Source organism: Mirounga leonina, unplaced genomic scaffold, assembly GCF_011800145.1.
Source record: "Mirounga leonina isolate KUSES-001 unplaced genomic scaffold, KU_Mleo_1.0 Mir_101609, whole genome shotgun sequence".
In the NCBI taxonomy this organism is placed as follows: Eukaryota; Metazoa; Chordata; class Mammalia; order Carnivora; family Phocidae; genus Mirounga; species Mirounga leonina.
Window position 1 is genome coordinate 3,222,656 of NW_023270164.1, and position 130,522 is coordinate 3,353,177.

Sequence of the window (130,522 nt, forward strand, 5' to 3'; positions counted from 1 at the left end):
TTAAGAATGGGAAGTTTTGGAGAATATTACAACTCTGTGAATTTGCTTCATTAACACAATTACGGACCTTCTCTTCCACACATTTCCCCCAAATATCATATATTGTGCCCAATCACATTTCAGTCATCAGTTTCTACTTTTTTGCTCCATTCTAACCTAATAACTGAGGTTTGACGAACAGGTTTTTCAGCATATACACCCCTGTGATTCTTTAGGCAACTGACGACCCTATTAAGATAATAGTATTTACTTTCTGATAATTCGAGAAACACTCATTTTGTTGTTCTGTGTTAATTTGGAACTCTTCCATGGCACTATATAACTTTAACTTTCTTTGACACACTAAGATTTTAATCAAGGTAGTACTCAAATTGTTTCAATTCCTGTAGAGAACAAATCTCAATAATTTCAATGCAACTAATGTAAGCTTGTGATTTATAACCATGCTAAGGAAACACATGAATAAAAGGACAAACATTAGTAATGCAAAGAGCCCTCTGCACCTCACAGGATTGTCATGAGGTTGCCAATGATAAAAATGAATATAAGAGAGTTTTGTAATATGCAGGTCCTTTATATATTTTAGAAGGAACCTATATTTTAAGTACCTACTATGTGCGTAGAAAATTGTGCTCAATTTTTTACCTCAAGTAAGCATTTCAGCCAAATGGAATCTCCATATGTGGATGCAGTGCTTGGGGTCCGGATCACTTGATGGGTAAAAATGAAGTGTATGTTTTTTATATTCTAGAACCAATCCTGACCATAGTATTTGTGCCTCAGAAGGTTCTGATTCACTGGGGCTTAGTAAAAAGGAATAGGCTGGTTTAGCTCGGAGCTCCTTTTAATGCAAATATTTATTTTGCTTGCTGGAAACAAAGGATTACACTGTCAGTAATGTGAGAAAAGGAGTTGGTAGGCGAGCTCTGCAGAGCAAAAATGACCTGGGAAGTAAAGTATTTTTGGTCTGTAGTAGAATTCAGGCCTCAGGACTGTGTGACAATAGTGATAGAAACATACTCTCAATTACATATGAGGCCTTCTTTTGGGGATCTGGGTTATTTATTCAACACTGTCCCAAATTAATAGCTAAATGACCAACCAGCCTCACATTCGCCAAGGCCACGTTATCTTGGCATAAACTTGGCCAGGAAAGCAAATGAAAAGGCAACCAAAGGGGTGGGTGGGGAAAGCTTGCTGGAGCTCAGCATGTCAGCGTGAGTTGCTGAGGTACTTTTTAATGCTAAGAACCAGTCATCTTACTTGTGGGTTTTATTGCTTCCTGGGACCTCTAATCCCTGCCCCTCCCCAACCTCCCCACGATTCAGCTACTTCTTGTCCTCCCTTTGGTCTTTAAATAGTACATTCTGATGTTTATTTTTTCCGGTGTGTGCTTAATCATGTGACCTCCCCTTGCCTGGGAGGGCAGGATTTCTCCTTATCTCTTCCATCCATGTCAGTTTGTAGCTAAAAGCTCCAGGCTCAATAAGGCTGGACTCCGCTCTGGCCAGAAGGGCTGACCTCAAGGTCAGCCGCAGCAGGAGTTGGGCCCATTGTGTAGTCAGGTCACAGGTCCAGGACAGCTCACCCCGAGCGCAGCTGTGCCGGAGAACAGAATGACAGCTGCATCTGTCCTGCTTCTCCTCCATAAAGAAACCTCGTCATTTTATTTGCACTGCTGTGAAAAATCCCAAAGTTGATGCTACATTAAGTATCTGGGCCTCCTGCATTACCATAACTCTCATACCGGGGGTGCCCTCTCTCCCTGTTTCTTTAATTGATAGTGCTAATGAATTGAGGCCTGATGGATGATGCCTTTAGGGTTAAGAAACATTTTTAAAAATTCCCTTCAAATATTGAACCTTGTCATTTCCACCTAGACTCTTCCACAAATGGCGAAGTCCCTTATCTGCAGAAATTCCTGCATCTTCTTTCGCCTTCATGTACCTGTTACTTTCACCTCTGAACTGAATTTGAAAAATCATTTAAAACGAAAACCAAATCATATTTTTGTTCTTTGGAGACGTTTGTTGGTGAGTCAGATGGTGAAAAGAGCAGGCTGGCCTTCCTTTTCTTGCCTTTCTCGTCAAGGAAGAAGAAGCGAGACAGGGAGAAAAGATGCAAGAGGCGAGGCTTGACTGTGGAGGACTGTGAAAACACAGTTTGCAAGCCCTTCCTATTTGTTTCCTCTTTGGTTTTTCCTAGTCTCCCCCCCGCCCCCCCCATAGGAAATTCTGTGTGTGTGTGTGTGTGTGTGAGAGAGAGAGAGAGAGAGAGCGCGCAAGACTAACTTAGGGAGAGTCAGTATCACATATGATATAAAACCCAACAGCTCTTAGATATATCTGAGTGGTGAATAGGTATATGCAAGCATACACTGATGAATGAATGGGTCTTCACTGTGTGTTAACTGCCCTCTAATAAATGAGTACATAATTAATGAGGGCCCTAGTTACACTTCTAGTTGTCTATCTTAAGCATTCATTTTCATTAAAACTTCTGCCACGTTAGAGCCATTAGTAGCCAGCTATAGAAGATAACAGATGTGAGTTTCACAAATAAAGCCGCAAATGCGAGTCACATGCAATTTTAAAAAATTTTTCTAGTAGCCACGTTAAACAAAGAGGAAATTAATTTGAATAATGTATCTCATTTAACTCAATGTATCCCAAATATTCTCATCTCAACATGTAATCAGTATACAATTATTAATGAGATATTTTACCTTTTTTTTTTGTCTCGGGTCTTCAAAATCTGGTGTGTATTTTACACTTACTGCACGTCGCACATGGGACTAGCCACATTTCAAGTGCTCACGAGCCACATGTGGGCTGGCTACTGTATTGAACAGCGGAGGGCTGGCATATACTGCTGTTTCACGGTACTGATGAGGTCTTCCCACAGCTGATGTATGTGTTTGTTGTTATGAGAGGAAATGGAGACAAAACACTGCATGTTATTTGAGTCCTGTGGTGTTTCCCCAGATTCCGAACACTAATACCAAGAGCTGCCCTGGGGAAAAATAGATTCTGTGATTAAATAAGTTAGGCAAGTGCTGTTCTTTTACCCCCTTTTAGAGATTTTTATGGTGTATTAACATATCACAGACTCGGAGAAAACCCTCTTGGATAAAGAAAGTTGTTGTTTGTGTCTGTAACGTTCAATCTCCTGATTGTCGCTGTCGCCCAGCTGCCAACTATAAAAACATGGTTAGTCTGGCATGCTATGTTTATGGTTACTAATAAAATTTGTTTTTTCTATAGAGGAGTTTTAATACTCTTCCCCACACCCCGGCCCATTAAAGATATCAGAACAATGGTTCTGTCCCAGAGTATTAATCCCTATTAATTATCTTGTCCTCACAGAGACCTGAGGTCATTCTTTACTACACTTCTGGGGACAAGAATTCTGAAAATTCCCACAAGTGTCTCTACATAAGAAAAATTTTGTGTCTTCCCTTCCTTCTCCACTCTTCTTGGAGCCTATCTCTACTTATTCTTTGTATTCAGAATCACCGGAGAGCCAAGATATATTGTCTTGTTCTAGAGCCACCTACTAAATTGAAACCAGCAGATGGCTTTAATGTCTTGCGCATGGACGTAGATCTTCAGAAAGTACCCAAATACACACCTTCCTCTCATGCTTTCAGAAATTATGAGCACTCTAGAAAGACGAGGGGAGAAACATCTGAATGTGCATATGTGTAAACACAGAATACAGTCCCTTGAGTAATGCCACCCTGCTGTTGCTTTCTTTTTATATTCTGTGTGTGGTGGTGATTTACATGCTTTAATGTGTACTGTTTTTGTAAAGTGAGTAAAGTAGCCATGTTAGCAGTCAGTTTCAAGAAGATATAAACTATACTTAGCAGCTGTCAATCTTCAGCAAATGACCTTTTTGCCTTTGTTTTAGTGGGACCTCTGAAGCCGCCCCCATAAGTTTTGTTTTGTTGTCTGTGCGCTTAAGTGGCAATTACCGATTATCAACTTCTGTCGCTGAATTTGGTCCAAGTTGACTGCAGTAACTCTTATAATGTGTATGTATTCAAATAAGAAGATTGATCTTAATGGTCAGTTTTGTCTCTGTTTTTTAGCACTTTAGTATTTCAATATTAGAAATGTCTTCTGAAGACGAGCCGCAGAATCCCTTTGCTCTTGAAAATGCAAAGTATACCATTGGTTTTATATAGACTCTCCAGGAGTAGGAGTGGAACATTTGAAATGCAAGAGTTTGGTTTTAGAATCTGTCTGATAATGACGGGCAGCCCCTTCTCTAAAAAGGTAACAGCTCCCCCAACTATGAACATCTGGGGGAGCTCTACTTGGAAAGGCAGTCTGAATTTTAATCTCATGGATTTAATGGCGCTAAATTAACAAACATTTTTAAAATGGATTTTGTAGAATCCAATTATTAAGGAAACACTTTGCAAAGCCATATAATGGGGAATAGTCAAGCACCACATGTTAGTTTTGGAGTGAGCATTTACCAAGTGAATAGAATTTACTTCACCAAAAAGATTTTTTGCACAATTGACAATACTTACAGTAATATGATTGTATCATTGGAGGAAAAAAAAGCTCACCCCCCTAATGATACATTTCACATTCTCTAGTAAACTAGTGCAATTACTTCTTTTAGGGGATACAAAAGAATAATGTCAATAGAATATAACTGCTTATTCCTAATTGTATCTAGGAATGAATACATACCATTATTTAAAGTAGTATTAAATTTTGAAGAACTGATCAATAAATTAATATTATTAATAAAATTGTACTCTTTGCAATACACTTGCCTCAGCACAAATGCAGTTAACATAAAATTATTTTAAAATACACCAAATAATAGAGATTAGTTATTACTTTAAACTCCTAATTTCCATTAACATTAAATCCAACACCAGTTATGTTGCATATAACTAAAATTTTGAAAGTCTTGCACACAAAATGAGAGGCTTCTTCAAAAATGCCTTTTTGCCAAAAACAGGTTCTAGGACCTCTTGCTAATTATATTTCTTTAGGGGTACTTTGAGGCGCGTTTAAAGACGAATCGTTAGCAGTTAGGTCTAAATTTAGAGCAGAACATTCTGCCAGATATTTTACTATATCACAAAATGTTGTAGTACTGTATTTTATAATGAAACCAAATTCTCAAGTACTCTGGTATGTTACATATTATTATACCAAAAAACCACTTTCTATAAGTCTATTATTATGTACATAATATTTTAAAAAATGGGTATTTCAGTCCTAGGGAGAAAGTATAATGCAATACATGACATTAAATTGGTCTTCAGTCAAAATCCATTTAGGTATTACAGGGAAAGAGCAATCATAGGCTTGAATGTATACATTATTTTCAAGGACAAAATGGTAAATGATAATACATAAAGACACGGTCACTGGGGCAAGTTAGCTGGTGTGCACACTGAGAAGGATCAACTTGCAAATGCTCATCATATTTTAGCTTTTGCTCTTGGTTGTTCCTGGAGGGGAAGTGTACAGTCAGTTGATCTTGCCTCCCCTTCATGTGGGGGGGGGGGGAGCTTTTCTCACAGCCACTGCATGGTATAATGAAATCTCTTTAGAAGCAAGATTGAGTCAGAAGCTTAGAGATGCACCTTACTGTTTTAAAAACTGCTGTTACGATGTTCTAAACACTGTGATCTTTCCAAATGTGTTTTCTGTATTAGTTTTGTACTGTAGAAAATAATTCACCATAAACTGGACTCTATAGTGTTTAAAGCAATGTTATTTATGGCTTATCTTTCCCCATATTTATGTACAGTCTACCTAATAATATGAAACCTGTGATAATTCTTTGCCTTAAAATAAAATCCAATGCTAAATATTGAGTGCGCTCTAATTAATAATTCTAAGCTACAAATTAATTTTTCCTTTAAAGCTTAATACAGTGTCAAATAAAATATTACCCAAATATTCTGTGGAGTGTTGCTGCCTATTCTGTGTTTGTGACAGTGTGTGTATCTTGATCCAGGACATGGTGGCCTGCTGGGTTCTATAAATAAATATTAGTAATCCTTTCAGAGAATGGGCCTGCTACCTCTCAGCTGTTGGCTGAATCCTCCCCTTAACCCTTGTAAATAGATTTTCCCATGCCACACAAGAATGAAGAAAAACAGCCCTTCATGTTCTCTCCCTCTACAATTTTTGTCTTGCTTTCTTCTGAATCTTCATATTCTATTTGTGTTGACATCATTTTCCTAACTAGAAAAATGAAAGATATTCCTACGATTGATGGAATCACCTAATTACAGCAGGGAAAGGGACCTTGTAATTATTAAGGTCTAATCCCTTATGGAACAGGTTAGGACCAGAGTTTTAGGGAGATTTAGTGACTTGCTCAAACTCTGAGGGACAAGGGGGTGGGCTGAGCCTATCCTGAGGTTCACAAGGTTGTCACAAGCTCAATGAGTGAAGAGGAGTTCTGGGGCTGGCACACACTAGCAAGCAGAGGTATGCCTTGGGCTGGAAAACCGTTTCCTTATTAGGTCCTGGTCTTCACTCTGTGCGAGTTAGTCACAGTTACAGAGGAATACATTATGTAGGCAGCTTTTCGAGGAGAGAAGGCTTTGGCTCTTAAGGATTGTCTCTGATGCTCTTTAACCACGGCAAGCAACGTTTTAGACCACTGTATCTGGAAGGCTGAAGGGCATGCTTATTTGGCCCACTGAAACGGTAAATCCTGGATACAGGACTTTACGCCTGTACTTTGAAAAACATCTGTGTGGTCTGGTTATTTTTAAATGACTGGAAACGCTGCTCCTTGGAGGAATTAGGCATTCCCTAGGCCCACAAAATAGAGACCTGGGATGGAAAGGCGTCCAGCCCCGGATTCTGTGCCCCATTGGTTGCAGTTTTTCGAAGGGATGTGAACGGGAGCGCGGGCCAAGGGCTCTAGGACCCAGAGGCTGAGCGCGGGGCCACCAGGGCCCGCCGCAGCCGTTGGGGCTGCGGCGCGAGCAGTCGCAGGACGCAGGTTCGCGGCCCGCCTGAGGTCCGTCGCCGCGGAGACGCCGCGGGCAGAGGGTGGCGCGCGGGCGGCGCACGGTGCGCGTGGGCGTGTCTCGCCGGGGCCGCGCTCCCGCCCCAGCCCAGCCCGGCCCGGCCGGTCGCCCCCAGGCCCCGCTCCAGCGCCCCGGCCTCTGGGCCAGCCCCGTGCCCTCGGCGGGCAGCGCAGGGCGCGGGAGCAGTCGGGGCCGGGCATGCCGGGAGCCCCCCTCACCCCCCGGGCAGCCGCCGCCGCCGCCGCCACCCTGTCTGCCGCCGGTGCGCGCCGCTGACGCGCGGAGATGAAATTCCCGGGCTCCGTGCTGGCGTCCGTGTTCCTGTTCGTGGCCGAGACGACGGCGGCGCTGTACCTGAGCAGCACCTACCGCTCGGGCGGGGACGGCATGTGGCAGGCGCTGACGCTGCTTTTCTCGCTGCTGCCCTGCGCGCTCGTGCAGCTCACGCTCCTCTTCGTGCACCGCGACTTCAGCCGCGACCGCCCGCTCGTGCTGCTGCTGCACCTGCTGCAACTCGGGCCGCTCTTCAGGTGCGTGCGGGCCCCCGGGTCCCCTCCCCCTCTGCCCTGGCCGAGAGGGGCGGCCTTCCGGGAGGGGCGGGCGGCTGGACTGGGTGCCGGGCCCAGGGCGGCCCGGCCTGCGCGTCGGCCCCACCGTTCCAGTCGCGTACGCGAATGCGACAGAATCCGGGGAGAGTGGGGATGAAGCCGGGGCGGACCGCCTTCCTCTTAGGTTCTCGCATATGAAATTGCCAGTACTCAGCTGAACCTGACCAGCAGAAATGGCAGGTGCGTATAGTTCGACCTCATAAAATACAAGCCGCCTCTGGGGCCAGGTGGGCTCTGGCAGGATTGGCTTGTGTCGTGACAAACCCTTGAGAAGTGTGTGGGGGCTAAATCGCCTTTAGAGCAAAAGCGTGTGCAGGTTCTTTAATTTACCAAACGTGGAGTTTCCTGTGTGCCCGGCACTGTTCTGAGCGCTTTACAAATAACTAATTTATTTCTCATGCAGAGCTCTAGAAATTACGCATCATTCTCTTGGTGTGGAAACAGACAGGGTTGTAGAAATGCCTTCTGGCCCTGCCTAACTTACAAACATAGTGATTGAAGCTGGAACACAGTGTGCCATGAAGACAGAAACTTTCGTGCGTTAAGAAAAAAAAACCATCAGTGACATTTCTGGAAATTAATTTCTATTAACACAAAGCAAGTCGAATGCACGGTAATGAAGTAGACTGGCTTATCTAAGGACCATGAAGAGAGTTTAAAATGTGTTGTTTTGACAGCTTTCAACCCTGTAGGAAAAGCAAAACAAAGGATTCTTATCTGTATTAGAAAGCAATTTATAATACTGTATTTAGACACAGGTGATAGATGAATTGGAAGAGATAGAAAGGCTAGAGCTCAGCTGCCAGAAGATTCGGCTAGCCAGGAATCTTTCCCTACCACGCAGTATCTCCCCTGCCCCAACACACACAGAGACAAAAAAAAGTCCAGTAGCAAGATAGATTTTAGAGAGCCCTGTTCTAAAACTTTGCACTTCACATTAAATACAGCTATCCCAGCTGACACTCAGAATACGGACCTGCAGTTCACACACAGGACAAACTGGATGAACAAGTCTCCCAGCATCCAGAAGCCACAGAATCCTAGAAAGGAACACAAACAGGTACACTAGCGGTACTAAGGCCTTGCTACTGACATCTGAGAGCAAGGGAAGAGTTAAGGGGGAAAAAAGAAGGAGAGAGAGAGAAAGAAAGAGGAATTTCAAAGTCGTGCAAACTGGCGCTATTTAGTGAGGAGGTAGTCCTCTCTGACCAAGTAGGCCCCAGCATCCTGATTGTAATCCTGCTCAGTAAAATCAATGTGATCTGACGTTGGGCAAGGCACTCATCATTTATTAACCTTATCTGTGAAAAGAAAACTCATTGTTCACGGTGTTTAAATGAAGTGACAGATCAAGGGGAACTGGTATTTCTCAGTGCTGCTTGTGCTAGATGGTTTGGTTGATGCTAAGATCCCTCAGTATGCTGAATCCTCACCATGGAGTAGATGTCACTTTTCCCATTTTATAGATGAGGAAAAGGACACCCCAGACCATGTTCACAAAGCTTCTTAGAAATTGAGTTTGGTTAAAAAAAAAAAAAAAAGAAATTGAGTTTGGTTAATTATGTTCCCTACACTCTGAAAGAAAGCTGAAGAGTGTGGAGTACATTTTACCAGTAAGCCCCATCTTAAATTAAGGAAGTTTGGTCATCTTGGCAAAATCTAAACAAACGACCTAAATAGCTATCAAGGTGAGTGATCTCTATCATTACTGCCATTTAAAATCTTTTTAAATATTAAGAGTGACCCAAGACAAAGCTAGTGACATGATATGTATAAAAATAGGGTGGCACATATAAACCTGAGCTCAAGGAAATATACCAAGTTGTAGAGAGTGGTAATTTCTGGATGACGGAGTTATGGGCGGTTTTAATTATCTCCTGGAAAATACAAAAAAGTGCATCATTTTTTCCCCTCATTATATGCTACTCTACATTTTTCAGTTTTTATAGTAAAAATATTTTAACTTTATTTTTAAAAAGTTTGATACTTTGGGCGCCTGGGTGGCTCAGTCGTTGAGCCTCTGCCTTCGGCTCAGGTCATGATCCCGGGGTCCTGGGATCGAGTCCTACATCGGGCTCCTTGCTCAGCACAGAGCCTGCCTCTCCCTCTGCCTGCCTGCCACCCCCCCCTGCTTATGCTCTCTCTCTCTCTCTCTCTCACTCTCTCTGTGTCAAATAAATAAATAAAATCTTTAAAAAAAAAAAGTTTGATACTTTGAAGAGATAACCTCTCAGCTATATAAAAAGTTTCAATTCCATAAAAAGACCTCGTCCAGAAAATTCTGAATGGGTCATTGCCTTCTTGGGGGAAAAACAGAATAAGACATAAAAAATAAAGCAACAAACCACCCCCTTCTGTCAACAAGGACTCTCCCATTCTAATGCAACTGATTTATTTCAAGGAGATACTGGACCCATGATCTTAGAGCTGAGGTACACAAAACGTGGGTCCAAACCTCTTAGCTTCCAGATTAAGAGAAAAGCAATTTGCTGATGTGTATTCGCAGGACTTAATATCTTATTGGAAGTTTTTACTGCTGGCAGTTTGATTCTATTTTAACTCCAAGACATCAGTTTTACTTAGGATCGAAATTATTTCCCCCAAACAAAAGAGAGTCATGGTCTGTTTCTTTCCCCTCCTTACTAATTTGACTTACTAATATTTTGAAATTGTTTTTGGAAAATTTAGCTCACTTTATTTTTGGTTGGCTACTAACTAGCCAAACTCATGTTCTTTTTGGGTGAGATGCTGTTTTTGAGTTCACTCAGTTAAATTGCACTGCATTTCACTGTAATAATTATGGGCTAAATACTAAAAAGTAGGCCCCATTCCTTCTTTCTTTTAGGGAAGCACTGGGAGAGCACCATATTTCATTTATCAGTCTTATATTTAAAACTGTAGTTGCAGTTTGTGTGGTTGTTTCCTTATTAAGCCTAGGTCTGAATGATATGATCATTGAATAGTATCTTGAATTTATTTTTTTATTTTAAGGATGATCTTATTGTGAATGATAATAGATGTTCTAGAAAACCAGAGGGGGAAAAACACCTAACAACAACAAAATCTGTTTATCATCCTTTTACAATAATGTTAGTTTTTTAAATAAATTGGGAGAAGGAATAAATATAAATGGATTTCAAGTTCAAGGAGTTTTCCTCCATTTTTATTTACTGGTATAATGAGGAAAATCTGGGTTTATAAAAATGAAAGGTAAGAAGTTCTAGTAATTTTTTACAGAACATTGCAACATGATTTATGAGAGTATTTCTTTGTATAATAAGCTTTCAAAAGACTTTAAAATAATAGCCTATATTTAAGAGCTTTTTTTTGTTTGTTTGCAAAGTGCCTATACGTACAGTATTTAATTCCATCCAATGTAGAACCCTGAGACCTGTCATTTTCTTTTTTGTTACAGTTGAGAAATTGAGGCAAGTGGCTTTTCAAAGGTCACATCGTGCTTTCTATGTAACCAGTTTGGTTCTTGTGTAGCCTCATTGAGCATGTGTGTCACCTGAAGATAACATGGCGTATAGGAAATCATAGTATTTCTTTTGAAAACATGTTTTTGTTAACTGCTTTAAAGGGTCTCTGGTACCACAGGTTATTTGTGCAGACACCAACAAGCATCGTTTCAGCTATGGGATAAACTCCTTCAACTGTGATGCTTGAAAATGGGGTGAAGTGAGGGGCGCCTGGGTGGCTCAGTTGTTAAGCGTCTGCCTTCGGCTTAGGTCATGATCCCAGGATCCTGGGATCGAGCCCCGCACCGGGCTCCCTGCTCAGCAGGAAGTCTGCTTCTCCCTCTCCCACTCCCCCTGCTTGTGTTCCCTCCCTCGCTGTGTCTCTCTCTGTCAAATAAATAAAATCTTAAAAAAAAAAAAAAAAGTGGGGTGAAGTGAAAAAAAAAATGGATCGGACTGCTGATTATCTACATTATGGGTTAGCAGACTATGCCTCACTGGCCAAATCCCCCCACTACCTGTTTTTGTAAATAAAGTTTTATTTGGAACACAGCCATGCTCATTCATTTAATGTATTATGTATGGCTGCTTTTGCACCGCAGTGATGGACTGAATAGTTGGGATACAGGCTGTGACCTGCAAAGCCTAAAATATTTACTCTTTATAAATCCTTTACAGAAAATGGTTGCCAACCCTTGGTCTACATGATACTGAAAAACAGCCTTGAACGATTTTGATGAAAATATTTAACTTACAGCTATATTTAGACAATCTCTCCAGCAAAAAAAAAAAAGAAGAAAAAAGAAAGAAAAAAAACCGACATTTGGAATAATTGGATGAGTCTTGCAGAATTTCAGGAAGAATGGTAGTTTATTTCTTACCAGTTTTCTTAACCAGTAGTGGCAAGTAGGGGAAGTCTTAGGACCATACACACATTTATTAAACACCTACTATGTGTAAAACTCTGTGCTGAGATAAATGTATTAATTGGGAAAAACAGTGGATTACGAGGATGTCCACTTGGGCTTCAGGGCCACCTCTGTCATTAGCCATTCTGGAACCTTCTATAATCCCGATTGGTAGACCTTGAAGTTTCAGTTTGTCAACAATTCAGTACATGGTTCCTGTTTAATACAGCACCCTCCTCAGCATCAAGAGACTGGCTTTCTCCTCTGAACCTTTATTTTCATTCATTCACCTCTTAGCATGTGCTGGTGTTTGGTTGGTTGGTTAGTCTTTAAAAGTCTAAGCTTGATTTTATAATTCAGGTAAAACATATTTGTTGTTGAAAGGACAGAAGAGCAGAAAACAGATACACACAATTAAAAAATTTAAAAAACACTAATTTGACTGCCTAAAAAGAACAATATTTACCATTTTATTGTATATCCTTACTCATATTTTTATAGCAGTAAGCTGGTAAACTATCTCTTGGGGGGAAAAGCCCTTGAATTGCAGAGTTTGCTGGTTTCTGTGATGTAAATATTCCCATCATGGCCTATTTCAAGCTACCAGTTTTTTAACAACTGGCTCACATGATTCCTAACAATTTAACAGTCTCTTGAATCAGTATGAGCCAAATCCAGCACTCCAGTGTTTATGTGTATGTGTGATTTATATGTTTTTATATATGTGACTTTTTTTTTTTTACAAAAAATGGAATTTTCTATGTATATTATAATTTACTCCTTTCACTTAACAAATATAGTAGACATTTTTATATATTAGTAGATGTATGTCTATACCATCAGTTTTAAGGACTGGGTAATATTTCATGGAATATATATATATTATGATTTATTTAATTATTGTTTTATTTTAGGACCCTTAGAATATTCCCAGAATTTTCCTATTGCAAATAATGCTGTGATTCAAATTCTTGCAGTAGGCTTATATGAGAAATATTTTGAGAAATATTTTGTAAACCGAAAGTGCCATGTAAATATTAGTTGTGTTCATTATTATCCTCATTATGTATACGTACCCTTTTCCATTTAGATTGTGAGCACCTCTGAATGAGGCAGGTGTACCCCAGCTGTCTTTGCATTTCCCATAGCACTGGCAAAGTCCATCTACATTCATCACATATTTGAGAATTAAGATGATGGTCAATTTATTTTGTCTTGTAGTCCTTGTGTGAAGTTGCTAGGCCTCAAATAGTTCTTATAGATTTGAGTTTTTCTCAGAGAAAATTCAGTTGGATTAGCTGGATTTGAACTCACAGCCTGTACTTCATTATTTTCAGTTGAACAAATTGGCCCAGGCTTTTTTACCTGTTTTTATGTACTATATCAAAGTGTCTTTGACCCCATTGGACAAAATGTACCAGACAAACCTGTCTCCCCCACCATATCTCTCTTTCTCTTAAATACACACATACACTGCTATGTACCTTCTTCCTCCCAGGAAGGAATGAACAAAGACAGTAGTCACAAAATATGTCCACTTTATACTCATCAGAGAGGCTCTTGCATTTCCTTTCTTACATCGTTTTATTATTTAATTATAAATGTATTCTTGTTGCCATAGTTGCCTCGGGTGAGAGTACAAAGTTAACAACTTTCAATAAAATAGATGAAGCCATAAAACCTTCTGGCAGCATCATAAGGTTGTTATGAAAATGCATGTTGGGAGAAAAAAAAGTCCTTTAACAATTTTTAAACCTAAGGCCATGAACATTTTTCTTATTTCTAAGAAAAAACCATTTTCCCCCAGCATTATATTATGAAGATTTTCAAACATACAGAAGACAACTTAAAAGAATTATACAGTGAACACCCAAGTACTCACCACCTAGGTTCTACAGTTAACATTTTGTTTCATGCGTCTTTCCATCCCTCGATTGACCCATCAATCCATGTGTGTGTATGTGTGTGCACTTCAGAGTAAATCACGCAGATCAGTACTCTTCCTCCCTTTGGTATCCATATCATTACCTAGAGAGGAAAATCTAATTTTAAAAGCTAGGTACTCTGTCAGTCTAGAAAGGCGACTGGTTGAGGCTCCCTCCCTAGGGTAGGCTTATTCTATAAGTAAGACATAGCTGACAGACCTCCAGACAGGATTGACTTTAGTCATGTCTCATAAGGGTTTATGAGAGCCGAGAGCTAGGTAGTATATTGTGGTCTTTTAGGCGAGTGCTAGATGGCAAGCTGCTCTGTGCTAGGGGCTCTCCCAACCCGTAGCTGCTGCTTTAACTGAGGTGATATGGGGCATCTACTGGATGTGGAAAAAGAATATATATATATATATATATATATGTATGTGTGTGTATATATATATATGAATACATATCTCAGTATACACACAAACATACACACCCATATACTGTATTATTGCCACAACAGTGTGGCAAAGTAGGTGTTATCTCTGCTTTATAATTGAGGGAAAGGGTTCAAGGGTTAAATGACTTGCCCAGGGCTGCACAGCTAGTAAGTGTCATGAAGGGAAATTGAATATTCTTCTCTGGCTCTGGAGCCTGAACCACTTCCCCTTCCCTACTGGGTTTCCTTGCCTCGGTGGCCTTTGGCGTCCTCTCTCAATTAAGTTCACACTCCTTTCCAGTCAGCCTGCTGGGAGGGCCGCAAGAGGACTAACTTCATGCTCAGAACTCCTTGGAGTGGGTGATTTGAGAGAAGGGGCTGTAGTCCAGAGTAGCCACGTCAAAGTTTGAGAATCAGGCTAAGTGTAAGCAGTGTAACTGAGAGAAGACAGAATCCTGTCTGTCTCTGATTATCATGACTTGCTGATTTGTTTCCAGGTGTTTTGAAGTCTTCTGCATCTATTGTCAATCAGGCCACATCGAAGAGCCTTATGTCAGCATCACTAAGAAGCGACAGATGCCAAAAAATGGCTTCTCTGAAGAAGTTGAGAAGGAGGTGGGCCAGGCCGAGGGCAAGCTCTTCACTCACAGGTCTGCGTTCAGTCGCGCATCAGTGATCCAGGCCTTCCTGGGCTCAGCCCCCCAGCTGACTCTGCAGCTGTATATAAGCACCCTGCAGCAGGACGTCACTATCGGAAGATGTATGTATATTTTTCATTTCTGCCTGCATTCAGGGGTCAAAGTGGGGAGTAAAACAAAGTTTATTTTGTTTCATGTGAAATTCATTCATATATGCCTTCAGTTCTGAGTCTGTGTTCCAGTTACTAAGCTGAAAACTTAGTTAAAATAATAACAGTGTTTATTTTGCGTATGAATCTGCAATTTGTGCAGGGCAGCCCAGAAGGGCTCACCTGCACTTCACTGTACATCAGCTGGGGTGACTCAATGATAAGGGGCTAGAATCCATCGAAGGCTCCTTCCCTCACATTGCTTATGGCCGACGCTAGCTGTTGCTGAGGGCCTCCAATCTTCTCCATTTCATCTCTCTATGTGGGCTGCTTGGGGCTTCCTCCCAGCGTGGTGGCCATTTTCAAGGGCAGTGTCCTGGGAGCGAAAAAGAATCACCTTTTGTGATCCAGCCTCGGAAGTCACACGACATTATTTCTGCTGTGTTTTCTTTGTTGAAGCAGTCAAATATCCCATCGAGGTTCAAAGGAAGGGGAGGGGAGGAAACTCTGACTCTTGATGGGGAATGGTAGAGTTCTAGAAATTCATTGCCGTGACCATTTTGGAAAAAACAGCTTGCTGTTGGCTGAAAATGCACCTGTCAGAAGCTGGGCCTTTTTGGATTTTGCCTCCGTCATTCAGTGATAGTTCTAAACCAGCTGAGCCCCTTGGTCGTAATGGGTTCTTTGTGATGAATGATCGAATCAAGAGCACTCTCATATCTTCTTGAAGTTCTAATAGGTAGCTCAGCTTTTAAATGAACACAGTTGTCTAATCTTTGGACTGTTGTTGAATCATCAAATTGAGGGCAGGTTTTGGTTAAGCCAGATTTAAACAAAACAAAACAAAAACCTCTACATGCCTAAGACACAAGTGAAAAAACTTCATATGAGGAGAGGAAACAACTCCTCCCAAATATTATAGGTAAATGAAAACCGGATATTCTGGTAGGTTTTACTATGTAGATAAGCAAAAATGAGTTAAAAGCCTTAAGTTGAAAAAAATACATATTTAAGGTAACACAGAAATTGGAATTTTAAAAAAATAAATCACTCTTAATTTTACTTCCCTCAGTATTCTCTTCTTTCTGCTGAGGCTAGAGTTTACCATCTAGGCTCGCTGGTAAAATGGCTTAATTTACAGCAGGGTCACAGGGTATTTGCACGGCACAGCTCATTCAGGTTACCTCAGAGTGACTACGATTCTTAAGATATGTCAGGACCTAAAGTTGAGGTCTTGAACCTCGGTCCATTAACATTTATGTGAAATGCCTCCCACAGCCCCAGGCAGACAGTAGGTACTCAATAAATGTAGCGGCATCCTTGTTCTCTAAGGACTTACAACTGGAATGGCCATTGACCAAGGTGAGTCCTCTGCATGGCACTCTACCATTTTCCCAGTTCTTGGTTCTTTCCATGTGACAGGAACACAGCAAGAGACCAGAGGTGGTGATAGCCTACTTGATTTTGGCCAGTTGATCCAGTTTTTTTCCTCAAGTTTTTGAAAATGAAGATTGTTTTTGTTGACCTAAATGAAGAGGCCAGGTCAAAATTCTAAAAAGAGATGAGTTTATTTGGGAATAGCAGAGGAATTGTAATTTGGGACCCACACGCTACAGCAAACTGCAGGCGAGTCCGCTGAAGGTTGGGGGTAGGCCGTATTTCTGGGCAGGGAATGCAAAGTGGGGAGAGTTCAGTTGGAGACTGTTACAATCCAAACAAGTAGAGACCAGCCTTAAAAATTCCCCAAGCAGACAAAACCAGTCCGGTCTTAGGAACAAAGCTCAACTCAGCTCATTTTGCGAGACCAGCCGACGTGGGTCATTTCTTGTTCATGCCTCTGGGAAATCATAAGCAGAGCTTTCCAGGGTTGATATGAAGCAACCCCTGACTACTTCCCTATCATTAAGAAAATTCCAATATTACCAGTTTTGTTGTAAATCAGACACTTATGGGAAAGCAGTCTCTTAGTCCTTAAATTTTGTTTTCCTTAGGGCACAGGCGTGAGAGTTTCCATTTTATATCCTCTGGGTTTATGTTAGATTGAAGTTCTTTCACATTTCCCCCTGTTGATCAAGATCTTTCACAGAAAACATTGCTGATCAGTTATGTCCTTCAGGTGTATTTATTAATTTTTGTCAAAAGTAAAGTTCTTTATAGGTGGATTGTATTGTATGTCCCATGGAGCTTAGGAGGGTTGTCCTCAGGTATCTTTTCCCATGGAGCAGAGGACCGACCTCAGTCGCCTTTCCTCACAGAGATGAGGAGGACCCCACCCTCAGGTGTCTTGTCCCACAGAGGAGGGAAATGATATGGAATTTCAATGGCCTCATTTGAACAATAAGAGGATTGAAAAATGAATAATCTCAGGTATGTCCCTTTAAGGTGGATGGCTTAGTTTCCATGATTATTTGAGTTTCAGAGAAAGCTTTTCAAAGGAAAAGGATTTTATTTTATACATACATTTGGGAAGAAGACATTTGCTTATTAATACAAAACAGTAGAAATTTAATTAAAAAGATTAAACTGAGGATGAAAAGCCCAATGATAGCTAGTAATTGAAATGCACTTACCAGTTTCCCTGATTGCCCATGTTTAATAGATAAAAAATGTCCTGAGTTCTGGGAGGTTGGCCAGCTTCAGCTAGCAGCTTGATACTGTCCTTCATTATTTTTAGTTCTTGTGTTATTTTCCCTGACTTAATGACATAAAGACAACTTTCTTCTCTGAGTAGGACACAGGTTCCCCCTGCTGAGCAGAGAGGAGGTTTAGGGCCCTGCAGTTTTCTAGAACTACTTCTGCAAGGCTATCGATCTGGGTCTGCTGATATGCAAAGGCTTAGACGGAAGCTTTGAAAGTGGTGGACATAACTATATAGAAAGATTGCGAATGGTGTTTTTTGTTTTTAATTTTCGCTACTTCAACCCAAGGAAGAAAGGCTCTGGTGAAAGGCCCCAAATTTTTCTGTCTACTGTAGGGTTATATATAGGTATCCAGCCATAATTACAACCTTCCCAGTTCCGATGTATCCTTTTAAATTGGTAGGAGAAAGACTCTATGTTAGGTATATAAGCAGAAGAGGGAAGGGTTTTTCTAATTTCAGTATCAGGGGTAAGGCAACAACCCCTCCACATCCCTTTTAGTTGAGGGATAGTGTAGAATATGTTTCTTCCACATAAAAAGAAGTCCCTGCTGTCTTCTAAGGATAAGGCATAATTGGGTCCTTTTGCCTAGATTCTTTCCCCTGGAATGAAAGAAAAGATCCCATAATCAGAAATGTAATCATTATTATACAGAGCACATGATAATCTGTTTTACTAGCATTATGGGAATGATTATGTGAGCTCTTTAAATTTCTATAGATCTGAAGTAACAAATGAGCTGATCTAGTATTAGTAAGATTTTGGTTGAGGTCTGGGAGATCTCTAGGAAAAAAGTGAGTTGAATTAAGTTTCCATCTTTTGCCAGATATTTGGTCAGTCCCTAGTGAAGTACCATTGAGTGGGAGCACATTAGCTTCCAATTTTCCCATCTTACTGCATTTCTATTGCCCCACCATAGGGAAGATGATAGAGTCTTCTGGATTACAAAAGGGAGTGAATTCATGTTCATCTAGGTTCTATAAAATAGTATAGTTACAGACATTTACTGGGAGATACCCTAGAGTTTTGCCATTTCCATTATTTTTTTTAAAAGAAAGATTTTTGGGTAAGAGTCCAGACCTGAGTGAGAGTATTGCTTTATGAGTGGGGAGTACCCAGTGGAAAACCATAATATTTTGTGCCAGTTTTCAAGGAGGGAAGATGTGTGGTTTCAGAGGTACCAAAGGAAGATCCTATACCTTTGTCAGGTAGGTTTTGCCATCCTTCTAAAGATAGTGGCCAGGCCACCAATCTAGGTTCATCATCATGAGTATTATTTACTCTGGCACAAATCCAGAAATCAGTAAGTTTAGCAGAATCAGAGTTTTTGTAAGGTGGAGCTAAGAGGATGCGTTAAAGCTAAAGTAAAGGATAGTACGAAAACTAGGGAAGAAACAATTGAAGACCTGAATGACAAGATTAAACACAGAGTGAGAAGGGAAAACAAACTCAGTGCAGGCCTGGTCTATACATCTTGGGTACGCTGTCTACTTCTGATGTCACCTGCTTCAGTTACTAGAAATTTTCATTGTTCAGTCACCAGATGGTATGCCAGTCCATTCAGATTTGGGGGCTTTTTTTTTTCCAGATGAGACACATGAATCCAGGAATCTATTCCTTGAAGTTTGGCTGCTCAGAGGTTAGTTAATAACACCTGGTGTTATTTCCAGTAGGGCCTTTCCAGTGAGGTTGAAGGGAGTCTGTTTGGAGATGTCTTTTCCAATAGATGAAACATCCAGACTGGAAGATGTGATGTTTGATGTCTTGGTTTTCCAGGAGCTCACTGTGGAAAGGTTGTTCTACCAGAGTGTGATTATTTTCTATGGACTTGATCAGGCCTTTGCAAAAGTGAAGTATATCTCCCTACCCCCTCTTATTAGTTGTGGGTCAAAAGAAGTGGGGGCTGAGCATATTGGCCATTCTGTAATTATTTCAAAAGGCAAAAGTTTATGTATCCTGAAGAGAGTAGATCTAAGGCTTAGAAGAACCAGCAGTAACGCTTTTGACCAGGGTATTTGGAAGATTTCAGCTGATTTAGCTAATTGAGTCTAGTAATTCCATTTGTACGTTTGACCAGTCCTGAAGACTGAGGATGGTAACGCAGTTACCACAGTGCCACAGCTGCCGATCGGGCCAGGCAGCATAGACTTACTGAAGTCTTTGACCCCTATCACTATGAAGTTCAAAGGCGATTCCCCAAGTGGAAATAATCTTTTATAATAGGAATTTAGGTGCAGAAGAAGCAGTTGCCTAGCTACATGGGAAAGCTTCAGTCCAATCTGAAAACATGCAAACCATTACCAGAATGTACTTCTGTCCAGTAGATGGGAGCAATTGTACGAAATCTGTTTGCCAAATATGAGTGGTCCCCAGGGCAAATTAAAATGTCCGGGACAGTATGGGTAGGTTTCCCTGGGTTAAACTTAGGGCATACGGAGCAAGGAAGGTAAGTGCGTTTTGCGGTCTTGTCAGCGTTTCCCCACCAATATTGATTGATTCATGAACGTTATTTTATTAATCAATGAGTTAATTCACATATGGTAGTTAATGTGGAAGTTTTAAATTTTCTGGCAGGACTGGTTTGTTATTGGGTCCAAACCAAGTTTCTATTCTTCATGACACCAATAGCCTTTAGATTTCCAATTTTGTTTTTCCTTTTCAGGGGCCAGTTGTTGTATTCCCCTAGCTAATTCTCTTGGGTTGTCACTAGGGGAAGCAGTTTTCTGGACCACAACAGAGGTTTGGTCTTTGGATCCCATAAGAGCCGTGTTTTTGCAGATATCAGCAAGGTGGTTTTCTTTGGCTTCCAGAGAGTCTGACTTAAAATGATCAGGGTCTTTCATAATAGCCAGAGGTACTGGTAGGAATATAGCATCAAATAAATTTTGGACGTAAGGACCATTTTTAATTTTGTCTCTGCTGGAAGGAAACCCTGTTGTTTCCCTAACATTCAAAGTCATAGGCTACCCCAAAGGGAGTAGCTGGTTGTAGGGGAGAGAATGTCTGACAGACACCTCCCACTCAGAAGGACAGAAATAGAGAACAGTCAGAAGAATGGCCCTGGATTTAAATCCTTTAATGGCTTTTGCTGACAGAAGAGCAGGCCTCCCTCATCTATGCGCAGCACTGGGGACTAGATGAGGCTGTGGGCTTTGGTACCCGGGCCTCACCACTCCTTGGGTTGGGGCACGGCTTCCACCCGAGCGTAGGTGTTATCCTCAAAGAGGTGGCTCAGGTGCTGGTTGTTGCCCAGGGCCCTGTGCACGTGCTCTGGGGTGATGCACATCTTGTGGTTGTTGTGGGCCTCCTGGCCTGCCAGCTCCAGGATGTTGGCCGTCAGGTACTTGAGAATGCCGGCGAGGAAAACAGGAATGCATGAGCTCAGGCGCTGAATTTAGTGACCTTTTTTTTCAGTAGGAAGTCCATGTGGCTAATGGGGAGCTGCAGCTTGTTGCCTAATAGCATCAGGGAAAGCAACAGCAGCATTCCATCATTAGAAACATAGAATAGGGGTGCCTGGGTGGCTCAGTTGGTTAAGCATCTCCCTTCGGCTCAGGTCATGATCCTGGAGTCCCGGGATTGAGTCCCGCATTGCGCTGAGCCTGCTTCTCCCTCTCCCCCTGCTTGTGCTGTCTAGCTCTCTGTCAAATAAATAAATAAAATCTTTTTAAAAAAGAAACATACAATAGACAGTAAGGGTGCTGACAAAATCTAGGAACTCTGCATATAGCATAGAACTGAAATAGTGATATTCTTAATATTTTCCCTATTCAACTTTAATCTGTGAAAGGCTGAATACCTCTTTTGATTTGACTTTTTCTTATGCAACTAATCAATACTAACATAACAAATTGAGCTATTTTTTTTCTAAATTTTTATAAGGTAAAAAAACAATCTTCGTGACTTTTTAGGGACCTCAGGAAATCTCAAAGACAGTTTTGAGTACAAAAGGTGTTGTTAAGTTTTATTTCATTTTTCATTTTGGATTCATTGTTGGAAGGTAAAATTGAAAAGTTTCCCAGGAGATTTGAGACTTAAGATGGGATCATGGGTGCCTGACTGAGTGCATGAATGATTGTAGCTTGGCTATTTATTAAATAAAGTAACAATACAATATTTAAATAAACATACCAAAATCACTAACACATTTGTAAATGCAGGTTTCTTTTATTTTAAAGGGAATAATAAAGGGCATGATAAAGTCATAAGAAAGTGTTACTATGGTGAGATATGGAATCTCTGCTATTTGGACGGATTACATAGAAGGTGAGGTGGGAGCTTGAATAAGGACCCTGAAGATATTCAGGTTCTAAACCCTAAAACCTGTGAATGACATTGATGGGTCCTTAATGTAATCACAAGTGTCCTTATAAGGGAGAGGCAGGAGGACTTTTGATGACAGAGGAAGAAGATAATGTGAGGACTGCTGGCTTTGAAGCTGGAGGAAAGGGCCACCAGCCAAGGAATGCAAGGAATCCAGCTCTAGAAGCTAGAAAAGGCCATGAAAGGGATTCTCTACTCTAGGGCCTCTGGAGGGAGCAGGGCCCTACTGACACCTTGATTACAGCCCAGTGAACCTGACTTCAGACTTCTGACCTCCAGAACTGTAAGAGAACAAATGTGTATTGTTTTAAGCCCCCAGATTTGTGGTAATTTGTTACAGCAGCCATAGGAAATTCTGGAACAAGTGATTTTACTTCAGACAGAAACATTCTCTTTTTGGCACTTAAAAAAAACAAACAAAAAAACATGTCTCATTATCTTGAGACTCCTAGTAGAGTCTCAGTCACATATAGTCTCATTCATATTTACTACTTATAACATTTAAGCACTCACATTTCACAGAGGAAACTAGGGGGTGGATAATTGTGAATTTCTGTCATTTTAGCAGAGCTCATGAATACACTCAACCTAGCTTTTATTCAGCTACACGATTCCCTTATACATTTCACAACGTGGCAGAAATGAACACATTCATCTACAAACCCAAAGGTATAGCCTCTTTGTAGCATATACAAATAAGCAAAAGTATATAAACTAAAATTATGCTTAGTAATGAGTGTTTTAGTATTCTTACTTAGAAATGATCTAAGTGTCCATTCTGTGTCTGCTGTTTCATAATATCGGTCAAAGGTCTTCAGTTATCTAAAGATTTTGGAAACACTTCCAAGGTGACATACTACAAAGCCTCATTACTGTGGAAATACAAGTTCGTCAGAACAATGATTCAATTTGCTTAAACATAAATTGATATTTTTGTAATCTTAAACATTCAGTAGGTAATTCTAGCCCATTTGATTATAAACCTGTGTAAGTTTAGCAAAAATATACCGAAGAGGCATAAAAATGTATGCTTGTATTATATTTCACAGAAATATATATCAGAGAAAACATAGTTGTTTTCATTAAACCCCAAATATTGTACTAGTTGAAATTGTCAAAGATTTACATAAATTCCATATAAATTTGAATTTTTAAAATATATTTTTTAAATTTAGCACATTTAAAATATTTAATTTCTGTATTTTAGGAAATTTTTGTTATATTCTGTTTATATAAGCAATTACTTATCTACATATGCCACTCAGAACAGAGCTCCTTTAAATGAAGAAAGAGACTTTATAATCTAATATATTAATACCATCGCAAGGTAAGAAAATTTTACACACTCACACAATCAGAGGTGAAGGCATTTCTGAATTACAGATATGGAGACATATAGCTCCAGAGAAACAGTTTCAATTTTACAATTTTAGCCATGGATCAAGGGTAAACACAGAAACAAAATCTTCCTAGTCCAGATTTCAAAAAGCTATTTCCTTCCCAAAGGGCATGAAATTCTGAATTGATTTAAGCTTAAAAATAGACTAATAAACAAAAAGACTGACAAGCCAGATTCTCTGTTGCCTCTCACCCAGCAGGGGCTAGATCTCTATAAACCATGAGTCTATGTAAAGAGATCTCCAGATGGTCAGATCCACAAACCAAATTCCCATCCATTTCTGCCAACCATGGGGAATAACTTAATGGCTGTAAATGAACAAAAACAAAACAGAAATACATTAGTATGAGGCAATTTTTTAAAAGACAGAAAAAGGCAGAGTGAACACAGTTCTGTTGGCACTTTGGCTTCAGCTAGGAGAGCCAAGAAAGGACACTCCTGAGCTTTAACTGTACATGAGGTACATTCTCCAAGAACCATTTACCTGGTTCTGACAGGTGAACCTATTGGGCATCTCATTGTGAGTTTCAAAGCAGTGAAAAGATATTTTTCAAAAGGTGAAATCATGTCACTCATATAGATACGGATACATGTGGGAAGATTTTATTACTTATGAAGGAGTGGACAGGTGTTAAAAACCACTTCAAGGGCGCCTGGGTGGCTCAGTTGGTTAAGCGACTGCCTTCGGCTCAGGTCATGATCCCGGAGTCCCGGGATCGAGTCCCGCATCGGGCTCCCTGCTCAGCAGTGAGTCTGCTCCTCCCTCTGACCCTACCCCCTCTTGTGCTCTCTCTCTCAAATTAAAAAAAAAATAAAATCTTTAAAAAAAACACTTCAAAAGAGAATAAAGGAATGTTGATTAGGAACACTGAAATAAAGATGTCCTTGGGAATAAAACTGGTTTTATTACACTGTGGGAGGAGAGACCATTGAACCTCCACTGGACCATGCACTTTGCATGTGTATCAGTGAGCTGACAGCCTGTATCCTGGAGCTGGCAAGCAACAAGGCCCATGACCATCGCCTCACAGTATGTGGAGAAGGCAGTGCCAGACCTTGAGCTCTACCACTTCCTTAGGGATGGGACAATCTGTCTAATTGATGACATGTCCCAATTCAAGAAGAATTGCTGATGCCGGTGTTCTAGAGCCTGGCGAGGGCCCTCATAGCCTCATTCACTGGCAAACCCACTCACAGTTGAGGGGGCCCCATGCTACTGTCATCAGCAAATGCTATTAAAGAGTTTGACTCCATGGGTATGCTTCTGACTCCTCTCAGTTTCTCTCATTTTGAGTTGGAAGTGTCTGTGGGGCATCATCATAGAGTTTGAAGATTTAGTTTGTAAGCAAGAATGGATGTATAGCCTGGAAAGCTAAATTTGGGGCCCATTAGCAGGCTCTTGGATACTCTGAGCCACTTTTCCTTGGCCCTCTCGATTTTAGTGCAGCTGTGGGGAAGAGTTCCACATGCATTGCCAGCATCCCACATCAACTACGAGTCCCAGCACACACTGTGGTATTTCTCTTTTTTCCTGCTTCTGGGTTTTCTTCTATGTCAGAGAATGCAGTTTAAGTGTAGATGAGAAGTATGAGGGAACACTCACGAGGCCACCTGCAAACTAAAGGAGATGGTAGTCAGTGGATATAGCCTCAGCCTCTGTCCTTAAGATGGATAATTTGGGGTCCAAATGTTACAGTCCTCTGTGGATCCCCAGAGACAATGAGCCCTGCTTGCCACAGTGGTAACCAGCTTCATGTAGTCTTTATTAGCCCTGCTGCCTTCACTCCTTCACTTTGCTTCCTAGGCTTATATCCCAGATGATCCGCTTGCATCCAAATGCTTGCTTCAGGCTCTGCTGCTTGAGAGTAGTCATCTGAATGGAGGTGGTAATTTGAACCACAGCAGGCCAGGCACAGGCAGCTGTGGAAAAGGCAGCTAGATTCCTCCAGGGTACAAGTTCTGTCACAGGCTGCAGAAGAACGGAGGGGCAGGTGTGTTTGAGGTTTGTGCAAGAGAATCAATGAAGTTGTGCACCAAAGATTCTTAACTGGATGGGGGGAAATAGAGGGTTCATTTGATGTGAGTGCTTGATAAGAATATAAAAAAACAATTGTAGTAGTTCTTAGACAAGTGAGATGAATGGGTAGAAGGTGGTGGTTAGCATAGGATGTTTCAGTTAGTGATTTCAGAGGTGTTTATAACTCATCCCTACTGTTTCATTTCAGCCATATTTGGAGAAAGGCTGAAGAGGCTCTAGGGTTCATCGGTCTAATTTGATAATACGGTTCTTTGAACTTTGGTAACCTGACATAATTGCCTTCATTTTAATCAGGTCACTTCCCAGAGATGTACCTTGGCCAGACACACTGTCTAGCTTCAGAAAAAAACTTCCTTAATGTATCACCTATTTCTAGGACCAGCTGTGTTTTATGAACTAATCTAAAGATAATAGTTATAATTTGTACATTCTTAGAGGCACATGGAAAGGATGTTGAAGGATAGCTCGGTGTGTGTGTGTAGTGCTTTGTGTGTGTGTGTGTGTAGTGCTTTATATAAGTTTATAAGTTTCTGCCACAACATCTCAGTTTTTTGCATGTGTTGCACACACACACTCACGTGCACATATGCACATGCATACACAAAATAGAAAACATCAAAAGGAGTCTCAAAGGAAATACACTGAAATGTTAATTAGTTGTCTTGAGATAGGTTATGGGTTATTTTTTCTTCTTTCCACTTATCTGTGTTTTTCATGCTTCCTCAATGAATGTTTATTAGTTTTTGTTGGGGGTGGGGAGAGTGGTCAGGCCTGATACTGGTCTAGCCATGGGTCTTTGTCTTACTCATTTGTGCATACCCAGTTTGGCACATATGGGTTCTCAATATATAGTCAGTGAATGATGAAAACTAAAGAGCATGGCAGTCATATTAATTTCATTTTTATAGATGAAAAGGCAAAGGGTATCATTTAAGACATTGCAATTGCAAGTGATAGAAGTCCCAACTAAAAGTGGCTTAAAAATAAAAATATAAAAATTAAAAAATATATATATTATATATATCACCTCATATAATAAATTCAGAGGCAGAATGATCCCATGGCTGGCTGATTTATCGGCACAACAGTGTCATCAAGGACCTAGGCATTTTCCATCTTTGTGTCTGTTTCCCCTCGTGATTGCAAGAGGACTGTATATTCATAAGATATTGCTGCATAGTAAACCACCACAAAACAATGACTTAAAATAACAATAGTCGTTTCTTTTGCCCATGAACTTGTAATTTGGGAAGATCTCCACAGGGTCAGCTTATCTCTGCCTCATGTGGCGTCAGCTGGAGCAGCTTGATTGAAGGCTAGACAATCCACTTCCAAGGGCTTACTCACATGGCTGGCAGTTTGGTACTCTGTTTCCTATTGGTTGCTTAGCTGGGACTGAGGACAGAGGCCTTAGTTCTTTTCCATGTGGGCCTCTCCTTGGCTCCCTCACAGCATGGCAGCTAGGTCTTTATTATGTTATGTTAATCACCATACATTACATCATTAGTTTTTGATGTAGTGTTCAATGATTCATTGTTTGCGTATAACACCCAGTGCTCCATTCAATACGTGCCCTCTTTAATACCCATCACCAGGCTAACCCATCCCCTCCCCAGAACCCTCAGTTTGTTTCTCAGAGTCCATAGTCTCTCATGGTTCGTCTCCCCCTCCGATTTCCCCCCCTTCATTTTTCCCTTCCTGCTATCTTCTTTTTTTTTTTTTTTTTAACATATAATGTATTATTTGTTTTGGAGGTACAAGGTCTGTGATTCAACAGTCTTACACAGTTCACGGCACTCACCATAGCACATACCCTCCCCAATGTCTGGCAGCTAGGTCTTAAGAATGACTGTTTTAAGAGACATGCAGTGGAAGTTTTCTGTTTCTTAATATGTTCGCCCAGAAACTGGCAGAATCATTTTTGCCATATCAGTCACTAGATCTCAGATTCAAGAAGGAGACACAGACTCTACTTCTCAGTGGGAAGAATATCAACGAATTTGGGCGCCATGTTTTAAAACATCTACAGGTTGTTATAGGTCTAGACATCACATGTAGGCATGACCAAGTCAGGGAGAAGAGAGAGGTTTCTTCCTGCGTGTTTTTTTTTTTTATTGGGGAGGAACACCTTTTCATTCAGCAGAATTCTCCTCGGGTTTCATTGGCCAGACAGAGGTCAGGCTACACCTGTCTCTAGCCACAGTAATAGAGAGTTACAGATGCCTCTAAGATAGAGATGCCCTTGTCCCTAAAGAGCAGTTGGGTGGGGTCTGGAATAGATAGATAACTTCATCTACTTAACCCAGTGAATATACCATGCAAATATCATTTTTTTCCATTTGCAACAAAAAATTGTAGGAGACTGGTCTACAGAAATCTGGATTTATCCCAGGGGCCAAACCTGTGAGCATCTTCCTTTAACATGTGGGAGGGTGAGCATGTAATCAGAGTTAGAGTTCTGCCTTCAAGGAAGAATGGAGGAAGGATACCAGTTAAGTGGGAGGCCCACTGTATCTGTTAACACCAAGGTTCAGGAAGTTTAAGGGCCCAAATCTAAGACTGAAACCCAGGATTTTGGATGCTTGGCCCTTTGCTAGTCTTTTAGCCAACACTGCTTCTCATGGAGATGGAGAATGTTAAGAGGTAGAAAGGATTTAAGAGGTCATCATGTCTGACTTTGTACTCTATGTAGAAGTCCCTTCTTTGGTGTCCCTTAAAGGTGGTCCCACCAGCCTTTGCTTGGTTATATTTAGCAGTAGAGCTCTCAGTACTCAAAAGGCACCGTTCCATTGATAAAACTTTCTTGTTAGTATGTTCTTCCTTGTATAATAAGTTAAGTGGGACCTTTCCTTTTCCCCCAGAAGACATCAGGCCCAGGAGCTAGCTGTATGTGCCACATTCAGAAAAAAAAAAGAAAAGCCACTAAGAATTGGTTAGATTCCTTTCTTCAAGATTTTCCAAGTGTGACAAACCAGCCCTGCCACAATCAACCCCCACATCCCCAACCTCAGATTCTATAAGGACATACCTGAGGGAAAGGGTGAGAGAATAGGGGCTTCAATAATATATGTGGTAAGAGGCTACTCCCTCACTTAAGCCACCTAAAGTGGGATTTCAAGATGAGGAGTGCTCACAACATGGGTATCCAAGCACTTTATTTCCTATCTCCTAAGCTGGGAACCCACAGGCCCACCCCAGTGCTGTTCTCCTGAAATAGTTCACTGTGTGTACCCTGGAGTTTGGGAGTATTCACAAGCGTAAAGACAGACCTGATTATCATTTATAGATTTCTGAAGGTGAGAGACTTGAGGGAATAGCCTGGGGTGAGTAGAGACCAAGGTACCATATGCCAGGAAAGGGGACAAGAGGTCTCCTTGATATCAGTTAGCTATTGTAAGTTACAGATCACCTAAGACATTATTGCTCATCAGTCTACAGGTCAACCAGGCAGTTCTGGTCTGGGCCAGCCAGGCTGATCTTGGGTCATTTGGGAATGACTGATCTAGGATGACTGTACTTGGAATGGCTCACTTACAGGTGCTCTACTCCCGCAGCAGGCTAGCCTGCTGGTTGCAGGGCTCTGGGAAGAGTCAAAGCATGCAGGCTGCAGAGCCTCTTGTGATGTAGGCTCAGAACTGGGACACTGTCACTTCTTCCACATTCTGTTTCCGCAGAGCACAGTTGAGAGGAGACGGGCGGGGGGGGGGGCGGGGCGTGGGGAATAAATCCCTTTCACTCTAATACCGCACCAAGCTGACATTAAGTAGAGATTTTTCACTTGTATTATATGGAAATCAGCCTCCTTTAATCTTCAGCCTCATGGTTAGACCTGATTTTTTTCCCACTAAAGCAGCACTAACACATCCACTCTCCCTTCATGGCAGACCTCCAGATATTCACAACTATCTTGTCTCCTTTTTCTTTTCTGTTCTCCAGATCTTCCAGTCATTTCTCTAATGGAATGCTTTGTAGCTATCAAGGTTACTGTACTTGACATAAAATCTGGCTTGTCACTTTTTTTCTTAAAACATGGCATTCGTCATTGCATGTGATGTTGCAGACCTATTCCACAAAAGCTGATAGCAGTGGGACTATGTTTTATTTTATTTTTTGGCTTTAATCTGAACTCTGTGATTTTATTTATGTGCCCAAATGTAGCTTCGGGAGGAGCTGAATGATACAATTGGTTTCTATGGATGGATATAAATTCTGTTTTTTGTGGTTTTTTTTTTGGTCATACTGAGACCGGCTAAGCCAACATTTACCCATCTGTACCTGTACAGTGTATTTTTAAATATATAAAGGTAGGGCCTGATGTTTTTTCTTGTTCTATTTCCTTTTCTTGGATTCATGCCCAGGGTATCAGCCTGTCGAGATCATTTTGAATCATGATTCTCTTGTCTTCCCAGTTTTGTCCCAGGTATACTTGTATGTCTTCAGTAGTTTACAAGAATGTGAGACTAGGACAGCTCCAAAGCCACAGCCTCAAGCTCCTTGATAAATGCCCTTTAGCCTGAATGGAAGTAGTGAAGAGTATGAGTACAGATTGCTTATCCAGTTGCAAATCCATCTAACTGCACTCATATTGGCATATGAGCTGTCTGTGACTTGCCCACAAGGATGTCACGAGAGCTTTTTTGATGTTTCTCTGCGGTCTGCTAAAAACCACACACAATATCTGCACTATCCGCCCACTTATTAACTGCAGATATTTTTTTCTTTGTACATTAACTCAAAATATTGGTATTGTAAAATATTAAAGCATATAGACAGGAGTAGAGAATAATATAACAAACACCCACATACCTCTTTGTGTACTTTATCAGATATTCACATGACATGTTTGCTTCAGAATTATATTTTTTTTCCTCTTTAAGAAATAACATATTAGTATAATTGGGGCACCCTGTGACCCTTGTCATGATTTCAGAATTTATTGTTCTCATGCAGGATTTATAACTTAATTGCATTTGTACTGTATCCATAAAAATCATACATTGATTTTGTAGATCTTTAATCTTTATCATATTGCAGACATCATCTTGAAATTTGCATTTTTGCTCCACATAATTAATATTTCGAGAACCATGCATGCTGATGAATGTAGTGCTAGTTTATTTTGTGTGTGTGACTTAGAAGTGTTCTATTGTAGGCAACAATTTTCTGTAAAGGGGCAGATGGTAAATATCTTAGATTTTGCAGGCCATCATGGTCTGTGTCACTTATTCTTTGTTTTTGCTTGTTTTCCCGACCCTTTAAAAATGTACAAAACATTCTTAGCTCTTGGGCTGTACAAAAATAGGACCCAATTTGCCAACCCTTGTTCTACCATATGAGTCTAACACTATTTTTCCATTCTCCTTTTGATTTTATATGGCTTCCTAGATCTCAGTTTCTTTTATGAAGCAGAAGTGACAATGACTGTTTTGCCTACCTTCTTAGGAGGGTAGGAGGACAAGGCAGATACTGGTTTTGAAAGTGCTTTGAAATGTTACAGAGGCTGTTTTATTCCTTTCCTCTCTTCTCACTTCCCTTTTCTTTCTTTTCCTTCCGTCCTCCTTCCTTTTTGTTGGCCTCAGTAGGCTCTGAATTAAATTTCCATGAAGAGATCCGGGAGCTCATTGAGAAACCTAGATGGTCAAGACACACATGAAGATCCTATGGGGCAGCTCGGGATTGGGGAGCTCTGAGCCCAAACAGTATTATATTCTTGCTGGAGGTTTCTCCACAGCTCTGGGGCATCAGTGCTGGGAAATTCAGGGGGCATTCTCATTCTGGGCAACCTCAAAGCTGAAACACAGCTGGTACTTTGCTTAAATCCTCTGGGACTAAGGTCAGGAGCTTGGGCTCATTGCCTGTTCTATTATTGAATAGTGTAACTGAGCTGACCTCAGAGACCTTTTGTCTCTTAATTTATAAACTGCATCTATCAACACAGGCTTCACGGGATTGTTGTGAAAATTAAATAAGACAAGCAGAAAACATTGGCATGTGGTATAGACCCTTGGTTAAGATGCTCACTATAGGTTAATTTACTATATTATTAATTGTTTATTTATGGAGGGTCCCCTTTTAGGGAAGCTACACTAGATGACAAGTCTGCAAGGGGTATGTGCCTACTTTTTTTTGGGGGGGGGGTACAGCATTGGTAACTTTAATGGATTTTAATTTAATGAAATTTTTAACCTTATAAAAGGTGATTCAAGTGAGTTTGGATTCTGTGTTTTGGCTCCTTCTCTGGTCTTGATGCAAAACAGTGATGAATTAATTTTTCTTCATAGGAAGGTATTGCTAATGAGTTTAATTTCCTTAATAGATAGACAGCTATTCAGATTTTTAATCTCATCTTGTGTCACTTTTGGTAAGTTGTATTTTTCCAGCAATTTGTCCATTTCACCTAAGTTACTGAATTTATTGGCAAACGTTAATAATACTTCCTTATATGTTTAATGTCTGTAGTGAGAGCCCCTCATTTCTGATATTGGTAATTCATATTGTTTTTTTTTTCTTGATCAGTCCAGCTAGGAGTTTATCAATTTTGTGATTTTTTTTCAAAGAACCAGCTTTTGTATGTCTACTTTTAAAACTATTCTAAAATAAGAACTTTAATTTGAGAAAAATATGCATAAATAATAGCATTCCTCATACATTACTACAAACACCTCCTTAAGCACATGTTGAATAGCACTTGGCCTGGTGACAGGCATGTGAACATACTAAAGACTTTTTTTAAAAGGTGAATTGAATTCACATTTTTATTTCTCAAGTGTGACATACTCAATCCTTCCTCATCCTCTGCTGTCAAAGATCACCCTGAGTAGGAGAAACAGGTTGGCTAAGGGCTGGAGATTTGCAGATGGGCAAGGGGAACATGTAGAAAGGGTCAAACTGGCTCTCACAGCTGTATTATAATGTGGGTAATAGTCATTGGTATCGCTGGCCTTTTTTTTTTTTTTTAATTAAGGCTGATTCTGCAGTTTTTCAGCATGTAGGAGACTGAGAAAGATTTAGAGAGCCAAGCTTTATATTTCCAGAGATAAATAGTTTTTAATGCTTGCTTCAGATTGGAAGCTGTATCTGGTATTTCTAATTGTGCCTCAAGGGACCTAAAAGTAATTTGGAATCAGTGGATAGAATGAAATTGAATTTTCTCTAGGGAAAATAATATTAAGCATAAATTTAAAGTATCTTATAACTATAGTGGCATATGTTCATTGTGTTTAGGAAAAAGACAATAAATTCATGACTTCAAAACTTCCGAGAATTGGCTACTTCGAGTTGAACTTAAGGACATGCAGTTGTTACTATCTGCTTCTGTGAACACATTTTCTGAGTTGTTCTGGTGGATGTGGACTAGGATCCAAATGTCAGGGTTAATTAAAGGAAGTGCATATGTGTGTGTGAGTAGGGCACTGGATTATCGAGAAAGAATCTAGAAAACTTGCTAATTCTTTGATTTCAAAGTTTTCTTCATTTTTAAATCTTTTAGAAGTGCATTTGAATTATTTTAGTTAATGCTTAGTAAAAAGGATAGTAATATATTGAGCAAAGAGTTGGTTAACTGATCTCTTTTAAAATAACAGTGACTGGCAGAACAAATGTGCCACGAAACTCAGTTAAACAGTCCAAAGGAAATGGAGATTTCTGGGCGTTTGGTTTTCTGGTAAACAGGGGCCTTCCAGAAACCTATTTTGCTCATGTAGTTTTCAGCCTTATATTTGTTATCCTTCTGCCTTTCTTTGGAGAAGATCCCATATGTATTAGAAACATTCTGAAAGGATTGAGGATGGTACACTGTTGGGAACATGTTCGTAGCATATGGTTTGGTAAACGAAGAAGATATGTTATACTGGCTTGAATACACTATTTTTTATTTAATAGTAAATCTTTGTTATCACCTGACTTCTTCAACAAATATCTGTTGAACACCCACTGTGTGCCAGGCACTGTACTTGTTGCCAGGCATCAGTGAACAAAACGGGATCTGTGTTTTGGTTGAGCTTGTATTCTATTAAGGGTATGAATTAGACATATTTCTCTCTTACCTAAAAGTGAGCATTGGGTAGTTAGAAAATTGGTTAAACATAGGCTCATTGAAGTTAGTGGTTATTTTAAATTTTAGCTACTAAAAATTTTACTTGCGTATGTCCAAACTCATCAAATTGTATGCATTAAATATGTACAGTTTTTTGTATATCAATTATACCACAATAAAGCTGTAAAAGATTACTATAGCTTGTTTTCTTCTTACCCTAAGGTTGATTTAGGTGTATTGTATTGACTTTGCTCCAATATGGAAGTTGCTTAAACGTCTGCTCTGTTAGTTGTCTGTGTTTGAACTGCACAATGCTCTCATCAGCCTATAACCAGATGAATTTATTTTTTATTTTTTATTTTTTTAAAGATTTTATTTATTTATTTATTAGAGAGCGAGCGAGAGAGAAACAGCATGGGAGAGGAGAGGGTCAGAGGGAGAAGCAGGCTCCCCGCTGAGCAGGGAGCCCGATGTGGGACTCGATCCCAGGACTCTGGGATCATGACCTGAGCCGAAGGCAGTCGCTTAACCAACTGAGCCACCCAGGCACCCCCAGATGAATTTATTTAGCCATTGCAAATCCAACAAAGAAGTGATAATATATATAATACTTTTCTGCATCAAAGAGCATTCTCGGCTGTATTCAGTACAGTATACATAGCTGTTATAGCAGTCTAAACAGTGGTCTCTGTGATTATGTAATGGTGTATGTCAATGTATATGACAATACGAAGTCTGAAAGACTTGAGGGTGGGTTCATACCCATTCCTCCTAAATTGAACTCACCTCTGAATGCTCTGGGGGAGAAAATGCTCTTGTGTAGCACCAAGACTTTTCATCCAGGCTTGGTTTCTCTCTGGGTGTAGGCTTCGATTTTCTTTTCTGGATTCTGTGGCCACAAGCCAGTGGAAGTTACTTAATGTTACTCAGTGTGAAGGACCTCCCCCCACCCCCTGTAAGAGTATGTTGTCAAGGCCGTGCTTGGCTTCACTGGAGGATGGCAGTGCTGCTTATATAGCTTCGCAGGTTTCCTTCTAGAGCCTGTGTTTGAAGAATCCAGCACAGGACCTTCTGACTCCACATCCACATCGATGCAAAGTAGGTCTTGGTAGTACAACTTGGAATTGGGGGCCCTGAGCAGGTCACACACAGAAGAACTGAGGTCTTCTTTGCAAAGTCCAAGCCATTTACTTATCCACTTTTGTTATTTATATTCTACATATTTCTAAAGGTTTTCATGTTATTTACAACCATAAGCACATACAAAATAAGGCCATTAAATAAGAAGAACAGAAAAGCATTTGAAAAGAGGGAAGGGAAGATAGATTTGGGGGGAAATTATACTGAGAATCATTGCGGGAGTTGAAAAGACTAGTGGAGGTAAGGATGTCTGTGCAAATAGTTGTGTGAGTGTCTATGGCTCAAGTGTTGGCAAAGGCAGAAAATGGAAGAGAGTATTTCAGTTGTGGAGGGTCAAGTGGCTGTGCCTGATTATTTACGAAGTTTACTGTACATACATAACTGTTTTAAGAAGGTTTGAGGTGTCTTGCCGTAGTTAAGGTGCAGCAAAATGTAGAACTTCTGTCTTGGGGTTCTGAGTGGTCCTCCTACCATTTTGCTGTTAGATAACCTGATATAGGGGCCTGTACATGGGTCAGGTACTAAATTCCTTTGTCTGGCTATGGAGGACAAGGGTTTTCTTTTCTGTAGCTCAACTCACTGATGCCTCTCCTCTCTGCCTGAGGCAGGATGATAAGGAAGTTGGAAGGGCAGATAGAGGAGCCTGCCTCACTTTTTTCCCTCTCATTTGTTGTGCCTTGGGAGGCGATTCCCAGAAACCAGCTTAGTGCAGTGAGGCCTACCCACTCCCAGGTGCCTAGACAGCATGATTTCAGGAAGTCTTTATATAAAGAATACTCATGTTAATAGAAAATAGGTATGGAATTTGGGCTCAGTGGAAGCAAGGAAGGATTGGACAACTCCCCAAATACTCGGAGGGGGGGCTTTTGCCACACTCCTTGAGGCCCTGGGCAATTTCAGGGGTACCAGATTGCTATTTCTTGCCTCCCATTGATAAAAGAGATGAAAACTGAAGCTAAGACGACTGCTAGGGCAGTGGACCTCATTATATTTATTTAGGCAGAATTGCCTACTGGTTAAGACCAAGACTCTAGAGCAAGACTGCTTAGGTTTGGATTTTAGCTCTGCTAGTTGAGTGATTTCTGGGAAGTTATTTAGCATCTTTGTGTATCTGTTTTCTCATCTGTATAATGAAGATAATAAGAGTATTTACTTTATAGAATTGTTAGGATGAAGTGATTAGTACCTATAAAGTCTTTATACAAGTCCCGGGCATGAAGTAAAAGTACAATAATTTTTTTGAACATAAAAGAGATGAGCTGAAGGAGATTTTATCATCCAGTTTCCTTAGGCAAGAAATCAAAATATTTTGGGGAGAAAAATAGCAAAATCATTCAGGATCTCTGGGGATTGTAGACAGTAATAATCACATCATGCATGCTATGAATGATGGGCCATAATATTTGTTCTGACAATTCTGAGTACTAAACAAGATATAAATACGTTTTGAAAGTCCTCAATTTCGGATCAAACATCTGGTAAACTGGCAGATGTTCAAGTAAGATTTTGGTAACAGTAAGGTCTTAATCACTAGAACTTTAAAATGTATTTTACAGCATTAGAGTGTCATTCTGGTTACATCTGTAGAACCGGTTTTGCTAAAGTGAGCTAAGTAGGAGTTTGAACTATGTTTTCTATTTGGCATTTTGCCAGCGTACGGAAGGAAACTATTTCTGAAACAACTTCATTGCAGTAATGAATGAGTAGTTTTTTTGCCATTTAAAAATGTAATCTAGGGGGCGCCTGGGTGGCTCAGTTGGTTGAGCGACTGCCTTCGGCTCAGGTCATGATCCTGGAGTCCCGGGATCGAGTCCCGCATTGGGCTCCCTGCTCGGCGGGGAGTCTGCTTCTCCCTCTCCCACTCCCCGTTTGTGTTCCCTCTCTCGCTGTGTCTTACTCTGTCAAATAAATAAATAAAATCTTAAAAAAAATAAATAAATAAAAATGTAATCTAGGGCCGCCAGGGTGGCTCAGTCGGTTGACCGTCGGTCTTCGGCTTGGGTCACAATCCCAGGGTTCTGGGCTCAAGCCCTGCGTCGGGCTCCCTGCTCAGCGGGGAGTCTGCTTCTCCCTCTCCCTCTGCCTGATGCTCCCCCTGCTTGTGCTTGCTCACTCTCTGTCAAATAAAGAAATACAATCTTTAAAATAAAAAAAATTTAAAATACTGTCTAATAGACATTTATTAAGTGCCTAGTAAGTATAGTAGTAGTGCATCTAGATGTATTTAAGTAAACATTTTTATTGAAGTATAAAAGGTATACAGAAAACTATACTATGTGTGTGAAGTAAATGCACCCATGTAGCCCTCTATCCAGGTCAAGAAACAGAAGAGTACCCGCACTCCCAGAAGCCTCCCTATACCCCTTCTCAATCACTTTCCCAAGCCTCCTTCCCAAAGGGTAACCACTAAGCAGAAAGCAGACTTCTAACATCACAGATTAATTTTTCCTGTTTTTAAAAAATCCATATAAATAGAATCAGGCCTAGCTTCTTTCATTCGACACTGTCTTTGTGAGAGTTATTTATGTTGTGGCTTGTGGTACAAGTTTGTTCTTTAGTGTAGTTGTGTAGCATTCCATTGTATGAATATACCACAATGAATTGATACACATTCTTCTCTTGATTAATATTTAGATTATTTCCAGATTGGGATTATTAAGAATAATGCTGCTGAAAAGATCCTAGTACTTGCCTTTTAGTATACATATATATGTAGCTCTGTTAACATCTATCCTCAGGAGTAGAATTGCTGGGCCATAGGGAATAACCTATGTTTAACTTTAGTAGAAACTGCAAAAGTGGTTGTATCATTTTACATTCCCACAAGCAGTATATAAGAGTTCCAATGGCCAACACTTGGTTTTAATTTTAGTAATACAGTGGGTATGTAATAGTGTCTCATTTTAGATTGAATTTGTGTTTCCTGATGACTAATGAGCTTGAGTTCCTTTTCACATCTTTATTGGACATTGTGTGTGTGTGCTTGTGCGTGTGTGTGTGTGTGTGTGTGTGTGATTTGATTGTTCAAGTCTCTTTGCCCATTATAAAAATTGAGTTGTATTTATCCTTTTGGTCCCTGTTCAGACCTTCCTGTATTCCATGCTTCCATGTGGGATAAATTTCATTGGGCCCCAAATATCACCTTTATTATTTTCTTTAGAGCAGGTCTGCTGGTGACAAATTCCCTCATTTTTGTTTTGTCATGTCTTTCTTTTACCTTCATCTTTAGACGTTGTTTTCTTCCCACTTTGAGATGCTCATTCCTTTGTCTTCTGGCTTCCATTATTTCTGTTGAGATGCCGATGTCCTTGTTGCTTCTTTGAAGTTAATCTGTTTGTTCGCTTGATTGCTTTTTTAAGGTTTTCACTTTGACTTTAGTGTTCAGCAATTTTAATATGATACGCTTAGTGTAGTTTTCATATTTATCCTACTTGGGTCTTAGTTTTATATTTCAGCAGCTCAGGAAAATTCTTAGCCTTCATTTCTTTAAATATTGCTTCTGACCCGGGCGCCTGGGTGGCTCAGTTGGTTAAGCGACTGCCTTCGGCTCAGGTCATGATCCTGGAGTCCCAGGATTGAGTCCCGCATCGGGCTACCTGCTCAGCAGGGAGTCTGCTTCTCCCTCTCCCACTCCCCCCTCTTGTGCTCTCTCTCTCACTCTCTCTGTCAAATAAATAAATAAAATCTTTAAAAAAAAAATATTGCTTCTGACCCATTCTTTTTCTTTTTTCTCTCTCTCCCCACCCCCTGACATTATCCCTTTCCTGTAAGTCTCCCATCCTTTTTGTTTCTCCATTTTCTTCTGACTTGCCTTCTGCCTGGTACTAATTATTAGCTATTTTTAATCTGTTAAACCTACTTGTTGATTTTTAATTTGTACTTACTGAATTTTTCAGTTCTATATTTTTGAGTTCAGTTTTTAAAATAGTTTCCAGTCTCTGATAAGTTCATCTTCTCATATAATTTTGTGAACATATTAATTACAGATATTTTTAAGTCTAAGATAATTCCAATATCTAGATCTCCTATTGGTCTGTTTTTATCATCTGTTTTCATTCTTGGATTTTGATCATTTCTTGGTTTTGTTGTTGGCATGCCGACTTATTTTTAATTAAATGTCAGTTATTTGTATTTTAAAATAGAGATAATTTGAGGCTCTGGATGAATTATCTTTCTTGAGGAAGATTTAACTTTTTTTTTTTTTTTTTTTGAGAGAGAGAGAGAGAGCACCCGAGTGGGGTTGGGGGTTGGGTGGGGAGGGGCAGAGGGAGAGGGAGAGAGAATCTTAAGCAGGCTCGATGCCCAATGCAGAACCCATCTCGGGGCGTGATCCCACCACCCGAGACCATGACCTGAGCCGAAATCAAGAGTCAGACTGAGCCACCCAGGCACCCCCAGGAAGATTTAACTTTTGTTTATAGCAGGTAATTGGATTAGATACAGATGAATGTGATTCAGTTACAACTTGAGTTGGTTAAATTCTGTACTTCAGTCTTCGTGAGGGCTGATCTATTTCTGGTCACCTGTACTCCTAGCTTTTAGTCTTTTCGGTTCCCACCAGAAAGCTTTGGGTGTATACTAGGATCATTATAGGGCCAGAATGTCAATATTTGCTCCCACACCCACCAGCTTTGAGATACTGCTGAAAGCTGTATTCAGAGTCTTAGTCCCTTAGTACCTGCTATCATATGGACAAATATCTTAAGAGGAAAAGCAGCTTCAGAATTTTTTCTTGGGACTTTTCTTTGAGATCTTGGCCCAAGAAGTACCAACTGCTTTGGTAGATCTCTAATGCCTTTGAATGGATATTTTTCCACTTGTTCTTGGCAGAAATACTAGACTAAAACAAACTAATCTACCATTGCCAGCATGAAAATCCTCTTTTTGCTTTTTTTTTTTTTTTAAAGATTTTATTTATTTATTTGACAGAGAGAGACACAGCGAGAGAGGGAACACAAGCAGGGGGAGTGGGAGAGGGAGAAGTAGACTCCCCGCTGAGCAGGGAGCCCGATGCGGGGCTTGATCCCAGGACCCTGAGATCATGACCTGAGCCGAAGGCAGACGCTTAATGACTGAGCCACCCAGGCGCCCCTCAAGCCAGTGTTTTACTTGGTAAACATGTCTGAGACCATGCATCCCTGGCTGCTAAGCACCATGGCGGACAGGGCTAGAAAGGTAACAGCTTTATTTTGAGCAGGGGCAAAGACAAGGCAGCACTTTATAGCTACATTGTAACTAGATCCTGCATCTCTTTTTGCTTTTTGATGCCTTATTTTTTTTATTAGGGAATTAAAACATGAGAAGATAGAATTGTACTTTTAAAAAAAATGCTCATTGATGGCTCTGGGTAAGGCTAATATATTGATTCTTAAATTAGTCTGTGCAGATCTGGCCTTTGAATTTTGTCAAACTTTTTGGGATACATATGGGACTGTGTGAAATCTCTTATGAGTTCGTTCTACAGTTAGTAATGAAAAGCAACTAAGGAAGTAGACAAATGACCAATAAGCACATGAAAAGATGCTTGGCGTCATTAGTCATCAGGAAAATGTAAATCAAAATCACAATGAGATACTACTTCACACCCACTAGGATGGCTAGAATCAAAAAGTTAATAATAATAAAAATTCAAGTCAATAATAATAAACACTGGCAAGGATGTAGAGAAATTAGAACCCTCATACACCTGCATACATATAAAATGATGCAGTTGCTTTGGAAAACAGTGTGGCAGTTCCTCAAATGATTAGATATAAAGTTATCATATGACCCAGCATATATGATAGACTGAAAACATATTTGTACATGAATGTTCATAACAGCACTACTCATAGTAACCAGAAATGATGCAAATTTACATCAATTGATGAATGAATTTAAAAAATTTAAAAAATGTAGTATGTCCATACAATATAGATGAACTTTGAAAACATTATGCTAAGTGAAAGAAACCGGTCACAAAAGACACATATGATTTCATTCACATGTAAGTCCAAAATTGGGAAATCTAAAGAGACAGAAAGTAGATTAGTGGTTGCGTAGGGCTGATTAGTGGTTGCGTAGGGCTGAGTAGTGGAGGAGGTTGGAGAAATGATAGCTAACGGGCACCGGGTTTCTTTTTGAAGTGATAAAAATGTACTAAAACTGACTCTGGTGGCCTTTCTCTCTCCCGGCCATTTTGGCGGCTGCTTTTGGTTGGGGCCGTCCCTCATCTAAGGCAGGAAGATGGTGGCTGCAAAGAAGACGAAAAAGCCGCTGGAGTCGATCAACTCCAGGCTCCAGCTTGTTAGGAAAAGTGGAAAGTACGTGCTGGGGGTACAAGCAGACTCTGAAAATGATCAGACATGGCAAAGCGAAACTGGTCATCCTCGCCAACAACTGCCCAGCCTTGAGGAGATCTGAAATAGAATACTACGCCATGTTGGCCAAAACTGGTGTCCATCACTACAGTGGCAATAATATTGAATTGGGCACAGCATGTGGGAAATACTACAGAATACGCACACTGGCTGTCATTGATCCAGGTGATTCTGATATCATTCGAAGCATGCCAGAACAGACTGGTGAAAGTAAATCATGCAAAATTTTTCTTTAATAAATCTGGCCACAGCTTGTTTAAAAAAAAAAAATTTGACTCTGGTGATGGTTGCACATATTTATGAATCGACTTTAAAAAAAAACCCACTGAATTGTACACTTTAGATTGTGAGTTGTATGGTGTGTGAATTATATCTCAATAAAGCCATTAAAATAAAGAACTAAAGCAATATTTATAGTAACAGCTAGGGAGGGAGGGTGGCAGATGTGGATGCTCATGGTGATGATGAGCTTTCTCATTCTCAACCTCTTTATTGACAGTTTGTTAACCAGTTTTCAGGGCCTGGGGTGGAATTAGGGCAGCACACTAGAAAAGTAGAACACTGGGTTCTAGAAAAAGTGGTCAGGGATCACTCCCAGGAGTAAGCTGTGGAATCCTGCACGAACAGTGATCTATAATGTATGGGGATTAACATAATAATAATTAAAAAAAAATTCTTAAAAAAAAAGAACAGTGATCTAGATAAGTGGCCAGGAAAACCCAACACTGCCAAGATCATCCAGAATGGTCTTGCTTCTGGTTGGGCCCCCACATGCTGAAGCAGTGCTTAGCTTCCTTAGTTATGCCTGTGGTCAGAGAATATTGTACTGTTCCTACATCTCCCTGTTTTGCAGGCCTCTCATGTACCTCAAAGGGAATTTTTTTTTTTTTTTAGAATGTACACTTGAATCTCAAAGACATTTTCTAATTTGGATCCAACCTCAGGAAATGTTGGAAACCGGTGCAACTTCTTGATTGAGAAAGGCACATGGAAGCAGATGTATTTGCATAGGAAGCCCATAACCACAGCCCATAACCCTCTGGTAAGGGGCTTTGAGAGTTCTCATTGCTCACTTCAATTTTAAGTCCATGAGAGATCTGGAGCTTAAATTCCTTATCCAGTGCTGAAAAAAGGCTGTTCACAAGTTGTGCACTTTTTTAATTCATTTATTCAGTATACATGTATCAGTTACCTGCTTTGTGCCAGTCACTGTGCTAGGTGCTGGTGATAAAAATCTGTATGAAACAGTGGCTACACCTAGGAGATCACGCCAAACCCAAGATATCAAGTGATGAAATAAAGGTCTGCATAGGTGGCTGGCTATGAGATCTCAGTAAAGGGGCGGTTAATTGAGCTCGGAAGAGTCTTGGAAGCATTTAGCACAACTGAATGCATGTAGTCGAATAAAAAGGCTAAGGAAAAGCATCATTGATGAGTTAACCCTTTAACTGAACCTTGAAGAACAAGTAGGGTTTATCCAGGCAAAGAGAAAAGGAAGACTGGTGGCAGAGAAAGAAATGAGTTAGAACACTGTGGCAAGAACCACATGAGAGTTAGCTAGTGACAGAACCAGAAAGGCAAGAGGAAAAGAACTCAGGGCCGTACTTCTCAAACTGTAATGGTCATACAGATCACCTTGAAAATCCTATTAAAATACAGATTCTGGGGGCACCTGGGTGGCTCAGTCATTACGTGTCTGCCTTTGGCTCAGGTCATAATCCCAGGGTCCTGGGATCGAGCCCCGCATTGGGCTCCCTGCTCCATGGGAAGCCTGCTTCTCCCTCTCCCACTCCCCCTGCTTGTGTTCCCTCTCTCACTGTGTCTCTTTCTGTCAAATAGATAAATAAAATAAAATAAAATAAAATAAAATAAAATAAAATACAGATTCTGATTGACTGGGTCTGAGGCAGAGCACGTCTAACCAATTCCCAGTCAGTGTCTGTGCTGCTGGTCCATGAGCCATGCAGAGCAGCAGGTTTAGAGATCTACTTGGCTGTGATGGGAGAGGAAGGGGAAAAGTCCGACTAAACATAAATTTTTCTGGATAGGGTGATCTGGGGTGATGGTGTCAGGGGCTGTTAGAGGAAACATCAGAGGAGTTTTCAGGAAAATAAGTTTTGTTCTGTTTGTGGTACTGTTTTGTTGTTTGTTTTGTTTTGAGGCACCTATAAGATATCTAGGAAGAGAAATCTAGGAGGCCCTTGGATAGAAGGAGACCATATAACCATGGTTCCTGAGTGGAAGAGAAAGATGTGCCTATGAATGAAGTTGAGAAGAGGCTGCAAGGAAAGTGAGGGGATGATTAGGAGCAAATAGTGTGATCTCTTCTACAGGAAAAGTTTCAAGAAGGTGCGAGTAAGCAACATCCCATGTTACAGAGAGATCAGGAAGGAGCCAGACCAAAATCCAGACTGCAAGCAGTTGAGGATTAAAGAGTGAGTGTTTGATTAGAGATAACTCAAGAGGATTGACTGAAAAATGTCAAGGAGATTGGAGTAGTAGACAGAAGTTCAGGGTGAAGGAGGGGTCCTTCCTCTCTCTTTCCCGCACCCTACTCTTCCCTTCCTTTCCCTCCCCTCCCCTCCCTTCTCTTCTTCCTTCTTTCCTTCCTTTTAGCATTATTATTATAGCAATTTTGCAACAGGCAAAAAGATTGAGAAGATATTATAATGACTCTCCTGTATCCATCACACAGCTTCCACAATTATGTCGGTTTTTGCAAGTGAAGGATGGTTTTTTAGATGCAGCTGACTTAGGCATATTTGTACACTCAAGGAACAGAGCCAAGATAGAGGGAGCAGCTGCAACTTGCGAAGAGAAAGATGGTAATTGATGGAGCAAGGTTTTTGAGAAGGAAGCAAGTGGTGGAGTGCAGTACAGCAGATCCTGGCTCCAGATAGTAAGGAAAGCACTTTGCAGCTAATGAGTTGAAAGAAAAAGAGATAAAAAGTACTGCCCTTCAGAAATCTGGTTATAGGGGCGCCTGGGTGGCTCAGTCGGTTCAGTGTCTGCCTTCAGCTCAGGTCATAATCCCAGGGTCCTGGGATCGAGCCCCTCATCGGGCTCCCTGCTCAGCAGGGAGCCTGCTTCTCCCTCTCCCTGCTGCTCCCCCTGCTTGTGCTCTCGCTCTCTTTCTGGCAAATAAATAACTAAAATCTTAAAAAAAAAATCTGGTTAAAATTCCAATTTTCAGAAGCTTCCTGTGCTAACCCGTTCAGTTGCCCTCTGCCACCGTACTCCACATTCCTTCTGTGTGTGCCAGTTCCTTCCTTGAAGTCATTCACTAAATTTTTGGGAAATATCTATTCCACCTAAACATTTTGTAAGTTCAGTCGTTTTATTTGAAGATCCAGTGTCCATGGAGAGTAGACACATCACAGAGAACAGCCATTTACTGTCTTCCACCTGGGGAGCAGCCTCTGTTACCTGTCCAAAGCAACAGAGAAACTGTTTCCCTTCTCCTACATATAGAATTCTCCTCCTAAGAGGAATCCTGAGGAATAAAATATTCATCATCACTTAACATAGGGATTCGGTTTTGGTGTCAAGTCAGGAAATGAGTAAATTCATGCCTAATAATTTGTTTCTCTGTGAAATAGGAAAAGAGTTCATTTGGAAGGAGGTGATTTGGCAGGAATTGAGTGGGAAGAAGCTTTATAAGTGTGACAAGAGTTTGGAAAAGTGCCCAAGCCTTCTATTCAGCTTTACCTAAGGTGATGTCTTACCTTCTAATAAAAGATGAGAGCAGCAAAATGCCCCCCCACACACACACACTCATAGAAAATGAGAATAGGATTATTAGGGGAAGTGAGACTTCTCTGAAGTGCCACTTAAATGGGCAGGACTGCCAACGGATCCCCTTTTGTGTTGACTGTGGGAGGATAAGGTTGGGAAGTGGCATCAGGGAACTTTTCTCCATTTAAGTCTGAATAAGTAGGTATTTGCAAGAGCATACAAGCTTCTTTTCTTCCAAGTGCATCTCTCTTCTTGGACCCCTTTCTATCTGTGACATTTGGCAGTGAGCACCCAACAGTGGGAGTGACGGTTGAAGTCAGTGATTTTACGACAATTTCTTTGCATTCTCAGAGGGCTTCAGTAGGTAGTTGCCACTGAGCACCAATTGGGTAATCATTGGCTCATTCTCTTCATAGAGAAATAAATGCAATTTGGAAATAATTGACCTAACAAGAGAAAAATGGGTAAATGCTTAAAAAAATCATTTGGGTCATTAGACTGTTAAAAGTAATAAATAATTTGAAGTACCAAAAATATAACTATAAATACTGTATGTGTACGAAGACAAAATTGACATTTTAATTACTAAGGCTTAGCTCATCTTCTGCTTATGAAGTATTTTTCTTATAGTGGGAAAAACCAAAGGACTAAAAGAAAAGGATTCAATGTTAGATCCTTAGAGTGTAGAAATTTGTAAAAATAGAAAATACATAAAACATACAAAAATACATCACCGATATGTACTGCTTTACAACACTCCGCTGAGTTAGCCTCTCAGGAAAAATAATTCAGTCCAATTGCTGCCCAGTCTACTCCTGTGATAGTGTTTCTATCTTTTAAATTTGATTAGTAGATGACAGTCTTTCCAGTGAATGAATTTGATGATTTAAATCAGTGCCAAAAGACTATGAAAAAAGTCGATGCTTTGAGTAAAATTGAGCTTCTCCTAGGCAAATAAGTACCAAGGACTCAGAGCTTTTATGTCCACCAAATATAGATGTTTTTTCCATTGATTTAGAACTTAAATAAGGAAAAAAACTTTTATTGACATGTGTTTAAAATTATACATTTAGGGTAGAGACAATTATGTTATATGGACATTGCAATTTTATGGGTGAGAAAACAGAACCCAAAGAGATCATCATTTCCCTAGTGTGGCCTGGCGGGATAAGACTAAAACCAGAGCCAGACTCTTGGTGCCTAACCCCAAGCCCTGCCTCCAGTCTCTCCTTGCTCCAGTATTTGGAGGTGATGCTGGCCTGTCGTAAGGGATTATATTTCAGTTTCAACCACACAGTTTGTGTTCATGGCTTGGTGGCACATTTCTAAGATAGTAGCTTACAACCACAGTGTCGTGCTCTCAAACACGGTACCATGTACCATTTATTTTTTTTTAAGATTTTATTTGAGGGGCGCCTGGGTGGCTCAGTCGTTAAGCGTCTGCCTTCGGCTCAGGTCATGATCCCAGGGTCCTGGGATCGAGCCCCACATCGGGCTCCCTGCTCAGTGGGAAGCCTGCTTCTCCTTCTCCCACTCCCCCTGCTTGTGTTCCCTTTCTCACTGTGTCTCTCTCTAATAAATAAATAAAATCTTAAAAAAAAAAAAAAGATTTTATTTGAGAGAGAGAGAAAGCATGAGCAGGGGGAGGGGCATTGGGAGAGGGAGACGCAGGCTCCCTGATAAGCAGGGAGCCTGACTCAGGGGCAATCCCAGGACCCTGAGATCATGACCTGAGCCGAAGGCAGACGCTTCACCGACCGAGCCACCCAGGCACCCCACCATGTCCCATTTAAATGAGCCATATTTTGCCCCCTGCCATGCCAAACTTCTGCTTGGTATAAATTGGATAAGCCCATTAGCCATAGGTCATTTTAAGAAATAAGCAGTTCGAGTTGAGACTTCTTGAAACACTAAGGCCTTTCAGCCCAAGACAAGATTTCAGTAATGGTGAGTTTCTCGTTTCTTCAGCAATCTGCAGTTATAGTCTTAAATGTAACTGAAGAGTAAAGAAAAATGAGCATTCTGTAGTCGGGATATTGCAAAGGTCATGCAGATATAGAGGAACTCACTGAGCAATTGATTATTGAGACCTTTCTGTTTGTGTACCTACTGCTGGTGTATGTTGAGAGGCACCGAGACAGAACGTCAGACTTGGTCATTCTTGACTCCTTGGGAGCTTATCAGCTAAGTGAGGAAACAGAGCACACCACGTAAAGGACCTTACATATTCCGACAGAGCAAGATGGCGTTAGAAAGGCGTTTCAATTTGAGTTGACCCTGAGACAAGGCTTTGAGTGCATGTATTTTTGGAGGAGGGTGCAAGGAGCACGGGAGAAGGGACTAAGACAAGGCAGGCAAGGCAGCCAACAAAGGGAGTGTGATTAGACAGCTGTCACCATGGGTGACTGGAAAGTAGCCCTGTGAGGAAACACTGGTAAATAGGAGAGGACACAGGCCTCAGAGTTATGCTACCCAAGGCATGGGGGAGCCAGGTTAGTTCTGTTCCAGCTCTTATCAGGGCTAGACTTGAGTATGGAGGGCTCTCCCAGTGGCACGGATTCCCTGGCCCATAAGCCTCCCTGGCCCCTGGGCAGAGCAGCCTTGTGCAGCCCTGGAAAAAGCCCTGAGGCACAGTGAGCAGATACGGACCACTGGAAGTCAGCCTGTGAAAAGAAAAGAGAAGGGTCCAAGGAATAAGGGTAAGGAAGTGTCTGCGAGAGTAGGATTCTTGGTGAGGTGAGACTCGACAGTGCTCTTTCTCTCCTCTCCCCAGGTCTCTTCATGGTCCTATCCCTGTTGTCCATTGTATACGGAGCCTTGCGCTGCAATATCCTAGCCATCAAGATCAAGTACGATGAATACGATGTCAAAGTGAAGCCTCTGGCCTATGTGTGTATCTTCCTCTGGAGGAGCTTCGAGATTGCCACTCGAGTCATTGTCCTGGTCCTCTTTACCTCCGTCCTGAAGGCCTGGGTGGTAATAGTTGTACTCATCAACTTCTTCAGCTTCTTCCTGTATCCCTGGATCCTCTTCTGGTGCAGTGGCTCCCCATTCCCGGAGAACATCGAGAAGGCCCTCAGTCGGGTGGGCACCACCATTGTGCTGTGCTTCCTCACCTTACTCTATGCTGGGATCAATATGTTCTGCTGGTCAGCGGTGCAGCTGAAAATCAACAACCCTGACCTCATCAGCAAATCCCAGAACTGGTACCGGCTCCTGGTGTACTACATGCTGAGATTCATTGAGAACGCCTTCCTCCTCCTCATGTGGTATCTTTACAAGACCGACATCTATATGTATGTGTGTGCGCCTCTGCTGATTCTGCAGTTGCTCATTGGGTACTGCACAGCCATCCTGTTCATGCTGGTGTTCTATCAGTTCTTCCACCCTTGCAAAAAGCTCTTTTCTTCCAGTGTTTCCGAAGGCTTTCAAGAGTGGCTAAAGTGTGTTTGCTGTGACTGCAGGCAGCAGAAATCCCGTGAGTCTGTAGGCAAGACTGATCTAAGGTCAACCGGAGACAGGGATGAGACACCTTCTAGCAGTAAAATAAGTTCTATGCCCAGCCAGATTTTGAATACTGATGAGCTCTGCTCTGCTTAATAGGACCTGAATCTCTCGGGGTTCAGACGTACTGTTTTCTGGGTTGATCCTTGTTCTTTCTGCAAGTGATGGGCCCTGCGCAGTTACCAAGAGAGGGAAGTTAGCTCTCAACTCCTTGTGAGTTGCTCCCCTGTAGAGAGCTCTTGGGCATGTGGGAACTATGGAGAGAAGGCAAGGAAACCCCTGAGCATTGGAGGGGCAGCCTAAAGTACCGCCATTTGTAGTTGACCTTGTCCTCCCAGGCATTACTGGCCTTTTCACTGGCAAGGTCCCCATGCTATCTGAGTTGGGCTGGTTAGATCCATCAGGTAGAGTGAGGACAGGAGCTTTCTTGTTTTCTAGGTTTTTTTGAACTGCTGGTGTAGGTAGCCCCCTGTCTTATTTTCTCTGAGCATAGCTTTCATCCAGGAGCTGTCCTCATGACCACAGAAGGTTACTGGGGTTTTGTCATCAGCAATATCATTCCTGTCAGAGTTTTCAGAATGGGCTGTTCAAGTTTGCTTTTTGAATAGACAGATGTTCCATTTTCTCTCATTAGGGCTCTTTGTACATAGCCAGCTGTAGCCACCTTGACCTGCTATCTCTGACTGATTCAAAAGTCTAGACTTGGAGACTTTATTCCCAAGGATTCATGGATGCAAAATTGAATTCTGAATTTGGCTATGGAAGTGCTAAATGTTAGGAAAGTTGTATTCCTTCAATGTGTTCAAGAAATTCTAGATTAAGAAGATTGTTAAAACATCAAAATGATGTAGGCTTTTATAAGCAGAAATCTTACCTTCTCAGGATGGTTGAAGATAAATGAATCTGCTGGAAGGTAGGTTTAAACCTCTTCAAGGTTCAGTCCCATCCTACAGTTCTGGAAAATTTCTAGTTGAATTTGCTAGGACTTGCCTTCTTAACAAAGAAGAAAATAAAACTCATAGCCTTCTCTTCCCCTCTTCTTCCTTGCCTGTCAGAAAAGTTTTAGACAAGAGTTACACTGGTTAACTGAAGTTTTTCTAGAAAACTTCTCAGAAATCTCTCACCAGGTATGACTGTATAGGGCATTTTACTTTTCATTATTTGAAGGAAAAGGGTCTCCTCTCCCAAGTTAGATACTGACGTCAGAAACTTTTAAATTATACAAAGAGATGAAATGACCAGAGGATTTTTGTCTTTAACTGAATGTATTTTGACTTGGCATGATTGTGAGTTTTTTTAATGATATCTCCAGTTTTATGCTCCTATGCTCTCCTGTCTCCAGTATAATTTCTCCTTTAATCTGGAACCATATTTGTTTCATAAAAGGATTGTGTAGCATACCCTGTTGTCTCGGGAAAATGCCTGGATCTAGTGCCATTGTGTCTACCATAAAAACCTTGATAATGAAATATCTGGAAACAGGCGACCTGTCACTGACTAGGCTGGACGTTGCAGGGCAGTCAGGGTTGATGGTCTAAGGATCCCTAATGGCTGGACTTTCTGACCCACCCAGTTTCTAATAGGCAGTCTGTCAGGAGACAGGTTACACATGGTGAGTTTGAGCAGGAATCGTGGTCTGAATTAGACAGGGATGGAGGGACGGATACATCCAACCTTGGCTTGGAAGCCTGTCTCAATAACCGTTACAAAATCTGAGCCTTCAAATGCATTTTAAATCATTTTAATGTAGAAGATAGCTAAGCATCTTAAATGACCCCAAACCAAACTAACAGTGATGGTCTGTCAGGCTCCCATAACCCAATTATAAGGCACATTTATAAGGACAAAGAGGTTTGCTAACTAAATTGGACATTTTGTCATCTTTAACCCTTGCTAGACAGATAGCCCTGCTCTGGGGCTGTGTGTGTCCATTCACTTTGGGGGAGAGAATCCACTGGTGTTTTTCTGTATGGTAAAAATTTAAGTCATAGTGAACTGAGAAGTTTTGTTTTAAAATTATTTATATTATACCTCTGAAAGTGATAGTTCAGACTGCAGAGCTAGGTTGCCCTAAAGACAAACAAGCAAGTTCCTTCATGTGTTGAGAGTTAAAATAGTTTTCATTATAATTCCAATTTTTAAAACTCTCAGTGCTTTGTCTAATTAATTGCATGCCATAACTTGTCATGACAACTGCTCGAACTGACTCATGATCATTTAGCTGAATGGAAGTGAAGTATTTCATCAAAATATATTGAAATAAGATCATCAAACACATTTAGGCTTTGTCTCTTCGTTCCTGGAGACAGCACATTGTAGAGATTGGCACCTCCCCGTGTAGCCCCACAAGTTAGTTAATTGTTGTATGCCTCAGTTTCTTCACCCACCAAATTTGGATGATATACTTACCCAGCCTACCTCACAAGGTTGTTGGTTGAAAGATCAAAGTAAATAATAGATGTGAAAATGCTGTGAAAATATTTTAAAGTGCCATGCATATTTAAGGAGTTGTTAGTATAGTTTTCAAGTCCATAAACAGGTTGTTACTATGTTTTTACTGTTAGAAAAGAAACAAGCAGTGTCTTGTTTGAATGTCTTGAGTTCATGAGTGTCTTGAGTGAATACGTTGGGCATGTGTAAATGGTCTTTATTCTTGGAGAGAACTCAGCACTTGCCCCTTCTCTTGTCGTTAGTTGCTTACAGATATTAGCACCCAAACACATGGTACTTGGAGGAAGAAAACCCACTGGAATCTGAGAAATTGCTTTTGGTGATCATGAGTTGATCATTTTTGCATCTTGCATCTTTCATTAAGGACATAGTAGCTAGTGTCTTTTGACAGTTGTGCTTTACAAATTGAATGCCTGATCCTGGTAGACTTTAATTGAATGTGGGTTTAATCTTTTCAGCCTTGTAAATGGGAAAATAAATATTAAAAGTGTCAAATACAGCATTTCTTTGGAAACCACCTTAGAACATTAGTGCTGTGGTTATGAGTGTGATGTGTCAGTACTTCTCAGTCAATAAACTGTGGATATGAGCTTTTGCAGGCTGCTTCTATGCAGCCATTGACTCTAATAAATACTGTTTATGTTTCTTCATATAATAAATTAATTTTTCAATTTCCCCTTGTGTTTCATTCCTTATACAGTCCTTTCCTGGCTTTTTGATGTCAGGGAGTATTTTAAAAACGAATTTGAAAATGGTTTCATTGTGATTAATTATGGTTTTGTAACCTCACCTGGAAATTCCTTCTGCAGGATGAGAAATTTGAGACTGCTAGGATTGTGCCTTGCAAGACACCAACAGTTCATGGAATTTTCTGTTTTATAAGCATTTATTCCATTTGTTGAAGCTGCACTGCTGGATACTAAGATTCTGCTCAGCTGTCTGTTGATTGCTGTGTGTGATACCAAAAAAAGAGAGGCAATACAACTCTCTTCTAGACAAACATAAATGGTGTACTGATTCAGATATTAACATGAGTAATCATATGTAAATGACAATCCATTTACAAACTATGCATTGATAGTTTTGGAAGAAAAACTATCAGTTATTAAAGGGGTCATTTCTGAGCGCCTGGGTGGTTCAGTCTTTAAGCATCTGCCTTAGGCTCAGGTCATAATCCCGGGGTCCAGGGATCGGGCCCCAAATCGGGCTCCCTGCTCAGCGGGAAGCCTGCTTCTCCCTCTCCCACTCCCCCTGCTTGTGTTCCCTCTCTTGCTGTCTCTCTCTCTCTCTCTGTTGAAAAATAAAATCTTAAAAAAAAATAATAAAGTGGTCATTTCAGAGCATGAGATAGATGTGGATTGTTTGAATAATTCCTTTTCTTCTGAAGATGGCCTTGCAATTTGGAAAGACTTAGCTATAGGATAAGTCTTTTTCAAAGAGAGCTCTTGGCATTCAGTCAACCCCTTGAGAAAAGTGAATGTCAACAAGTATAGTGTTTAAGTAGGTCAATCTAAAATTACTTCATTTGGTGTTTGTAAATGTTTCATTTTGAAATAAGTTCAAACTAATAGAAAAGCCTCAAGAACACTGCAAGGGATTCCTTTTTATCTTGCATCTAGGTCCACCTATTAACATCTTGCTGTGTTTGCTTTGTCATTCTCGCTTTGTCTCTTTCGCCCGTTATTCTGAAATATTTCAATGTGTGTTTCCTAAGAGCAAAGCCATAGTACAGTGACCGAATTTGGGAAATTTAACACGGACACAATACTAGTTATCTAATCTGGCGTCCACAGTCCATTTAACAATGGTGCTAATCACTTCGTTTGTTTTCACAAAGCTTCCCCAACTATGTGAATCTACGCAGCCCTCTTCTCAGAGGGTCTCTTTATTTAAAGTTATGAGGGGCGCCTGGGTGGCTCAGTTGGTTAAGCGACTGCCTTCGGCTCAGGTCATGATCCTGGAGTCCCTGGATCGAGTCCCGCATCGGGCTCCCTGCTTGTCAAGGAGCCTGCTTCTCCCTCTGACCCTCCCCCCTCTCATGTGCTCTCTCTCTCTCTCTCATTCTCTCTGGCTCAAATAAATAAATAAAATCTTTAAACAAAAAAACAAATAAAAAATAAAAAAATAAAGTTATGAGTAAGTTTTAACTTCCCTGTGAACACTGGGACATGTTACCAGTACTGATGAACAGCTTAAAACCATACATTTGGGATGTTTACTGGTAAACTGGATAGTTTTTTCAGGGATGTACATTTTAGGCGTCAAGATTTGCTGCTTAATACGTGAGCCTGTAGTTTACTTCCTCCCCCTCTCCTCCACCGTGATAGTTCTGTTTTACAGTGTTTAGGCCCAAGTTTGTAAAGATTATGAAGGAGATGAGGGAAATATATGTTATTCCTCTATGGCCATATTTCTCTGGGTGCTCCTCTTCCAGGAGAGTATATTCTCTCTGCATAGCTTTCCAAATGGGAAGGAGCTCAGAAATGTCAACTCTATATACTGTAATTAAATGAGTAACATTTTGAGTCTTTCCCCCCCCAGAAAAAGGCACTTCATAACAGCAGAGATTTGTACAGAGCTGGGAATTCAGAAACATCCCCAATCCTGTTGTTCCCAGCACATAATAACCCTTATCAGACTAAGAAGATGTGTCTGTTGCAGAAGCCTGCCCTAGGGAATGCCCCACTCCTTGTCACCTCCTTTGCATAGTTGTTTAGGCCAAAGAGAAGCAGTGTCGGTTTAAGCGGGTTTTGGAAGCCAGAGCATCTATGAGGAGTATATAGCAGTATGCCTCAGCAGCATCTTGGAGAAGGCTATCGGAAAACCTCCCAGCTGGCCTCCCCTGCCTGCAGCATACACCCCCATGTGACATGGTTTGCCTCCTCCCAAGGAGGGAGTCATCCAGTTAGATCTTGAGATCCTGCCTGTGCTTCTGCTCCCTCCCTGCCTCCCATCCCGAGTTAATTCTTTCTGAATGATGGGTTCCTGATTGAAACCTGATTAGCCTGCTTCCTAGAGCCCTGGGAATATCACCCTCCTTAGACATCTGCATCATGCATACTGGTTTCATTTCTTATCAGTCAGCTTCCTCTTTTAAATTTTTTTTTTTTTTTGCAAGAGAGAGAATGAGAGAGAGCATGAGAGGGAGGAGGGTCAGAGGGAGAAGCAGACTCCCTGCCGAGCAGGGAGCCCAATGTGGGACTCGATCCCGGGACTCCAGGATCATGACCTGAGCCGAAGGCAGTCGCTTAACCAACTGAGCCACCCAGGCGCCCAGTCAGCTTCCTCTTTTAATTACCTACACTGTACAGTTCATGCGGCAGGTTTTCAGGAGCGGTAACACTCAAGAAACAAAACAGGATTTAGAAAGTCTGTTTTGGAGTGGTGCTGTAAGACCATCCCTGCCAGTACCCCAGTGCAGAGGAGAATGATTCCCTGGTGTCACCTTCTTCTAACAAGGTGACTGTAAGCAGAGTGGCAGAATTTTTTAAAGCAATGGTGCCCAGCCGTAGGGCTGCTGACCTCCAAGAATTGGGCAGGCATTGCCCTCCTCTACACTAACGAGAGATGTTTGCACGCTAACTAGAGATGTCTGGCACACACTTGTGCAGTTAATTTCCAAACCGATGGGAATGCTGTTGGGAGTGATAGAACAGGACTGATTAAATGTGTTGCTGTATTTAAAGTAACTTTGTCATCATCCAGCCACTACCATGAACAGGTATTAAAAATTCAACTACTGGGGCGCCTGGGTGGCTCAGTTGGTTAAGCGACTGCCTTCGGCTCAGGTCATGATCCTGGAGTCCCCGGATCGAGTCCCACGTCGGGCTCCCTGCTCTGCAGGGAGCCTGCTTCTCCCTCTGACCCTCCCCCGTCTCATGTGCTCTCTGTCTCTCTCATTCTCTGTCTCAGATAAATAAATAAAATCTTTAAAAAAAAAAAAAAAATTCAACTACTGTTGTGTGGGAGGTGACCTTAAAAGACCTCCTTTGTAACTAGAAATATCAGGAATTACTACCCTTGGAAGTTGTTTGTTTTTGTTTGTTTGGTTTTGGTTTTGGTTTTTTGGTTTTTGGGTTTTTTTTTTTTGCTCTGCTGGAATATTGTTCTCAAGCATACTTATTATATACTCTTTTCTTTTGGAAATGAAGGTTGTTCACATGCAAATCACTTGGCTTCTCTCATTTGCAGCTTGATTCAAGAGATGAGAAAATATTTTTAGTTTTAAAATGTAATGTGAATGTTCTACCTTCACAAAGTAAATTATCCACCTTCACACAAAGTATGTCATCAAGGTGAAATGTTTTTACACTTTCAAAGCACTAATAAATGTATATGTTAGCAGAATAACCATCACAATAATGAAGTGATTTCTGTGCATTCTTTACTTCACCTCCCAAGTCACCCCCTTGGACTCATTAGGAATTACAGCAAGGTACCTTTAGCTACAATTTGTAGAACACCCGATTAAAAGTGATTTTTAAACAATAGGATTGTGTTACCTGACCTAACAAGAAGTTTCGAGAGAGGTGGTTCTAGATTCCAATGGGCCAAAGAGCCTCAGGCCCCAGAGGCTTTCCAGCTTCCTTTCTGCTGTTTCCAACCTGTCACTTCACCTTCGTGCTTGCCTCCTTGTAATTACAAGATGGCAACCTGAGTCCCAGGCATCACATTTACACAACCGAGTACAAAATTAGAAAGGGGATTTCCCTTTGGGCAGCTCTATTACTTCTGGAGAAAAAACTTTCTTAGAAGCCCCCTAGCACCTACAGCAGAACTTCCCCAGTTTCTTCCTGGCTGGGGTTGAGTCACATCCCCACCTCTAAAGCTGTCTCTGGCAAGGAGAATGCAATTGCCATGCTTTCCTACAACTGTGCAGCGTTCACCCCCGGGGACTGGCAAAGGGGCCACCATCCATTAGCTTATGGGAGGATGAATACCCACAAAAACCGGGTTCTGCTAACAACAGCAAGTGGGGGAAATAGCCATTTGCTGGGCAACCCGTAGTGTCTTTTTTAAAATTGAAGTATAATTAACATAAAACGTTAGAGTAGTTTCACGTGTATAACGTATCGATTCAACAATTGTATACATTGCTCTATACTTACCACCATAAGGGTACTCAGGATCTGTCACCATGCAATATTAGTGACTATATTCCCTATGCTGTACTCTTCATCTGTGTGCCTTGATTTTATAACTGGAAGTTTGTACCTCTTAATCCCCTTTATTTCTCCCATCCCCCCACCCACCTCTTCTCTGGCAACCACCAGTTTGTTCTCTGTATTTGAGAGTCTGCTTTTGCTTGTTTGTTCATTTGTTTTGTTTTTTAGATCCCACATATAAGTGAAATCATATGGTATTTGTCTTTCTCTAATTTATTCCACTTGGTATAATGCCCTCTAGGTCCATCCATGTTGTCACAAATGGCAAGATCTCATTCTTTTTTATGGCTGAGTAATATTCCATTGTATCTATATATCACATCCTTCTTCATCTATCAGTGGTCACTTGGGTCGCTTCCATGTCTTGGCTATTGTAAATAATGCTGCAGTATACATATGGGTGCAGATATCTTTTTGAATTAGTGTTTTCATTTTCTTTGGGTAAATATGCAGGAGTGGAATTATTGGGTCATATGGTATTTCTATTTTTAATTTTTGAGCAATCTCCATGCTGTTTTTCCCAGTGGCGGCACCAATTTACAGCCCCACTAACAGTGCACAAGTGTTCTTTTTTCTAATCATTCTGGCAGGTGTGAGGTAATATCTCACTGTGGATTTGATTTGCATCTCCCTGATGATGAGTGATGTTGTGCATCTTTTTGTGTGTGTTGGCCACGTGTATGTCTTCTTTGGAAAAATGTCTATTCTAGTCCTTGCCCATTTTTTAATTGGGTTTTTTTTTTTTTTGATGTTGAGTTGTGTTAGTTCTAGACATTTTTGAAAATCAAGATTCAGCTAAGCTGATGAATTGGGGAAGAATGCAAAAGCTCCCTATCCTCTCTATCCAAAAAGAAAAATCCTATACTTATCTCTTCTTGCATTATGTGTCCCTGGTTAAGAAGCACTTTGGAAGAAGTCATGTATTGAATAAATAGTGGCAATTACACCCGGTTATTCTGTGAGGGCGCCTACTAGTGGGGTTGTCTCAGCGTCACAAGATTGAAATCGTGGAGCTGTGGGCATCTAGAAAGGGCAGGAAGGAAAACTCTCCTCAGTTCTGGAGAATCGGGAACCCCAGAGGTTCGATGGGGATGGGGAGAACCAGGTATTCATTCATGAGTTGCACACACATTTAGTTGCACACTGTGTGCTGGATGCTGCACTTGGCACTGAGGGTGGACCGGTGAGCAAGAAACTCGTCTGGTTTTCAGAACTCAAGAGTCTATTTGAAGAGACAGCTATCCAACCTGGTGATTTCAATGCACAGAGGTCAGAGCTATGATGGCGGTCTACCTAGGAGGTCCTAGGGAGAGAGATAAGGAATCCAGATCTGGTCTTGGAGGTTCAGAGAAGGTACAAAGAGAAAGTGACATAAAATCTGAGACCTGGGGTGAATTTACCCTGAAGTCTATAAAGCTTAAGCCTCAGGCCCCTAGTGAAGGTTAGGAGGTGTAGCATGTTCTGGGTGGGAAGAAGTGAGGAAGCAATGGGGAAGCACATCTACTAAGCATTTCTGCCTCCACTGTCTGAAGAGATCACAGAAGGAAGGGACCTGAATCTCTAAGTAATTTACTGTGATTTCTGGTTCATTCTGAATATTCTTTCATGTTGTACCAAATTTGGAATTAATCGTTTTTCATTTTTTTTTCAAAGCCTCTCCTCAGACCAAATTATCTGTTTCAGGCACCATAAAACTTGGATCTGCCCTTGCTTGAGATCTGAATCATGAGGAGGCATTTGCCTGATGAAGGCACTAGAAAGAACGTTCCTGGTAAAAGGGACATCATGTGGAAAAGCTTGGAATTAGTACAAGGGACATTTATAAGCAGCGAAACAGCCTGTAGGTCCGTGTTGCTGGAACATGGGAGAGAGGTGATCAGGAGGCACGCGGTGAGAGGGAGAAGGAATGATAGTGTTGACATGAGCCAAGCCTATGCTAAGTGTCTTGTACACATGATCGCTTCTATTCCTCACCACAATCCTATGCAACAGTTACCACAGTTATGTCCATTCTGCAGAAGAGAATGCTGAGACTAGTGAGCTAAAGGAACTTTCCTCTGGTAGCACAGGAAGTAACAGGGTTAGAGTCCAAGCCCAACGTGGTCTGGTGCCAAAGCCCAAGTGTTTAATCCCTAGACTCTCGTGGCTCCTAAATTGTGCCCAATTTGCAGATGTGGTTAGGTCTGGCAGATGACAGAGACTGAGGGAAGAAGCAAGCCTGGTGGCATTTCCCGGGGTACCCTGGTATGAAGAGGCAGGAGCTTGTAAGGCAGCCCTTACTCTGTAGCTAGGAATTGTTCCTGTTCAGGCCTCAGGCTGGGGGCTGAGGCAGGGTGCCCTCCACAGCTCCCAGCACTGGAGCCGTGCTCTGAAGAGCCAGAAGGGGGTCACTGGGCTAGAATCATGAGGGTCCCAGAGGAAAGAATTCTGGGGTTGAAATCCCATTCTTCTACCATATTCATGCTCAGGGCCACTCTCCTCTTTTTCTGGAAGAACGGAGAGGACTTACCAAAGTCCAACTAATGAATTAGAGCACACCTGAGCCTAGAACCTGGTTTATCAAGTCTTATTTCTTTGTTCTTTGGAACCAAAAAAGTTACCACTATTTGAATAGATAAATTAGAAAAAAAAATTCAAGCTGATATTTTAGGAGGGAGACTATTAAGTGCTCACATTGCGGAGGAAGACAGTTGGATTAGGGGTCATAGTTACATGACATTTGATGGTGTCAGGACAGGAAACAAGAAATACTTCAAGTTCTACCCAGACCATTCAATTCTTTCTTCCAAGTCCCCAAGGACAGTGTTTTCCTGAGAGAAGCAAGGAAGTGATTTTATTTTCTCCCCCAACCCTGATGCAGAACTTTAGTTAGCTGGTCTGACACATCTGGAAGGATCCTTTTCCCCACATTGGAAAGGTTTAAGTAGCTTAAATGTTTAACCACAGGCTATAAGACTTCCCCTATGTATTTCCTCTCACTGCCAATACTCAGCTCTTGGAATTACAAAGACCAACAGGCCAAAATGCTCAATCACCTGTTCCAGAGGGCACATCTTTCACCTGTAAAGGATTTCATGTGGACTAATCCTGGCCCTGAAATCTGACCAATTGGCTCTGGACATCTTGAATTACGGAGAGGGTCCCAGGAGTTGCAAAAGGAGGCAGAGTGATCTTCAGCCGCTGGGGTGACATATCTCTAGTACCATGGGTTACAGGGCAGGGGGAAAAAAGATCCTAATTCTTCTGCCTGAATGTTGACATCACTTTTTAGGTCTTGGAACTCCTTGGGATTGCTTTACATTCATCTCCCATCAGAATTCATTCTCTACTTCCTCTGGAGAACTGATTCTGAAGGAAAAGGATAAGCAAGGTTTCTATTAGGTCCCAAAGAACTAGTAAGGCAAGGTGGGACTCTGTACCTGACGGGGCTACCTGGGATTACAGGAGGAAACAAACATTACGTTCTCAGGGCCCTGATATCATTGACAAATTTCCAAAGGGAAATAAACTTTATGCTAAAATGTCATCTCCTTAGATAGCACTCTGATTCGGCATCCTATACTAGTGAACGCCATGATGTCTAAACCAGCACTGACTGGTATTAGCAGCCACTAGCTATGTGTAACTACTGAGCACTGAAAATGTTCCTAGTCTGAATTGAGATTTGTCATAAGTGTAAGACACATCAGATTTCCAAGACTTAGTATAAAGAAGAATGGAAAATATTAATAATTTTTGTGTTTTGTTACATGCTGAAATGATAATATTTTCAGACATATTGGGCTAAATAAAATGGCTTAAAATTGATTTCATCTCTTTCTAGTTACTTTTTAGATGTGTCTGTTATAAAATTTTAAATGTCATATGTGGCTGGCACTTGTGGTTTGTGTTATATTGGACAGTGTTGCTGTGGACATTTGGATAGATACACTGAAGACCTGCTTTTCTATGAAGAATGCTAAGTACACCAGAAAAATGCCAGAGCAGCCAGGTCTGCTCCTTGGATGGCATTTTCCTCCCCTTGTGTGAGTAAAATTGTATTTACAGTAAGAACACGTACTCCTCACTATTATTTCTGTATTCAAAGAGAGTGCCCTGAGCAATGGGGAAAATGTTATTCTATATAGCGGTTCTCAAACTTGGCTGTCCGTTAGCATCACCTGGGGGGAGGGCTTTTACAAATTCTGAAGTCAGGCTACACCCAGACTAATTAAATGGTAATGTCTGAGAGTGGGACCTAGATATCAGGGGTTTTTTTTCCCCCCCATTCCCCAGGCGATTACAATGTACCTGGGCTCTCCAGTATTCTAGAAATCTTGCTTCATAAGCAGAGGTAGGTGTCTGGGGCTTAAACAAGTGAATCTTTCATCAGATATATGTGTCTAAAGGTAGCAAAATCGCTGATTTCCCCACACTGTGCTCAGATGTCCAAATAAAATATATCTTTTTAACAGAATGCATCTGAACTTCCTCATGATTCCAAATCCCCATTTGGCATGTGAGCGCACACACACACACACACACACACACACACCCACACACAGGACCCACAAAACCTTGCTAAGCTTGGCTTCTCTGCTAAATTAAAGTTTCTTTGAACTAACTGGACATGTTAGACTTAAAATGCTCTGTCTTTCAGAATGCCTGCCCTGCCCTCCTCCTTTCCTAAGATGGCAGCACCCAAGTCTGTGGGAGAGAGACTGTGTGACTTCACAGGCAGGGGACCTGTGGCCTGAGGCTGGTCTTGAGGCCAGGTCAGGCCAGTGTTGGCTCACACCTGGGTCCTACACATTCTGCTGGAGTACTGCTGCTGAGGTCTGCAGCGGGGGGGGGCCTGTTCTCTGTCTGCTTCCTCAGCCTTCCTTGGCTCGCTGTGAGCTACAGACCCCAGAGCCCATACCATTCCCTCCTTTGGGCCCGGAGACTGGGCTGTTCCCCACAAGGAAGAGGGCATATGGAAGGCTTTTGGCCTCAGCCTCACGTCCTACCTCCTCTGGGCAAGGCTGGGCTTCCAAATCCCTATAGCCACACCAGAGGCCTAGTCCCTGTCCTCTGTCTGACTGCACCTTTCCTCCTCCTTGCTAACACATGGTTCGGTGGGGCCCCAGATAAATGTCCCTCAAGAGTCACCAATGGGAAGAGGAGTGAAAGCTCCTAAACCTTTGGTATTCTCTCAATCGATTCAATATGCCCCTGGGAATGGGGATTGGCATCAGGATGCAGGGGGTCCCCTCTTCCCGTAATTACCCAAGGGCCCACTGTCCACTTCCTCTCCCTCATAGCCTGGCCTTCTCTGGGGCAGCATGTCTCCTGTTCTATGTGCCCCAGGCTGAAAGAGTGTCCTCTCTGCTCTACAAGGGCAGGGTGGCCCCAGCCCTCTAGGATTTGCTTTGGTGCTCAGTGAGAGCCAAAGGAACTTAGAAAACGGTTCTCTCTCACAACAAAGCCTGAGTTTCAAGATCGTGTCTTCAACTCAAAAACTCTTTTTTGCCAAGTTCAAATGGAACCGCTCTGCCTTCCTCTCCCCAGTTCTAGCCCATATGACATCCCTTAACCCCCATCCTCAGCAGCTGCTGCCTCAGGGTTACTAGGGACACGGTCAGCTGTGTGGAATGCAAAAGGGAGAAGGCCATTACTATGCATCTCCAGATATTATCACTCTCATTACAATTATATAGGAACAGTTTGCTAAGTGCCAGGCCCTGTTCTGTGGGCTTTACACAAATCAAATCATCTTAATCCTGGTGACAACTTCATGAGGAAACAGGCACAGAGAGGTTAAGTAACTTGCCCAAAGTCACACAGCTGTCAAGGTCAACCAGGGATTTGAATCTAGACTGCCCCCAGAGTCTTTGCTCTTAACCTCCCAAGCTCTTCTCTCCCTCCACCTGGCCCCTTCGTCTCTTCCTTTCCTTTCTCTTCTTGGGAGATGCAATGGTGACAAGCTTCGAGGAAGCATTCTTTTCACGTGGGAGACCCAAGAGATCTCACTACTGAAATGCCTTCTGGGAGAAGTTGGAGTACAATATTCAAAAAGTAAATAAACGCTTGGGAAGGCGACTTCATTTACTATCAACCATTAAAGCGCCCCCTCCCTACAGTATTTAATCTGTCTCTGTGGCATCCGAGTCCTTCGCTTCAGGCTCTTTTGAATTCCGGACACTTCCGTTAACCTAGAGTTGTTTATTATGCAAGGCTCCCATCCCCACTCAGGTATCTCACTCATTACTGCCTCCTGATTTCTCCAGGCCATCACCGATACTCGGCCCTACGCAACTCACACCATGCCCTGATGTGATTATATGTTGCTTTCTGGTTGCGTCCTCCATGCGCGTTTTACTTCCTCACCTTGACTGGAACTCCTTGGGGGGGGGGGGCGTCCTACATCAGACTCGCAGCCCTTGCCCCCCTTCCCCCCCCCCCCACGCAATGCAGGAAGTGTGGAGTAGTGGCTCAGTAAATTTGCGGAGTGATTCACTTGCAAAAAGATAATTTCCCTACTTGCTTACTCTTCAAATCTTTGAAAGTTTCGTGTCGTCTGTGGGTCCCTTTGTATTTCAAATATATGCAGTGGGCTCTGTGCTGATCTGCTCGCGTTGAAATGTTAGCACTGCCAGCATTCATCCCTCTGTGCCTCGGTTTCCACAGCTGTAAAATCAGGATACACTTGTACTATCCCATAAGGTTGAGGTGAGGAGTAGATGAGCTGACACACATTCAACACTTAGACTAGGGCCTGGCGTGTTGTAAATATGCAATAAATGTCCGCTATACAAAAATAGATGCATTTTCTTCATTTGCCTTTTAATGTCACTTCTGCTAGCCTCGGGTTTCTAGACCCCACATTTACCCTCGCATGGTGAAACACGATATTTTAAATATTTTAAAGTTTCTGTTCATTCACCTGTTTCCTCACATTTTTCAAGTATGTGATTTCCGACCGGCCTCCTCGACAGAGGCACATTCTCCTTGGCCACCAGGTGGCGGTGTTTATTTAGCCAGGTACAAAGCAATGGCGGTCCCCTTAGACTGGAGCCCAGCCTGAGCTTGGCCTGCTATTTCAGAAGTCACACACTCCCTCTTGTGTGTGACTATTCCTTTCCTTCTGCTTCTTTCCCCCTGGACTGCTTGACCCACCTGTGTCCTACATCTAAGCACCTCCTCAAATGTGCACCCTGTAGACGGTGGCCTTGCAGAGACATAGTTGAGGCTTGCATACCAGCCAGCATGGTGCCTCCCAGAAATAATGCTTTCGAAATAGCTGCTTTGAAATGTCTGGAAAATTCAATAGTAAGTCACCAAATATTCAATCACTAAAGGGGCAGGAAAGGCAAATGCCCAGCCGGTGTCTTCACTCTAAACTCGTCACTCCATTCCAAGCCCATAGTAGGCTAAGATGACCAATCATGACATCTGTTGCCACCCTGACACTTGCCATGACCTCAGGATCCTTGTCAGCACAGCTCTCCAGGAAGCTTCCAATACACAACAGGCCAGCAAGATAAACCCACATTTGTGGTCCCAGGTAGGGCAAGTTTCTGGGTCTGAGGGTGTATATGTGCAGTTCCCAGGCATTACATCCTGCACTTCGGGCCGCTGCCTAGACCTCTCCACCATTCCTCTTTCCCAGTATGAGAACAACAGCAAAGCAAGCAGCTATCACAATGAGCCCGTTCTATGTGCAAGGCATTAAGTGAGTCACATGCATCATCTCATTTCATCTTCAAAACAGGGCTGAGAAGTAACAGTTATGCATGTGGAAACCATGGTTGAGGTTAAACAATTGGTCTAGGGGCGCCTGGGTGGCTCAGTCGGTTAAGCGTCTGACTCTGGATTTTGGCTCAGGTCATGATCTCAGGGTCTTGTGGGATCGAGCCCCCTGTCGGGCTCCATGCTCAGCAAGGAGTCCGTGAAGGTTTCTCTCTCCCTCTCCTCTGCCCCACCCCCTCAAATAAATAAATAAATCTTTTAAAAAATTGGTCTAAGTCATGCAGCCAGGAAATGAAAGAACCAGAGTTGAGTCCAGGCCATCTGACTTGAAAACCCTTGCTCTTAACCTCCCACTCCCTTGAGGGCTTCCAAGATATCACATGTTCTTGCTTCAGCGGCCAAAAGTAGAACAATGCCTGCCATCACCCTTGTGCCCACCCCACGTCCACACTTGCCAGATGTCACTCTCCCTCACCACCCGTGGCTCACAGCTCTGCAGAAAAATCAGAGTTGGCAACTTGACCTGCCACTCTGGAAAGGCTGTGCTCCTTTACTCAGGGGTCCCATCTCCAGCAAGCTGGGAAAGAGCCCCTATAATCCCCACAGAGGCAAGTTAACACAATGGCAACAGGTGGTTGGACATAGGGTGAGGGAGGTGACATGATCTGCAGTGCCGAAGGAGGCCGGGTGAACTTGCAAATGTGGGGAAAACACAAAGGGCACCTTGCAAGGAAGCATGCCCATTCAGAGCTGAGGTTTGGCCTCTCTGAGTAAGTCAGTCATTCCTCCACACCCTGGGGAAGGGCTGGCTCCTGAAAGGCCAATACAGAAATAAAGAACTTATCCTCCGAGCGCCTGTTGAGGTGAGGGAAGGGGTCAGCCCTTCCGTAGCCTGGGTGAGATACGTTGACACATCAGTTCTGGGACATGATGCCTTCCACAAAGGCTGGTGATGGATTCCGCAAGCCTGCTGCTTCGTTCCTGTGCCGCATTTGCCTTCCCGTTCTGATGCAGAAGAGGGGAAGAAACAGACTGCCATGATAGTTTTGGTTCACTGCATGGTTGCTTTTATTGGCCAGAAAAATGGGTAGTCATGGAAACTGTGGAAGGCTTGTTCTGGAAGGGCCCACTAGCCTGGTGTTGCCATCCGTATCTTTTGTAACTTACATTCCAGAAATTTTTTACCTGTGGCTGGCAAACCACCAAGGGATCCCAAAATCAATTTGGGGGGAGAGGTCACAATCAGGATTTTTTTAAAAAGGGGATGTAGACTAGAATTGAATACAAAGGAAAATAGAAAAGTGCATCCCACATATCACATCAAATATTCTTTGGGGGGATTTTTGTTTCCATTGAGTCACAGTGTAAAATGTATTCTTATTGTGACTGTGGTCAGAAATGTTTGTAAATCTCTTAACCCAAGTCTCACCTTGACAGAATGGAAAATCCTCCTTTTTTTCAGAGAAGGACAGTATTTGTAATAGTCAGACACTGGACACAGCTCAAACAGCCACCAACGCTAGAAAGGAAAAATAAGGTGTGGCGTAATTATACAAAGGGAATTTTATATATACAGCAAAGGAAGTAAATGAACTATATGAAACAAAATGGATAAATCTTACTAAGGTTCTTTTGGACATAAAAGCATGAGAAAATGCCTACTTTACGATTCAGTTTATGTGAAATTTTTTAAAAGGCAAAATTAAACTCTGTGACTTAACCCGTAGGTGGTAAAATCATGAAGGAAAATGATAATTGCATAAAGTCAGGTTCCTGGTTACCTCTGAAGGGAAGGCAGCTAGGCTTTAATCAGGAAGGGATAAACCAAGTGAAGGACACCAGAGGACTGGTGATGTTCCATTTCTTAAACCTGGTGGTGCTTACATAGGTGTTCACTTTAAAATTATTAGTTAAATTGTACATTAATTTTTTTAAAAAAGATTTATTCATTTGAGAGAGGGAGAGAGAGCATGGATGGGAAGAGGGGCAGAAGGAGAGGGGCAGGAGGGCAGAGAGAAGCAGACCGGGCCGGGAGCCCGACGAGGGATACGATCCCAGGACCCTGAGATCATGACCTGAGCTGAAGGCAGTTGCCTAACCAACTGAGCCACCCAGGCGCCCCTGTACATTGATGTTATATGCACTTCCAGATATGCATCTTACATGATTTTTAAAGAGATTTTCAAAAGTGATCAAATTGGTACCTTTAAAATCTACATTTTTGTTAGTTGCTGTAAAACATCTTGTCAGTGAAAGGTTCACAGAAGCGATGATATGGTTAAATTACGCCAGGGCCCGTTAGTGTTGTCCAATAGAAATTTCAGTGATAATCGAAGTGTTCTACATCTGTGCTCTCCGATACGGAAACCACAAACTACATATAACTATTGAGCACCTGAAATCTGGCCAGTGCAGCTGAGACATTCAATTTAAAAAAATTTTTTTTTTTAAGATTTTTTATTTATTTGAGAGCGAGGATGAGAGACAGCATGAGAGGGAGGAGGGTTAGAGGGAGAAGCAGGCCCCCCACTGAGCAGGGAGCCCGATGCGGGACTCGATCCCGGGACTCCGGGATCCTGACCTGAGCCGAAGGCAGTCACTTAACCAACTGAGCCACCCAGGCGCCCTCAATTTTAAATTTTATTTAAGTTTAATTATTTTAAATCTAAAGACCCACATGTGGCTAGTGGCTACCATATTGGGCAGTACTGGTCTAGACCCATTTGCTTGGTATAACTGGAAGTACTAATGCTTTGTCTTCAGACGATCCTAAATTTGAATCCTACCTCCACGACTACCACCATGAGAATTTAGATGAGGTACCTGGTTTTCTAATCCTCGACAGACTCATTTGTAGAGTGGGGATGAGAAGAAATACTTCTTAATCTTGACACGAGCACTGTACTGAATTAATGAATGCAGACCACCTATCACAGACCCTGCCAGTAGTTGATGGTCAAACAGTGTTGTTTCCCTTCCCACATCTCTGTGGCCATCTTGAAATTGTGTGGCCTTCCAATAAGGAGTGGGTGAGAGAACGCAGATAATGTGATGCAATCAACTTCTCACCTCTGACAGCAGTTCTAAGCCCCCTCCTTGGAGGGCCACAGCACCAGCACTGGAACTCTTTTGCAGAGCTTCTTCAGAGCTCCAACTCCCAAGAAACATGTCTACCCATGTTTCCAAGAAGAAACATGTGTTCAAACACCAGCCCAACTCTTAAATACAGAGAGAGACCGCCTGCTTGCATGATTTTTTTTATTTTGTCTTGTTTTGTTTCTTAGACTCAACAGTTTATACATTTTATCTTTACAGAGCAGGATGCATTATTTATTTCTTCCCTCAGTGAATAATTTTTCAAGGTTTTTCCCTTTTTTTTTTAATTTTTAATTTATTTATTTGACAGAGAGAGACACAGTGAGAGAGGAAACACAAGCAGGGGGAGGGGGAGAGGGAGAAGCAGGCTCTCCGTGGAGCAGGGAGCCCGATGTGGGACTTGATCCCAGGACCCTGGGATCATGACCTGAGCCGAAGGCAGTCGCTTAACGGACTGAGCCACCCAGGTGCCCAGGTTTTTCCCTTTTGGTAGGAATATTATATTAGTATTATTATTATTTTTATTATTATTATTACATGTTACTGATACTTAGTTCCTATTATCTCAACATTTTGACTTTCGTGTGTTTCTAATGTGTCTTAAAATATGACCGGAAGCCTTGACAAATTTGCAGTGTTTTAAAATGGAATTCTCATTTACAAATGATATGGGATGAATTGTGTCCCTCCCCAAATTCACATGTTGAAGTCCTAACCCCCAAGACCTCAGAATGTGACTGCATTTGGAGATAAAGTCTTTAATGAGGCAATTAAGTTAAAATGAAGCCATTAGGGTGGGCTCCAATCTAATATGACTTGTGTCCTTATAAGAAGAGATTAGAACACAGACACACACAGAGGGAAGAGCATGTAAAGACAAAGGAAATGATGGCCACCTGTAAACCAAGGAGAGAGACTTCAGAATGAAACCGACTCTGCCAAAACTTTGACCCTGGACTTCTTAGCCTCCAGAACTGTGAGACAATAAATTTCTGTTGTCTAAGCTCCCCAGTCTGTGGTATTTTGTTATGGCCACCTAATACAACAGCCCTTCCTCCCATGAGGCTTCACAATTTATATATACTTGGCCTGAAATTTTTTATCAGATACCTCAATTGTTGCAGTTTCTATTAAAATGATCTGGTGGTTGAAATTGCACATTTCTATGTGAGCCAATAATGTGAGGCAAGTCTTTAAAAGGGTAGCACAATAGGTCTGAGATTGCACCACAGACATGCTATCTTTAAAACGTAAGAAGTCAAGATCCCCCTTCACCCTTGATAGTCAGGCAAGACCTAGAACATTTTTCTCAGTTCTGTGCACCACATTTATAAGGGAGGTAAAGCTCATGCATTGTTGAGCACTATGTGCACTGTATGCCCTTCATTATCCCCCCGACCCAATGAGGTAGGTATTAATACCCCTCTTCCATTTTTCAGATGAGGAAGCTGAGAGTAAGAAAGGTGAAATAGGTTGACTAAAGTCATACAGCTTTACGTAGAGGGTCTGGATTCAAACAAAGTCTTTGCAATTTCATTAACCCTTTTGCTACCAGAGGAGGGCCTTCATTCTGGGTGACTGGAGTGGATCCAGACCCTGCCTCACTCTTCCTTTGCCTCCTCATTCAGAAATCTTCATCTCCCCCCACTTCAGCCACCCTGTCTCATAGCCATGCTCTGAGCCTGGTCATCTCTCAGAATTATACCACCTTTAAAGTTTCCATCTCAGACATGACCCCTTGGATCACCACTTTCTGCTTCTCTCTCTTCCCCATTCACTCACACCCAAGGTGACTGTCTCAACCTCATCAAAACCTTTGGTTTCTCTTTGATTCTTTGACTTTGCCTCCCTCCTCTGTGTTCACTTCCTGGTGCTCTACCCATCTTAGACTCTACCATCCATCACTTTAGCATTCTCTTGCACACGTCCTGAACTCCTCGCACACTGTCCTTCTGTACCACCTGTCAGGCAAAACCCAACCCTGATCACCTCAACTGCCTTCTTCCTCTACACTTGCACATAAGTTGGTAAGGAGAGCTATAAAAGTTACCCCAGATTCATACCACTGCTGATCTATGATCTCAGGGCCAATTGGGTTCTGAACTCTGTCTTGAATCATTTTGTTCTCTACAGCCAAACCCTACATCTGAACAGCAGACATGAAGCTTGAAAGCTTTCTTCATTTTCCTGAAATGTTCATTAACCACTTCATTTTCAACAGAAAACCTTTCCTGTTCTTTCACAAAGAAAATGGAAACCACAAAGAGGAAGTCCCTCGAGCCCCTGCCACCAGCCCTACAGACCTTTTTGCATCTGCACTCTCTTTCCCTCCTTTTACAAGAGAAGAGCCCCTCCCCCTCCTGCCTAAGGCTCCTTCCATTTCCTTCCTTCCAAGTACTCAGGAACCTTGTTCTATCAAAGATCCTCCACATGTAGCTCCTTCCCTTTGTCCTAGGTCGTTCTCACCAACACTTAAAAGCTCTTAATTAAAAACAAAATGAAACCAAATCCCTCTGGTATCCACATTTCTTCTCGAATCCAGCCATGCTCTCTCTTCCCTATCAGAGCCAGCCATTTTGAGGCGACTCTAATCTTTCATCTGAGCCCATTAACATCTGGCTCCCCTTGGATCACCACTGTCTACTGATCACGCTGTCTACTGAAACCTCTTACTGAGGTCACTGATAACTTACACTTATTGCTAAGTCTAGGGTCACTCATTAGTCTGTATTATACCTAATTCTTGACATCAAATGACTAGTACCTGAAACTCTAGTGGCTGCCAAGCCCCATAGTTGCAGGTTCGCCCTAATTTCTCTGACTGCTCTTCCTCTTCTCCATTTCAGACTTGTTCTCTTCTGCTATCCTTCAAACCAAAGTCTCCAAGGAATATCTGCCCTTGGCCTCCTTCTTTCTTACTGCTGTATTCTCCTATGACCTTGCTTACATTCTACTTACTGTTGACACTCACACCTGTGTCTCCAACCAGGCCTCATTATTGTGTTCCACATTTATACATCCAACTAACCAGCCAATGCTTCCCCTTGGAAATCTCTCCTTCCCGATGCACCTAAATTCAGTCCTGTACAAAACTGAATTCATTACCCTTCTCCACATATGGTTGTTCTTCCTGGCCATTTTCTCCATATGGTGTTACTCTTTTTTTTTTTTTTAAAGACTTTATTTATTTATTTGAGACAGAGAGAATGAGAGACAGCATGAGAGGGAGGAGGGTCAGAGGGAGAAGCAGACTCCCTGCCGAGCAGGGAGCCCGATGCGGGACTCGATCCCGGGACTCCAGGATCATGACCTGAGCCGAAGGCAGTCACTTAACCAACTGAGCCACCCAGGCGCCCCATATGGTGTTACTCTTAACACAGCTGCCCAAACCAGAAACCAGAGGTCAGACTTCTCCTTCCTGTTGCTCAGTCTCATCCAACTAATTCCTCAGTCAATAAATCCTAGCAATATTGCTTCTGAACTGTCCATTTCTCTCCTTTGCCATTCTCCCTAGCCTATTCAGGTCTAATTCACATCACTACTGTCTCTCACAGTGGTAGGATAGTGTCTATTTGCTGTATTATTTGAGACTATCCAATTCTGCTGTAGAAGACAAGAAAACAAATGGGACAGGTGAAACCCATACAATGTGTTAGGCAGAAATCAGTGTCTTAGTCAGCTCAGGCTGCCATAACAAAATACCATAGACTGGGTAGCTTAAATAATAGAAATTTATTTTCTCCAAGTTCAGGGAACTGGAAGTGTGAGATCAGGGTGCCAGGATGATTAAGTTCTGGTAAGGCCTCTCTTCCTGGCTTATAGATGGCTGCCTTCTTGCTGTGTCTTCACATGGCCTTTCCTTGGTGTGTGTGTGTGTGTGTGTGTGTGTGTGTGTGTGTGTGTGTAGAAAAAGAGAGACCCCTTTCTCTTCCTCTTTTTACAAGGACACGAGTCCTATCAGATTAGGGTTCCACTTGTATGATCTCATTTAACCTTAAGTGTCTCCTAAAAGTCTATCTCCAAATATACTCACACTGGGGGAGGGAGCTGCAACATATGAACTTTGGGGTAACAAAATTCCATCCAAAACAACGAGTAAGTTATTAACCTGGAAGACATGTGAGGTAAGTAAAATAAGTACAGAATATGTGTATGAACCTAGATAGAAAAGAATGGAGGGGCGCCTGGGTGGCTTAGTCGGTTAAGTGTCTACCTTCGGCTTGGGTCATGGTCCCAGGGTCCTGGGATCGAGCCCCGCATCTGGTTCCCTGCTCAGCGGGAAGCCTGCTTCTCCCTCTCCCATTCCCCCTGCTTGTGTTCCTTCTCTCGCTTTGTCTCTCTCTGTCAAATAAATAAATAAAATCTTTAAAAAAATAAAAAAATAAGAAAAGAATGGAAAGAACAGGAAAACACTAGTAGTAATGATATATATGATAAATATACATGAGGTACTTGACGCATACTGTTTTACATGAGGATGATGAGGGATTCCATATTCGTGAAGCCTTAACGTTGGCCACCCACTGGTTACACCTTCCTGGTCCCATGTGTCCTCTCCCTAAGAAATCCAAATAAAACCCTCGGCTGTTCAGTAGACTTACTGACAACTATAGCTGTGGCTGGCTGTCCTTGTCTCTGCATCCCTCAGAGGAAGGGCGTGCCATTGGTCCTAGGCACTTTCTGTCTGTGGACCCCGGGCTCAAACCTCAAGTCTAGTGCTCACAACCACACCATCAGCAGGGCAGGCTGGCGCAGTGAGAGACAGACAGACAGGATGTATGCCCACTGCCTATTCCAGGGTTCAGGAAGCGTGGGCCTTCTGCTTGTTTGCATCCTGTGTGCAGTGTGCAAACCTACCTCGTCTCTTTCCCCTTGCCATTTGCTGTGTGTGTGTGTGGTTTTTTTTAAAGATTTTATTTATTTATTTGAGAGAGAGAGACTGAGAGAGAGAGTACATGAGAGGGGGGAGGGTCGGGAGGGTCAGAGGGAGAAGCAGACTCCCCGCCAAGCAGGGAGCCCAATGCGGGACTCGATCCAGGGACTCCAGGATCATGACCCGAGCCGAAGGCAGTCGCTTAACCAACTGAGCCACCCAGGCGCCCTGCTGTGTGTTTTAAAGTTTGTCTGATAAGCTATGTCAATCAAGCCTTTTCATGTGGTCTGTGGGTCTTTTCTGTGACCTCTGGGACAGTTTGCCTGGCAGGGTACTTGGAGGCCACCATTACATTAAGGTAGTTCCCACATGACAGATGGATTGCATTAATGGCCTCCATTCCTCACCCCTCCCTATGTGCACACCCTTTGTAGTGTGACTTTATAGTTCCTCTCAAGAAGGGACGAAATGTATTTTCTTGCCCTTTGAAATTGAGCTCAACCATGTGCTTTGCCCGATGGGATGTTGGCAGGCATGATGCTAGCAGAGGCTTGAAAGAGCGCTTTTCTGCTTGGGCTTGCTCTCCTGCACCTCTTCTATCTGTAGGAGAAGGATGTGCCCATATTTGCCCACTGTCCCCAGGAGAAGGATAAAAACCACAGGGTGTGGAGTCACGGCCAGCCAAACCCAGTCTAGATCAGCTGACTCCCAGCTTGCCCAGCCTAGATTAGTCATCTATCAACTGATCCATATACTTGCAAGAAATAATATCAGATGCTGTTTTAAGCCACTAAGTTTGGGATATTTTCTTACACAGTAATAGCCGATTTACATAGTCACCGAGACAAATTCTGGAGCCTCCTAACTTTTATTTGTGTCCATAGTGCTCCTTCCCAATCTATTTCTTATTGGAATCATAGTTCTCTTCTAAGACAAAAATCGGATCATCTTATTCCCCTTCTTAAACCTTTCAGTGTGTCTTGTCTTTATCTTTAGGATAAATTACAAACTCCTGCATAATCTGGCCCCTGCTCATTCATCTAGCCAGCCTCATTTTTGACATTCCCCTCCTCTCTCTCTCTCTTAATTTCAAATACACTGAGCTATTCGCAGATCCTTGACTTAGCCATGTTCTCTGTTGCCTCCAGGCCTTTGAGCGTGTTGTGTTCTCTACAGGAGGCATATATTAGTTTCTTAGGACTGCCATCACAAAATGCCACAGATTGAGTGGTTTAAACAACCAACATTTATTGACTCAGAGTTCTGGACGGTAGAATTCCTAAACCAAGTTGTCAGCAGGTCGCTGCTCCCTCTGAAACCTGTGGAGGAGAATCCTTCCTTGCCTCCTCCTAGCTTTTAGTAGTTGCTGGCAATTCTTGGCATTTCTTGGTTTGCAGCTGTTAGCACTTCTTCTTCCCTCATGCCTTCACATACTTTGTTTATAAGGACACCAGTCATGTTGGATGAAGGGTCCATAACACCCCTATATGACCTTATCTTTCCTTTTCCCTAGCTTTATTGAGATATAACTGACAAATAACATTGTGTAAGTTTAAGGTATACAACATGATGATTTGAGACATGTATATATTGCCAAATGACTACCATGATAAAGTTAGTTAACACCTCCATCACTCCACATAATTAACGTTTCTTTTTTGTGGCAAGAACATTTAAAATCTAGTTTTGTAGCAACTTTCAAGCATGCAACACAGTATCATTAACTATAGTCACTGTGCTTCACATTAGATCCCCAGAATTTATTCATCTCAGAGCTGGAAGTTTTTGTACCCTTTGACCAACATCTTCTCATTTCTCCCAACCCCCAGTCTCTGGCAACCACCATTTTACTGTTTCTGTGAGTTAGACTTTTTGTGATTCCACGTATAAGTGAGATTAGACAGTATTTGTCTTTCTGTGTCTGGTTTATTCACTTAGCATAATGCCCTCCAGGTTCATCCATGTTGTTGCAAGTGGTAAGATTTCTTTCTTTTTTATGGCTGAATACATTTTCTTTATCCATTCATCTGGGCCATACTTTCTTCATACCTTCTTGTTTCTATGCATGCCTTGTAATTTTTAGTTGAAAACTGGAGATCTTGAAAATTATGGGATGGAGACTTAGATTCTCCCTCATTCCAGGATTTGTTGCATGCTACGGGTCACAGTTGTTTGTTTAGTGACTTTCCTAAACTGCTTTTGTAAAGAATGTATTCTTTGTCATGAGTGATATATGAGGTCTCTTTCCTTTAACTCAGTGGTCAGCTAGTTATTTGACTGAGATTTCCTTAAACACCTGGAGCCAAACTGAAAAAGGAAGGAAAGGAAGGAAAGGAAGGAAAGGAAGGAAGGAAGGAAGGAAGGAAGGAAGATTGGCTCTGTGTTGGAGTGGTCCTTCAACCCTTAGCCAGGCCATTTCCAATTCTATCTTAGCCTTCACTTTCTACTGGCTCACAGCCTAAAGATCAGCCAGAGGTGGAAGGTTGTGGTTTTCTTAGGTCTTTTCTGAGCATGTATCCTGCCCTGGACATGTGTGTGCATGGCCTTCTAGCTTCCCCAGTCTACACAGCAGGTTGTCAAAACCCTTAGCCCCCAAAGAATATCACACCCCAGCTTTGTCTGCCAGGCTGTCGGTGTTTCTATTGTTTGCCTTAAGTCTTATGTTTTTGCCCCAGGTGTCAGTGGATTTCCTTCTAAAGTCTTTGAGGGAGGACCTTTGCTTAGCCACTTCACCTTGAAAGAGCTCTGATTTAGGGGAAACAAAGTGCTTATGTCCCTCAGGGGAACCCCCAGATAGGTCAAAAAAGACCAGAGCTGTTCCTCAGGGGCAAGGTCTGCTCTGGTCCCACTACAAACAAGTACCGGCAAAGGGAGTGCAGCGTGCTGTCTTCACGACCACTGCCACACGGCGGAGCCACACGGCGGAGCCACATGGCGGAAGGGGGTTGGACACGGTCGAGTGAAAATGCCACAAAGCTCTCCTACTGTGTTTTAGTGGCTGTTCTCTTACTTAAGCATTTGCTCCCTTGCTAGAAACCTTTCATTATCTTCCAGCGTTCGGATAAGGTTTATCCTGTCAGTTTTTCCCAGGTTTTCCAATGATTCTGGGGATGGACAAGCCCGGAATTTCCTTACTTGCCTGTATTAATCGTCTCAGGCTGCCTTAACAAAGCATTCCAGACTGGGGTGGCTTAAATAGTGTATCTTGTCACTGTTGTCGAGGCCAGGAGTCTCAGATCAAGGTGCCATTATGGGTGATTTCTAGTGCAGCCTCTTTTCCTGGCTTGTAGACTGCTGCTTTCTAGCTGTGCCCTCCCCTGGCCTCTTCTCTGTGCCCATGCAGAGAAAGAAGTCTCTGGTGCCTCTTCCTCTTTTCACAAGGACACGGTCCTCTGAGATTAGGGCCCCACCCTTACAACCTCATTTAACCTTAGTTGCCTCCCTAATGGCTCTATCTCCAAATATAGTCACATTGGGGATTAGGACTTCAACATATGAATTTTGGAGGGACACAATTCAGTCCATAATACCATCATTTTTGCTGACCTCATCCTTGACTTTTTTTTTTTTTTTCAATAAAATAAAAAGCTTTTTGGGGCACCTGGGTGGCTCAGATGGTTAAGCATCCAACTCTTGGTTTCGGCTCAGGTGGTGGTCTTGGGGTCATGAGATCAAGCCCCATGTCGGGCTCTGTGCGCAGCATGGAGCCTGCTTGAGACTCTCTCTCCCACTCCCTGTGCCCCTCCCCCACCTCAAATAAATAAATAAATCTTTCTTTTAAAACGCTTTTCTAGTAAAGATTTGTTCCCTGCCCCCTGGAAAATTTTATTTTGAGGCTACTTACAAGGAGTTTGGGGAAGTTTGGGAGACCTACTATTTGTTTTTTTCATTCTCTGTATTGGGAGGCAACAGAGGAGAAGGAAGTTGAGAAAATCTTCGTCAAAAACAACGCCTGTTAATGCTGGTTGTTTTTTTTTTGTTGTTGTTGTTTTAAGATTTTTTTAAATTTATTTGACAGAGAGAGCGAAAGAGCACCAGCAGGGGGAGCAGCAGAGGGAGAGGAAGAAGCAGGCCCCCCCGCAGAGCAGGGAGCCTGATGTGGGACTCAGTCCCAGGACCCTGGGATCATGACCCGAGCTGAAGGCAGATGCTTAACCATCTGAGCAACCCAGGCACCCGTAATGCTGGTTTTTAACAGACTAAATTACCCTGGAGAAATGTGAAGTGGATACAGCCAGAGAGTACCTCATTTTGACTCTGGGCTTGCATTGCTCATGGTGCCCCTTTGATTTCAGCTGTTTCATTAATGATAACAATTTTATACAGTCACCTGAGACCCAAGCGTCGCTCATCATTGGGCCATATTGCTAGATAGTTTATGAGAGTTTCGGCATCTATATTCACATGTGTACCGTATTTCCTTGGACACTGCCGTTTTTGATGGGCAAGTTTCATTTTTAAGCCAAATCAATCGTTATAAATTTGAATCACACTCACAGGACTGAGAGTTATCCAATTATATATGTATGGATGTAGATATTTAAATTTCAAAAGCAACTGAAGAAATTTTAAATGTCATTCCTGGTCTTCAAATCTGTTTTTAAAATTGTGGTTTCATTTCCACCAAACTGTCTGCCTTTGTTCAAAATTGTTAATCCACTGAACCCAGGGAGGTTTAGAATGGGAAATGAGTGTGGTCTCTGATTTATATAAAAGTCTGTCTTCAGTCTGAATATCTTCACTTCCTTGAACTGACAGCAATATTCACATTGTTAGCCTGTAGTTTCAAGTTCAGTGTGTGCAGATGTCTTCCCAGGTGAGAAAATAAAACCTTATGATTCATTTGAACTCTTGTTGGTTGAGTTTCGTAGACTTCTTTAATTACTGAGATCTCAGACTCAAGAAAGAAGTTCGGTAAATCTCATGAATGACCACAAATTAATAATATCACTGCATTAAAATAAAATAAATATTTATTATCTGCTTAATTTTTTTTACACATGGTCCCTAAATTAGCAAAGTTTAAAAGTGCACACATAGGAAAATTCTCATTCTTTTTTCTTTTTTTTTTTTGAGATTTTATTTATTTGACAGAGACACAGCAAGAGAGGGAACACAAGCAAGGGAGTGGGAGAGGGAGACGGAGAAGCAGGCTTCCCGCCTAGCAGGGAGCCCAGTGCGGGGCTCGATCCCAGGGCTCTGGGATCATGACCCGAGCTGAAGGCAGACGCTTAACAACTGAGCCACCCAGGCGCCCCGGAAAATTCTCATTCTTGATCTACCTCATCTACAATGGATGACTTTACCTTGCTAAATGAGAAGTTATTCTTTTAATGATTGTTGCAGTAAGGGGTTGGCACACCATCTCTCTCCTTTGGACGTGAATAAACCTTTGAAACATGCATATACATATTTGCCATTTCTTGTATATGATTTCATAAGTGGCCAATGGATGCTGCTTTCCTGTACCTAATTGAGTTCTCCAGGGTTTTGCAGTCTTCCCTTTAATATGCAAATCACTACAATCCAAACCCCAGAGAATGCCTGCAAGTCCACTGTATTTTCCCATATATCTCTGGGGATTTTTCAGCTGTTGGTAGCCTCCTGGTTGTCTCCTGTTGCTCCTGGGGGGTCATCTCTGATCCTCTCATCAGGACTTCTCCCTGCTGCCTCAGCCCCTTTTAGCCTACTTCAGCCATGGCCGGCATCTACCTTATCCTCCGGGATGACCATTAATTCAAGCTAATGCTATGTTGTGCCTGTTAATCAGCTTTAGCGAAGACACACAAACAGCACAAGAGAATTAACAGTATAGGAAAGGGAAAGCCAGCAGTCATTACTGTGTCCCCCTGTTCTCTGAGATTGTCACCATGAACAGGAAAGCCCCTCATTGGCCTTGTCCTCTCTTGGGTCAGACATTCTGTCCTGTTCTGGGGCATAGTCATCATCTCTGTGAGAGCCACTTGTATCAACCATGACATTCTCTTTCATAATCTCCAGTGTAAGCTTGAAATCAGCTATAAGTTTCTCCACGCAAGGATGTCACCCTTTCATTTTACTGTGCTGAGCAGTTAAGCTCTTTCCTGACTACACCTCTGACACCTAGACCAGGTGGTACCTTTGAATTACCAAAAAGCCCATCAAACTGTCTTCTCCAGCAAAAGAGCAGCATCTTGCCAAAATGTATTCTGCCCCCAATTGCCAGAGAAATCTGTAAACACTGAAGACAGCCTTGAATGTCAGATTTTAAAAACCTTTTTATTTTAAAATATTTTCAAGCATGCAGAAGAATGACCAGGATAGTACAAAGAAATCCAGTATGCTCTTGACCCAGATTTATCAACTATTAGTATTTTATCATACTTACATTATTCTTGTCTCTCCATATTATTTTTTTCTGAGCCATTTCAGCCAAAGTTGCCTACATTTAGTCTTAAACACTTTTGTGTGCATTTCCTAAGAGCAAGGCCATCACCAGTGATAAGACAAACCAACGTCATGTGCCTCCTGATGTGGTGCACTGAGAAGGACACACATCACTTCTAGGAGATTCCTGCCCAAAATGCATAACCTGAATCTCGTCATGAATGAATATCAGACACACCTCCAATGACAGACATCCTACAAGATAACCAGTCTGCATTCTTCCAATGTGTCAGTGTCACGAAAGAAAAGGAAGGCCGAGGAACTGGTCCAGATTAAAAGACACTGAGGATACATGTCAACTGGATTCCATGCATGATCTTCGATTGGATCCTGGGCTAGAACAAAAAGAAAATGTTGGTACTTGTACCGTGGTTATGTATGCTAACAGACTTTGGCATGTGACTACACGTGTTTTGCATAAAACTGCTTCAGTTTCTCACTAGCAAGCAGGAAGACCATATTAGTTAGTTTTGTTAGGCCAAACATTATTTGCTGAAAGTATCGAGGGAGCTAGGCCCCTGCTGGTATCCCTAGGATAGCTGACTCTTGAATCTCTCACCTGACTAACACTTAACTTACTGGTTGACATCCTCACAAGGATGAGCCTTTGCTAACTGCCCAGCGTGGGACTGTGAGGGAGCTCACATACATTCTGGGGCAGGGAAAATTGATGGAGAAGACACAGAGACAGAGCTTTCCTCCTTCAAGTCCAGGTAAAATATGCAGAAACTGGTTGTAGGGACCTAACACTTATTGTTCAACAAACTTCTTCAGGCTTCTTGGTCTGAGCTGGTTGTACATGCATGTGGTTACTGCAGGAAACTGTCAGTGACACTTAGGCTGTCAAAAGGGGACAGGAGTCCAAGGACTATTCTATCTAACAAAGAGTTATATTATGTGTTGCAAACAAAAGCAGGATATCAGAGTTCAAGTTGGGGCCTTGGGCGGCAGCTGGTACTCATAAAATCATTTTATTATTTATGATGAAGCCCTAGCTTCATCATAAAATGGTTATGGTGGCTCGAATAAGCAGCAGTGCAACAGACTTCCCCAATTTCAATTTCAGCTCTGGCATCAAGTAGCCATGTGACTCTGGGCAAGCTACTTCATCTCCCTGGGGCTCTCATCTCTCATCTGTAAAATGGTGTATGAGTTTCCTATTACTGCTGTAACAAATTACCCAAAGCCAACTGATTCACAAGAGCACAAATTTGTTTTTTACAGTTCTGGAGGTCAGAAGTCTGAAATCAGTTTCACTGGGCAAAAAGCCAGGTGTCCGCAGGTTTGTATTTCTTCTAGAAACTCTAGGAGAGTATCCATTTCCCTGCCTTTTACCAATTCTAGAGCAGCATTCCTTGGCTGATGGCCCCTTCCTCCACCTGCAAAGTCAGCAGCATAGCATCTTCTCTTCTCTTATTTCTGCTCCATTCCTCACATCCTCTCTCTATGCCTCTGAGCCTCCTGCCTCCCTCCAATAAGGACCCTTGTGATTACATTGTGCCCACCCAGAATAATCCATGCTAATCTCCCCATCTCAAAGTCTTTAATCACATCTACAAAGTCCTTCGAACCACATAAGGTAATATATTCACAGGTTCCAGGGATTAGTACTGTTGGGGGACATGATCAAAAAAGACGTGACCACTAATCGACCCGTGAGCTGTTTCTGGGCACTCAGGGGCTCCTTAACCACCACCCCCCGCTCTGTCCTTGGACTGTGGGTTCCACTTGCCTTGCCCGCTCCCAGAGGCTGCTCCAAGGACAGAGCCTTGAGATGGTGATGATGCTGAGAACATCTACACAGTATATGTGACTCAGCCCAGTTGTCTTTACATAGACTTTTAAGATTTGGAGGTCAAGTGTGGGAACCTATTCCTCTCGCTGCCACCCAATCCAAGACAAGCCCCCTATGTAAGTTCCCTTTGCTATTATTAAAGTGACCACCTACCAACACCGTGTGGCTGCCTCTTCCGCCTGTCCCTGACCTCTGCCTACAGGGGCTGGTTTCAGATCACACCAGGAAAGCTCCTGAGAGAGGGTTGTGAACCTACAAGTACCTAAACATCCTTGGTGGGGGACGACCCATATTCATCCTACTAAAAATGGATATGATAATTTTATATACCTTGCAGGGTGGCTATGAAAAATGAATGAGGTAAATCACATAAGGCACTTGGCATGTATAAAATGCTTTGCAAAGCTGTTACGAAGACCAAGGTAAATCTGTAAATATTGATTTTTTTCAAGAAAGACAAAGAAAATAGCCAATTTACCACAGGAGGCATACTGAGAAGTTTTAAATTCAAATCAATGATTAGTGAGAGAAACTATGTGAGCTTCTCTCATTTTCTTCCTTATTGTGATCAATTAATGTATGCAAATCACATTTAACCTAAAGAGTTAAAAATTTAAGACATATTAGCTTTCTGTTAAATGAAATACCAGTTGAAAATCATGTTCTTAATGCCTTTAAATTACCTATCTCACTAAATGTCTCATTTTTTTCCCTCAAACAGGGGATCGAACATCTGAATCCCATTCTAGCAGCTGTACTCAACTTTCACTAACCTTTGAAACTGTGGTTATGGAGTAGAAGAGGGTTTCATTACGCCATGTGTTAGTAGGAACCCTTCTAGGTATAAGTGGTAGAAAGTCAACTCAAACTGTTTTTTAAAAGCAGGAAGTGGTAGTGGTGGGAATTAATGGCTTATGTAACTGGGTTTGATACTATACTGTGGCCACGGGGCTGAACTTTAGGAACAAAAGATTTACTCCCCTGCTGTCAGCACCTATAGCACCCATTGTCTCAGTGAAGACGGCCATCTTGTCCAAGAGCATTCAGAGTCATCGCAGCTTCAGATCTCCCCACACGGTTGCTGAGGCCTTACCGTGACCACACACTGATCATTCAATTTCCCCTTCTGCCCACTCCTGCTTTCTTATTTTTTCTTCCTTTCCATAGATGTTTACCTCCAAAGGCACTTTCTTTTTTAAATTAATTAATTAATTAATTAATTTATTTATTTATTTTTAAGATTTTATTTATTTATTTGAGAGAGAGAATGAGAGACAGAGAGCATGAGAGGGAGGAGGGTCAGAGGGAGAAGCAGACTCCCTGCTGAGCAGGGAGCCCGTTGCGGGACTCGATCCCAGGACTCCAGGATCATGACCTGAGCCGAAGGCAGTCGCTTAACCAACTGAGCCACCCAGGCGCCCCAAAGGCACTTTCTAATAAAAGTCCCAAACGCTAATCTCCAGCCTAGGAAACCCAGTCTATAGGAATAACTAAGATGTCCAAGTGTCTCAGGCAGATCAGACCTGAGAATTCAAACATTGTCATCGTATCTGTCTCCAAACCTCTCCAGCCTTCCCTAGCTTCTGATTTGATTTTGTGTTGGCATTCTTACGCAACTTCTTAGCACAAGATAATAGAGTCTATGGCAACTGCCAGCACCAAGATAGAAAAGCTTCACCCTCTGTACTCCAGAGTCCCTAATGACTCCTCCCTCAGGCAAAGAACTCTAAATGGCCTTCTTTGGGACGAGTGCACACCCCTGGGACAAATACTGTGTCCAGGGAGATGAAGTCCCCTCACTGGTCATACTTAGGCAAAGAAAGTGGAGCCACATAACTCATAGAAACATAGAGTGGGAGCATGGCAGTTCTTGAAAGAACAGCACACACAGCAGAGAAAAAAGGAACAGAAATCAAGGCGCCTGGGTGGCTCAGTCGGTTAAACATCGGACTTTGGCTCAGGTCATGATCTCAGAGTTGTGAGACCGAACCCCACGTCTAGCTCCCCACTGGGCGTCCAACCTGCTTAAGACTCTCTCTCTCCGTCTCCCTCTGCCCCTCCCCACCCTGTGCTCACCACCCCTGCCACCCGCTCTGTGCACATGCACGCGCTCACTCTCAAAAAAAAAAAGGGAACAGAAATCCATTTCTCCTCATCACCAGGAACAAAACACATTGGGAAACACATCTCTTCTTCAGCAATTTCACACCTACTTCTGGGAATAAATTAGAAGCCCAATTTAATTTGAAAAATCAAGAAGGAGTTATACCTTTCCTTGGGATGCACCGTCAGGGAATTTCCTGGAGACTTGGGTCTGCTTATTTCGTCTTTTTTCTCAGCCAGAAGTGTCTAGGATTTCAATCACATCTGAGGGTGTTACTCATGACTGCTTACTGGGAGGGTGAGTACTGCGTTCTATTTGCCACAGTCTGGCTTGACACCAAGAGCTTAGGAAACAGTGGAAGCCAAAGTGGCTGGGAGAAGATACAGAGATTCAATTTTCTTTATTCTCCATGTCCAGTCAATCCCAGTCAACCATTACTTGTTGCTTTTTTATCAAACCCTCTGTCTTTCCAAGAGCGGTGCACATTACAATGTACTTGAACAGTGTTCTCAAAAGGGAAAGTACTTTCCATAAAAGAAAGCTTTTACTTTTTTTTTTTTTGCAACTGATCTCTCTTCTTCCAGCTGTGAAACTGATTGAGGTCCTTAAGGCTCTCAAGAAATCTCTACTCACAGCCCTGTGATTACTTTTACAAGGGGGGACAAAAGCCATGGGAGGGAATGCTTGATTATCCACGGAAAATATTCTTTCTCTTTTGCATTTTCTCACAACTCATGGACGGAGGGGAAGAGAGTTGGAAAACGTTCAAGAAACAGGTTTATGTGAAACAAAGAGCATTATTTCTTAGTATATGAATATTCATGCTCCCCTTAGCATTGCCTCCCCAGCAGAGCACAGGCATCAGGAGGTCAGTGAGAAAATGTGGGAGAGGCTTGAAGATTCCGATGGGATAAAGGAAGATGAAGCAGCAGGCTGGGGGAAGAGAAGAGGGGGACCAGTGGAGAGGAGAAGATTTTGAAAAGTTTCACAGAGCTTGATGGAGCCGCCGTTTGCAGTACCCGCCCCTGACCCCCCACCCCTGTGGAGGAGCCTGAGCCGGGCAGAGACAGGGAGAGCAGATGTTTAAGCTGGTTTATTCCTCCTTGCCTCACTTCTTTAATTACATGAGAAAATGAGTACATGCCTCAATTACATTTTGTGTATCAGGCAAAGTCCAGTCTGAAAAACAAACTACATTTTATTTTATTTTATTTTATTTTTAAAGATTTTATTTATTTGCGAGAGAGAGAGAGAGAGAGAGTGTACAAGCAGGGGGGCAGGGGCAGTGGGAGAGGGAGAAGCAGGGAGCCGGATGTGGGGCTCGATCCCAGGACCCCAGGATCATGACCTGAACTGAAGGCAGACGCTTCACCGACTGAGCCCCCTGGGCGCCCCCAAAGCACCACATTTTAACACAGTGAATTTCATACTAGGAATTTGTTGTATGGCTGACGGGAAAGTGCAGAATCCCCACATGGTTGTGGAGGCAACATAAAGATGAACAACTACAGGAAGTGGTTACCACCCTCGGGGTTGGAGGGACACCGGAAGGAGGTGATATAGCTCAAGCCCAGAAGGCAGGGCCATCTGGTAGGGGCCAGAACTCCGGCGGCAGCGATGGTCAGCAGGAGCTCAAGCTCGAGAAGGAAAGGCTGACTGGTAGGAGCTGGAGCCTTCGTGGAAATGCAACCGCTTCCGAGATGCCACTTGAAGCAGAGAGCTGGGGGGAGAAACACCCTGGCTTCTCTCCTGCCCCTCATCCTCCTGTTGGGCTGACCACACCAGAAGCCAGAGGGCCAAGGAGCCTGGCAAATGCAATTCTCCCTGAAACGGAGCAGAGCAAGGAAAGGGTGGGGAGTAGATCTCAGTGCAAAGAGGCAAATAATGGGCACATGTTTTCATTGTCTAACTGTGTTTCTTTGAATTCACCTCTGTGTGGAATGGAACCATGAAGCTGTCTGTCCTTTACGTGGGTTACTCATGATCCAAGAGCAATGGAGAAGGTCACGGTTTAATACCTTTCCTTAAATATTAAGTGCAAAATAGTATTACTTTGCCAATTGTCCTAATTCTGTAGGCTGTCTCAAGTGGTTCATAAATAAACAACAACCAAAACGGTCCATGCTTCTCCTCTTGTTGATTCTCTCATTCCCATTTGGCCCTGCTAGTTCTGCTTTTACCTCTTCATTACCTATAGCTGTTGTACAACCACCCTTGTGTAATTTGTCAGCTTTCATCTCATACTGGGGTTACCATCCTACCCTTCTGTAGGTTACCTCCTACCCTTTCATGTCCTGAAGACAGAGTAGTAGTCAGGAAAAAAAAAAATATGCTAAATCTGGCTTTTGGCATCAGCCACATCTGATATACCTTTGTTTTGACCCTGTGTACATACCTAGCCTAAAGGATGTCATGTCTTCCTAGGAATACTATAGTCATCCAAACATTTTGCTGTATTTGTTATATTTTTATTTCCTGTAGTTGTATTTGGAGTGATTTTGGATGGGGTTGACACAGTTAGGCCTTTTTTTTTTTTTTTTTTTTTTCCTGGCATCTGGTTAGAAGTATAGCCAAAGTACTTGGATTTCAAATCCCAACTTTACTATTTCCTAATTGCATGACCGTGGCCAAGTAACGTAAGTGTTCTGGGTCTCAATTTCCTCATCTGTAAGTGTAATCATAGTAGTAGAAACTACTTTAGGGGCGCCTGGCTGGCTCAGTCGGTAGAGCATGTGACTCTTGATCTCGGGGTTGTGAGTTCAAGCCCCACATTGGATGTAAAGATTATTTAAAAATAAAATCTTTATGAATCGCTGAATTCTACTCCAGAAACGAATATTGCACTGTATGTTAACTAACAAAATTTAAATAAAAAATCAAAAAACCTTCTAAAAAAACTACTTTATAAGGGTTGAATTGTTAGAATCAAGTGAATTTATTTGTATACTGAATTTAATATATGTGTGTGTATGTGTTTACACAGACATATATGTATCAATTCTTAGATAAATATATATGTATGCACACACACATATGTATCTTAGAAAATTGGCACGATGTAAGCATGCTATAAATATCAACCATCATTATTGTTATTGTTCTTCTCAACAAGACTGTAAAATGCTGCTCAGCCTGTCAAAAGATATTTAATGATTTTTATCCAGCACGAAGTCATGGCTAGTTGAGTGACTTTTTACAAATTGCTATTTAGTAACTGATCAGTCAAAAAGTCAAGTCCATGTGTCAAATATATCCCATCATTGGACTGTTACTTGTCTCTCAGTTGTAGAAATTGGTTTCATTTCCTACTATGGTTAGTTATGATTAGATTATTACAGACCCTTTTTCTGCAGCTTTTTGTGGTTTAAAGATTTAAGGTTCTTATGGAAACAAGATTTTCAGTTGACCGATGATTAGCTAATTTCTGATAATAGAAAAGGAAACTGATTGCCCCAGGCTGCTGTTTTCATTTCCTCATGGGAAGAAGAAGCAGAGCAGAGAAGAAAAGCAGACACAAGGCATTGAACCTCCATCACCATGGGGAACTGGATTGAGAATGAGGGGCTCTCCATCTTTGTCGTTGTAAGTTCTCGAACTTGTCTGGGTTCTCCGGGAAACTAAAATAGGGCAAAACTTTTGTTTGTTTGTTTTGTTTCTTTAAGAAATTGTATTGAAACTGATTTACTGTGTGAACATACGTCTATCTGTAAACGGGACTGAGTGCACTCTTCCAAACTTATTAATGAAAAGAATGTATCTGGGGGCTCACTTCACCTACTCTATTTCTTGACTCTTTGGGAGTACTAAATCAGCCAGCATTTTGCAGAGGGGGTAGAAGACATTTCATGCTAATGATCTCCGAGTCTAAGTTGTTTATCAATATTTACTCAGAGGTAAATTCTCTACTTTTTATGTGCTTATTCCATTTAAAAATCGGCAATCCTAATTTTACACCATTTTCCAAATAACAGGTACAAAATTGGCTCATGTATGGGAAATGGCCTTTATTTCAGTGATTACAGCAAAAATAATTGAAGTTCTCAACTTTCTTTTTTAAAAAGTACTTTTTTTTTCCTCTGAGGTAAATTTGAGTTGTTTATGAGGTTTATAAAAATTCAAGGAAGGAAATTGAAATAAACTAGACTCATATATACAGTGGATATATTATATACATTATATATGACTATATATATAAATCAATCTAATCTATCTTGAGAAACAATTTTTGTAAGTAAAGATAGGGCTAATTTTCAAATAGATGTGTTAATCTCTTTAGTTTTTTACCATAACAAGGACCAACTATTAATTTAAGATGGCAGTCTCAGCAAAGCAATCATGGACAATTGGGAGGATAGAAATGTGATTTATAAATAACCTTTCCAAATAGCCAATGAAAGTATTGTACTGATGTTAAAAAGAACACCTATGAGTGGGGAATTTTTGAAAGAATTTATCATGAGGTCAAATTGAGTCTTAGAGTTGTAGACACAGAGAGGAATTGGGGGCGCAAATAAAAGAAAAATAAGAAATATTGTGTCATTAAAAAATTATGCCAAACCAACATTCTAATGCAACATAGAATACTGTTAACTTGATTTCTTACCACCATTTTGAAAACAGATTAGTCCTATAGAAAACAAGTTCATATTATGCTTTTGGCTCCTAGCACAGTTTTCCCCAGGAGATGACCTCCTCCTAAATTGCACACTCATATGCTTGACAGTAAAGACACAGTCTGGAAAGCAAGAGTAAGAATGACAAGGTTAGGGAATGGAGAAGTTGTTTTAATACCTTCTTCATAAAGAGATCGTTCTCAAGCACCTATGGACCTTTAATGGCGTTAAAGCACAAGTAAGAAAAGATCTTGATGTATGTGGTCAGTGCTTGGGATGAAATGAGCAGTCAAAAGGTAGAAGGGTCGCTTTAAAAAAAAAAAAAACCCTGCCCCTCACCCCCTCGTTCATGTTCAATAGTCCCTCTTTCAAACGTTAAGCAAAAGTTCCCAAATAGAATTAAAGGCTTGACGTTTTAGCTGATGTGACTCCCACTGGCTGGGGTGGGGTGCTGTGTGCTGGAGGAAGGTGACGGCACCCGTGAGACTAGAACACAGTGTCTTATTGGTGCGGGGGACCGTATAGTCACCTATTCCTTTCCCCTCTCTTTTCGAGAAGACTCACCTGCTACTAGTTAAGAAGAAAACAACAGAGGGGAGGGAGATTGTTAATGACCTGGCATCCTGGCCAGTAGTAGAACAATCATGGGGAACAACGCAAGGTGGACATGTCAATCACGAAGTGTAGTGGCACTGTTGTAGGCAAGAGCTGACTTGCAGCTGGTTACACCCAGATGTGTAACCACCTTTGTTGAAGGCTAGACTGGGGAAGTCCTGACCCTAGTCTGACTCCAATCTTGTGTGAAATCTACCGATTGAAATGTGGAAACTTCATGCAACTATTTCTCTTTTTGCAGCTGGTGTGGCTGGGGATGAACGTCTTCCTCTTTATCCATTTCTATGGGATATATTTCTCTAGACCTCAGTTCTATTACACTCGAAAACTTCTTGGGGTAAGTATAAGTTCCATCTCATGCAATATTGACTGGCTTACATTTCTAATCAAAGATTCTGGTTCATATTCCTTTCAACACTTTAAATAAATCTTCTGACCAACCCAAACGGCACCATCAGCCTCGCTCCCTCCCTTGCAACCCCCTGGGCAAGAGTCTTTAGGTCTTCCAGTGTGAGATAAACTAAAGTGTGTCAGGGAGTCCCAGCGGCATCCCTCCCATGCCAAGAACTACTGTGCCACTGTTTAGCTTAAAGAAGACATCTAATGCGAACCCTGGAATTGCAGGCAAAGTTGGAGATTGATCCAAGGGTGACACAAGTGGGACAAGTGAGACTTCCCATATTCTTTAAAGCATGTGATTCCTGATAACTTTTGTGAATGGAGAGCTCTGCTCCCAGGGACATGTAGTGAAATGACCTTCAGGAAATAAGCCTCTCCCTCAGATGGAGCCTTTGAGGAACTTGCCCAAGGGTCATATTCATTGACTAGGCCAGCAGAGTGAAGGCCCCCAACTTTCCCTGGATCCATTAGCATTCTTGATTTCCTTGAGCTGCCAGGACTCTGCTTCATGACAAATGAGAATAATTACAATGACAGCCGCCCCCACAGGATACCATTTGTTACATCATGCTGAAACCGTGAATTCATGACTTAACACTAATTATAATAGGTATCATATATCATCTGTATAAATAATTATAATACGTAATAATACTGCACTATTATAATTGTTGTTAACTAATTCCGGCTGATACTGAGAAGGGTGATTTCCCTCTGCTTTCCCCTCCAAAATATGCAACTTCTTTAGGCATTACAAAGAACAATTATAATGCCAAAGCATTACACGAGACCAACTTAAGTTACTGCTGAAGTGAGTCTGAGAATTAAGAAAATCTTCTTTAGAAAGCCCCAGTTTCTATACTGAACTCTAATTAATGATACACATGCTTAAGTATTTAGGATGGAAGTGAACTGATGCCTGCAATGCATCAAAAATAAGATGTATCTATGGATGGCTAGAGGGATGGGTAGATGGATGGGCAGCTATGTGATGGTGGAACCTGGGAGATGGGAAAACAGGTGTTCATTGTGACATTATTTCAAATTCTCTTTACGTTTGAAAATTTTCATAGTAAAATGTTGGGTTGGGAGAGAAGGGCCAAATTAAAACAAAGGATCCCAGCAGGCCCTCCAGGTAGACTCTCAGTTCTGAAGGATCTTCCTTCTCAGATAACTTGACGTCTCTGGGGGGCCTCATGCTGGGAACCCTGGAGAAGTGGTGGAAGGGTGTTCTGTGCTCATAGGAATTACCTGCTTCCTATCCCACATCTTCCAGTTTGCGCTGCCATTGGCCAGGGCCCCTGCAGCCTGCCTGAATTTCAACTGCATGCTGATTCTGCTGCCAGTCTGTCGAAATCTGCTCTCCTTCCTCAGGGGTTCCAGCGCGGTAAGAGCAAACATTTATAAAGCTGACGCTTCTCAAAATTTTCAAAGGACATCACACTAAATGTCCTTTCTAAGGAAAAGCGGACTAATGGAGTGTGAGGATTCCAACCTCTGTCCAATATTCACAAGCCAAGGGATGCCTGATTCTCCATTTTATTTGCATATTAGTTGTTGATGGAGCTCCCTGAGACAACTGTTTAACTTGGAACAGACATTTAAAAAAAAAACCAAAAAACCAAAAAAACAATCAACCTACACCTCAAGAAGAGCCATAAAACACTTGTGCGTGTGCATGTGCACGCGCCCACACACACACGCCAGACATACATAATATAATATATTATGGACTTTATGAGGCTGACATGGGATTTGGGAATTAATCCTACAGTGCCATGTTTTTCAAAATTTTTAAGTCAGAGAAAATTCTCTTCGTGGCTAACATCCCAAGCAGGTAGAATCAAGGAGCGATGAGTCACAGTATAATGACGGTAACTAAGAGGTATTGAGTCCGTGGAATTGAGGAGTTCAGAGATTTCTAAATGCCCAGGGCGGTTTTTTTAACCCTCATTTCAACAATTTGGTGAGCCCCTAAATGTACTCTGCTAGAAGAAAAAAAAGATTATATAAGAAACTTTGTAACCTAGGGTATATGAATTTCTTATTGTTGTTATCATACAAAGATGAAAAACAAGGAATTTAGAATCTACTTAGATCTATGTACTCAAATAAATATGATAAAACAAAATCTGATGGGTCCCGCAGAACATTAGAAATAAGGGGCTATGGGGAGAATCAAAGAAGGAGGGATTGGGAATGAAGGTGGGGCAGGGAATGAAGAAAGGCTTCTTCGAAATATGGGCATGTAAGGATCAAACAAGCCACTAGGAGATGTAAATAAGAGAGAAAGACATTCTACATGGAGAAAATGGAATGGGCCAACGCAAAGAAGATAGTAAGGAAATGACATTCTTGAAAGCCCCTTAGGAGCATGACACTTGGCTTCTGTTGGGATTTGTTTGCAGTTCCTGATCCCACCCAAGAGGGTAGCTTGGAAAAGTTAGGGATTGATGTCTTGGTGAGACCCATTCTACTGGATCATGAGTAACGACTAGCGTTTGTTTTTCCTCTTAATACAATGTGTGTCTGATATTAACCAGACTTAAAAAATCTATTAAGTAGAGATAATTTATAGAGGAGAGCAATGACAATCTACTTTGATGGGGACGTGGGGATTGTAAAGGGCAGGTGTCTGAGGTAAGGCTTTGCTGGTAAACTAGGACTTAAATGTATAGCTGAGAAGTTAATACTTAATTTGGCAATCACGGAATATTTGGGGGAAGGGAAGTGATCCAAACTGTCAATAACAAGTAGAATTTGCCTTGAACTCTGCCTTATTTTTCCTTATCTTACTAAATTTACTAGTTGATTTACGAATACAGGATTAGTGGGATACAATTAACAGTAGACACTGACTACAAGGGTTTCTAAATCATCTTCTCAGTCTAAGAAACCACGGAGGTAAAATTCCATTTGATTTAAAGTTTTAGCAACGAGCCGCCTGTAAAGTACAGGGCCTGGCGTACTCTAGGTGCCCAGTGAACACTGGCTAAATGAAGCTCATGTACTGTAACTTTTTGTTTTTAGGAAGGCACGATTCATTTTTTTGGCCTTCCCCCCCATGCCCTGTTTGAATACTTTCTATTTAGAGGAAGTAAACCCTGAGAAACAGGCAGCGTTTTCACCAGGATGGCCAGTTAAGAAATCCTTGTTACCGCCCAGGCCCAAATTGCACTGCCATTGAGCTGCCATGCCCGGTGAAAAGCACATGTTGTAATGGCCGCTTTCAGGCTTCCTGTGGCCCAGGAGGGAAGATCTTCATGAAGGTCTTCAAAGGCAGGGACGAAATAAGGCTGCTCTTCAAATTGCAGAGAAGCTCTGAAAATCGGAGAGATCCGGGCGCCTGGGTGGCTCAGTTGGTTAAGCGACTGCCTTCGGCTCAGGTCATGATCCTGGAGTCCCGGGATCGAGTCCCGCATCGGGCTCCCTGCTCGGCAGGGAGTCTGCTTCTCCCTCTGACCCTCCTCCCTCTCATGCTCTCTCTCATTCTCTCTCTCTCAAATAAATAAATAAATAAATAAAAATCGGGGAGATCCGTATGTAAGAGAATATATTTTTAAAAATTAGCAGAAAGCAACATTCTTTTAGAGACCAGGAGTGTCCTTCCTTCCATGTTTCCCAACCTGAAATGTGAACTTGGCAAACGAAACTTCTTTTCTGATTGGAATTAAAATGAGTGACCATGCTGTGACCAATGTTGGAAATCCAAATAGCTGTCCCCTACTGAGTCTTCATAGAGCTCACCTCATAAAAGCTGCACATCAAGTCAGTGATATGGGGATGAAATGAAATGGCAATGTTGGAATTCAAACCCGGCTCTTTGTGCCCCCAGAGCCCATTCACTTTCCTACGTGCCACCTACACTCAAAACTGTCTTCTTGTCACATGACGGTCTTAAAAAGTCCATCATATATGTGAAGGCTGGAGCATCCTGAATAGCCTAGGCCCGAAATGGCAAGATTGTTGTAACTTCAAGGATTTGTTAGTAGGTTGCAAACTACACAGTCACAGAACGTCCATTCAATTTCTAGTGGTCTTAATCAGTTAGACTTTGCTTTATAATCCTTCTGATTGTTTGGAGAAGTAAAGCCCCAGTATTGGCCCACCCTGGGGAAAGTAAAGGTAAAGGCTCTCAGCCTGCTTTGTTGAGGAGAATGGGGAAGGATGGGGCCTAGCATGCAGAAGTCCCTAAGGAAGCCTTAATAATCCCACCTTGCCGTGCAGAAACTAAATTCTAATCGGATGGGAGTCCTAGTCTTCAGATCAGAAAGAAAAAAGAAGGTGAGAGAGTCAGCTCTTATCTGTAACCTTATATAGTCTGAGAGTCAGAGACCCTCACTGTGGCTCTGTGTCTAACCACATGGTCTAGGGAAGTCTCTTGGACTTCCTGTCTCACGGTTTGTTTTTTTTTTCTTTTTAGCTGAAAAGCAGGTGAGACAATGCAACTGTAAGAATGAATATAACATTCCAAAAGTATATTAATTGACTAAGCTGTCAACTGCTGAGTTGTCAGTCAACAAACATTTGGTTGAGTGCCAGCTATATGCTAAGTACTGGGGACGCATGGTGAGTAAAGAGTAACATATGGATGGGCCATGAACTCAAGGAGCTTAGAGTTCTATGGAAGAGATAGAGAAGAAACATGCGAATTCAAAGTTACAAACAGTGCTATACAAATAAACTGATGTTCTTATTTATCACCTATCCTACTGCCATCAGGTTTGGACATTACTGTCAGCTTCTTTGCCTGAGTTCTATAGATTCAAGGGTGGCTTTTGTAATTTCTCCCAAATTGCATATAAACATCTAATTTAAGTGAGTTCATGGCATGTGTAGTGAGACCAGGTGTACATAAAATAGAACTTTTAAGTTTCTGTATTGGTCATGTTATAGAAACTCATGTTTACCCCATTAAATATGCACTCCTTTTTAGTTCCATTTCTAACTTGAAAAAAAAAATATTTTTTCAGGGCACCTGGGTGGCTCAGTGGATTGAGTGTCCAACTCTTGATTTCAGCTCAGGGCATGATCCCAGGACCCTCCCTGCTCAGCGAGGAGTCTGCTTGTCCCCTCTCCCTCTGCCCCTCCCCCCACTCTCCCTCTCTCTCTTTCTCAAATAAATAAAATCTTTACCTTAAAAAATTTTTTTTTCTCTCTTGCAGTTTAAATGCAGCGTAGAAATTTGCTGAGATTACTCAATAATAATAATAATAATAATAGCTTAGTGAGATTGGGCTAGGCTCGAGGTGACAGTAACAGAGAAACTTCCCTTTAGAAGTCAATGGCAAAAGGGGTAGTTCAGTGAGGAAGCCATGGGACATGATGGTAGCTTGGGTAATTAGGAGGTAGCTGGCGATAATCCAGAAGGGACTCAAAAGCATAAAAATGGTATCTGTGTGATGAGGAGCAAGCCCTGGGCAGTCAGAGGCAGCAAAGCCCTTCCTTCCCACACCACCAGCCAGCGGGCTTGTTCCCATTTCAGGAAATGGTGAGGAGATTGTATTTGGAAGCCCCATATAAACATGACTTGTGACTTCTCTTTGGATTTTTTTGCGGGGGGCCATCCTGAGCATATCCTAGAGGGCAACTGGGAAAAACTAGGGATTGGTGCCTTGGTGAGATCCATTCCAATGACCCACTGGTAACTAATGGCCTCTGTTTTTCCTTTTTATGAGATGTGTGAGTTTCATATCAACTAGCTTTTTAAAAAAAACCTACCTATTAAATTCAGAGTATTACAAATGGACCTTTTATTTCTCAAGCACATCTCTCCATTGTTCTGGCATTCAATTTCTTTTTCTCTAACACTCTGCTGCTCAAGCTGATGGGGGCATCAGAATCTGTTGTTCCATATTTTTGATGATCTATATTGATGATGATAAGGGTAGAACTATGGAAACACTGTAGAGGCCACATCAAAACCGTATTTTTTTTCTTGAAATTCAGCATGGGGAGCTAAGACATACTAGCTGAAGAGTTAAATAATGATACAAAAAAACACTCAAATATTTATTAAACACCTCTTAGTGAATCTATAAAACAGACCTATGAGAGAAGAACTATGATAAATACATAGGTAAGGAAGTTAGAAACTGAGCATATTGTTCAACGTCACACAGCTAGGTGGTCGGGCTGAGATCCAACACATGTATATCTGATGGCAAGTTTTGCAGAACTTGCCCTCTGAAATGTAATTCAGCACTGATTTCTGATCCTACTGTTCCCATTCTCTCAGTCTTAGGACTCCAATTGTATTCCATCACTCCAATAAGGACTATATTAATTATCTGTTGCTGTGTGAGAAATTTCCACAAATTAAGTGGCTTAAAACAACCCCAATTTATTAGCTCTCAGTTCTGCCAGTGAGAAGTCCAGCATCCTGTGTTTGGTTGGGTTCTCTGCTCAGCATATTACAAGGCTGAAGTCAAGGTGCCAACTGGGCTGAATTCTCAAATGGAAACTCTGGGTAAAAATCTTCCAAACTCATTCTTGTTGGCAAAAATCAGTTCCTTGCAGTTGTGGGACTGAGGTTCCTGTCTCCTTGCTGACAGCCATTCAGGGGCTGCTCTCAGATCCTGACAGTCCCTGTATTCCTTCCATGTGGCCTCCTCCATGTTCAAGCCAGCAACATTGCAGCAAATACTTCCCGTGCCTTGAATCTCTGAGTTCTTCTGTCTCTGAGTTCTGGACCCAGATTTAAAGGGCCATGTGATTGGCTCAGGCCCACCCAGATAAACTTTCTCTTAAGGTCAATTTGGGACTTTTGTTACCTCTGTAAAATGCCTTTTGCCATATAATGTAACAAACTCATAGGAGTGACATCCCATCACATTCACAGGTCAGGTCCCACCCCCACTCAAAGGGAGGAGATTATATAAGGTCATTGGGGATCACCTTTGAATTCTGCCTACCACAGGGACTCCAAGAAACTATGGAGGAACCTAGCAATTGGGAAACAGGAAAAAGATATTTCCTTAAAATTGTAAAGAATACAAAGTAGTAAAACAATGTACAGCACTTGAAATAAACAGAAAAGGCGACAAGGCTGTATAAGAAACCAAAGACAACTTTTCATCAACAGAAATGTAAGCTAAGTGATTTCAAATAGGAAACCCTTATTTTGAGAACCTGAGTCACTGCCCATGTCCACCAGTGGACACTTAGCTGTAGCTGATGCTGTTGGTGTTTCACTCATGTTCCCTCCACACTTACGGTTCTACAGCACATGGGGTAGCTGCCTTCTGCAAGCCCTACTCATTCTCTGCCTGAGGATTTTCTTTCAGCCCTCTCCTGGGGCAAGCCTGAAATGCCAGGGAGTTGATGCCCTGGGACCAGCCCTTGGCCTGTGACAGATGGGAGTCGGGGGATGAATTCCTAAGCTTTCTAACCGCTCAGGTAAAAAAAAGAAAAGAAAGAAAAGAAAAGAAAGGAAGGAAGGAAGGAAGGAAGGAAGAAAGGAAGAAAGAAAGAAAGAAAGAAAGAAAGAAAGAAAGAAAGAAAGAAAGAAAGAAAGAAAGAAAGAAAGAAAGAAAGAAAGAAAGAAAGAAAGAAAGAAAAGAAAAGAAAAGAAAACCTCTGGAGCATTTTCTATATCTCTCAGAGTCCTCTAATCAAAGAGACCATGGTATGGTATGATATGATATGATATGATATGATATGATATGATATGATATGATACATGATAGTGGTAGCTGATCTGATAATACACCCTTCATTCGTAGCCTTCTCTTCCCAATCTCACTTCCCCTGACCTTGTTTTCTGTGATCACCTTGCAGTTGACTTAAATTCTTGTCTTGGGTTTTTTTTTTAGACATGTAGAATAATAGTGACTATATCTTTGCATTTGGTTTGATGGAAAAGGGTATGAACCTTAAAGACAAATAGACTTGGATCCCAGCCAATGTGAGATTTAGCTTTAATTTTTTTAATCTGTAAAATGAGGACAATAATCCTTATCACATTGTCACTGAATGAGGTAATGATTATGGCTAAACTGCCTGGCTCACAGAAAGCACTCAATAAAGTCTAATTCTTTCTTCCTTTCTCTGGAATCCTCTGTGTCTTCCTCACTAGTAGTATTTCTGCAGTCCCGGGAATCTGCTCTCATGGTCCCATGCTCTCTGTAGATGTAGCTAACCCAGAGATAGTAGAGTAAGCACAATTCTCCACACAACTACATTTTTTTCTATAAAATCAGAACATGTTATTAAAAATAACTAAGCCATGGGGCCCCTGGGTGGCTCAGTCGGTTAAGCATCTGACTCTTGATCTCAGCTCAGGTCTCGATTTCAGGGTCGTGAGTTCAAGCCCCATGTTGGGCTCCATGATGGGCATGGAGCCTATTTAAAAAAATAATAAGTAAGTCAAATATTAAACACCCTTAGATTAAATTGAATATGTTTAGAACCAGATACTTATAATACCTAAGATTTTTTTTTTTTTTGGCACTTGGCTCTCCTTAACAGTTGTCTGTATCTTGCAGCCAGAGCAAGCATTTGACCAGGTTTCAGGAGGACAAAGCTTTGATTCAACCATAAAGCACAGTTTGTGTTTTTTCTACTTTGGGCATTGACCTGAATCAAGATTCAAATCCAAATCTTCCTCCCCCCACCACTTATTTGTTTATTTATTTATTTATTTTGTGTTATTATGTTCAATTAGCCAGCAAAATCCACATCTTCTAACATGTATCAGGACAGTCACACTTGAGTACTGACCAAAATACTATTTTTAATGTCAAGGTAATCATAAAAGGTATGAAAACATCAGAATATTGATACTCTGGCATCAGATAGCCTGTATTTAAATCCCAACTCTGCCGCTTATTAACTATGTGACCTAAGGCAGGGGTAACCTCTCCACTTGTTTCTCCCTAACCTGTTATACAGTGATAATAATGGTACCTCCCTGCTAAGATTGATGCAAAAATAAAGAGTCAGAATGCATATAAAACACTTAAAACAGCTCCTTGCAGAAGCTCTTTGTAAATATTAGCTATTGTTCTTTTTGCCATTAATATTTGGTTAATGGTATCTCCTTGCGATGTTGTCTCTGTCAACAGAGGCGGGTGGACAATTTTTTCTCCTTGCACAGTGTAGGTCTTAGAAGGGTGTTGTTCTAAAACTATTCACTTGTTCTAGAACTGTTCACTTGTCTGTGTCCCCATTAGACTTTCAGGGTCATGTGAAATGCATACAGCTTTCCTATTACAATGTTAGTGTCCCTAGGAGAGCTGACTCTTGAATCTCTCACCTAACACTTAACTTACTGGTTGACATCCTCACAAGGATGAGCCTTTGCTAACTGCCCAGCGTGGGACTGTGAGGGAGCTTACACACATTCTGGGGTGGGGAAAAGTGATGGAGAAGACACAGAGACAGAGCTTCCCTCCTTCAGGTCCAGGTAAAATATGCAGAAACTGGTTGTAGGGACCTGACATTTAATGTTCAACAAACTTCTTTGGGCTTCTTGGTTTGAGCTGGTTGTGCATGCGTGTGGTTACTGCAGGAACCTGTCAGGTAGGCCACTCACTGTTTGACCTTGGGAAGATGACTACAAGTATCTGAGCCTCGGTTTTCTCATCTGTCGAATGCATAGAATGACACTGTTTTTAGGGTGGTTATGACAATTAAATGAGGTGACACGTATCTACTGCCTGGCACACAGAAAACCTTCTTGTTAACAATTACTACTTTGTTCTTTTCTCCTTAATCAAAGTGCTGTTCCACAAGAATTCGAAGACAACTGGACAGGAACCTCACTTTTCATAAAATGGTGGCATGGATGATTGCACTTCACACTGGTAAGTTTATTAAGATATTTGAGATTGCAAAGAAAACGTGGAACCAGAGAGTTCCCTCTATTCCTAGATTGCTTTTATTTTTAGAGGAGATCAGCATTTTTAGGTAGATTAGGTGGTGATTGGATATGTTGTATTTTTTAATTTATTTTTTTAATTGAAGTATACTTAACATACAATATTATATTGGTTTCAGGTGTACAACATAGTGATTCGACAATGACATACATTATAAAATGCTCACCATGATAAATGTAGTTACCGTCTGTCACCACACAAAGTTAGTACAGTATTATTGGCTATATTCCCTATGCTGTATTTTACATCCCTGTGAGTTATTTGTTTTATAACTGGAAGTTTATATCTCTTAATCTCCTTTACCTATTTTGCCCATCCCCTCACCCCCAACCCCTCTGGCAACCATCAGTTTGTTCTCTGTATTTATGAGTCTGTTTCTGTCTTGTTTGGTTTGGTAGGTTTGGTTTTTAGATTCTACATATAAGTGAAACCATATGGTATTTGTCTTTCTCTGTCTGATTTATTTCATGTAGCATAATACCCTCTAGGTCCATCCATGCTGTAGCAAATGGCAAGGTTTCATTCTTTTTTATGGCTGAGTAATACTCAATTTTGTGTGTGTATATATATATATATACACACACACACACAATTATACAATATATATATTATATACCACTTCTTCTTTATCCATTCACCTATGGATGGACACTTAGGTTGCTTCCATATCTTGGCTATTGTAAATAATGCTGCTATAAACATGGGGATGCATATATCTTTTTTTCAAATTAGTGTTTTCATTTTCTTTGGGTAGAATTATTGGATTGTATGGTATTTCTTTTTTTAGTTTTTTGGGGCAGCTCCATTGTGTTTTCCATAGTGGCTGCACCAATTTACATTCCCAGCAAGATATGTTGTACTTTTCGAATGAATTCTGTTAAAAAATATTCACCATTCTTTCTTCCATCCCAATATTAGGGTTTATTCCTTCAAGTCTTAAAACTTTTTTATCTTGGGCTCTTCTGACAAAATCTGAGTGTCTTCACCCTTTTCCATGCTTTTTAATATAAAAAAAGTTAGTCCACAACTGAGAGCTTTTATTTATCCATTAAAAAAAATACTAAGGTTGAACATGTAGATTTGTGGATTTCTTGCAGTAACCCTAAGATAGGATATCTTCTCAACTTACAGGTTGTGGTTCTTGCCACAACCCATAAGTTGAAAAGATACCTTATTTTAAGGGTAAGATAGCCCTTATCAGCTAAGCGTGTTCTTTATTTATTATTGTTATTATATATCTAACAGGTATACATATGTATATATGTATTCTATATTATGTGTTATTATTATAATAATTAAAGTGGCGGTGTTGGCACAAGGGATGTATCTGGGACCATTATCAAATCTTCACTAATTCACTTAACAAATAAGTGATGTGCCGGGCAATAGGCATGCACACAGGCACAGTGATGAACAAAAGAGATTTTTATTCTGCCCTTAAAGAATTTCCCCATAATTTGAGTAAAATAGGCTTAGATTGCAGGTGTTTAACTGGGTTTCTCTTCTATTAGTAGATTGTGCAGGCTTTCTGAGCTGTGGCAAACAAAATGGTTCAAAAGCAAAATGCATGATAAAATCTTATTAGAAAGCAACATAGCGTAATGATTAGGAGCAAAGATTTGAGCACCAGATTGCTTGGATTCGATTCTTAACTCTGCTGCTTCCTAGCTTGGTGATCTTGGGCAAGATATTAAAGCAATCTATGCCCCAGTTTCCTCATCTGTAAGATGAGATGATACTAATAGTATAAGGATTAATTATAAAGCACTTATAACAGTTCTTGAAACCCAGTAAGTTGTATGTAAGTGCTTGTTACGTAAGGAATGCAATTTTCAAGAAGATATTCACTCTTGTGGCCATTGGCTTATATCAGTTCGATAAAATGTTATCTCTCTGGAGTAATGTCAGAGTCAGGTGAATGGGCCAGCCAAAGGCATACATTATTATATGAGAGTCTTCTTGTTTGAGCACAAATATATCAGGGGGAGAGAAACAATGAGAGCACACCTAAATATCCTCAGAGACCAAGGTTATTTTGTAGAAGCTCAGAACTTGATTGGATCTTTAGGATAATGTCGTTTAACATCTGCATTTTACAAATGAGGAAACCAAGACCAGAGAGGTCAAGTGATTTGCGTATGATCACAAAACTAGAGAATAGCTTACCCACTAGAGTTCGAGTCTTGCCTCTCTGGCCTGGAGACCCAGTTCTTGTTTCTAAGTGTCCTGGGCCATCCCTGTGTCTCCCTGTATCTTATCATAGAGTCGGGGGTTATAGGCAGAAACCCAACTTAACACAAAAATTGTCCACACCCTTCACCTTGTTTGTTTCTGTTCTCTGTTCTCTTCAGCGATTCATACCATTGCCCATCTGTTTAATGTGGAATGGTGTGTGAATGCCCGAGTCAACAATTCTGATAGGTATTCAATAGCACTCTCTGACCTTGGAGATAAACCTGGTGAAAGTTACCTCAATTTTGCTCGAAAGAAAATCCCGGTAAGTCTATTTCCGGATACAGATGGTCCCTAGGCCATTAAAACTGAGGACTAGATTTCAGCAAGTGAAGAACTCTACTTGGGCAGAACATCAACAATGTTAAAAGTTGACTATCAGTGGGCCAAGTCTGTAGTTTCTAAGAATGTGGGTACAGAGAAAATGTCTTCCACACTCCTGATCCCATGTGTGGAGGGTCTCTAGATGTTTTCCAGGTCCTTAGGCTCACCTGTGGAATCTGGAGTAACTCAGGCTCACCCATGACAATGCCCACCACCAAAGAAAAGACAAGAACACACATCTAGTCAAACAAAGTTGAGTTTATCACTTCCTGCAGCAAAAGAGACCTAGCACCATGAGAAAGTCTGGGACATTCCAGGAAGGTGTTCGTAGAGGCTTGTTATAGGACAGGGACTTGCGTTAGGTGGTTTTGGAGGGGTTTAAGGAAGCAAGGATTTGCTCTGCATCAGGTATGGTCAGGAATTGGGGGTTTTTCTAGGATTGGGTATCTTAGCAGCAGTCACTTGTGTTGTTGTCTTGGCTCTGACATAATTCCGGAGTGGTCTTTTTTTTTTGTCTCACTCCCTCACAGTCACCGAATGACCTCGTCTGATGTGAGTGTTCTAGGAAATTGTTTATGTGAATTGGGGAACACTCCGACTTCGGTGTTAGTACTAGGCTAGCCACCAGCTGACAGCCGACAGAGACGCATTTCTTCTTTCTTGCCTACAACATCTGAGGGGTGGCCTATGTCTGCTGATTATTGGCCCATGGGAAGCACGGTGCACTGGGAGTAACTCCATGGTCTTCCAGGGGCAGCCATTTGGGGTATCCACAGCAAGGACTGCTTCCCATCCAGCAGTTGTTAGAGCTTCCTACACTCAGACGGAGAAGCTCTGAGTCATCTTCATGTGCCCTATGGCTTGGGAGGATGGCCAAGTCACATAATTATACACTGAATCCCAAACGTGTTTCCTCGTGTTTAGAAAAGATGAGAAGAAAAGTCCCTTAACATTGCAGAAATAATTCTCCTCAGGCTAACATGAAAACAACTTGCATAAAAGAAAAAAAATTCCTTTTCTGTAACTTCTGGGATAATTTTTCTTTCATATTGTTCATTGTTCGTACAATGATATAGAAGAAAGGCAATGTGAACATACTCGGTGAGCCGACGCTGTCAGTCACGCTCTGCCCGGATCTCTTTGTACTGTGTCTGTGCTCCCCCCACCTTTCTGTGTGTTTTCACTTCTCAATTTCTGATGCCAGTGTTTCTTCCTCAGAGGACCACCCTGGTGCTATCGGAGTCCCTTGGCCCACAAGCTCAGAGATCTGGAAGGGTCTGGATGGCTACCTCTCTGTGGGCAGCCGTTAACCAATAGCTGATGGGTGCAGGCCATGAAAGCCCAGCTTCCTTGCCTTGAGTCAGGGATGAACTCTGAGGTGTGACCTACCCTCCACAGTTCCTCCGCAGCATCAGGCTGAAGCTACCTTCTCTAAAGACTTGGCCTGAGATCACCCTCGTGTTTGACTTGTTCCTCTTTCCTGTCCTATTGCCCATCTTCTTACCAGTTTCTTCTGGAGCACACCTTTTTAAAATCACTTGCTCATGAATCCTCATCTCAAGGTCTGTCTGCTTCAGGGGAACCCAGCCTAAGATGGGAGGCATGTCCAGAATACATTTGCCAACCAAGCACTGAGGCCCTTTCCAAACCAAAGGGAGAAGGAGCCTCAGACCCTTTTAGGACATCTTACAGTTGGCTGATGTCCTTTATTCGATACTCCCTTAGGACTATTTCAGTGTATCAGTTAGTACTTCCTGTGACACCCTGACCATGTAAGACAGTTTTTTTTTTTTTTAAGATTTTATTTATTTATTTGAGAGAGAGAGACACAGTGAGAGAGGGAACACGAGCAGGGAGAGTGGGAGAGGGAGAAGCAGGCCTCCCGCGGAGCAGGGAGCCCGATGTGGGACTCAATCCCAGGACCCTGGGATCATGACCTGAGCCGAAGGCAGACACTTAACCGGCTGAGCCACCCAGGCGCCCCGTAAGACAGTTTTAAATTGAGAAATATCTATTCTAAATCTATCTCACTCTGTGAGGGATGGTTAGGATTATCGGAAGGGGGAATGAAAATACCTATTGGCCTATACACCAGACGCTTTATAAATAGTCTTGCATTTGAGAGCCTATGAGTAATATGTGTGTGTGTGTGTGTGTGTGTGTGTGTGTGTTTGTATTTTGCAGAATCCTGAAGGAGGCCTGTATGTGGCTGTGACCCGGCTGGCCGGCATCACTGGTATTGTGATCACACTGTGCCTCATATTAATTATCACTTCCTCCACCAAAACCATCCGGAGGTCTTATTTTGAAGTGTTTTGGTACACACACCATCTTTTTGTGATCTTCTTCATCGGTCTCGCCATCCACGGAGCTGAGTGAGTGTTTAATCTCCGAGGTCAAGTACTTTAAATCCTTTAGTTTCCAGGTTGGAGGCTGTTAGAGGTACAGCGACCTCCTTGTCTGTGTGTCGTCAGACTCTCTGCTGGGGGAGTATGAGGGGACACCAGAGGTCAGTTGGCTAGAGGCCACTCAGCAGCATTTTCATTTATTGCACCCGATTAATAGCTATTATTTCTGTAGTAATTTAACAATAGCTATTATTAATGCAGTTAATTCTAGCAAGCTTGAAAAATACCCCAACGTTTGAGTACCTCTCCAAGTGTGTAAAACATGTTAAGGGTGCTGGAGGGGTCTTGGATGTCTGCAGTGATGTTTCTTATGGCTTAATCACTAGTAAATTAGACAAACTCCCAAACTAGAGGGGCTAAATTAATCAGGTGAAAGGGTTTGCTGTAGTTCGATGAGCTTTGATTCAAGCTGGACATATACTGATTGCCTACTGTGTATGAGGACTGGTCTCCGGCGCGGTGGGGAATACTAGAAGGAAAAATACATGGTTATTGCCTTCCAGCATTCTAATACAATAAAGGTAAGAGCTCGCTTCTAGGGGCGCCTGGGTGGCTCAGTCGTTAAGCGTCTGCCTTCGGCTCAGGTCGTGATCCCAGGGTCCTGGGATCGAGCCCCGCGTCGGGCTCCCTGCTCTGCGGGAAGCCTGCTTCTCCCTCTCCCACTCCCTCTGCTTGTGTTCCCTCTCTCGCTGTGTCTCTCTCTCTGTCAAATAAATAAAATCTTTTTTTTTTTTTTTAAGAGCTCACTTCTATTGAGCACTCATTATAGACATGAAATGTTTCTTTTAGGTAGAGATCCTCTTACATCCCCATTTCCTGGGGGAAATTGTAGACAAGGAAACAAGCTAACAAAGCTAAACTATGTAGCCCAAGTCAGCCAGTTTGTAAGTGGCATAGCTGGGATTGGGGCCCAGGTGGTCTCAGGCAGGCCATGACAAATACTCTCATAGAGACTCACAGTGCCTGCATGTGTGGTTGGGACAGTTCGTCTTATGGGAAATCCTATTTAATACCAGGTTTCCTTTTTATGCTGTTTCACACCAGCTGATTCTCCCACCTGCACACAAAAGTAGGCTTGGGGAAGTCCCCTGGTGGGTTTGGGGCTCCACATAACTAAGCATCAAGAGAGCACCTGCTCAAGGTTCAATGACTGTGCTGGGAGCCAAGTTGGCCTGGAGGTGACTAAGACCTGAGTGTGAAAAGGGGAAAGGGTGGGAAGATGCAGCATTGGGCAACCACTTTGTATGCATTCTTGATTGACTTGCTGACTCTGACCCCTCATCAACTCTTTCTAAGCACTGAAGAATCTGTGTAGGCAAAGAATCTCTTGACTCTCCTAAAGCAATTGAGTATCTTTAAATGGGATTTGATCATAAGCCAGCTGTTTCAAGGAATCCTAGAGACAAAAAATGAATCTCTTCCCCTCTCTAGCTTAGTACTTCCACCGCTTTATGCTTGTATAGTTTCACAACTATGCATTTACCTTTGGAGCGGGCAGACGAGGTATATTTGCCCCACTCTCCATCTGAAGAGAATCTGCCACTTACACTGGTTGGCTGATTGCTCACAGTCTCATGGCCTTGGCAGCAGCAGCTGAACTGGGATTAAAATCCAGGTTTCCTGACTTCTGGTCCTTGCGCTGAGAAGAGGGGAGAATCCAATTTTGTTTTCTCTCCCTTACTCCCCATGTGAACTTGGGACTTAGGAATTTTGACAATTATCATTTGTTGGACTCTTACTTTGTGTTGACATATCTTATGCATCAGGCCAATGGATCACTAAAATACACCTTTAATTAGGTATTATTATACCTATTTTACAACTGCAGAAACCGAGGTTCAGAAGAAGTTAAATAACTTGCCCAAGGCCACCAAACTAGCAAGGGGTAGACCTGGGATTTGAAACAAAGGCTGTCTGACACAGGCCCAAAATTGGTTTCTCCAAATTATTCTGCTTCTAAGTTACTAGTTTCTCTAAGCCTCGGTGTTCTCATGTGTCAAATGGGGCTGCCAATACTTACCATTCAGGCTTGTTATGAGGGTCAACTGAGATAATTTGTGTAGAGTAACTTTCCCCAGGCCTGGCACATCATAGATGCTCAGTACATGGTAACTCTCTGCCCCAAGGCCTAGGGATAGAAAAGGATGGTTAACAGCCTTGAATTAAAACATTCACAGAATATACCAAGTGGCACAAGAAATTTTAGGTCCCCCATACAACTATTACAAAGGGGGCCTTCTGTGTCTCTTCTTCATATATATTCTGAAGACCCTGCCATTTATGTTCCTTGAGGTCAGGAACATGACTTACCTGACTTTGTGCCCCCCTTCTTCTGTTCCCAGTAAACCCACATTGTCTTGTGTGTTAGCAGTTGCTCAGTTGAAATGTATGGAATCGAAATGAATGTGCTCTGAGTGCTTCCAAGGACGCACCATTAGTGTTGATATCTGTGAGAATGTCATAATCCCCACAAAGTCTCCTTAAACTGATTTCAACCCTTTCGATTTACTTTAGACAATTTTGGAACAACAAATGAAGCGCTTGGACTAAGCCTCGGAGCTACTGTGTGTCAACCGCACAGGGTGCCTGTCCGTGGGGCGTAAACTTCGCCCATGCTTTGCTGGCCAGGCTCTTTGCTTCTATGACTGTCCCCACAGAGGGGGCATCTTTTTGTAATTCGCACAAAGACACTGTATGGGCGAGTACGTGCTCTGTTAGATTAGCAGTTTTCCTGTTTTTGTCTGTTTGTTTACAAATGAAAATAATACTCGAAACAGAAGCACAAATGCTCCCTTTAAGAAAACATGTACTGATGATCCAAAACCTACATATTCTTTGTGTCATTGTACATATGTTTTTTTATATTGCTGAAGAAGACATATTTCCTTTCCCTTCCTCAAATCTACTCAGAGGGGTCAATGAGATATTACTGTTAAGTGGAAAGTATAGGATCCATACTAGAATACTTGAAATATGCCCAGATTCTCTAAAAACTAAGAACTTAATTTCTTGCTACTAAATGGTCTGGACTTAATTTCCTCCCCAGGCGAATCGTTCGTGGGCAGACCCCACAGAGTTTAAAGGAACACAAGCCTGAGCAATGTGAAAAAGACCTCTCAGACTGGGGAAAACCAGGAAAATGCCCAATCCCACAGTTCTCTGGGAACCCTCCTATGGTATGTACAGTTCATTGTTACTATTACAATTTCATTACCAACAATCTTCCAACTGTGTCTAAGAAATATGTACAAATGTCATAGAGCTGTCCATTACGAATGCCATGGAACTGCTAGAATGTTATAAGTATCTACTTTTTTCTGTGATACTTATTGTCTAGAATTATTTTTTGAAAGGTAAGGATTGCATTGGTCTATTATGAACATCTTGATATAAAACTTGGAAAAGCATTGTTTTTGAAAGTGCTGTTGGGGTTCAAGAAATTCCATCTCTTCTCTTCTGGATGTGAGGGCCACAATAATACCAGTTAATGGTTTCCAGAGGGATTCCATTCTAAGCTGAGTTGGATAGCTCAGATAATCACTTATAAGGAGCTAAGAGCCTTTTCAGATACCAGGAAGTAAGACTTTCTTTACAGCTTTCAAAGCTGGGAAGGAAATTATGAAGTAACATATAGGGCTGCCCTTAAGCATCAGGAGGCTGTGTCTACACCACATAAAGGACACTGGACAGCCAGGTTTGTACCAATGCAAGAGGATGGCAAGGATGACCAAGGGAAAACATGGTAGAATATTCACCTTCTGTTGGGAGCTCCTCTTGCATGCTCTGCAAAGTTCCATTTTGTGTATTCTCAATATCTCCGCTCCATTGAGTGAGAAGTGGGCCTTATGTTCTTCATATCTTTTCCTCCATTAGCAAGCAGTGTACCTTATTGGTTACCATGCTAAGCACTGGTATAAAGCTAGGCAAAAATCAACATTGGTACAGGGCTTCTGAACAGGATTAGTATTTTTTTAAGCACAGTATAATGTAAAGGCAAATGTCCCACCCCATTGTCTCCTTTCTTTCTTCCTGCTCTCTTAACATAGGAGTTTTCTTCCTCTAAGACATAGTCTGCTGTCCAGGGACTTAACATCTTTAAGCATCCGTGCTCATTAATGAAAGCAACCAGATGTATCAATGAACTGCCCCCACTACATGCACAGATCAATAGAAAGGATAAAAAAAAAAAGAACTGAATTGCAGGTCCTCTTATGGGTTAGGGGAAGGCACATTTCCTTGAAGACAGCTGGAATCAAGGTACTACTATCTTAACAGGCATCTACCTCAAAGGAGCTTCTGGGTTTCTGGGATTAGAGGCGATGTCCAAGACCTCACTCTATTTGATGGAGCCCCATTGCGGTGCCCAGGAAATAGATGGATGGTGCCGTGCTATTTTAAAAACCTGTCCCATGAAAACAAAGGCCAGCAGCAAAATATTTCCGACTTTCAGGGCAGATAGTCTTCAACTTTGGCGGAAGGTGGGGACATTCAGGTGCTCTCAACTTCCAATCTACAGTTTTTTCAAAACGTTTAATAGAAAGATCATATGTGAGACTGTAGGAAGCCCTTTGTGATTTCTTTTTCTTTCTTGAAATCCATTCTGAGATGCCATCCTTTAAATGATATCGCCTCCTAAAGCTCTTTACTACTTCAGGTATTAAACTAGGAAACTAGCTGACTGAGTCCCAGGATGGATCTGTTTATCCTAAAGGTTTTCATATAGCCAATAATACTACAGGGTAATTCCAGTGTTGTGAAACACTGAAGATTCTGATGAGAGAGGAATCTAAAGAAATCTGAAAATCTTTGGGCTTGTCCCTCTTCAGCAGGTGCATTGCATAGCTCCTAGAACTTACCAGGATATTGGAGAAACAACTAAATTCTTGCATGAAATTTTTTATCTTGCAAAAGATTAAGCTTTGACTACATAGTTGAGAGAAAGCAGCTGCAATGTTGCATTAAAAAAAATATGGGGTTGTTGAAATGCTATCCTTAAGAGAAATGTTAATTCTGAAACTAATCTTGCTCTGCTGTAGGGTTACAGCAACTGCTGTTGCAACACCAGGAGGAAATCCCATTCTTGTGGGCAGTTCCTCTTGGGAGAGTCTTATACTGTAGATAAAGTTCCCCGGTGTGGCCAAAGGAGAATGCTCATTTCTACTGGCTCAAAACTTTATTTTAACTTTCGGTACTTTTCATGCATTCTGTTGTATGAGAAATTTACGAATCGGATATCAGATATTTAAACACGCCTACAGGGGCGCCTGGGTGGCTCAGTCGGTTAAGCATCTGCCTTCGGCTCAGGTCGTGATCCCAGGGTCCTAGGATCGAGCCCTGCATCAAGCTCCCTGCTTGGTGGGAAGCCTGCTTTTCCCTCTCCCACTCCCCCTGCTTGTGTTCCCTCTCTCGCTGTGTCTCTCTCTCTCTCAAATAAATAAATAAAATCTTTAAAAAAATATATATATATATATTTAAACAAGCCTACAAAGATTAACTTGACTTCTAAAATGTTTTGTTCCCATTAATCTTATATTAGCTATTACCCCTTAATACATCCTGTTTTCATTTTTTGTTCTGATTACAGACGTGGAAATGGATAGTGGGTCCCATGTTTCTGTATCTCTGTGAGAGGTTGGTACGGTTTTGGCGATCTCAACAGAAGGTGGTCATCACCAAGGTATTGTCTGGTTTAGGAATTACTAGTAACATCTAACTATATCATGGACAAGTTTACCCAAGTTCTCTGTAGCATTGGTCAGAGCTGTCTTTCACTCGGTTTCTTTTGATTAAATGTAGAGCAGAGAGAAGACCTACAGTTGAATTCAGTCAGTATACTTAGCTTGATAATCAAATGGTTGGACCTTTTAACTGGGGCAAGTACAAGTTAACATTTTCTGTTGAAAAATGAATCTGACGGTTTTGTGTACATGAATCTCTCTCTCTCTCTCTCTCTCTGTGTGTGTGTGTGTGTGTGGAGAGAGAGAGAGAGAGAGAGGAGGAGCATACTGTGATGAATGTGAGCAGGTTAGAGTGAAGAAGCAAAGCACATGAGTTCAAAAGGGTACACACTGAGCCTTAAAATACTCAGATGCCAAAAGAACCAGGGAGCCAAGGGCAGGTCTGATTGAGGTTGAGGTAGTTTTCCAGGTCTCCCTTTACCTGCTTTTCTGTGCTGTGTATGTAATCACAGAATATCAGAGTTGGAGGACCCAAACTCTCAAGGAGGTTAGTAACTAAACTGCATCTAGAATCGAGTTGACTCCAGGTATATGGTGGCTCCCCCCGCTCCACACTTCGGTGCTGCTTCTCATTACTAACTAAATAAATATCCAACTCAATAAATAGAAATAGAAACTCCTGGTTATAGTTTCAGGAAACAAGAGACAAAACTAGTTTTATCAAATAAAATTGAATTCAACTCAATACAGTTCAAAAAGTGTTTACTAAAACCCTGGTATGGGCTATTCTTGCAAAACGCATGAATTCTTCCTGCCCTCCACCCTAGCTTTTCTTTCTTGGCATCTGTGGAAGGCCAGAGGAAAGTCAGTCCAGCTGGCACTGGAAATCTTGAAATATAGGAAGCTACAGCAGTTCTCCTTTTATGATACTTATACTGTATTAGAAGAAAAAGCCCACAGAAGAGCAAAAAAGGCTGCCACAGAATTTCCCTTACTAGGCTAGACCTGACTAAGCAGGCAAGCATTTCCCTTGAACGTATTTTAAAGGCAAATCTGTTTTCCTGTGGAGAAAATAGATACTCATTTTCTTCTCATAAAAACAGATATTCATTTTCTTCTCAAAAAAAAAAAAAGAAACAAGGTGTCATCCAAAAGTATGCTGATGTCAATTCTGCTAGTGCATTTTATTTAGTTTAATCCCGATTTCACCTGTGGCAGCAAAATTGCAAAAGGGGGAAAAGAATGTTTTCACCATACAAAATTGCCACATTACAAAATTGCCAGTGAACATCACTTTCAAAATAATTTTTGTCGATTTTTATTTTTTTTTTTCCAAAATGAAGCTTTAAGATTCTTTATTTCCGTGATGGAAGGACGTTGGGTACTGCTTTATCATTTAAGATGGAGTGAAATCACAGGTTTGGGAAATGCTTGGCAATATTTATCGAAAGGGTTGCCCATCTTACCCCTCCTCACTCACGGAAAGAAGAGCTTGACACTCAGTCAACATTTAGGGAGCTGCTATTTTGTTTCTGTTGATTTTTCATTGCCCTGATGTCCCTTGGTTTGTTTTTCAGTTGTACATAGAAAGTCCTGGGTATCTCAGGAATTGTCCCAGAAACAGTGTATTGCTGTCTGTGTTGTAATGACAGTTTTTCATTGTGCTGCTTTGTTTCTTAAAATTATTTACCACCTCACCAGCTGATGGATGTTTGGACTGTTTCCAATTGTTTGCTATTCTAAACAAAGCTGTGACGAACACTTGTACACACGGAGAATGAGGAAGGCAATGGGCGGGGGGGGGACTGGCTTTGGGAGAGACCGATGGTGTACTTTCCAGGTAGGTAGAAATGTAAACACAATGCATGCAATCAGGCAGATTCAAGGTGTGACTCAGGACAAAGATAGACCAGTACATGCGGCTTGGTTTGGGGGATGTTGCTATATAGCCAGTCAATAGGGTGTCCTTCTACCCAGCTGCCAAGGCTCTCGATGATCCTCTGGGGAGACAGGAAGGCTGAGCAAGCAGCCATCTCTTCTTTCTGTTGCTAGCACGTGCCTTGACTTCTTGGAGAAAAAAATATCACAGTAGACTGGCGTCTTGGGCTGGCCTCCCTGGCAAAGACTCTGAGACAGAGAATTGCAGACAGAAGGTTGACTGGGGCATGTTCTCAGAAGATGCACCTGTGAAAAGAAAGATGGTCAGAATCAGGGAGGAAATGAATGACCCTCACTCAGTTGCTGCTGCTGCCTCAGCTGATCCTACAGGGAGTGCGGGGGTTGGGATGACGTCTGGGAGTTGGCAGGCCGTGGGCTCCAGCTGAGGGCAAGTCGCCACGAGAAACGCATCTGCTCGAGGAAATGCCTCGTTGGGCCTGAAGAGGGGATGTGGGTGGGCATCTTAGCTCAGCCTTCTGTCCATGTGGACACTGAAAAGGCAAGTATTTGGGGAAAGTGTAGTTTCCAGAGACACGTTTTGTTCCGTAGGTGGTCACTCACCCTTTCAAAACCATTGAGCTACAGATGAAGAAGAAGGGATTCAAGATGGAGGTGGGACAATACATTTTTGTCAAGTGCCCCAAGGTGTCCAGGCTGGAGTGGCACCCTTTCACACTGACCTCCGCCCCTGAGGAAGACTTCTTTAGCATCCATATTCGTATCGTTGGGGACTGGACGGAAGGACTTTTCAATGCTTGTGGCTGTGATAAGCAGGAGTTTCAGGATGCTTGGAAACTACCTAAGTAAGTGCAAAGCGCATATTTACAGAAGTGTACGAGTTCAGGAAAAATGTCACCAAATACTCCCCTTTTCCCATCTCTCACTGCACTGTCTCCTTGTGTGCAAACACACAAGTTCTACAAATATAGGTAGCTATCTCGGTGTTCCCCATTTTATGTATGTGGTACGTTTAGGCATATACTAATAAATCTTGTGTGAAGTATAAAGTATTTGAATCAAATATTAATAATGAATATTCCCAAATTCCTTTAAATACGTAAGGGTCAAGGCCAAGGTGTATTAACTTTTCTTTTTTTTTTTTTAAAGATTTTTTTTTTTTTTATTTGAGAGAGAGAATGAGAGAGAGAGAGCACATGAGAGGGGGGAGGATCAGAGGGAGAAGCAGACTCCCTGCCGAGCAGGGAGCCCGATGCGGGACTCGATCCCGGGACTCCAGGATCATGACCTGAGCCGAAGGCAGTCGCTTAACCAACTGAGCCACCCAGGCGCCCGGTGTATTAACTTTTCTAACAAACAAAGTTATAGTGTATCAAAGATATTCTTAAAATTTAATTGACATATGTCATTTGAGGGCAAAGGCCAAAAATTATTCGCTTTGCCCCCTTCTTCCCACATGTTTGAGATGGTGCCAGGCACTTAGGAGATGCTAAAGAAAAGCTTATTGATTAACTCAATGAACAAATGAAAAGTGAAGATATTAAATTTACAAGATGCTATGACAGAAAATTCTCACTTTCCTTCAGTGTGCAATGTGAGCAGGAATTTCAACTGTGGGATGCCCTGGCAAGAGGTACAGGTGTATGTGTGTGTGTGTGTGAGTGTGTGTGTGAGTGTGTGTGGTAGGTGAAAGGGTGGAGAGATGAAAAAAGTACCCCCGAGAGTTACCAAATGTTTTCAGTTAGCTAAAACTTCCTCTTCTTACTTCCAACCACTATGTCAACACCCCGAGTGGGTTACTTGAAAGCTATTTCATAGAAGAAAGTGCCCCAGAGATACAGTGTCCCAGTTTGATGTGACATATTGCACGCCCCCAGTAATACGCTGTGCCCCATCCTACTCTGCAGTGCAAGGTAGCTCTCTAACCACCTCCTCGCACGCTTCCCTCCCTCCAGGATAGCTGTGGATGGGCCCTTTGGCACAGCCAGTGAAGATGTGTTCAGTTACGAGGTGGTGATGTTAGTGGGAGCAGGGATCGGGGTCACACCCTTTGCATCCATCCTCAAGTCCGTCTGGTATAAATATTGCAACAATGCCACCAATCTGAGGCTCCAAAAGGTAAGTCCCTTCGTTTTTTCAGGGAGCTTGCTTGGGGCTGAGTGAAGCGTGACAGAGCCTTCGGGGTAGAGACTGGGGGGGACCAAAGGAAGTGGAGACAAGTTCCTGGTGGTTTCAGAGAGACAGACTTCTCATAAAAGGGCTACCTGATAAGTCACATGTGCTTGTATATAAGCAGGTCTATTACTGCAAGTAGTATACTGCACTTGTATAGCGTTAGGAGAAATTGGGAAGAAAGGAAGTGGGGACAGAAAGTGTTGACAACCCCGACTCAGCAGCTGCCCTTTTTGTGGATTCTCTTCCAGTATTTTCTCATACTCTTTGAAAGTTGTAAATATTGAGTACATATACGTTCATGGCCTGCTTTCAAAAAAAACATAGTGTTTTTTCAGTGTTGTCACAGGCTTTATGATGATCCTTTTTAATGATTCCTTTATGTTCCATGGAGAGGATACAGAATAATTTTTCTATCATCCTTTATTAGATATTGAGATTGATTCCTTTTCCAGTCCCCCAGTACTTTTTTTTTTTTTTTTTTTGCAAGGAGAGGGCAGGAGACACGTCCTTTCATGAAACTTTTACTTACTTTCTTTTTTTAAAAAAAAAAAAAACTATTTTGTCATGTTAATCACCATACATTACATCATTAGTTTTTGATGTGGTGTTCCATGATTCATTGTTTGCGTATAACACCCAGTGCTCCATTCAATACATGCCCTACTCAATACCCATCACCGAGCTAACCCATCCCCCCACTCCCCTCCCCTCTAGAACCCTCAGTTTGTTTCTCAGAGTCCATAGTCTCTCATGGTTCGTCTCCCCCTCCGATTTCCCCCCCTTCATTCTTCCCTTCCTGCTATCTTCCTTTTCTTTCTTTCTTTTTTTAACATATAATGTATTATTTGTTTCAGAGGTACAGATCTGTGATTCAACAGTCTTGCACAATTCACAGCGCTCACCAAACACACACCTTCCCCAGTGTCTATCACCCAGCCACCCCATCCCTCCCACCCCCCACCACTCCAGCAACCCTCAGTTTGTTTCCTGAGATTAAGAATTCCTCGTATCAGTGAGATCATACGATACATGTCTTTCTCTGATTGACTTATTTCCCTCAGCAGAGTATCTTATGGGTATCTCCTCAGAATTAATTCCCAGGGCATTTTTTGGTCACATGTAAATTTGGTTTCATTGCCCGATAAAGGACTTCTTGCATAAAACGTGAGTCATTCGAATAACTTTAGAGATAACCTCGAATAGAGACATTGAACATATGTTGACTTTTTATTCTCCCCTTTCTCTCTTTACTATATGGAGGAGGTATGGGGAGAGCGGCTTTTTTCCTGGCAACTCAGGAATGTCCAACATAGTAGGCAGCGAAGTAGTCCTGTGGTCGCCCCCTTAGCCTGGATCCCACTGGTCTTTCTGAGAGGAGGTACAAAGGAAGCCAGGGACCTGAGGTGGGCAAGAGCAGACCTGGAGGGAAAGTGGTATGCTAATGTTGTTTTCCTCAGCCATGCATTTCTGAGACCAAGCTCTTTATTTACTGCCCCACAGGGTGAAGGCCTGTGCAGGTTCATGTGAGCTGGTTTGTGAAATGTCCAGAGCTTTCTGAAAACCTGTTTCTAGGCGTTCTGAGCAGGAGGCAAAAGTTGGTGGGAGGGGAGGGTAGAAATCCATATGTCAATTCCCATGAGGCCCGTTTACATAGAATCTGTCTCCTGATCTGTTGTTCTTGCAGATATACTTCTACTGGCTGTGCCGGGACACACACGCCTTTGAGTGGTTTGCGGACTTGCTGCAGCTTCTAGAGACCCAGATGCAGGAGAGGAACAACGCCGGCTTCCTCAGCTATAACATCTATCTCACGGGCTGGGATGAGTCTCAGGTGAGGGCGAGATCCCAGCTCCCGGGTCCTCCCCACAGTGCCCGGGGCTGACTGACTACCCCTTTGGTTATCGGAGTGTTTTGTGTACTGTTTTTACCAAGAACAGTTGATGGAATTGGGTGATCCGGCCCGTTCACTCTCACTCAGTGTCCCCACATGTTCAGACTCCTGAGACTAGATTCAAAGCTCGTATCTGTGGAACCTAAGGAGCCCACAAGGGAATAAGAGCCATGCCTTTGGCCTTATTAGAGTCATGCTCCTACCAGGGGTCTCGAACCAGCTGGACAAGATGATCCACAGGGTAATGGGAAGAAAATATTAGCTGCCTTTCTCCCTCTCTTTATGCCTCTCTCTCTATCTCTACCTCTATCTTTGTATCTCTACACACACACACACATTCCTTTAATTTTATGTTTATGTGTATTTTACAATATACACAATACATTTAGTAAGTAGTAATAATAACTGCTCATAGTTATTAAGCATATACCATGTGCTAGGTATTTTTATTAGTGTTTACATAGATTGTGTAATTCAATCCTTTACAACAGCCCTATGAAGCAGCTACTATTATTATCCACCCTTTACTGATAAGAAAGCCAAAGCCCAGAACAGGTTGGGTCATTTGTCCAAGGGCACCCAACTAGTAAGAGGCAGGGGTAGAATGTTCCAGAGCCTGCACTCTTAGCAACTCCCACTAGTTCATGATTATCATTTATAAATAAATCAAAATGTATTTAATGAAAATGATATATGTGTGCATATGTGTATATGTATATAACATATACATATGTATGTATATGTGTGTGTAATATAACATAATGCATAATACATAACACATTATATGCACACACACACACAACCCTCCCTCCAGGGACATTTAACAATGAAAACATTCTACAATTTATAAGACAGCAACCCCCCCCCCCCAACAAAGAATTATCTGGCCTCAAACGTCAAAAGTGCTCAGACTGAGAAACTCTGAAACAAGTTAATGATTCCTAGGAGGTAAAACCTTTCCTTTTTTTTTTTTTAAAGATTTTATTTATTTGAGAGAGAGCACAAGCCAAAGGGAGAGGCAGAGGGAGAAGCAGACTCCCTGCCAAGCAGGGAGCCCGATGGGGGGCTCAATCCCAGGACCCTGGGATCATGACCTGAGCCGAAGGCAGACGCTTAACCAACTGAGCCACCCAGGCGCCCCTAAAATCTTTCTAAATAAGCAAACATCAGTGATTTGGCCTGGAAGCAGCAGAAGCAGCATGGGCTCCCCCTGTGTGAGGAGCTAAGGCAGAAGCCTCTGCCTGCCCCTGGCTGGTGTCTCAGCTGTCCACAGCCACTCATTGCCTCCTCCACCCCGGGCATCTTTCACACACACCTTGGATTGTGAAAACTCACTCTTCTTTTGGGTTTTGGTGTACTGTTTATCATAGGTCCTCCAAGTCTTAGAAGAGTCTTATTGCATGTAGATACAGGAACCTATGACCATGAACATTGCTGCTCCAGAAAAAGGGATTTTAAGAGCCATTTCTGCAATTTAAATACAAAACAACAACAAATATTGATAAAAAATGAAACCCAGGAGGAAAAAAATCTATAAAATATAAATTACTTTGCAGTTTTATTATTTAAAAAGCCAGACACAGTTTTTTAAATGAGAAATTTATTTGCATTGAAAAATAACTGTTTGCTTTACAAAACTGGTCCCTACAGGATTATTAAACCACAGTGGTCACCCTTCTTAACCTCCTCCATCCCCATCATCCATCCCCTGGCCGGTGAATTTAAAATCTGATTCAAGTTTTAAATAAATTTAATTCACCACTTCTATGAAAAATATCTGTTGTTTGAACCGAGGTCCCCTAGAACGGTAGCAGAAAACAACCAGTGACTATGTATACACACCCACACACACACACAGACTAGCTTTAGGCTTGATTTGTTGTCTCATTATGTTGCCACTATATGAGTGCACTTTAATCTGTGGTTGTTTTAGTTCTTAGCGATTCTCCTGAAGGAGTGAGAGTCTAATAGGGTGAAGAGAGAAAGTTACATGTAGAACGGAGAGAAAAACAGTGAGACAGAATTTAAATCCTACCCACACCTTCAACGCCCGACGCCAAGTGTTGCCAACCTGCAATCTTCCCATATCCTCCCATCCCACTTCCCTCCCTTGCTCTCAGATATTTGTGCCTCTCCTGCGGCATTCATGATACCCTATTCTACAAATAGGATTATTCACGTTCACACTTCAAGGTCTGCCCTTCTAGATTATAAATTGCCCGAGGAGACCCAGTTTGTTCATCTTTGTATACCTTCTAGCCTTCAAATATATATATGGTTAGAATGGGTAGTGAGAGCTTGGCTTGTAAGATACGTAAAAATAGCTGTTTTTCTTACAGAATGTCTCTTTTTGTGAATTCATGTCCTTTCCCACAGGCCAATCACTTTGCTGTGCACCATGATGAGGAGAAAGATGTGATCACAGGCCTGAAACAAAAGACCTTGTATGGACGGCCCAACTGGGATAACGAATTCAAGACAATTGCAAGTCAACACCCAAAGTAAGGAGTCCCCCACCAAGGTGTTCTTGAGGCTCACGGTCTGCCCAAAGCGGCAGCTCCCAAACACAGCTAGATTTGTATATTCCAAAAACTAAAATACCTAGATTACTATATTCACACCCAATCAAAGGTTCTAGATACCTATGAATTTACGAGGGAGGCTTTAGATCACAGCAAAATTACCTGGAGAGTTATTATAAACAAAGATGCTCGGGGTGCCCCCCACTTCTGCCTTTCTGAACCCTGCTCCTCCCAAGTGGGGCCATAACTCAGTTCTTTTCTTTCAGTTCCTAAATCTCACTGGTGTATCTACTTCTTTTAATTCAATATGATTTCGACTTTTATCATTAAGGAGATACCGTCCCCACTTTCAGTTTTAGTTTTTGGGTCTAAAATCATAAGTTGCCAGACATCCTAAGTTCCTTTCTGCCTTCATTAAAGCTTTACCCATTCTGGAAGTTTGAGGGGATCCTTTCTCTTGCTAGAACACATGATAGACTCAAGAAATCACCACAAATATACCCTTCACGCCTCTGCTTTTTATCCTTTAATGAACATATGAATGACTTGGGGGTCCTTTCACAATACAAATGCTGATTTAGTAGGTCTTGGGTGGGACCTAAGAATCTACATTCTTTTTTTTTTTAAGATTTTATTTATTTTTATTTATTTGAGAGAGAGCGAGCATGATCAGGGGGAGGAGCAGAGGGAGAAGGAGAAGCAGACTCCCCACTGAGTGGGGCTCAATCCCAGGACCCTGAGATCATGACCTAAGCCGAAGGCAGAAGCTTAACTGACTGAGCCACCCAGGCGCCCTGAGAATCTACATTCTTAAAAAGCTGAGTAGGAGGCTACTGGTCTGGGACCACACCTTGAGGAACTAGGCTTTAAAACAGAGAGGGATCAAGCTCCACCCAGCTGTTGTCAGGGTCGGTGAACCAAAAGCAGATTTGTTCCTGATTTCTAGATGCTGGAAAGGGTTTGGGGATATAGAGCCCTGAAGGGAACTAGTCCACAGACTCACCACTTCACCACCATTTTCTCCATGGCAGAGGTTTCTATAAACTCTCCTTGAGGGCTATTTCCCAGGGAAGTCAATTGCCTTTTGCAGCTGTCCCCACAAACAGGGCTGAACCACTCTCCCACAGGGTAATCTGAACACTGCCCGTAGTGGAAAAGACAAAGGAGCAGGGGGGGACTCTGCCCTAGAGCCTAAAATCAAGAGGAAATGCCCTCACATGCTTTGTAGTCTGTCTCATCCAAAAGCCTGACACTGTTTTATTTTTCCTTTCTTTCCTCCAAAGTACCAGAATAGGAGTTTTCCTCTGCGGACCTGAAGCCTTGGCTGAAACCCTCAGTAAACAGTGCATCTCCAACTCTGAGTCTGGCCCCCGGGGAGTGCATTTCATTTTCAACAAGGAAAACTTCTAACTGGTCTCTTCCCGCGAGATCAATGTGGGTTATGCCGCCAAGTACCTAACCCAATAATGCTAGTTGATCATGTAAATTCCCCCCTTACAAAAAGAGAGAAAATGAAACTATAAGGGGAAGGAAGGTTTTCCCCGAAATGAGTGTTAAAGATTGTTTGATAGTGATAATTTGCATTTGTATGGAACTTTATGGTTTTCAGAGCACTTTTACAAACTTGATTTCATGTTTTACTCACAATAATGCCAGAGAAAGGTAGGGCAAAGGTTCCTGGACTCAGTGTTTAGGATTTAAAAAAAAATAGGGACTCAAAATGGTGAGGTAACTTCCCGAAGATTATGAAGCGTGGACCAGATCTAGTCCATGCGGCCCCAGGTTTGGTGGTCTTTCTGTGATACCAGGCCACCTGGAAGTAGGTTCATATACTCCCCCCAAAAAGCAACAATCCAGGGAGTGGCCATTCATTTTCCATCTTGTGTTATCTTTGTTATCATTGTTGTCATAGTGAATGAACTCTTCCAAATATTTAGTAGATAATATATGCCGAGAAGGATTGAACACTTAAGAGGGACAGGATGGCCATCGGAGCAGTCTCCAGCTTAGCTTTGCTAATTAATGTATCACTCAGCATTTACAATGATGCTTGGCAGAGTGGATACTCGGTGAAAGTTTGTTGAATGAATGAATGAAAAGACATTTAGAACCATACAAGGCCCGGATAGAAATAATTTAAAGCCTTAAACTAAGAATTAGGCCAAGTATGTATCTGATATGCCCAGCTGCTTTAAATAGCATCTACCCCTTGTTTTATTTAAATACACACACAAAAATGGCTCTTATTTGTGTGACTACTGGTTTCTTGTTACATCATCATCATCATCATCATCATCATCAAATTTATGTCCTAGAAACCAAAATCCCCAGCTTACTGTGTAGGTATTGGATTCACACCCAGTAGAATGTTCTAGATATCCATGAGTTCAAGAGTCTCTAAATCACTGTTAGTGTGGCCAGAAACAGGGTTTTTTGTTTGTTTTTTGTTTCTTAGAACCACTCTTATTTCTGGAAACTAAAAATATCTTTATTTGCCCTACCCTGTGGAACCACAGATATTTAGAACTACTTAACTTTGGTAATGAGGAAGAAATGAGAAGAAAGCTGGGGGAAGGGCACAAGACTGGGTTAGGAGAAAAGGGGAGGGCAGGGGGAAAGAGAACAGGAGGCGAACGAGAGAAAGCAAAAAAGGCACAAGGGAAGGGGAGAGGTGGGGGTCTCACACTGGTCACTTTCCACCCCAGATTCCTTAGTCTTGTATGTATTGAAGGAGACTTACACATGCTCATTTTATGTTGATTACATGTGGTCTTGAATCTGAGATTCTGGCTGCAAATTTTGATGCTGGGTGGGCATATTCAAAGGACCGGGATGCAGTAGTAAGAACTCGGTTGTTCTCTCAGGACATGCAGGTCACTGCGGGTTCCTCCTGACAAGTCAGGCTTGCCGTGGGCATGTTGTCTCCCCAGAACGTCCCAGCAAGGCTTTTACTCGGAGAGACTTAGGTCCGGCCTGTTCACACTGCACCCCAGGTATCAGTTCATTCATTCACCAAATTTTTATTGTGCTATTACTCTGACTCAGGCTCTGGTGCTCACAGTCTCAATTCTTTCCACCAGAGCGTGAGCGAGAGGGGGAACCACAGTTCTAGGCGGCTGAGAACCTTGGCCTTCTCTAACCTCTGTGGCATAAGTAAAACTGACTCATCTGTTGCTCTGAAAGTGTGTGTCCAGGGTTTTGTTTTTTTTTTTTTTTTACCTTGATGCCAACATAGTTACCATAGCAGAGAGCCCTGCCCTGCCCTGTGTTACCCTGGTTATGAGATGAAAAATGAGTGTAAGAGTGCTCCTCATTACTCCATTCTTCTCCCAAGCCGCCGGCTTTCAACTGCCCGCAGAGTTCTTCTGGCTTCCAGGACTTAGCACTTAGTAACAGGTACTGAGAGCATGATAAAGCATCGCTTTTAATCTCAAGGCTCAGAAGGCTTTTCTTAGTTCCCCTGCTTTTGCAATATTGCATTTATGAAATCTGCATACTTGTAGCTGTTGTATTTGAATAGTTTGGGGGGGGCCTGGGGGACAATTCCTAGGAAGAACTAATAAAGCTGTGCTCGGCTATTAAAACAAATGAGCTCTCTTGGTGTCTGTGTTATTGATCTTCTTCGTATTAAAGGGTGGATTCACATAGCAGAGATGTGCTCTGCCCCAGTGGGGCTGAGATTGTCTGTGTCTTTGCATGTGATGAGCCGAACGTGTCATGATTTATGGGTTGGGAAGGGAAAACTGAGTACTGAGTCCATTGCTCATGGCCTGGTGATCCTCATGGCACTGGTAGGAGACAAGAGTGTCACCTCATGTTGGGGACAGAATCTCAGAGGCAAAGAAGCCCTAGTATGAGACCGTTTTTGTTTTTTTTTCCCCACTTCCACTTGTTTTGTAGGCTCTAACTTTGCAGTTAGGTGTCATCAAATCAGATTGTGAATATATACATATGCTCACGGTTCAGTCTTGGCCGTTGTTCTGAATGGGTCCATCAGTTCGGATCTGCACGGTCTAGGAAATGGGTAGACGTGTGGGCATGTGTTCTTCTCGGGGGGTCGGCCACAGGGGGAGAGGACAGCACCTGAAACAAATGTCAGTAAGAGAAATAGCTAACATTTAGCAAAACACCTTCGGCTAAGCCAAACATTCTACATACACTTCAGCTAATCCCTTAGGACACTGCAAGGTAGCCATTTTATCCCAATTTTGTTGATAAAAATTGAGGCTGAGGGACAGAGGACAAACGACCGGCACAAGCCATCTCACAACTAGTGTGTAACTGTGTCAACATTGATGCACACCTTTCTGGTGAAAAAGTCCATGTTCTTTATACTACACTAGCAGATTAGTCAAGGTATAAGTAACCAAGGATATTTTCAAAGCTGTTGTGCTAGGCACAGATTATGCACTAAGAACAGCTGGGTAACAGTGGCGGTATAAATCTCTGGTTTATGCCATCTAAATATCTTGGTATCTCTCCCTCTGCCTCTCCCCCTGCTTGTGCTCTCCCTGTCTCTGTCTCTCTCTCTCAAATGAATAAATAACATCTTTTAAAAAAATGTCGTGGTATCTTAGTTTAGAAACGCTGGTTAACCCAATTCATGCTCATTTTTACTTTCATTTATTTATATTTATAAATAAATATAAATTTAATATAAATATAATTTATAATTATATAATTTTAAATTATATATATAAATATAATTATATAATTATAAATAAATATAAATTATTTATAATGTTTCTTCAGTTTTATTGAGGTATAATTGACCAATAAAATTGTAAGATATTTAAAGCATTACAACGTGATCATTCACCAAATAATGTTTTTCCAAAGAACAACTTTTACCTATATAACCACAAGGCAATGAACAAATCCAAGAAATTTAACACTGATACAGAACTATTATTTACTCTATCGTCTATGTACAGGTGACTTTGTGTCCTCAGTGCATTGCATTAGGGGGTAGGTACTCTCAGTTTGTCCTGTTATTGGCGGTTTTAAGTTTGATCACCAGATTTCTCTGTTATAAATGTAAAAGCTTCATTTTACTTTTGTAAATAGTAAGTCACATTTGGGACTTACTACTCTGGGACGGTACGAATCTCATTTTCTCCAATAGCCTTTTACCCAGTCATTTTGGCATACATTAATGAAATTCCGCCGAATCAATTTCAATGGTGGTTACAAAAGATCTGGATTCCTAAACCTCAATAATCTGTACAATGGACAAAGGGTTGATTTAATACTTTTATATATTGCAAAATGATTACCACTATATCATTAGCTAACATTTCTGTCCTGTCCCTTAATTACCATTGATTTTTGGGGGGTGAGAACATTTAAGATTTAGTCTCTTAGCAACATTCAAGTATATAATACAGGATTAGCCATAATCCCATTCTGTACCTTAGATCCCCAGAACTTGTTCATCTCGTAACTGTAAATTTGTATATACTTTGACCAATATCCCTCAATGTCCCCCACACCCCAGTACCTGGTAACCACTCTGTTTCTCTGGGTTCAACTTTTATAGATTCCACATATATGTGAGATCATACAGTGTTTGTCTTTCTTTGTCTGATTTATTTCACTTAGCATTATGCCCTCAAGTTTCATCCAGGTTGTCGCAAATGACAGAATTTCCTTCTTTCCCATGGCTGAATAATATTCCGTTGTATAATTATAAATCATCTTCTTTATCCATTCACCTGTTGTTGGGCACTTAGATTGTTCCACATCTCGGCTCTTGTGAAATAATGCTGCAGTGAACATGGGAGTGCAGACATCTCTATGAGATCTAATTTCAATTTTTTTGGATACATACCCAGAAGTGGGACTGCCGGATCATAGGGTAGTTCTATTTTTAATTTTTAATTTTTTGAGGAAACTGCATATTGTTTTCCATAGTGGCTGCACCAATTTACATTTCCACCAACACCGCACAAGGGGTCCCTTTTCTCCACATTCTTGCCAACACTTGTTATCTCTTATCTTTTTGATACTAGCCATTCTAACAGGTGTGAGATGACATCTCATTGTGATTTTGGTTTGCATTTCCCTGATGATGAGTGATGTTGAGCACCTTTTCATGTACCTGTTGGCCATTTGTATGTCTTCGTTGGAAAGTTGTCTATTCCTCTGCCCAATTTTTTAGTTGGATTGCTTGATTATGCTATTGAGTTGTAGGAGTTCTATGTTTTGGAGTATGATTTGCAAACATTTTACCCCGTTCGGTAGCTTGCTTTCTCATTTTGTTTGTTGTTTCCTTCACTGTGTAGAAGCTTTTTGGTTTGATGTAGTCCTACTTATTAATTTTTGCTTTTGTTGTTTGTGGTTTTGGTGTCATTTCCAGGAAATCACTGCCAAGACCAATGTCAAGGAATTTTCTTCTTAGGTTTTCCTGTGGGAGTTTTCTGGTTTCAGGTCTTATGTTTAAGTCTTTAATCCATTTCAAGTTCATCTTTGCGAGTAGTGTAATATAGAAGAATTTCATTCTTCTTATGTGGTTATCCAGTTTTTCTAGCACCACTTATTGAAGAGACTATCCTTTCCCCCCATTGAGTATTCTTGGCTCCCTTGGTAAATATTAGTTGACCCCATATGTGGGGATTTATCTCTAGGCTCTCAATTCTGTTTCATTGGTCCATGTGTCTGTTTTTATGCCAGCACCATACTGTTTTGATTACTAAAACTTTGTAGCATAGTTTGCCTCTGGCTTTGTTGTTTCTTAGGATTGCTTTGGCTATTCCGGATCTTTTGCAGCTCCATACAAATTTTAGAATTGTTTATTCTATTTCTATGAAAAATGTCTTTGGCATTTTGATAAGGATTGCATTGAATATATAGATGGCTTTGGGTAATATGGACATTTTTAACAATACTAATTCTCTTGATCCAGAACATGAGATACCTTTCCATTTGTTTTTATCTTTTTCAATTTCTTTCATCCAATTCTTATAGTTGTCAGTGTACAGATATTTCACCACCTTGGTTAAATTTCTTCCTAAGTATTTTATTATTTTTGATGCTCTCGTGAATGGGATTGTTTTATTTCTTTTTTAGATTTGTTTTTGTTTTTGAACACAACACAAATTTCATTAAAAGTAAGTAAAGGTAACATATAATATGTACAGATGGCACATGGTGCCAATTTTATTTGCAGTTACTATAGCACTCCAACTCATGTTTACAAGTTACACCTTTGCCACAGCCTTGGCTAAATCTTGAACTAGTGCAGAATTTAGCTGTGCCAGAGTGCTGATCTTAGCATGCTTAGATGTGGCATGCTTGTTCTTGATAGTCATGGGCTTTGTAAGCCCACGATTCACCATGACTATATTCTTAGCCAGGCGTTGCCTAACATTTAGAAGGGATTCTTCAGTGTATGACAGATAATGCTGTAGAGTTGGTGTTCATTCATCGTTATCGAGAATTTTCAGTGCTAGGCTAAAAGCTCCTGCTGCAATCTGAGAAGGAGGAAAGTGCACCATATCGTAGTCCAACATAGTTTGTTCCATCAGGTATTTGGCCAAAGTATGTTGCTCAACATCAACCTCTCCAATCTTAGATGCTCTCCAAAGGAAATGCAAGGGTAGAGGGCGGCCCAGACCAAACTTTAAGGATCTTAGAATCTTCATTTCTATCTGTCTGATTTGGTGCTCAGTGTAAGTGTTGTCAGTCACGAAGGCAAAGTCACCAATTTCTGGAAGGTACATTTCTTCATATTTGCTTGCAATAAACATGGCAGTGACCACAACCAGCTGAAGCATCTTCTTGGGCACACAATTATTATGCATGAACCAATCAATAATGGAAACTGTCATGTACATGGTCTCCTGCAGTAACCTGAATTTCATTTGAACCTGTGCTAGCCAGTCCATAAGGATGGCTTTCATGTTTCCGGTGACTTCATGACCCAATAGGTATTTTGGTCTGACTGCTTGCTCTTCCTCAAGTTGTCTCAGACCAGCATAAGTATCTTTCACATAATTCACTACAAAGGTTGGGATCAGCTCCATCTTCTGCATCCACATCATTCACTGCAAGAATTACATCAGAGAATGCCTGATACAGATATTATTCTGCAGGGGTACATCCAGATGTTTCCACTGGGCTTGGAGAGGGAGTATCAGTCGAAATCGTCTCAGGCGTAAGTTTTTCTTCTTTAACGGGCTCAAGGTTCTGGCTCTGGTTCAGGCACAGGCTCGGGTGCCTTTTCCAGAGGTTTAGGTATTTTTTTTAGCAATAACTTTTCCAGGAACCAAAGCTTTTGCTTCCTTTTTTTCAGAGGCAGTTTGGCCTGTGGTTGTTCACTGACTTTGTTACCAGTGTTTCCGAGAGCTGTTCTTGGCCTCAGCCCGGGCTTGAAGGTCACAGTCATGGCCAGAGGCACATGCTCTGTGCCTGCCATACTGATCTTCGCCTTATTTTCAACATTAACTTTTGTGTTCCTGGTGACCTGGAGTGCAATGGCTTCCTTTTCACCAGGCAGCAGCTCAGTGGGGAGAAGCAGAGCACGGGAGCCACCAACGAGCTGGGGGCCTGAACCTACTGCAGACCAGCAGCCATTCCTCCACAGCATGCCAGGCTCTTTTTTAGATGTTTTGTTGTTAGTGTATAGAAACACAACTGTTTCCTGGATGTTGATTTTTGTATCCTGCAACTTTACTGAATCCATTGATTAGTTCCAGCAGTGTTTTGGTGGAGTCTTGATGATTCTCTGTATGCAAGATCACACCATCTACAAACAAAGTCTACTTTACTTTTCCCTTTACTATTTGGATGTTTTTATTTACTTTTCTTGCCTGATTGCTCTGGCTAGGACTTCCAGTACTATGGTGAATAGAAGTGAAGAGAATAAGCATCCTTGTCCTGTTCCTAATGTTAGAGAAGAAGCTTTCAACGTTTCACCACTGAGTATGAGGTTAGCTGTGGGCTTGTCATGTATGGCCTTACTGTGTTGAAGTATCTTCATTCTTTATACCCAATTTGTGAGAATTTTTATCATGAAAGGATTTTGTATTTTATCAAATGCTTTTTCTACATCTATTGAAAGGGTCATATGATTTTTTTTTAAGATTTTATTTATTTATTTGAGAGAGAGAGAGAGAGCACGAGCAGAGAGAGGAGCATAGGCAGACTCCCCGCTGAGCAGGGAGCCTGATGCAGGGCTCGATCCCAGGACCCTGAGATCATGACCCAAGCTGAAGGCAGACACTTAACCGACTGAGCCACCCAGGCGCCCTGGTCATATGATTTGTATTTTTCTATTAATGTGGTATATTACATTTATTGATTTGTGTATATTGAATAATCTTTGAATCTCAGGGACAAATCCCACTTGATCAGGGTGTATGATCCTTTTAATGTGCTGTTGAATTTGGTTTGTTAGTATTTTGTTGAGAATTTTTTCATCTGTGTTCATTAGGGTTATTAGCCTATATTTTATTTTTCTTGTGATGTCTTTATCTGGTCTTGGTATCAGGGTAATGCTGGCTTTGTAAAATGAGTTTGGGAGTGTTCCCTCCTTCCCAATTTTTTGGAAGAGTTTGGGAAGGATTGGGGTTAATTCTTCTTTTTTTAAAAAAAGATTTATTTATTTATTAGAAAGGGAGAGTGTGCATGCACAAGCAGAGGGAAGGGCAGAGGAAGAGAATCTTCAAGGAGACTCCCCACTGAGCTGGGAGCCCGACACAGGGCTTGATCTCAAGACCCTCATATCGTGGGGCGTCTGGGTGGCTCAGTTGGTTAAGCGACTGCCTTCGGCTCAGGTCATGATCCTGGAGTCCTGGGATGGAGTCCCGCATAGGGCTCCCTGCTCCGCGGGGAGTCTGCTTCTCCCTCTGACCCTCCCCCCTCTCCTCTCATGAGCGCTCTCGCTCTCAAATAAATAAATAAAATCTTAAAAAAAAAAAAGACCCTCATATCGAGATCTGAGCCAAAACCAAGAGTCAGACACTCAATGGACTGAGCCACCCAAGTACCCCAGGGTTAATTCTTTAAATGTTTTGTTCTAGAGTTTTCTGTGTTGGGAGGTTTTTGATTACTGATTCAATCTCCTTACTCTTTTTTAGTTTCTTCAGATTTGTATTTCTTCATGATTCAGTCTTGGTAGCTTGTATGTTTCTAGGAATTTATCCATTTCTTCTAGGTTATCCAGTTTGTTGGTGTATAATTATTCATGGTATTCTCTCATGATCCTTTGTATTTCTGTGGTATCAGTTGTAATGTCTCTTTCATTTATGATTTCATTTGAGTTCTATCTCTTTTATTCTGAGTTAGTCTAGCTAAACTTTTGTCAGTTTTTTTCATCATTACAAAAAAATACCAGCTCTTAGTTTCATTGATCTTTTGTTATTTCTCTGGTATTTGTTTTATTTATTTTTGCTCTGGTCTCCATTTCCTTCCTTCTACTAACTTTGGGCTTAGTTTGTTTTTCTATTTCTAGTTCCTTGAGAATTAAAATGAGGTTGTTTATTTGAGTTGTTTCTGTAGGCATTTATTGCCATAAACTTCCCTCTTAAAACTGCTTTTGCAGCATCCCATAGGTTTTGACATGTTGGGATTCCATTTTTGTCTCTTTAGGGATATTTCTTGGTTTACCTTTGATTTCTTCTTTGGCCCACTGGTTATTGGTTATTCAGGTGTACTTGCTTAATGTCCACATATTTGTAAATTTCCCAGTTTCCTCCTGCTATTGATTTCTAGTTTTGTACCATTGTGGTCAGAAAAGACACTTGGGATTTCAATCTTCTTAAATTTGCTAAGACTTGTTTTATGACCTATCATTTGATCTATCCTGGAGAATGTTTTGTGTGCATTTGAGAAGAATATTTATTCTGCTGCTTTTGGATGGAGTGTTCTGTATGTGTCTGTTATTTCCATTTGGTCTAAAGTATGGTTCAAATCCAGCATTTCCTTGATTTTCTTTCTGGATGGTCTATCCATTGTTGAGAGTGGGGTATTGAAGTCCCCTACTATTGTTGTATTTTCTATTTCTCCTTTCAGATCTGTTAACATTTGCTTAATAAATTTAAAGACTCCAATGTTGGATGCATATATATTTATGATTGTTATATCTTCTTGACTAATTGATCCCTTTATTATTATATGACCATCTTTGTCTCTTATTACCATTTTTGGCTTAAAGTCTTTTTTCTGATGTAAGTATAGGGACTTCTGTTTTCTTTTCGTTTCCACTTGTGTGGAATCTATTTTGCCATCTCTTTCAGCCTATGTGTGTTCTTAAACCTGAAGAGTTGCTTGTAGGCAGCATACAGTTGGATCTTACTTTTTATCCATCCAGCCACTCTGCCTTTGATTGGAGATTTCAATCCACTAACATTTAGAATAATTATTGAAGGCAAGGATGTACTAATGCCATCTTCGAAATTGTTTTCCGGCCATTTTGTAGTTCCATTTTTCTTTGCCTCCTTTCTTACTGCCTTCCTTTTAAATTAATTATTTTCCATTGTGCCATGCTTTGATTCCCTTCTCTTTATCTTTTGTGTATGTATTGCACATTTTTGCTTTGTGAATCCCATGAGGTTTACATAAAACATCATCTATACACATCTATATCAGTCTATTTTATACTGATAAGAATTTAATTTTGATCACATACAAAAACTGTATGCTTTCACTCCCCCTTTTGTTTTTGATGTCATCATTTACATCTTTTTATATTGTGTAATCATTAACAAATTGTTGAAGTTATAGCTATTTTTAATACCTTTTTCCTTTAACCTTTACACTAGAGTTAAGTAGTTAACATATCACTACACTACAGTCTTAGAGGATTCTATATCTGACTCTGGGCTTTCCTTTACCAGTGTGTTGTATATTTTCACATGTTTTCATGTTGCTAATCAGCATCCTTTTGTTTCAGCTTGAAGAATTCTTTTCAGCATTTCTTGTGGGGTAGATTTATTGGTGATGAATTCTGTTGGCTTTGTTTATTAGGGAAAGTCCTTCTTTTGCCTTCAATACTGAAAAGGAGTGTTGTTGGCTAAAGTATTCATGGTCTGCACTTTCTTTCAGCACTTTGAATATATAATCCCATTCTCTCCTGGCCTGTAAGGTCTCTGCTAAGAAATCAGCTAATGGCCTTATGGGGGTTTCCTTGTATGAGATAGCTTTTTTTTTTTTTTCTCTTGCTGCTTTTAAAATCCTCTTATTGTCTTTTGTTTTAGATGGTTTTGTTATTATGTGTCTTGAAGAAAATTGTTTTGGATTAAAATTTTTAGGTGACCTATTAGCTTCATGAACTTGGATGTTCAGATCTCTTCCCAGAGTTGAGAAGTTCTCAGCCATTATTTCTTTAAATAAGCTTTCTACCCCTTTCCCCATCTCTTCCCCTTCTGAGCCTCCAATGATGTATATATTATTTCTTTTTATGGTGTCCTATAACTTACCTAGGTTAAGGTAAGTTATTCATTCTTTTTTCATTTCTTCATTCTTTTTCACTCTTTTTTTTTTCTTTTTTGCTCCTTGACTAGATCATTTCAATTGATTTATCTTCTAGCTCACTGATTCTTCTGCTTGCTCAAGTCTGCTGTTGAAGCTCTCAATTGGATTCTTCGATTCAGTCATTGTATTCTTTAGCTCCAAAATTTCTGTTTGGTTCTTTCTCATTTTTTTTTATCTCTCTGCAGCACTCTTCATTTTGTTCTTGTATTGTTTTCCTGATATTAAATTGTTTATCTGAGTTCTCTTGTAGCGATCTGAGCATCTGTAGAATAATTACTTGGAATTGTTTGTCAGGCAATTCCTGGATCTCCATTTGTTTGGGGCCAGCTGCTGGGGTTTCACTGTATTCCTTTGTGCCGTCCTGTTTCCCCGATTCTTCGTGATCCCTGTAGCTTCGCACTGGTGTCTGCACATTTGAAGAAACAGTCACCTCTCTCAGACTTTATGCAGTGAGTTCAGTAAGGGAAACTTTTCACCTGTGCGTGGGGGCACATTGGATCATGTTGTAATCCACTGGGTCTAGTGGTGCAAGGTGCCCAGTGTGGGGGTATGTGGCAGCACCAGGTCTGGGGAAGTGTGCTTTCTCTTTGGCTGAGGCCACTGGGACCACAGCATCAATAACTCTGTGGTCCTTGTGGGCACTATGAGGAGTCTGCAGTGGCTGCAAGGGCTGTTGGGGTCCTAGGTAGCACCTCCAGATGTAGTAGTTAAGGGTCAGGGTAGGCAGTGGTGGTGTACGGAGCTGGTGGCATGCACACACGTAACTATGGGGCCAGCTGCAGGTGCTTTGCAGTGGCTGGGGCCAGTTGCAGACACACTCGTAGTGATGGGCACCGGGGCAGGTAGCAAGGGCTGGGGGCTAACTAGGGGCCCACTAGCAGCTGCAGAGGACCTGACTGGTCGCTGTGCTCTCCTGTGGCTGCATACTCTCCCCGCAGGAGTGCATGCTGGTGACGGGTTCAGGCTGGGGGTGTACACCTGCAAAGCTGGAGGGGCAAGCTATAGGTGGGCATGGTGGTGCTGGCCGGTGATGGAAGACAGGGCCTGATCGGGGCCACAAGCAGCTGCAAAGGCCCTAGTTGTTGGTGCACGCACCCATGGCTGTATACACTCCCGCTGTGCTTGCTGGCTAGAGTAGAGGCCGATGACTGGTGTCAGGCCAGTGGTGGGCAGGTACACAGCTGAAGGGGCTAGCCCTCAGGGCAGGCATAGCAGGGGCGTCAGCTAGGGGGGCCTAGACTGATGTGTTGTGTTTGTGCAGCTGCAGAAGCTAGAGCTGGCTGGGAGCATGGCTCCTGGGCTCTGGTGGGCGTGGGCGGGGACTCTGATGGGTGGTGTCTTACAGTTGCCCAGCCACAGAGACTTCAATGGCTGCAGGTGCTGGTCCCGGGCCCTGGAGGCCGGGGGGGGGGGGGGGGGGGGCGGGCTGAACCTCACAGGGGGGAAATGCCCAGGACAAAGACACGGAAGAAAGAA

At 41.8% G+C, this 130,522-nt stretch overlaps 2 protein-coding genes, 1 non-coding gene and 1 pseudogene across 3 annotated transcripts; 2 read left to right on the forward strand and 2 right to left on the reverse strand.

The window, feature by feature from the left end:
- The first annotated feature begins 7,061 nt into the window (after positions 1 to 7,061).
- XK (X-linked Kx blood group) lies at positions 7,062 to 51,894 on the forward strand. Its single transcript, XM_035002951.1, has 3 exons — positions 7,062 to 7,557; positions 14,857 to 15,119; positions 47,588 to 51,894. Exons 1-3 carry the CDS (start codon positions 7,313 to 7,315, stop codon positions 48,412 to 48,414), a joined length of 1,335 nt encoding a protein of 444 aa, XP_034858842.1. The 5' UTR covers positions 7,062 to 7,312; the 3' UTR covers positions 48,415 to 51,894.
- LOC118010635 lies at positions 39,839 to 39,968 on the reverse strand. Its single transcript, XR_004679275.1, has one exon. It is a non-coding gene; the product is annotated as a small nucleolar RNA SNORA63 (small nucleolar RNA).
- A 33,418-nt stretch (positions 51,895 to 85,312) lies between the features above and the next one.
- Positions 85,313 to 120,160, forward strand: LOC118009146 (cytochrome b-245 heavy chain). Its single transcript, XM_035002948.1, has 13 exons — positions 85,313 to 85,520; positions 87,408 to 87,503; positions 88,842 to 88,952; positions 97,287 to 97,371; positions 99,798 to 99,943; positions 102,187 to 102,377; positions 105,457 to 105,586; positions 107,995 to 108,087; positions 110,576 to 110,829; positions 111,940 to 112,102; positions 113,844 to 113,990; positions 116,427 to 116,551; positions 117,856 to 120,160. The coding sequence occupies exons 1-13, from the start codon at positions 85,476 to 85,478 to the stop codon at positions 117,980 to 117,982; spliced, it is 1,713 nt and encodes a 570-aa protein (XP_034858839.1). The 5' UTR covers positions 85,313 to 85,475; the 3' UTR covers positions 117,983 to 120,160.
- Positions 120,161 to 123,757: 3,597 nt separating this feature from the next.
- On the reverse strand, positions 123,758 to 125,255 carry LOC118008616 (annotated as a pseudogene).
- Positions 125,256 to 130,522: the final 5,267 nt, after the last annotated feature.

Bases quoted from the DNA above. Each gene is read 5' to 3' on its own strand.
- XK (XM_035002951.1), top strand. From the start codon at position 7,313: ATGAAATTCCCGGGCTCCGTGCTGGCGTCCGTGTTCCTGTTCGTGGCC. The intron at 7,558-14,856 runs GTGCGTGCGGGC...ATTTGTTTCCAG, and splicing joins CAACTCGGGCCGCTCTTCAG to GTGTTTTGAAGTCTTCTGCA. The intron at 15,120-47,587 runs GTATGTATATTT...TCCTCTCCCCAG, and splicing joins GGACGTCACTATCGGAAGAT to GTCTCTTCATGGTCCTATCC.
- LOC118009146 (XM_035002948.1), top strand. From the start codon at position 85,476: ATGGGGAACTGGATTGAGAATGAGGGGCTCTCCATCTTTGTCGTT. The intron at 102,378-105,456 runs GTGAGTGTTTAA...TTTCCTCCCCAG, and splicing joins CTCGCCATCCACGGAGCTGA to GCGAATCGTTCGTGGGCAGA. The intron at 108,088-110,575 runs GTATTGTCTGGT...TTTGTTCCGTAG, and splicing joins AGAAGGTGGTCATCACCAAG to GTGGTCACTCACCCTTTCAA.